Source organism: Mytilus edulis, chromosome 14, assembly GCF_963676685.1.
Source record: "Mytilus edulis chromosome 14, xbMytEdul2.2, whole genome shotgun sequence".
Lineage (NCBI taxonomy): Eukaryota > Metazoa > Mollusca > Bivalvia > Mytilida > Mytilidae > Mytilus > Mytilus edulis.
Genome location: NC_092357.1, coordinates 54,839,841 through 54,984,019, shown reverse-complemented (window position 1 = coordinate 54,984,019; position 144,179 = coordinate 54,839,841). Strand labels below are relative to the sequence as shown.

The 144,179-nt window shown below is 33.2% G+C and overlaps 5 protein-coding genes across 9 annotated transcripts; 3 read left to right on the top strand and 2 right to left on the bottom strand.

Annotated features, from left to right (window-relative positions):
* Positions 1-40,164: 40,164 nt before the first annotated feature.
* LOC139503864 (la-related protein 4-like) lies at positions 40,165-87,874 on the bottom strand. 5 transcript variants are annotated; one of them, XM_071293821.1, is made up of 17 exons: positions 87,679-87,874; positions 82,304-82,456; positions 68,438-68,513; positions 67,154-67,282; positions 65,277-65,364; positions 64,313-64,449; positions 62,308-62,411; positions 60,966-61,130; positions 60,262-60,549; positions 59,446-59,541; positions 58,418-58,503; positions 57,776-58,030; positions 54,642-54,681; positions 53,395-53,484; positions 50,529-50,806; positions 49,973-50,078; positions 40,165-48,406 (listed from the first exon to the last, which is right to left on the bottom strand). In XM_071293821.1, exons 2-17 carry the CDS (start codon positions 82,412-82,414, stop codon positions 48,017-48,019), a joined length of 2,439 nt encoding a protein of 812 aa, XP_071149922.1. In that variant the 5' UTR covers positions 82,415-82,456; positions 87,679-87,874; the 3' UTR covers positions 40,165-48,016. The 5 variants fall into 5 exon arrangements, with proteins under 5 accessions (XP_071149922.1, XP_071149925.1, XP_071149921.1 ...); XM_071293824.1 differs by having other exon boundaries at positions 59,476-59,541; positions 87,679-87,871; XM_071293820.1 differs by lacking the exon at positions 87,679-87,874 and adding an exon at positions 87,139-87,618 and having other exon boundaries at positions 59,476-59,541.
* Positions 87,875-97,045: 9,171 nt separating this feature from the next.
* Positions 97,046-100,552, top strand: LOC139504310 (uncharacterized). The gene is made up of 2 exons (XM_071294377.1): positions 97,046-97,088; positions 98,295-100,552. The coding sequence occupies exons 1-2, from the start codon at positions 97,046-97,048 to the stop codon at positions 99,752-99,754; spliced, it is 1,503 nt and encodes a 500-aa protein (XP_071150478.1). The 3' UTR covers positions 99,755-100,552.
* Positions 100,553-110,896: 10,344 nt separating this feature from the next.
* On the top strand, positions 110,897-130,774 carry LOC139504493 (galactose-3-O-sulfotransferase 2-like). Its single transcript, XM_071294600.1, has 4 exons — positions 110,897-110,953; positions 125,487-125,556; positions 128,226-128,395; positions 129,008-130,774. The coding sequence occupies exons 3-4, from the start codon at positions 128,370-128,372 to the stop codon at positions 130,410-130,412; spliced, it is 1,431 nt and encodes a 476-aa protein (XP_071150701.1). The 5' UTR covers positions 110,897-110,953; positions 125,487-125,556; positions 128,226-128,369; the 3' UTR covers positions 130,413-130,774.
* On the bottom strand, positions 115,945-116,475 carry LOC139504309 (integrase/recombinase xerD homolog). Its single transcript, XM_071294376.1, has one exon. It carries the CDS (start codon positions 116,473-116,475, stop codon positions 115,945-115,947), a length of 531 nt encoding a protein of 176 aa, XP_071150477.1.
* Positions 130,775-138,293: 7,519 nt separating the features above from the next.
* On the top strand, positions 138,294-141,683 carry LOC139504491 (galactose-3-O-sulfotransferase 2-like). Its single transcript, XM_071294599.1, has 2 exons — positions 138,294-138,458; positions 139,656-141,683. The coding sequence occupies exons 1-2, from the start codon at positions 138,433-138,435 to the stop codon at positions 141,058-141,060; spliced, it is 1,431 nt and encodes a 476-aa protein (XP_071150700.1). The 5' UTR covers positions 138,294-138,432; the 3' UTR covers positions 141,061-141,683.
* The last annotated feature ends 2,496 nt before the right edge of the window (positions 141,684-144,179 follow it).

Here is a 144,179-nt window from a genome sequence, read left to right as displayed (position 1 = left end):
TATTTGTGTATTTTTTATAACAACAATTTGTTTTTATAAAGATCTCAACAATTTTTTGAGTTAAATTTCTTTTCTTCGTAAATAACAAGTAGATTGATCACTTGGACACACACACGGAACTATTTTCTGTTTTTTAAGATACTGTTTCGGATTTTCGCTCCCCGACTTTGTTTGTTGCATTCAATATGTCCCCTTGACTGTAAAAAAAGCGGAATTTGTAATGACTCTGACTATGTCTATGTAAGTAATTCTAATATATAATTATTGGTTGAATTTATTGTTTATATAATATTCAGAGAAGACTTTTTCTTCTTCCTATAGAGTTGGACTCTTTTTGAGTGTATAAAGACTCTTGCTCGTAAAATCAAGAGTCTTACTTTACACTGAAATGTCAGAATTTGGGTTAATCACATTTACTGAATTACTATAGATATATTGGGAGAAACCTTACAGTTTTGGAGATATAAATATAGATTAACTGTCCTGTTTTTTAAGTCTTCCTTAGCTTGTAGTATTGTATTATTTTGACCATATATGACATGTATCGCCAAAATTATATGATAATTTGATGACATAACAGTATATCATTACATGTTCAGGACTTTGCCAAAGGTCCGGTATGTACATTTCAATCTTATGAGGATGGTCCTAAAACAGGGATAGATCACATAGTCACAAATAACGAAAATACACGAGATATTTACAATGTGTTTGTCCCAGACGAAAGCATATTTAACGTTTCTGATCACAAGCCTATCGCGTGTACTTTACTAATCGAACAATGTCGTGCTGATAGTGACAACTTATACGAAAGTGTTATGGCTGACAAAGTATCGTGGACCAAAGCGTTAGAAATGAATTCAGTTAATGACTATTCATTTGCAGTCTCACAATTTTTATGGTCTGTTCAAATGCCGTCACTACCAGCGACAAAAGAAGATATCGAGCTCTACTATAAGACTATTATAGTTGCTGTTCAAAAAGCTGACAAAGAAACACTCCCACATAAGCAATTTGTGAAACATATAAAGCCTTATTGGACGAAAGTCGTAGATCTATCACACAAAACAATGCTAAATAAGCGCAGTTTATGGATACTGAACGGAAAAGTTCACGATAGAAGCGATCAGTTCTTTGCTGATTACAAACATGCAAAACGGACTTTCAGAAATGAAATGGATAAAGCTTACAACGAACATATTACGAACATTGCCAACAGAATGGAAGAGTCTATCGACAATGATCAAAGATATGTATGGTCGGTCTTAAAAAGCAGACGTAAACAGAAAACTTTTTGTCGTGGACTAAATTTAAATGGAATAACTCATACAAACGAAAGTGAAATATGCGAAGCATGGGCGGACCATTTTGAATCCATTTTTCAGTTTGATAGCAAGCTAACAAATTCAGCAAACATAAATTTGGTAAAACATGAAGTGAATAAAATACGACAAACGCAGAAGGAAATCAAAGCTCCAATCAACCCATTTGAGTTTGAAGAAATTTCCAACATTTGTAAAAGTTTATGTAACAACAAATCTACAGGTTTAGACAACGTTTCATATGAGCATATAAAATATGGTGGTAAAACATTGCAAAAACACTTATGCAATCTATTCAACCTAATAATACAAACACGTTATACTCCTCTAGATTGGAAAACAAGTGTAATTATACCGTTATTCAAAGGTGGAAATAAAAACAAAACTGATCCCAATTCGTACCGCGGTATATCGTTAACAAGTTGTATCGCCAAAATATTCGAAAAGTCTCTTTATCCTCGATTCGACTCCTTGCACATAAAGTTTCCACATCAATCTCAGATGGCATACCAAAAGGAATTATCAAGTATTCATGCTTCATTTAACTTACAAGAACCGATTCGTCATTATATTGAACGTAACAGTGATGTTATTGTTGTGCTGTTAGATAGCACGAAAGCTTTCGACACCGTATGGCATGATGCATTGTTATATAAACTACATAAATATGGAGTTACCGGTGATTTATGGCTGCTCATAGATGAAATATACAGTGACATGCGTAGTTCTGTACTGTTCAATGGTAGGCTATCTCGTTGGTTTGAACTGAAACGAGGCGTTCGCCAAGGTGGCGTCTTATCCGCCCTGTTATATTTAGTATACATAAACGATCTTTTGTGCGACATTGAAGACTCTAAATTGGGATGCGTTCTTCTAGATATCAGTGTAAGCAGCTCTGTTCAAGCCGACGACATTGCGTTACTCTCAACAACAGAAAAAGGAATGCAACAACTTATTAACATTTGTCAGACATATAGCGAGAAGTGGGCATTCAAGTTTTCTCCGACTAAAAGCAACGTCTTACGTTATTCAAAGAAGAACAAGAATGTTACAAGCAATCTAACTTTGTATAATGACATCATACCACTCGTGACGTCTGCCAAACATGTCGGTATTCTTCTGAACTGTAAATTTAGATCAATGGACCAGACGTTGAATGCTTGTAGAGTGCTGCGATCAACTGCTCTTTCAGTTCTAAATTCTGGAATTCATCCATCAATTTTAAACCCTTTGACGTGTTCCAAGATAATACTTCAAATATGTTACAGCAAAGCTCTATATGGTTGTGAGTTATGGAACAATTTGACTCAAACAGAACTTACGATGTTAGAAAGATCTCACAGATTTGTGTGTAAAATTATTCAAGGGCTTCCAAAACGAACCCGTTCTGACAAGTGTACAAGTCTTCTAGGTTGGTTTTCAGTTGAAAGCATTATCAACAGATGTAAACTTTTATTTTTTGGTAGACTATGTAGGTTAAAGTCTTCTGCGTTACCAAAACGAATAATGATAAGCAGACTTATGGAATTCAAACATAAATGTGTTCCAGAACAACTTGGTTTTATACCTGACATCTATAAAGCAGCCGAAAAATATAACATTACAGATTATATTGTTAATTTTGCAAATACTGTTTCTTTCCCATCAAAAAAACTTTGGTCAATTATTGTAAATCAGAATATAAATGCAAGTGAAGAAACATGGTGGTCTTACCGAATTTCATGCGATAATGACTTTTATATGTTTAGACATATTCATTCTGCAATCAAACCGCATAAAGCATGGACAATTGCGAAACAGTTTCCCGAACTTCGTGTCTCCGCCAAGTATGTGATTGACTTATGTTCTATAGTACGCTACGAAGATGAACATTTACTTTGCGACAAATGTGGAAAGTTCTTCTTGAATATCGTTGAACACTTACTGGTATCCTGTGATTTTATTCAAGACAAAAGAGATGATCTATGGGAAGACATTATTAACATTAATCCCATTCAGTTCAGTGTTTATATGGACAGTCTTTCGGCACATGAATTCACAACAACAATTCTCTCTTGCAATACGTCATATGAATTAGAAAATGATGAATTAACTTTTTTCTCTAAGACTTGTGTTCGTCACGTTGAAACAATCTGCAGAGATTTCTACAATCGATAGAAGATGTGTCCGTTACCGATATTATAGACAGTGCTAATTTTTTTTCTCATATTAACTTTAAACGGTGACTTTAATTCTTTGTTTTTTGTAATTTTCTGATTTATATATTTCATGTACACCAAATCTCTATAATAGAGGAAATAAAGTTATATATGAGCACCCATGAGATCTTAAATTGAGCAAATATGATCAGTTATATGTTGAGTAAAATTTGAGCTAGATCTACTCAATTGAGTTAGATATATATCAATATTGAGACTAATCTAAATGGTTATTTGAGCACACATGAGCCTATTTATACTATTGAGAGCAATATTGGGATACTGCATGAGCAAACTAAGCAAATCTTTATTGAGACAAACCTATGAGCGCTATATTTTTAAATTTGTTCTTGACAATTTTTTGTTTATTTTTAAAAAAAATATAGGGACAACAGAGTTGGTGTATGTGGGTTCAATTCCCACCCTAGGCATTCATTTATATTGGCTGGTGCAAAGCGGGCAGTTTAGCTTAGTGGCCCCACACTGACTCTGTTGTTCATATGTTACTTCATAAAATTAGGCGGCATCGTTCAGGTCTTGCCATCTTTATTTTTCTATTCGAAAATCAGACACAACAAAACCATTGAATAATTGTGAAAATTATACCACAGATAACTATGGTAAAACTTTAATTGTTTTAGGCATAATTAAACTTGGCTGCCTTCCAAGATCTAAAACGTTTTTATATTGATGAATTATATATATCAGATTTGGATTCTGTTGGTTACAAAACATTTTGGATGGTACATTTTGTACATGTAGGTAGCGGCCAAATCTTTATTCCTAAAGGCTTAAAGCTTTCAGGTCTAAAATTGCCCAAAATCATCACATTTTGACAAATTTGGAACATAAAATGTACTTTTATGAAAAGAACTGATTTATTGAGTGTTAAGACTTTTGAAATAGACCCAAATTACGAACCAAATTGAGACTTTTTGGAGTTTTATATAGTTTAGGCTATTTTGGGCAATAAGTGAAACTTGTCCTTTGAATCAGTGGTTTCACAATAACCATTATATACTAAGTATCTGTTAAAAGATAGCTCTTTCACAGTACATTGTTAAACTTAAAGATAAATATATACCGACAATGACCAATATTAATGATGGAATGAGATTATACATGTATATATACTGTTTTATATTGTTACATGTACATACATAAATGAAAATTAAAACCAAACTGTTGTCATTATTCATAAAAAAAGAAAAGGGAGGTATGATTGGTATAAATCAGACACCAGCTCTAGACAAAATGATTAAAAAGAAATAAAGCTTATAACCATACAACATTTTTACAATCAGAAAAAAACTATACATAAATCAGTTAGAAATAGCCATGAAATGTCAAATGTTAAACAATATATACAAGAAAACTAATGGCCACATCAATGTACAATCGGGAAATCAAGATATACACCAAAAAATTACAAGGCCTGTTTTACAGGTTTCTTACAAAGGACCGACACATTCATATGGTAGTTGTGTTATATATGTATAGTGCAAAATGTTCTCATTGCTAAACCAGTGGTATCCAAAGTATTAAATCCAGAACAAAGTAAAAAAAACCTAACAGTTGAAAAACTATCCAATTATGTTGTGATATTCAATTAACAAAAATACCATCATTAGCAAATGGCTATCTACATATAATACATTGTAATATTTACAATGAACCATTTAATAATTAAAAACCAATTGTTCAAAGAACAATTGAAGGTCTTTCCACAAGTGAAGATCTATTTTATTATCAAAATATTAGAAATCAATCTAAAATGTCAGTTCCTATGGCTTTATTACTATACTATATATAAAAATATTAATTTTCGCGAACCATTTAGGTCACGGAAATTCCAAAATATGGCATCAGTAAGGAGAGTTGTGCAAATAATGTGAATACACAGAACCCCCATCCAAATTATCTTTAGCTAAAAGTATTCATCATTTTCTATTTTATATGTACTAACAACATTCCATTTTTCTATAATTTCGATTAAAATATTCCAAAATCTGAGTTAAAAAAAGTCAAATGCCCAAAATAAACATTGTCTGATTGGTTGAAGTACTGTGGCGTCAATGATAAGCATAGCAAGCCTCGATGTAAAGCACACGCTTCACATGAATAAGGAGAGTTTTACAAATAATGTGAATACACAGATCCTCCATCCTATTTATATTTTGCTGAAAATGTTGCAATGTTCATCATTTCTGTTTTGATTCTGCTAACAACATTCCATTTTTTCTTTAATTCCGATTTATATATGTGGAACCCGCAATAAAAATAGATGGCCTCAATGATTTAAACGCAACGCAAAAAATTCCGTTGACCCTGAATTCAACGGATCGATAATAGCATCATCACCATCAACAAAATGTTTACCGTTATCTTTGTGAAATTTCAGTTATATAGTTCTTTAATTAGAGAAATTTTGGTAAGTATTACTTATTAATGTTAAGGTTCTACTGATGTGCTCCTCTAGACCTTTTTGACGGTCCGTTTTATCCCATTTATCTCAATATTATCTCCGATGACAGTAATGTCAACCCGACCTATTCGTGTCAAAAGTGAAAATCGCATCGATTTATTGAACTAATTTCTTCTTAAACTGTGCATGCATTATTTCTGTATTATATGATAACCAATCACATTCACGTTGCATGTTTGCATGAAAATGGTCATGTATTAGTGAATTGTAAGGGCGATGCAACTTGAGGTCAGTGCGCGATCACGTGACATTATTATTTGTAAACAAATTTAAAACATGCTCCCAGCGTAACACGTGTCTGAATTATCCTTTCAAAGTGTTATGAATCTTTCAATCACTATTTTATGAAATATTTCTAGTTTTGCATATCAGTAGTCAAAGTGAATTAAACGTAGTTCTTAGTTGTGTTTTTTTTATATAGAATTAGAAGGTAAATCTACATAAGGGGGTCTCATTGGGGGGGGGGGGGGTGTTCTGATCCCAGATCCCACTTACTGTTTTGTCAGATTCCCATATCCCGCTTACACTATGTACATGAGCAATTTTCATTTTTTTGTCATTTCCGGGGTCCTGCAGAACCCCATTTCCCGTTTTCACGACAGACCTCATTTCCCGTTTTCATGACACAATAATTTGACTTTCACGTTTCACGCTTGGGAAAAATTGTCAATATTGGTCACGCTTAGACCCAATGAGAACCACACACTAGTCAGTATTTAACTTCACCTAAAAAGATGACTCAACTTCCCTCTATATTTAAAACCTGCATACTAATTTAAATAGCATTTGCTCCCCTTGAACACTATTTGGCCCCTTCCGTGTCATTTCCCTTTAAATTTGCTGAAAAGTCATACTTTAAGTCCATTTACAGTAACGGCTAATATTTGATTTTACCATCTTAATTTCAATTTTCATATTGAACACATTTGACCATTCAATATGAGTTCCCATGTATTTTTGTCATATATGAAGGAGGTTTTAGGTCATGTTTTCCTAAACACCTTATTGCTATTTGTCTGTCTGGATTGTTAAAACCACAAAATCAAATATTGATGAATATGCAAGTTTTCAACAATCCCGGAACATTAACAAAGATGTGTGTGAGAGGGTGAAAATTACCCTTCTGATGTACTGATATTTTTAGCACCCCAAGTGAGAATCTAACTCAGGACTTTCAGCACTGTAGCCATCGGTCTTAACCACAAGATCACGAACTCACATTTGATGAACTAATTTCTTCTATATTAACTGTACGTGCATAAATTCTGTATTATTTGATAACCAATCACATTCACGTTGCATGTTTGCATGATAATGGGTTCTGTATGAGTGAACTGTAGTGTATTGCAAAATTAATGCAAATTGTGACGTCAGTGCGCCTTCACGTGACATAATTATTTGTAACCAAACCGGCTTCTCATGTATTGTAACGGTTTATTTCGTCCTCTGTGATATTTTATCCTGAGGATTATTTGTCCCGGTAATTTTTTTCCAGGCATGGTATTTCATTTCACAGGTTGATTTTTCCCAGAGGAGTGAAAATCTATCAGATTTCTGTGTTATGCGGATAGTATGTACGGGTATATATTTGCCGTATTATATTTCACAGAACCGTGTGAAAAAGAGTCCCATTAACTACTATGTAAGTTACTCTCAATCAATATATACCTGACTATAATTATAAAATGTTTACAAAGGTAAGCAACTGTCTAGGGCCAGGTAAGGGAGGGGAAAAATTAGTATTAGTACTATTTCGCAGAACGATAAACAGATGCATAGACAGACCAAGGGGGTGGGGGAAATTTAGCTTATGACATATATGTAAGAAATCATTGAAGCTTGATGGGAGTGGGCAACCCTCTGGTCCATCAGAGCCCCCACACCTTTTTGAAAAGTTCTGGATCTGCCACTGAGATTTGCAGGTTTTCTTAGTAAAGATACCTTAAAATATCACAAACTGTGTGCTTTCCAGACCATAGTTTACATTTTTTTTCATATTTTGCCGTGTCAAAATGACCTAAATTTAAAGGACAGTATATAGACCCAAAAATGGTATATCACATTCTACACATCAAGATTTTAGTAGGAAAGACTGCCATTGGAGTTTTTAACCATTGTGACTTTTTAATTTGATCTACTCCACTAATTAAAGTCGTTGAAGTAGAATATTTAATGTAGGTTTGTCCACATTTTGGTATATATTAATACATGTTTAGAAATAATGTTGAGCCTGTTCCTAGATGCCTGTTATAGACTTCAATATTTATTGTTTATTGAAAATAAATGGAATCAATTCTTTCAGAAAAGTTTAATTCTATGGAAATGTATCCCCCCTTTTATAAGTTGAAAAGGCTACATAGAGGTCAATATACAGTCTCCAACAGAAAACCAAAAAAGGAAAAATAAAGTGAATTTTGGAGAATTATTAAATGTACATGCATTTGAAATATTTAAGATATATTGTTTCAATTTTTTTAGTTCTAGGTTCCACATAACTACCATTTTAGAAAACGATTTCAATGCTAAGTCTATTAGAGGGATATTTGATTTTCATTGGTTGTAAATATGGAATCTTATTCAGTGGCAAAGGTAATAGACACTGACAAGTCTTAGATAACATTTTATATAGTTTTGAAATTTTCTTCGTCAGTTGACTAAAATTAGATGGAGGTGTGTTCTAATTTCCAACAGAGGAGCAATCAACCTATATCAATATGTGCATGAAGCAAATTGATAGTTGCTAGATACTGAATGATTATATCCACAATAAAGGTTTAACCTGTGCATATATACTTAAAACAAGATAAAAAAAGTCATGTCTTTTTCAGGACTTCTGAATCCAATCATGTAGTATGGAATGTTATTGAGATATGGTTTGGGTGGATGGATGGTCATGAAGGACCTGTAGTACAAAGTATATCACTGGATTTAGCTCTTTGTCTAAGTGTATTATTAAAGTACTTTGCTTTGAGCTCAGTTCATTGTTATACAATTCATTCTTTGTGAAATTAAGATTTGACAGACAACTCTAATGGACAAGGATTTGTCAAAGTAGTATCATCTCTATGTACAATGTAAGTATTCAGGAGATAAAAGCATTCTATTTTGATTTGAACCATACATTTTATAAAAAAAAGTGGGAACAAATTTACCGGACAATGCTACTCCCACTACTAGCAATATGATGCTAGGTTGTTTTAATACATCTGTATTGCCTGCTGATGACTCGGCCCTGAGTGTAAACGGTCCTTCAATTAGGAGGGAAAAAAATTATAAGGCCTATCCAGTCTAAGGGAGCTACCATTTGATTTTTATGGGGGGAGCTAGGATGAAATTTGAAAAAAAAGGCAGGACAGGATTTTGAGTAAAAAAAAAAGGCAGGATGAGTAACTTGGCAAAAAAAAAAAAGGCAGGATGACAATTGTTGTAAAAAAGTCAGGATAAGCTAAGAAAAAAAGAGGCAGGACCGAATAGACTGAAAAATAAAAAGGCAGGACAGAGATTACAACTAAAAAAAAAGGCAGGACAAAATTTTTCATCCTAGCCCCCCCCCCCCCCCCCCCCATAAAAATCAAATGGTAGCTCCCTAATCGATTTCTAAAACTATACTTCATTGCACATGTTCAACATTTTTATACAACCACAAAAAATTTGGGGTCGTAAATTGGTATCCTGTCCGAAAGATGGTTTCTGGATAATAACTTTATTATAAGTCAACAGAAATCAACAAAATTATAACACAACGTTTATAACCACAAAAGGAAGCTTGGGATTGATTTTGGGGGTTATGGTCCCTAAGGTTTAGGAATAAGGGGTACAAAGGTGCCCAAAACAAGCTTTAATCTAGTGTCGGTTTAAAAAGTTGTGTATAAGTATTTCAATTGTTCTGAAATTGTACCACAATGTTTAATACCATAAGTAGAAGGTTCGGATATATTGTGTGGGTTATGGGACAAACAGTCTAATAATTACGGACCAAAAACAAACATTTTTGTAAATTCAAGACCCTTAATTGGAGTTTGTCCAGAATGGTTCTTGAATTACCTAATACCAATGCTTTATGAAATCTTCTTTGAAAATTGGAGTTATCTTTCTTTGTTCAGTCAACTTAAATCAATTATACAATATACAATGCAATATTCACTTTATTACCAACTGATAAATTAAAGCAGTCATTAATAACCATTCAGTGATTGCAAGCACTTTCTAGGGTATGCCCTTTTACAAATGGAAAAATTATACATTTTTTTAGTTTCTGATCTCTTAACTGAAGTTTGTCTCCTCTAAATGTTTCTCATTTCAGAAATTAAAAAGAAAATTTTTTTAGATATTTTTGTTTGAAAGGATTAATATTCAGCAGCATAGTGAATTGCTCCTAACACAAAAGCAAAACAAATATTTAAGTTCATTAGACCACATTCATTCTGTGTCAGAAACCTAAGCTGTGTCATCTATTTAATCACAATTCAAACTCAGAGCTGTTTCCAGCTTGAATGTTGTGTCAATACTAGCCCCAACTGTTCAGGCTTCGACCTCTGCAGTCGTATAAAGCTGGGCTCTGCGGAGCATCTGGTCCATTCATTTGTTTATTTTTCAATTTGTGTGAATTAACATAGTTACAGTAAATGCTAATTACTGCACTTTCATACCACAACATATATTGTATTGGTACATGTATCACTCAAATGTGTATCCATATAACAAAAAAAATAGAAAGGAATAATTTTGCATTACCTTTTGAATACTATGACTTTTTAGATATGTAGACATATTAAGACTCATTAGTAGATGTTGATAATATTGGCTTAAAATGCTTGAAATTCTATCAGATTACTTTTGGAGCAGTTATGAGTTTTGAAATTAGAAAGATCATATCATATGCAACAAGTGTAGTAAGTTTCAAGTTGATTGGAATTCAGCTTCATCAAAAACTACTTTGACCAAAAACTTTAACCTGAAACTCCCACTTCCATTTTCTATGTTCAATGGACCGTGAAATTGGGGTCAAAAGTCTAATTTGGCTTTAAAATTAGAAAGATCATATCATAATGAACATGTGTACTAAGTTTCGAGTTGATTGGACTTCAGCTTCATCAAAAACTACCTTGACCAAAAACTTTAACCTAAAGCGGGACAAACCAACGAACGGACCCACAGACCAGAAAACATAATGCCTATCTACTATTGTAGGTGGGGGCATAAAAAATTTAATAAATAACACTCATAATGCTCAGATTGGTTGTCATCGTGCAACATAGTTAATAACACCATATAGAAAAAACATAGAACTCATTTTGTCATAAGACACTGTCAAACATCCATACATACTATCCACACTCATCTGTGTCCACACTTGTAATATATAAATATGAATTTAAAGCAAAGGTCAAAATCTAGAACGTGCAAATTACCTATGACCTTGACCTCAATTTCAAGGTCATAAACCAAGGATCTCAAATCAAAAGACCCTAGGTCTTTATTATGTATGGTTAATGAGTTATATGACTTTACGCATAATTCTAAATATAAGATGGGCAAAAACTCCTATTTATTGTTTTCGCACCCTTTCAACAAAATTTTTTATAAGTAACGGCATGTTGCAACTAACAATTTAGTGAAAATAAGATGTAGATATGTTATAAGGTTTTGAAAATAAGTAAAAATAAGCCAAAATAAAAAATATAGAATATGACCTTGACCCTTGACCTTGACCTAATTTTCATTTTTTTTGGACCAAGGATCTCAAATTAAAAGACCCTAGGTCTCTATCACTTATGGTTTACCAGTTAGAAATGCAAATCACAAATCAAATACATAAGGGGGAATAACTCTCATATGGAGTATCAGGATAGCTTCGGTTAAAACTAAACTCCGAATCCTGAAGATGTAACGAGCAATTTGGTAAAATAAATTTGTCGTAATCTTTTACGGTTGCGAAGGAGTAGTGGCCACAAGAAAAACAGTGTTTGGGGAGATAACTCTTACTGCGCGGTTGTCAGTTTTAAAGCGTATAAACTATACGATATCATATTCCAAATATCTAAGCGACATCTTTTGAAACAACAAAATTACGCAAGAAAAAAAATTAGGCGGAAGAAAAAAATAATAATAATCAGAACAAAATCAATAGGTCTTTCCACGGAAAGGTGGAAAGACCTAATTAGAAAACAGAACCTACAATGTACATGTATAGCTGCTAATTTAAAAAAAAAATATAATGGATAAATGATTGCCTGTGTTACAATAAAACCAAGATACAAATGTAACTCAGTGAAGCTATTTATGAACATTTAAAGAGTTTGTGTTGACTGCAACAAAAATCTAGAATAAGGGATAGTAATCTTGCTGTGTTAACATCCATTTAATTAGCAATTGATCCAAAAGCTAAATGTTTCAGAAAAAAGACCTGGATACTACATGTACAAACATTGTTAATTAATGCCATTGTAGAGCAGGATCTGCTTACCCATCCGGAGCACTGAGATCACCTGTTTTGGTGGGGTTCGTGTTGCTCAGTCTTTAGTTTTCTATGTTGTTTCTAGTGTACTTTTATTTGTATGCATGTCTTTTTCAGTTTTAGTCATGGAATTGTAAGTTTATTTTCCATTTATGAGTTTGCTGTTCATCTGGTATCTTTAGCCCCAAAGTTTCCCCTGGGTCAATTATTTTTTTCGCCACCTCTTTCGCCAAAACAATATATTTTTCACCACTTTATTTTTTAATTAGCCACAATATTACAATTTATCTGTTTTGATATGATTGTCTTAAACCTCTTTTTCATAGTTCAGTGAGTGACTATATAGCTACTTGAAGAATTGTTTGCTATGTTGATTCTCTATTATAAGTTATACGCTAACGATTTTTGTATGTGTGCAACTATATGGTCATAATGCCAATCTAACAGTTCTCATTTGACCAAGTAATCATTGATAATTCACAAAGTTAAGTTTCCTAGTTCAAGTCAGTATCTCAGATATGATAGCATATTATGTTTAATATTTGTACTATATTGTATGGTGAACATATCTGTCTGGTAGGTATAATATAAACACCTGTCATTTATCAATAATTCAACACAACTTGAGGTCCTCTGATGTTCAGTACTTCAGTACTTTGATTTTACTTTATTTTCAAAGATATAAGCAAAAAACTGCATTTTACCCTTATAATCTTTGTATAGCTATGTCGGCCATGTTAGTTTTCAAAAAGGGGGGGGGGGGGGTCATCAGACACACCTTCTAAAATATATACTCTAATGATGATTGCGGCCAAGTGTTTGGTTGAGTTTGTTTAAGAAAAGATTTTTGTAAAAGATTACAAAAAATATCGAAACATTGTTAAAAATTGACTATACAGGGCAATAACTCCTTAATGGGTCAATTGATTTTTTTGTAGATCTTACTTTGCTGAACATTATTGCTGTTTAAAGTTTATCTTTATCTATATAATAATATTCAAGATAATAAGAAAAAAACTGTACAGTCAAATGCTTATCTTTTTTGAAAATATCTATTAAAAATTCAGGAGAAAGCAGAAAAGGCTTACTTTTTATTCCTACATAATTAATGTTATCATGTTTACAATATGCCAAACTTTTTAAAATTTAGAAATCTCTCTTTGATTGCAACTTGACCATAATAAGCAGATGTTATAAACACGTTGGATTTACGGGAAATAAACATGTTCAAGAAAACGAGGATCCAACTTAATAAAGTACTTTATCCTAATCAAATAACACTATTTTAGACTGATTTGTCTCGTATTTTTCATTAATTAACTACCTTGGACGAGTCGATGCAAACAAAAAAAATAAAAGAAAAAAATATGAAAATGGGGAAAATAAGTAAAGAATACCCCAAAAAAATGGTCAAAGTAGAAAGTAGAAAGTACCGATTGACCCCTTCAAGGTCCTCCCCAAACACATCACTCTACCAAGTTATCTGAATAATCAGGAATATTTTTTGGTAGAAAGTAGGCTTTTTTTAAAGCTCGGTTGGATTATAACTCATTGAACTCAGAGGGTTAAGTAGTGTTTTAGTTCCAAAATGTTAATTGGTGATTTTGGCTTAGAATTACGAATTCACTGAACTCTTAACTCGTATGTCGAAGGCGGGTACATCTTAAAACATCCAGCAAACGGTATGAGGTTTGGAGGTACATTTTTTCTGGGACCAGTACATATATAAACGTACTATACTTTATATCATATATAAAACTATCGTCAACGTTTCAAGTTAAAGTTACAAAGAACCAACGTAAACGATCAGCCTTAGGCTGCCTTAAACCTTACAGCAAAATGTCTTGCGTGTGTAGGTAACGGTAATACCTTTCGTTAGCTTGTTTGCTAGCTGAACCGTGAAATCATTATTACATGCAGGTTAGGTATATTACCCTCCTTTCGGAGAAGTCTAGTTCTACAGAAAGATAAGATTTGTTATATTTCCGACTAGTCTACTCTTAAAAGAAAGTGGTATACCTAACTTAATAATGACTTCACGGTTTAGCTAACAAGCAAGCTTACCGGACAAAGATATAACATTTACCTACACACACAAGGCATTTTGCTGTAATTCAAAGCGTCAATTTACCCTGATATCGTCGGTAAAATGCGCAATTATGATAGGCGTGGAAAATTACATTTTAAAAAAACATTCTAGCCTTCAGGAGCAAATCATATCACTCTGAGCTTCAAGGTGCATTTTTTTCGCTTTAATTTTTATCCAATCTTCAACACATGAAGTCTAATGTGTAAACTAATCTTTAGAGAAAGATGTATCTCGTCTACTGTACCAAAGAACAACTGAGATGCTTTTAGTCTTTGTTGAATTTTGTGGTGATATTACCTTTCGCTGGGTGCTGAGTATACTTTAACCGTACCGGAAATAATTGAAGACACAACAGCTTCTAACTTAAGTATACTTTAACCTTTAGGGGAAATAATTGAAAATCGCTGATGCAAACACAACAGTCTTTTAAATCTTACCAGGAAGAACCATATCAAAGCAAAATAAATTCGTGTGTCTTTCAATCATTCATTTCAATTACAGCTATTGTGAATAAATATTGCTCAGGTGAAACAGTATGGATGTACTCGATTTCTTGAGAAGTTTTCGGTCTTGATCATGGCTTATTTTTATTTTAGGTAATTCATAATAAGATATTAAATAATAAGTTTCATAAGAGTTATTTAACGCATATAAGCAGTAACAATTTCATTGTATCAGATTTTAAATAATTTATGCTTCGTCGTCAAGTGGAAACCCGAGTCCTACAAAATTGAAAATATTAAATCTAATGCAAACTTGACATAATCGAAATTCCAAAGTAAATTCATGATAGGGAAAAGAATCAGGGTTCTGTTTGAGCAAGGATTTTGTATAGTAAGCAAATCCTTGGTTTGAGGAGATTTGAATTGATTTTGTAAGATTTATAATAACAATCAAATTCCATTAAATTAATATCCGTATTTGCATATCAGTATACGGAAGTACTGACCCATTGATTCAGTTAGTGAAACCCCCAAGCAACTAAAAGTCCGCAAGCAGAGGTAAAGAGATTAATTGAAAGCTTAAATATAACAAATATAGAATAATGAATACAATTAATAAAGAAACAAATTTTAACGTGAACAAAGAAAATAAGAACCCATTCAGATTCTCATTCATTTAACCGGTGTGCATGAACATCAAATACATGTAGTGAGAGGTTCTTTTCGGCGCCATAGGCACAATCGCTTGTCTCAGATAAAAAATGATATATACCTTAATATGAAATTTGTTTCTGAGACAAGTGCCTGTGGTCATATGGTCAAAATTTGCACATAAAGGAGGAACGGTTCTAGACAGTTACCGCTTGCATAGGTCGAAAGGAGCTTGAGTGACACGTGAAGCACGGTTCTTGGGTGAGCGCATCAATGAGAGGCGCGATGCTAGTATGGCAATGGGAGAGACAGTTCTTGTGAAGCTGCTGACGTTGTATACAGTGATAGAGTGGCATGTTGGAGGCCTTGCTGTTCTCAAAATTAGAGGTTGTAGAATAGAACAGATAAGAACAACAGAGAGATTAATAAGAGCTGCAATTTATTCTATGATTTCTCAATTATTCCGGCCGAAAAAAAGTATTGGATCTTTTTTTTTTAATTTCATTTCTTGAACATGGCTGGTTCACATCAGACACACAAGATATATTTCATTTTTGTCTCTGCTCATGTAGAAAAAAACAAAATATGTCTGCATGGTACCAAAAAGTAAAATAACAAAAATTGAATACCGAACTCCAATAATCATGCATGTATTAGTCCTGGGACATTTATATATTAAATATGTTGGTACACTGAGTGTAGTCCCAGAACTTAAGTTGTCATTATCATAAAATGATGGCAAAGGGTTCGAAATTTATATGTTTTAAGCAAAGAATAAATTAATACATACTAATAAATGTTGAAAATGTTTCTTAAAACTTGTGAAATAGAAAATAATATAATTTTCTTTTACATTTTATAAATATTAGTTACAAAATTCTCGAAAAGTTTCCAAATTTTAACAAAGTAATAGATGTTTCAATAACAATAAGAAAAATTCTAACTACCCAAACGGCCTATAAACAAATCGAATAATCACGACTGTTACCAGGGAAACAATAAAGCGTGTACATTTCCGGTTTGACAACTATCAAGAAATTATATACTGATACCTGGTTCTCCGTCCAAATTCGTACTTTTTCCTGCTTTGCTCTGCGTTGTGTGAGTTCCAGTTTCCTGAAATTTGTCTTTTGCTCCCCCTTGAACAACGTTATTTCCATTCACCATATTCAAATCGCTAGCACATGTCCCCATTCTCTTCTGAGATTACTATTACTAATATAGTAACCTCAGTTCTACGGCACAATTTAACTAATAGTCGGTTATTACATGTATCCTCAAAGACATAATCATGACGATTATCACGTGTAATTAACTGTGTTAGAAATAATGTTCCAGCAATATAAGTATATATATTTAAATCGGAAATGGACAATAATTATCTATGTTGGTTTCCATGGAGTCATTTCAATCGCAAGAATGAGAGAAAACCCGATTGATAATAAAACGAATCATGCTTGGAAACATTTTATTAATTACAGACTAAAGTGTAAAAGTTTAAGGTTAATCGTCTGCCCGTGTTGACTCAAAGGGGAACAGAAAATATAATTGGCATTTCAATGATAGAGTCATTCTATAATGAGTTTTTGATAAACATTACATCCAGCTTTCTGATTTCGAGGTCTTGTGATCTATTGATCTGATATTTAGTAATTAACAAAGTAAGAACTATTATACCTGTTTATTTGCATATTACTTTTCACTGGCAAATGATTAACATATCATACTTGGCTAATGAGATTCTGGTTCGTTGACAGCATTTAATATCCACCTGGCTTCGTCAGCGAAAAGTCCGTTAATGGAGTAAAACCATAATATTTAGAGATTCTATCAATTAAAGAAAAAACAGCTTTCATTGTAACTTTTTCATATCAGGAATAACTTTCATAATGTTCGTGGATTGAGGAGAACTTTTATTTACGTGGATTTGATTCATGGTTTTAGCCAATCTCATACAGAACCTAAAACAAAATGTAATTCGTTGAATATTTGAATTCGTGGTTCACCTGTACCCACGAAACCCACGAAAGTTGGTATCCAACGAATAATAATGAATCCACATTATATATAGAAATGACCGGTTTAAGTTTCGGATATACTAGACATTAAATAATTTGAATACAGGTTGCATCGGATCTATGATTTTTGAAAGGGGTGTAATTGCAGGGAAAAGCGAGGCGACTTTTTTAAAACGGTTTTATGCTGAAAAGGATATACTTTCTAAACAAAAAGCTGAACGCGCAGAATCCGCCACTGGACCTCGTTATTCCTTACTATATTCCAATGTGTAATATCAATCCTATCAATGTTTTAAAAATATATACATATATATATATACTACATAAAAAATGCCTCATGAATCATAAGCCTTCTCAAAACCTTTTACATGTTACATGTACTGAAAGGTATTTGCGAGTGTGGCAACCGTGTAATGAAACTCATATACCATGATACAAATTAAAAAAAACTGAATGAAGAGAATACTGATTGCAAAATGTTGATTTAACTACTTATATCAAATATAAATGGGAATTACATATTGATTCCTAATTGGGAAAGGTTTGTGGAGAAGTAAAAATCAATGACCCCCTTGGTTTCAGCTTCTTATATATGGTATGATATAGTCTTTAGTCAGTTAATTTTTGTCGAATATTCAGTCCAATAAAAGAAGACATTAAAAAAGTTCAAAGTCATTCCAATCGATTTTATCCCTGTAAATACAAATTTATTTGAATAGTTGCCGTAAAATTTGTTATGATGTAATTTTGTGAAATGTAATTTGTATTCTAGATAATGACAACCCGGTATTTAGAAATCACTTCCGGCACGGCATCACGGCGAATTTGAATTATTAATAAGCAAATGCAATCGAATTATGCTGACTACAACAAAATATTGTAAAAGAGCAATTAGGGCGTGCAATTTTTTTAAAACAGATTTGTCGTTGTTTTGTCTTTGTTTTTTTCGTTTGTTTGTGTGTGTTAGTATTTGTTTGTTTGTATATGTGTGTGTGTGTGTGTGTGTGTGTGAGAGAGAGTGAGAGAGAGAGAGAGAGAGAGAGAGAGAGAGAGAGAGAGAGAGAGAGAGAGAGAGAGAGAGAGAGAGAGCGCAGATGAAAGGAATCAAACAATGTTTCGAAAAGGACCAGACAATACACAGGGTAAATTGGAAACTATTGAGGCTTTTGGATATTGCGGACCAATGTACGTATACGTAAGTTACATATTTGGATCTTTCTGTACTTTTGCTTTCGTCTTGCTCCGACTCTGACGATGTTGCTTAAGTACGGGGTATTCGACCGTTCTGACAGTACGGCAGCTTCTTTAACCTCTTTGGGTTGAAGGTTCAAGGGCGACATTTGCGGTGGTGTGGTTAGTATAAAGGTAAGGGTCATCGATGTCAAACCCTTCAGCAAAATCGATTTTACTATGCGTGCCTTTTTCTATTTTCGATTTGTGCAATGTTTTCCAAAATTAATTTATATTTCACAGAGGTATATTTCACTTTTCATTTTGTTATAATTTTTTTATAAAATTTCAGCGACCGATATTAGAGTGTAAGAAAATCTAATTTTCGTATCGGAAGATCAATGGATTCAACACTTTTTTTAAATTGAGTCGATAGTTGTCTCATTATAGCAATCATGCCACATCTCATCGTTTTGATATTAAACTTGATATTAATAATTGTGATTTTGTTTCCCCGATGTACAAACAAGAAGATATGGTACGATTGCTAATGAGAAAATTATCGATCAAATGTACATGTGTTATTACAGTACATATTGATAAATTGCAAATTTGAGAGCATCAGGTGCAAGATCACAACTTAACATTTTTTACCTTTATTTGTGTTTTAATATAGATTTAAGCTAAGAATTATTATGTAATTCAAAAATATTTATAACAAAGAAGACAAATAATATTCAACGAAAATTTAAAAAAAAATTGTATGTCCAATGCGCCGGTTTCCTGGATTACCTTAAATTTGTCTAGAACTCTCACACAAAAACTTTTGAAATTATACCTACCTTAACATGAGGAGACATATGATCAAAGGAAACCTAGAGGTCAAATTCATCGAAGGTCAACTTTGCATGAGAGTAGTTAGTTTTTAAATTAATCAACGGAAAGTTTAAGAAAAGTTTGAGACAAACCAAGTTAGTACGGCGACGCGATGTCTACTGAATTAATGCTATCTTCGTGAATCTATAAGTCAGCAGCAATGAGAGTGAAAGAAAATAAATCAAATGTGTCAAAAACGATTTTTTGAATTTATAATCTGTCAAAAAGCAAAGATTAAAAAGACGAACCCTACTTATCGGCGTTTTGCATTTGCGCCGATCTGCATTTCATTTGCGCCGATTTTTTCTTTCATTTGCGCCGATTTTTTTTCATTTGCGCCGATTTTTTTTACAGGTAAATTACAGGTGAATAAATGTTAGAAGAAGTGGTATGAGTGCCAATGAATGAACTCACAATCCAAGTCATGTTCTTTTTCATTTATCATTATAGACCTCCTCAGTTAGCCACTTGTACAAATTTAATGAATTATCAATCATAACTTGTATATAACTGTTGTCCCCTGCTCACCACGGGTAGTGGAAGAAGTCCTACAAGATACTTCTCCAGACTTTACATTGACTTTACGCTGTCTTTCGGACATCTACCACATGGTTATGCTCGTTCTGTGTTTTGACAATAGAATCCGTGGTGACTCTGGCTGTACACGATTTTATGGTACATTAGTAAAATGTGTTTCAGGACACTTATCATCCGATATGTATGGCCCTCGATGATTAAAGAATTGACTCCTCGACTCGTTTCAGTGTGCAATATGTCTATCATGTTACTATGAAGTTTTAGAACACTATGAATCAAAATTAACATAAATGAACAGCATTTATAACCAGACTTTACCAATAGTACAGTACAGTACATAGTACATGTACAAGTATTAACTTACCTGTAAATCTAATTAGGAGCAAATATAAAATCGGCGCAAATGAAAAAATGAAATCGGCGCAAATGAAAGAATGAATATTTTCAAAATCGGCGCAAATGTCATACGCCCCTACTTATACCCGAGGATGAAATGGAACAAATCATTGATCATTTATTTTCTGAAAAAGTTTACCCATATCGTTTGTTTTGACAGTAAATGAACAGTCGGTTCAGTATCTCTGCTCTAAGCAGCAACCAAGCTGCCAAGGGAAATCATGATATGAAATATAATTCATTGATATACACTTCATACAGGTACTGCCATAATTGAAAATTTATCTGATGAAATTAATTGCTAATATCATAAAAATAATGAGCTGCTACATTATATCGAAAGCGACATATCCACACGAGACTAAAAGAAGAGGAAGGTCAATGCTCGTCCTTCAACAATGAGCAATAAAATGAATTAAAAAATTTTTTTATAACGACGGACAGAAACCACTGAAAGCTACTGGAGTAGATGCTCTTGGCTTGGGACTCACACATTAATAGTGTGTGGTAGGGTAGGTGCTGAATGACTACTATGCTGGTGATACTCTCAAGAAGGACACCTCCACCATTAGTTGTTCATGGTAGGGTAAGTGCTGAGTGACTACTCTGCTGGCGATACTCTCAAGAAGGAAACCTCCACCATTAGTTGTTCATGGTAGGGTTAGTGCTGAGTGACTACTGTGCTGGTGATACTCTCAGGAAGGAAACCTCCATCATTAGTTGTTCATGGTAGGGTAAGTGCTGAGTGACTACTCTGCTGGTGATACTCTCAGGGAGGAAACCTCCACCAGAAGTTGTTCATGGTAGGGTAAGTGCTGAGTGACTACTCTGCTGGTGATACTGTCAGGAAGGAAACCTCCACCAGAAGTTGTTCATGGTAGGGTAAGTGCTGAGTGACTACTGTGCTGGTGATACACTCAGGAAGGAAACCTCCACCATTAGTTGTTCATGGTAGGGTAAGTGCTGAGTGACTATTGTGGTGGTGATACTCTCAGGAAGGAAACCTCCACCATAAGTTGTTCATGGTAGGGTAAATTCTGAGTGACTACTGTGCTGGTGATACTCTCAGGAAGGAAACCTCCACCATTAGTTGTTCATGGTAGGGTGAGTGCTGAGCGACTACTGGGCTGGTGATACTTTCAGGAAGGTATCCTCCACCAAAAGTTGTTCATGGTAGGGTAGGTGCTGAGTGACTACTGGGCTAGTGATACTCTCAGGAAGGTATCCTCCACCATTAGTTGTTCATGGTAGGGTAAGTGCTGAGTGACTATTGTGGTGGTGATACTCTCAGGAAGGAAACCTCCACCATAAGTTGTTCATGGTAGGGTAAATTCTGAGTGACTACTGTGCTGGTGATACTCTCAGGAAGGAAACCTCCACCATTAGTTGTTCATGGTAGGGTGAGTGCTGAGCGACTACTGGGCTGGTGATACTTTCAGGAAGGTATCCTCCACCAAAAGTTGTTCATGGTAGGGTAGGTGCTGAGTGACTACTGGGCTAGTGATACTCTCAGGAAGGAAACCTCCACCAGAAGTTGTTCATGGTAGAGTAAGTGCTGTGTGACTACTGTGCTGGTGATACTCTCAGGAAGGAAACCTCCACCATTAGTTGTTCATGGTAGGGTTAGTGCTGAGTGACTACTCTGCTGGTGATACTCTCAGGAAGGGAACCTCCACCAGAAGTTGTTCATGGTATGGTAAGTGCTGAGTGACTACTCTGGTCGTGATACTCTCAGGAAGGAAACCTCCACCAGAAGTTGTTCATGGTAGGGTAAGTGCTGAGTGACTACTGTGCTGGTGATACTTTCAGGAAGGTATCCTCCACCAAAAGTTGTTCATGGTAGGGTAGGTGCTGAGTGACTACTGGGCTAGTGATACTCTCAGGAAGGAAACCTCCACCATTAGTTGTTCATGGTAGGGTTAGTGCTGAGTGACTACTCTGCTGGTGATGCTCTCAGGAAGGAAACCTCCACCATTAGTTGTTCATGGTAGGGTAAGTGCTGAGTGACTACTCTGGTCGTGATACTCTCAGGAAGGAAACCTCCACCAGAAGTTGTTCATGGTAGGGTAAGTGCTGAGTGACTACTGTGCTGGTGATACTCTCAGGAAGGAAACCTCCACCATTAGTTGTTCATGGTAGGGTTAGTGCTGAGTGACTACTCTGCTGGTGATACTCTCAGGAAGGAAACCTCCACCATTAGTTGTTCATGGTAGGGTAAGTGCTGAGTGACTACTGGGCTAGTGATACTCTCAGGAAGGAAACCTCCACCAGAAGTTGTTCATGGTAGGGAAAGTGCTGAGTGACTACTGTGCTGGTGATACTCTCAGGAAGGAAACCTCCACCAGATTTGTTCATGGTAGGGTATGTGCTGAGTGACTACTCTGCTGGTGATACTCTCAGGAAGGAAACCTCCACCACAAGTTGTTCATGGAAGGGTAAGTGCTGATTGACTACTGTGCTGGTGATACTCTCAGGAAGGAAACCTCCACCAGAAGTTGTTCATGGTAGGGTAAGTGCTGAGTGACTACTCTGCTGGTGATACTCTCAGGAAGGAAACCTCCACCAGATTTGTTCATGGTAGGTAAGTGCTGAGTGACTAATGTGCTGGTGATACTCTCAGGAAGGAAACCTCCACCACAAGTTGTTCATGGAAGGGTAATTGCTGATTGACTACTGTGCTGGTGATAATCTCAGGAAGGAAACCTCCACCAGAAGTTGTTCATGGTAGGGTAAGTGCTGAGTGACTTCTCTGCTGGTGATACTCTCAGGAAGGAAACCTCCACCAGATTTGTTCATGGTAGGGTAAGAGCTGAGTGACTACTGGGCTAGTGATACTCTCAGGAAGAAAACCTCCACCAGAAGTTGCATCGACTTTTAGAATTGCACTTGGAGTAACTCAAACAAAGATTTGTTTATGGAACAAATGGAAACCAGTTCACATGAGTTCTGTTTTAATGATATATCGATCCAGGAAGTCTTTCTTTCTTTTTTTATATGTCTTTCTGTATTATTCTTCTAAACTGGTGAAAAGAAAATATTTTCCTTTCATATAAGTGTTTCATACTGTACAAGGACTGTATTGAGTGACTGTGTAAAAAGAAATGTACGAAAATAAATAACAATATTTAACAAAATACAGGTATCATTTTCTTGTAAATAAAACAAATGAATGGAATAACAGATTAAAGAAGTATGTTCAACGAGGTTTAAGTAGTGTGCGTCTTTGTTATAATGAGTGAAAGATGGATGGATGTGAACTTCACAACTGTATGTCTTGTTTTAGTTTTCGCTATGTTGAAGACCTATTGGTGGCCTTGTGCTGTTTTCTGCATGCTCTTGGTGTCTAGTTTTTGTCTCTTTTGACACATTACTAATTTCCATTCTCAATTTTAATTGTTGAATGTGAATATGTCATGGCTCCGTATTGAAGGCCGTACCTTGACCTAAATTGGTTTACTTTTATGAATTGTTACTTGCATGGAGAGTTGTCTCATTGGCACTCATACCACATCTTCCTATATCTGTATATATATATTCATGTTGAGATGGCTCACAAGTATCCGCTAGCTGTTGACAATCCTCTTTAACAATAAAGAGTAAAACTAAATTAAGTATCATCCCTTTTCAATGGGTTCTCACGTAAACATTTCAATGATCCGTATATGTACGAAGCTAGACCCCAAGAAATGTTCACTAAGAATAACACAGGCCAATAGATCTTGCATGGTTGAGGAACAACTCGTTTCATAGAGCGCATGCATTTGGATGCATATATATGTGTATACGACATGCAGCCTAACAAAACATCAATGATATATTATAGAAGTAAACGCTGATTTAAAAAAAACAACAACATGATAACGTATTGAGCAAGTACCCTTCATATTTTTAGTGAAAGCGTTTCTTGCTTAGAATGTATTCGTAACTTGCTTTCATTTTGCTTAATTTAGAAGAAAAAAAATCAAGGTTTTCTATTGTGACATTCAGTGGCGGATCAAGATATATTCACAAAAGGAAGTAGGCGCTTACTGCCTGAGTGGGGGCCTGCTCCAGTCATGCTTCATTGATCACCTATTAATCAACCATAACTTAGTTTTTCCACAAAAGGGGAGGGGGTGACGGCCCCCTTAATCCGACTCTGACATTAACATATCTTTTAAAAAAAGACAAATATATGTTAATAAAATTTAAAATCAGAAAATAAAACTGTGAACTTAAAACTTCTGTAGAAATGGTCTCAGAGATTAAAGTGTGTAAGCAGAATATTCACACGTTAAATCAATGGTTTGTATAATGAAGATGTTGACCTCAAAGTTGATAGCTCATAAAATATTTATTAAAATTTTCGATAATCATTAATCTAATATATTATAATAGGATAATAATATACTTTTGCAGAATTCTATCGATTTTTTATATTAACTGTATAAAATAATATATTCTATCCAAATTAATGAAATTAGAGATTTTTTATAAAGTAAACATAAAATTGAGAATTGAAATGGGTAATGTGTCAAAGAGACAACAACCCGGCCATAGAAAAGACAACAGCAGAAGGTCACCAACAGGTCTTCCATGTAGCGAGAAATTCCAGCACCCGGAGGCGTCCTTCAGCTGGCCTCTAAACAAATATATACCAGTTAAGTGATAATGAACGCCATACTAAACTCCAAATTGTACACAAGAAACTAAAATTAGAAATAATACAAGACTAACAAAGGGCAGGGGCTCCTGACTTGGGACAGGCGCAAAAATGCGGCGGGGTTAAACATGTTTATGAGATCTCAACCCTCTCCCTATACCTCTAGCCCCTGTAGAAAAGTAAACGCATAACAATACGCACATTAAAATTCAGTTCAAGAGAAGTCCTAGTCTGATGTCAGAAGATGTAACCAAAGAAAATAAACAAAATGACAATAAACATAAATAACAACAGACTACTAGCAGTTTAAATGACATGCCACCTCCAGACTTCAATTAAACTGATTGAAAGATTATGATTTCATCATATGAATATCAGGCACAATCCTTCCCGTTAGAGGATTAGTATCATTTAAGAATTGAATGCTCTTTTTTGTAAATTTATTGGGGTGTAAAAGCGTTTACCGAAGTACATTTTGTACGAAGCGCGGAAGCGCTTCATACTAAAAATGTGCGCACGGTCAACGCTTTTACAACCCTATAAAGTTACAAAAAAAAGCATTCAATACTATAATTACATTTTTACCTATAGGATCATGAAAACACGCCTTTTATCAAGTTTTTATTTCATTTAGCTTTGCACTTTATTGTGTGACCTCGTGTCATCAAGAATGAAAAGTTGCATTGTGTAATGCAATTGATTAAGGAATATCACGAGATTGCTAGTTAGCCAATCAGAATAACGTATTATAATGAAACATACATCTAATGTAATTATACAATCATAACATATAGGAGAAGAACATAAACCGTGTCATGCCAACAACCGGTTTTTGAAGTAATGTGTTTAGTTCTGACGCAAAGATCCTATAAGTGAATCAATATTAACGCCAAAATATGCAATCTTTAATGACCTGACAACTAAACTGATAACTGTTTGCAAGAAAGTGCAGTCTGTAAGTTCATGATGTTGTTTGATTAGATTCACACAGAAGCTTATAATTATTGGTTTGCTTTCATGACAGATTTTCCATCCCAATCGTTGAATTTGTTTTTGAAAGAAATCGACATAACTTTGTGACGTAAACAGTAATTCAACATAACCGATAGCTCGCAGTAGAAGCAGGATACCCGGAAACTATATACGTCTAGTTTACGTATATCGCTTCGTGTTATGATCTATACACCTGTATTAGGCGACGACCATTTGATATTCTGGGGGGGGGGGGGGGGGGAGTTTTTAAACAATTATAACTCAGCAGAAAAAATCGGGAATCACTTCCCAAATGCGTTGAGTAATAAAAATATAAATATTATTTTAAATACTTGAAATGTCTAAAAATGGGTTTCATTTAACTCGAGGTATATTGTCTCAGGAACACTTAACTCACTTATATTACATGGCAGTAACTACATTCAGGCAAATGCCTCATGTAAGAAATTTCAAAACCAAAAGCTTGTCTTCATATCAAATTGTTTTCACGGCGAGTGTCTTTCAAGAAACAAGTTCTGTTCTCCCTCAGACGTAGCTCCTTGTTTTTTTTATCAATGTTTCTTATTTGTCTTTTGTTCATTAAGTGCCCTTCTGTATTCTGTGGATGTTGCATTCCTTTTGTAATTTAGTAATTTTGTTATTAACTTGATCATGAGTTAAAAAAAAAAAAAACCAGCACCCACATACTTAACTATATGAATTAAATTTTTGCTTTATCTTTGTCTTTTGATGTTGTTCCTAAAAACTTAAGTCTTACACTGCAATTATGCATGTTGCTTTAAGACCAAAATATTGTCAAAAAATGATTAAAACACAACTTCCATTTTCAGATTAAGAAAGGGAATAGGAAACACCTAAAGAGCATGACTTTGCATCATTAGTTCTGTAGCAACTTGGGGCCTTAAGCGACTCCAAAACCCTTCATTTTTTATAGCCTCGCTCCGCTCTGCATAAATGATTTGCAATACTTTTAAAAGAGACTCATAACAGCAAAACCGTGTATGTATGCAATTCATGTATATGCAGTTGGGAATTGAGAAGATTCATTTCCACCGATGATGATGATTAATTCTGATTAAATGGTACAAAATTATTTGACTATTCATGTATTATTCATAACAAAAATTGAATTTAAAAATTTTATGTTTTCAAATATTATAAATATAGTTGTGAAAAAAAGATATTCAGTTCCTTGTTTTAATGAAAATGAAAAATCTTACTTCAACTGTGCAGAAAATAGATAATCTGTCCACTTAGTTTACAAAATTTAATAACCGATCAAATAACAAATCCTCCTGCCGCCGCCCCCCCCCCCCCCCCCACACACACACAAGAATATCAAATGGTCGTTCCCTAAGTATAGAAGGAAGGTCGATTAAAAACAAAATTTGTATTACACATATCGGAAGGAAGGTCGTATAAAAACAAGATTTGTATTACACATATCGATCGCAATCGTTAAGTGTAGAGAATTGAAACGGGTAAAGTTTCAAAGAGAAAAACTGACCGCCACAATAGAGCCGAATGTGGCGTTAAACACCAAGAAAGTAATTAATCAATATATTTTCCGTGCGTTTTATGTTTTTTATAACTTTGCCATAACAGTCAGTTAAAAATGATTTGATGCATTCATTTTTTCAGGATCTATTAACACTATAATATACCTTCATGTCCTGTGTTGTCGAAGTTCTAACGAGAATGCATACTGATCGCGTATGCTATTGGCGAATTGTAGAAAATAAACATAATACTGAAAAATTACATCTACAGTTTTGTAAGCGCATTTTAGGGGGGTGTACGGGGCGCCGAATGGGACTCTTGTGGTTTTGTACTCGAAATTCAATTTTGTACGGACAAAAGTGATTTTTGTTCAACAAAAATGAGTTCAGTTTAACAAAATTTTTAGCATACTACAAATTTAAATTTTGTCATATAAAATTATCTTTCAGTGGACAAAAGTTAGTTTTGCTATGAAAAAAATCATTTTTGTAACGCAGACTTTACTTTTGTTACCTAATTTGAAAATTGGGCGACAAAAGTCAGTTTTGTATGCAAATTAGTTTAGTTTGGATTCTGTGAACTAATTTGCATACAAAACTTAGATTTTGTCACAAAATTCATTTTTGTGGGTTTTTTTTTGTAGACAAAATTGAGTTTTGTTAAAAAGAAATGAAAATTTAACACAAAAGTAAATTTTGTGTCAAAAAAGTCATTTTTGTTGCATTATCCTCTACGCACTTGAACTGCAGATCAAGTTTAAAATGGTATTTTTTTTTTTGCACAAGCTTGCAACAAATGATAAAAAATTATCGGATAAACTGTATAAGTTACTTTGGTACATGCATGAGCATGCAGGTTATAATTTCAAATGTTAAAATTAAGGCGGGGTCATTGAGTATATATATGTAAATTAAGGGTATGTAATACAAAGTTTCCCATCGAAACAGGAAGATGGAGAAATGTACCACGAAATGAGAGAATTTGTCCACTTTGAAAAGCTGGGGATATATATCACTATATATGTAAATGTACCAATTGTGAAGTTAAGGATTTAATGGGGAAGTTCATACCTCCATATTATTTAAAATATCCAAGTGTTTAGAAAGTACTGGGCATGCTTAAATATTGTAATAGTAATGTGCTGTCTAAGCTGTCAATCTTTATTCAAAAGGCAGAAAAGATGCTTGTCTGATTTCAAATTGCAATAAAAAAAGGTTTATTTCTGAAGATGTATAATTAAAAAATGTATACTGTATGTATTATGAACTATGAATACTGTATGTATTATGAACTATGTTGTAATTTATATTGTGTATAATATGCTCCTGTTACGCAGTCTTCTGCGGCAGAGTTTTTTTTAATAAACTATGAAACTATGAAAACAAAATTCAGAAGCAGTACAAAAGTAAAATAAAAAAACAAATGAAGCAAAAAATAATTAATATAAAAATACAAAATGTTCCAGTAATACATACTAAAAATCAAAATAGAAGCATGCAATGAAATATAACAAATACAATAAATTTAATTTACTAGTATATCATATTTATAGTAGCAAGACACGTTTCTCCTAAATTTCTACTTGTGTACCTTTGAAATCTTTCTTGAATACTGCGTAAACTTTGAACGTCACATATACAGTATACATGTAGTGATTAAATTATGGATTTCCTTATAAGAATAATCACCCGTCTAAGTGACGTATATAACAATATAAATTCTCAATAATTCCATTGTAAAATTGTCATAAAATGATGTATTATTTAAAGCTCTTAATTTTGCCTATATCAATCTATAAGATAATAGTCAGAAATAAGTGAATGATTGGTTTGTTGTTTGCTTAACGTCCAGTGGCAATTATTTCATGCATATTTAGGGCGATAAGAGATTCTGATAATTTATACAATATAGAATGAAATTCATAACAGTGTAGCTACAGCCATTCATTGACTGGGGAAAATTAAGTGAACGTTCGTCTGTAATGCCCACTGCCCACGACGTACTTATTATAGAAATTTAAACTGTGAGGTCACCAAAGGTTCTAAACGCCTAAATAAAATAATTAAAAATACCTTTGTGATTTGAATATAAATAAAAATGGCATTCAACACGGAGCCTTGGTTCACACCGAAGATACCGAACAGCAAGCTATAAAGGTTGAAATCAATACTTAAACTTCTTTACTTGATTTTTTGTTATGGTTTGACCATCAATTTTCCTAAAATGATATCGCACGTTCTTTCAGATTATTTTTTTACTTAATTGGCTTTAAAAGTTACAATGCATGTTGTCGTTTGTTTATGTAGTTCATATGTGTTTTTCGTTTCTCGTTGGTTTTCCCGTTTGAATGGTTTTACACTAGTAGTTTTTGGGGCCCTCTATAGCTTGCTGTTCGGTGTGAGCCAAGGCTCCGTGTTGCAGGTCGTACCTTGACCTATAATGGTTTAATTTTATGAATTATTACTTGGAAGGAGAGTTGTCTCATTGGCACTCATACCACATCTTCCTATATCTATGTGTTGATTGATCATCTTTTTGCGGACGTCAAAGCGATTTAACAACTGCGGTTGTCGAATTAAGTCATCTTTAAACTTTTATCTGGTCTTAGTTTTATTTAAAAACGAGTGCATAATCCACCTTCAAAAGTTGTGCAAATAAAAAATATAAACAGAATATACTTCTGCCCTATCTGCGTACTTGCAAATTATTGGAAAGTCAAAAAGCTATTTGGATTAAACCGTGAAATTTGAATTAACGTGAATGTATTGGTAAAATGTTAGACAAATTGTATATAGGAAACTTAAATTATTTTGTTATTTTTGTGTCATGAATTTTCATTGATGCCATCTCGTATGTTTTTAAATATGAATAAAGAGGTACTCAGTTTGCCTTATACGCAACGAGACACACACAAAAAAAAAAAAACACGAAAAAAAAGGTGCAACATTTATTCTTCAACAAAAGAATACATCACAAGAATATGAGTTTTGTAAGAAACGTGAGAAATTGTACTGGACTTGAAGATAAGGCAAAGTGGCAAATATCTGAATGAATGAATCGTTTTATGGTATTAAACAAAGAAATTAAATGATTGTTTAATTATCCAGAACTCTTCACAAACACAACCCACGTGTATATGCATTGAATAAATAGTAGGCCATTCTTAAATGATCACACCGTAGAAGTAGTTGTGCTCTTAATCAATGAGATATTTTGTGAATTAACCCCATCAACTTAATAGGTTTTTTTTACAATGGATAAACCTATTTTTTTTTATTATTATTAAATGATATCATCTCTGAACATTATTATTACACGGTTGTATGTGATGATATAACAAATTTTTAAAACAAATTCCTTGAAAGCTTTGTAAAATGAAAGTTTAATTTTATGTATCAAAATGTGTAACAAGTGAATATTTCAATTCCCACTGGAAGGCCTCTGACAGACTGGGTGAGCATAAAGTCATAGCCGTTGACAAACGAGTTACAACCTACAAACGTTTTACCGTCGACCACACTGTTATGAAATTAATTCTATCGTATAGGTATCGCAGGAGGTGAATGTTGGGATGAAGGGTTATTTTAGCTTTTGGTTGCCAGGCTGGATCATCGAACATATCTATTGATCCCAAAGGATGGCTGTGGCCAATTGCAAGTCTGGTTCCATTTGCTCCAATAATTTCAGAAAAGATATTTAAAAAATGTTGATGGACGACGACTGGTGATAGACACCAAGTGTTGAGAAGACAATAAGCCAGATTGTGTGAAGTCAATAAACGAGAGAATCATAGGTCCCTGAATTGGGCATCTTGCAAAAATATGATATAAACTAGTTAGCAATCTGTTTAGTTTCATTTTGTTTATTTGTGCATTCAAATAATTTGTTCAAGTCATATCAATTTATTTGTAGATCTTTTCCAATACACATATATTCCCAATTTTGCTTTTGGTGACAAAGAGTATACTGTGCTGTATGTTGAAATCAACACAGTATATGCAAGAGCTGTATCCATAGGCGGATCCAGGAGGGGGTTCGTGAGAAAAATTTGGTTGATTATATAGGGAATAACTGAAGCGCCCCCTTTGGTCAATCATCAGCTCCCTCACCTTACAAAAAGTTCTGGATCCGCCACTGGTATCCTGCTTTAGCTTGTTTACCACAATTCTGTATTTCACTCATTTTAATAGCTCTTCGCCATTTCAGGAGCATTAATTATATTGATATACATGTACTGTTCTTGGATCAATTCCGAACGATTTTGTCTTGTTGGAGCATTCCTACTCGTTTGATCCAGAAATTTTTTCATGTACAATAAATAAATAGGTCAGTTCATTGAAGATGTAACAAAGAGCTATTCAAATAAATAATTACCCATTTAATCATTTATAAAATACTTCGCTGAGCGTAGCCTGATACAACCGCAAAGATTGAACCTTGAACAGTTGTGACAAAAATATTCAAGCTTGATTCTGTCTAAATTTGGATTGTGATAAAATGTTAGACATATTATAGGTTTTTGACACAAAATAAATGTCAAGATCTTACAAATCTATTGCACAATACTGTCCAATAAAATTTTCTTGAAATTTTAATTTTTTTTTTTTTTTTTTTTTTGAACCCCTTTAAAAATTGAAACCCAAACTTTTGGAATCCCTACTTGGGGCAATTACCCCCATACTCAACCCCAGCCTTTCCTTTGTAGTATGGAACCTTGTAGTACGATTTCAGAGAGATCCATATTCTTTAACACAAGTTATTGTCTGGAAACTAGAAAAAAATGTTGTTTTTGGCCCCTAATTCCAGCATGAATTGGGCAATTACCCCCAAACTCAATCCCCGCCTTCCGTTTGTGATATGGAACCTTGTGGTACAATATAAGAGAGATACATACACTTACATACAAGTTATTGTCAAGAAACTACAAAAATGCTAGTTTTTGGCCCTTAATACCTAAACTGTTGGCACAATAACCCCAAAAATAAATCCAAAACTTCTACTTGTGGTATAAAACATTGTGTTACAATTGTAGAGCAATCCGAATACTTTTACACAAGTTAATATCCTGAAAGTAGAAAAATACTTAATTGTTTTGGGCCCCTTTTTCAAAACTGTTGGGACCTTCCTTTTGTGGTATTGAAATTTATTAAAATTTCATAGAGACCCATTCACTTAAACTAAAGTTATTGTCCTGACACCAATTGTGTCTTCAGTGCACGACCACAACATCATACGATCCCAAAATATTTTTTTTGCGGTCGTATAAGAATCAGTGTAAGGGAGGTAATCCAAATTTAGCATTTTACTTAAAAGTAATAACCAGGACACCTTTGTTTTTCCCCCTACTTCCTCAGAGGTTTGAGCCAGAACCCCCGAAAGCCAATCCTAACCATCCCTTCTGGTATGGAACCTTGTGATATATAATCAGAGATCCATACACCATTTCACAAGATTTTTTCTGGAAACTAGAAAAACGCTTATTTAACCCCCGTTTTGCCCCTAATTCCTAAACTGTTCGGACCATAACTCGAAAATCAATCCCAACCTTCCTTTTGTGGTTATAAACTTTGTGTTTAAATTTCATAGATTTCTATTCATTTATACTAAAGTTATTGTTCAGAAACCAAGTGTCTTCGGACGACGACAATGTGATACCAATATAAGACAGGGAAGTTTTTTGCAGTCGTATAATTAGTCATCTTTCTTTGTCCATAATTTCAGGTTACGAATATACTCAAATGCACTGCTGTATAAGGACTTCTTTGAAATTTATGGTTATACACAAACACAAGATTCAGTAAATTTATTATCCGAGCATACATTATGAATTATATAACTTGTCATGGGCATGCATATTCACCTCGCTACACGATAACATGTGTACTCACAATCAACTATTAACACAGATATGATTTTTCTTCTTCAAAATATCAACTATAACATGTAAATTGTGCAAAATATTCAATTAATAAAACAATGACTGAAGGTACGGGGCAAACAATCTCCATGGAAATTAGAAGTGCCAATGTTTATACAACTGCATACCAAGTATTAGACCCTTAAACTGACTTAATTACAAACTATACAAAAGTTTCAATGTGGATAGACCATTACTTGAAGGGATTTAAGGAAAGTGGTTTCTGTGGAAATGAGAGGTCGAACCCTGAACAGTTAGGGCAAGTATGGACACAACATTCAAGCTTGATCTCTGGATTTTGATTGTGGTCAATTTTTTTACATTATATTGGTATCTTACACAAAACAAATATCAAGATCTTACAAATCTATTGAACAATATTGTGCAATTAAAGATTTCTTCTTTTCAAAAATTTGAAATTTGAGAAATTTGGATTTTTTTAAATTTGAAACTACTACCACCCCCCTTTTTTTGCAATTAGTCCAAAACCTGATATTCCTTTATACATAATGCAAAATTAGTGTGAGGGAGGTAAATCCGAACGTACCCAACATTGTATGTTAAATGTTTTTGAATTACCTCCCTTACACTGCTTTAAAATTGTCTTACTTGTCCATTGACCAGAAAAACCTAGATTTTTGCGTTTTTTTACCCTTATTCCAAAACATTTTGAGCCATAACCCCCCAAAGTCAATACTAACTATCCCTTCATGGTATGGAAACTCGAGGAATAATTTCATACATACACTTAAACATAAGTTATTGTTTGAAAACTACAAAAATGCTTATTTTGGGCCTCCCTTTTAGCCTCTAATTCTAAAACTATTTGGACGATACCCCCAAAAATCAATTCCAGCCTTGCTTTAGTGGTATTGAACCTTCTAGTAAAGTTTATAAAGATCCATTCCCTAACCAGGTGCTCCACAGGGCGCAGCTTTATACGACCCCAGTGGTTGAACCCTGAACAGTCGGGGCAAATTTGGTCAAAATATTCAAGCTTGATACTGTCTGAATGGTGATCAAATTTTTGACATAATATAGGTTTTTGTCACAAAATTAATGTGGTCAAAGATCTAACAAATCTATTGCACAATACTATGCAATTGAAGATTTCTTCTTGAAACTTTTCAAAATTTCGAAAAAAAGGAAGCCCTTCAAACCCCCCCCCCCCCAAAAAAAAAACTTTTTGAAACCCCCTTGGAGCAATAACCCTTGAACTCAATCCCATGCTTTCCTTTGTAGTATAGAACCTTGTAGTGCAATTTCAGTGAGATCCATACACTTAAACACAAGTTATTGTCATGATTGTTTGGAAACTAGAAACATGCTTCTTTTTGGCCCCTAATTCCTACATATTTTGGGCAATTTACCCAAAACTTAATCCCAGCCTCCTCTTTGTTATATGATACATTGTGGTACAATTTCAGAGAGATCCATACAATTACACACAAGTTATTGTCTTGAAACTAGAAAAATGCTTGTTTTGACCCCTTTTTGGCCCTATTTAAACCCCTAAAATGAATCCAAACCTTCTACTTGTGGTTTTAAACATTGCGGTTTAATTTCAGAGCAATTGACATACTTCTACACAAATTATAATCTTGAAACTAGAAAAATGCTTGTTTTCAGCCCCTTTTGGCCCCTAATTCCTATTCAGTTGGGAACATCACCCCCAAAATCAATCCCAACCTTCCTTTTGTGGTATTGAATTTTCTGAAAAAAATTTCATGAAGATCTATTCACTTAAACTAAAGTAATTATCCAGAAACCAATGTGTCTTCGGACAACGACATCATACCATTATACGATCCCAAATTTTTTTTGGGGTCGTATAAAAACTAAAGTTATTGTCCAGAAACTATATGTCTCTTCTGATGACGACAACAATGTGATAGCATTATATGATGCAAACTTTTTTTTGCAGTCACATAAAAATATCAATGACATGACATCATAGGTGGTTCAATTACCAGTAGGTCAGTTATTAAAATTAAAATTATCAAATTATTGAAGCCGCTGTGTGCTCAAAACAGCATACCCATGTCTCGTTTGTTGAATTGTCAAGGCGAGACAAAAACCAGGTAGAGTAAATGGCCAAGATCTAGCTATTCAGGTAGAGTAAATGACCAAGATCTAGCTATTCAGGTAGAGTAAATGGCCAAGATCTAGATATTCAGGTAGAGTAAATGGCCAAGATCTAGCTATTCAAGTAGAGTAAATGGCCAAGATATAGCTCTTCAGGTAGAGTAAATGGCCAAGATCTAGCTATTCAGGTAGAGTAAATGGCCAAGATCTAGCTATTCAGATAGAGTAAATGGCCAAGATCTAGCTATTTAGGAAGAGTAAATGGCCAAGATCTAGCTATTCAGGTAGAGTAAATGGCCAAGATCTAGCTATTCAGGTAGAGTAAATGGCCAAGATCTAGCTATTCAGGTAGAGTAAATGGCCAAGATCTAGCTATTCAGATAGAGTAAATGGCCAAGATCTAGCTATTCAGATAGAGTAAATGGCCAAGATCTAGCTATTCAAGTAGAGTAAATGGCCAAGATATAGCTCTTCAGGTAGAGTAAATGACCAAGATATCTATTCAGGTAGAGTAAATGACCAAGATCTAGCTATTCAGGTAGAGTGAGTGGCCAAGATCTAGCTATTCAGCCAGCGACTATAGGGATTAGTTGCCCTTTGTATGATATAGTTATCTTTATTCAAAAACAAGCAGATAAGATGGTTGAGATCTAGCTTACCGCAAGTGAATAGGGATTGATAGGTCTTTTGTGTAATCTAGTTACATAGATATAGGCAGATGTGGTGTGAGTGCCAATGAGACAACTCTCCATCCAAATAACAATTAATAACCAGATGCTCCGCAGGGCGCAGCTATATACGACCGCAGAGGTTGAACCCTGAACAGTTGGGGCAAGTATGGACACAACATTTAAGCTGGATTCAGCTCTAAATTTGGATTGTGATTAAATAGTTGACACAGCATAGGTTTCTGACACAGAATGAATGTGGTCTAATGAACTTAAAATATTTGCCTTTGAGCAATTCACTATGCTGTTGAATATTAATCCTCTCAAAAAAATGTTTGAAGAAATTTTCTTTTTATTTATGAAATCTGAAATGAGAAAAATTTAACCCCCCCTCCCATTTTTTTTCACATCCCCCTTTCTCTTTTTCCAAAACTGATCTCAATTCAAATTCCTAATGGAGTTTGCAACAATAGCTACTCATTTAAATACATCATAAAATATTAAAATGTAAAATAAAGTGCTTGTTATCACTGAATGGTAAGATTGTTTTAATTTATCAGTTGGTAGTAAAAGTGAATATACATTGTATATTGTATAAAACAATGATTTAAGTTGATTCAACTACTATTCTGGACAAAGAAAGATAACTCCAATCAATTGAAAATTTCTTGCTATTGCACAATATTGTGCAATTAGATATTTCTTGCTATTAGGCAATACTGTGTAATTGAAAATATTTGCTATTGCACAATACTGTGCAATTGAAGATTTCTTGCTATTGCGCAATACTGTGCAATTGAAAATTGCTTGTTATTGCACAATACTGTGCAATTGAAGATTTCTTGCTATTGCTGAATACTGTGCAATTGAAAATTTCTTGCTATTGCACAATACTTAATATAATAATTTTGGATCCTGATTTGAACCAACTTGAAAACTAGGCCCATAATCAAAAATCTAAGTATATGTTTAGATTCAGCATATCAGAAAAGCCCAAGAATTCAATTTTTGTTAAAATCAAACTTAGTTTAATTTTGGACCCTTTGGACTTTAATGTAGACCAATTTGAAAATGGGACCAAGAATTAAGATTCTACATACACAGTTAGATTTGGCATATCAAAGAACCCCAATTATTCAATTTTTGATGAAATCAAACAAAGTTTAATTTTGGACCCCGATTTGGACCAACTTGAAAACTGGGCCAATAATCAAAAATCTAAGTACATTTTTAGATTCAGCATATCAAAGAAGCCCAAGGATTCAATTTTTGTTAAAATCAAACTAAGTTTAATTTTGGACCCTTTGGACCTTAATGTAGACCAATTTGAGAACGGGACCAAAAATTAAGAATCTACATACACAGTTAGATTCGGCATATCAAAAAACCCCAATTATTCAATTTTTGATGAAATCAAACAAAGTTCAATTTTGGACCCTTTGGGCCCCTTATTCCTAAAATGTTGTGAATATTAAACAATGGACACAGATGGATTCATGACAAAATTGTGTTTTGGTGATGGTGATGTGTTTGTAGATCTTACTTTACTAAACATTCTTGCTGCTTACAATTATCTCTATCTATAACAGTACTTTCTGTGGAAAATGTTATTGAAAATCTTCAAATTTTAAGAAAATTGTTAAAAATTGACTATGAAGGGCAATAACTCCTTAGGAGGTCAATTAACTATTTTGGTCATACTGACTTATTTTTAGTTCTTACTTTGCTGTACATTATTGCTGTTTACAGTTTATCTCTATCTATAATAATATTCAAGATAATAACAAAAACACAGCAAAATTTCCTCAAAATAACCAATTCAGGGGCAGCAACCTAACAACCGATTATCCAATTCATCTAAAAAATTCCAGGGCAGATAAATCGTGGTCTGATCAACAATTTACTTCCTGTCAGATTTGCTCTTAATGCTTTGGTTTTTGAGTTATAAGCCAAAAACTGCATTTTACCCCCATGTTCTATTTTTAGCCTTGGCGGCCATCTTGGTTTGTTGGCCGAGTTACCGGACACATTTTTTTAACTAGATACCCCAATGATGATTATGGCTAAGTTTGGTTAAATTTGGCCCAGTAGTTTCAGGAGAAGATTTTTCTAAAAGATTACTAAGATTTACGAAAAATGGTTAAAAATTGACTATAAAGGGCAATAACTCCTAAAGTATTCAACTGACCATTTTGGTCATGTTGACTTATTTGTAGATCTTACTTTGCTGAACATTATTGCTGTTTACAGTTTATCTCTATAATAATATTCAAGATAATAACCAAAAACAGCAAAATTTCCTTAAAATTACCATTTCAGGGGCAGCAACCCAACAACGGAATGTCCGATTCATCTGAAAATTTCAGAGCAGATAGATCTTGACCTGATGAACAATTTCCATGTCAGATTTGCTCTAAATGCTTTGGTTTTTGAGTTATAAGCCAAAAACTGCATTTTACCCCTATGTTCTATTTTTAGCCATGGCGGCCATCTTGGTTGGTTGGCCGGGTTACCGGACACAATTTTTAAACTAGATACCCCAATGATGATTATGGCCAAGTTTGGTTAAATTTGGCCCAGTAGTTTTAGAGGAGAAGATTTTTCTAAAAGTTAACGCAGGACGACGACGACGGACGCCAAGTGATGACATCTTGGTTGGTTGGCCGGGTCAACGGACACATTTTTTAAACTAGATACCCCAATGATGATTATGGCCAAGTTTGGTTAAATTTGGCCCAGTAGTTTTAGAGGAGAAGATTTTTCTAAAAGTTAACGCAGGACGACGACGGAGACGGACGCCGGACACCAAGTGATGAGAAAAGCTCACTTGGCCTTTTGGCCAGGTGAGCTAAAAATGAAACCCAACCTTCCTTTTATGGTCATAAACCTTGTTTAAATTTCATAGATTTCTATTTACTTATACTTAAGTTATGGTGCGAAAACCAAGAATAATGCTTATTTGGGCCCCTTTTGGGCCCCAAATCCTAAACTGTTGGGACCAAAATTCCCAAAATCAATCCCAACCTTCCTTTTGTGTTCATTAAACTTGTTTAAATTTCATTGATTTCTATTTACTTATACTAAAGTTATTGTACGAAAACCAAGAATAATGCTTATTTGGGCCCTTTTTTGGCGCCTAATTCCTAAACTGTTGGAACCAAAACTCCCAAAATCAATCCCAACCTTCCTTTTGTGGTAATAAACCTTGTGTTAAAATTTCATAGATTTTTATTCACTTTTACAAAAGTTAGAGTGCGAAAACTAAAAGTATTCGGACGACGACGCCGCCGCCAACGTGATAGCAATATACGACGAAAAATTAAAATTTTTGCGGTCGTATAAAAAGTAAAATCACAAAAATACTGAACTTAGAGGAAAATCAATTAGGAAAGTCCATAATCACATAGCAAAATCAAATAACAAATCGTATCAAAAACGAATGGACAAGAACTGTCATATTCCTGACTTGGTACAGGCATTTTCAAATGTAGAAAATGGTGGATTAAACCTGGTTCTATAGCGCTAACCCTCTCACTTTAATGACAGTCTCATAGAAGTAAACCATAATAGGTCAATGTATGGCCTTCAACACGGGGCCTTAGCTCACACCGAAAAATAAGCTATAAAGGGCCCCAAAACTACTAGTGTAAAACCATTAAAATAGGAAAACCAACAGTCTAATATGTCTTGTCCCCAAAAAAACAAACAAACAACATATTTAATGATGATGTCTTTATTTTGTGTATTTCTGAAGATCAGGTAATGCCAAAAAATTGTTGTGAACAGAATGCAAAATGAATGTCAAATATTTGTGTACATAGATATGTTCTCCACAATATTCTAAATATAATAAATGTTAGTATGCATTAGGTATGAATATTCAGTATTACAAAGTATGAATATTCTGTATTTCAAAGTAAGAATATTCAGTATTACAAAGTATGAATATTCTGTATTTCAAAGTATGAATATTCAGCATTACAACAATATTTCTAAGTGAAGTCATTGTGTAAATATATATGATTTGACATATAATATTGTTTCAAGCAAACATAAAAGATATCGAAAAAAAACCCAATCTTATTTTAATGAATTAGCAACAAATCCTAAGGATAAAACATCTTCCAATTCATGTTCATCAGAAATGGTCTGCAGGTCAAATTACTGTCTACTTAATACCAGCAGTTAGTGAAAAATGTTCCCACTGGATCATAACTGACATTGAATAAGACAAGTTATATATCATTTTCAAACTTAACCAAGTTTTTTAAAGTACAAGTCAAATTCTAATTGAGTTCTTAAAAAATTCCAGAGACAAAACCCCTTGAGTGGTTTTAATTCAGGAACTATTATTTCAGTAAAAATTGAAAATTCTGGGAAAGACAATGAATTGGAAGATGGATCTTATTAACATGTTTTCTCGATTTGTATAACAAATCTGAATGCAACTCTTTTTCTGCTTTGCAAAAAAATAAATACTGATGTTACCATTTTCATTCTGGTAAAATATAAACATAACTAATTTAAAGTTGAAAATAATTCTGATGCAATAGCATGTTATAAACTAAAATTCATTTAAATATTACAATTCAATAAATCTACAAAATTGATAAAATTTCTGCAACAAACAAAAATCATTAAGTATCAAGAATAAAGATTACTATTCTTTTACAAAATGTACAGCATAAATATTAGAAGATCCCTGTGAATTAGTCATGTCTGGAGTTTGTGCTCAGGAAAAAAGGCTGTTTGAATGTTAAACTCCACGAAGAGAGCCCTTACAATTCAGTGAGAAAAGGACACTTTAAACAGGTTGTACAAATGAAGTTAACCTTTGTTTATAACAATATGTGATTACGATCGTTTAAATTTACATGTAATCTTGTTAAGAAAAATTGGTACAGTGAAAGTTATTAATAAAGTTGTAATAAAATAAAAATATCAACAAAAAATAGAATTCCTTTGATCTTTTTCGATATTTTTAACTGAAAATTTTAAAGTAATAAAGAATTACCTCCCCTTCTTCCTGAGCCAACATCACAATGTCTACATAAACAATTCTATAATTAGATATGTACATTTCTTAAACCAAGAAATATATACAGTAAACAATTGTCAAAGTGAAACTTACGAAGCAGGTGCATATTATACTACCGTGTATTATACATCGTCTGTTGCTAGTTATAGAGCAGAGAACTGGGATAAAAAAAACAAAAGGCACCTTTTCCTAGTAAATTATATCAGATGAACATGCTAATCTAAGAAAGACAATTCTTAATTTCCTGATTTTGTCCATCAATTTCACAGTGTCATAACTAGACTAGTTTCACTTGGTTGAAGGAAAGATAACTGATATACTACCTTTTCCTGTTTTTGAAAAGTGTCTTTAGCTTCCCCTTTCATATTTGTTTCTGAAACAATCATAAATGTCAAAAGCTGTTTGACATTGAATTCCATTGACTAAATTTACTTTTTTATAAATTGTACGGAAAAATTCATTCTCATCTTAAACTACCTTTCGATCTTGTCTGGTTAAAGGAGGCTATCCACCAATTTTTATCACAAAAAATAAAATTCATAAAAATCTACTTCTAAGATTCCATCATAGCATTTGGCAGATTCATGAAATTCATGAATTTATAAATCCACAAAAAAATTGATTCATGAAGAAAAGTACTTTCACAGAAACAGTAGATCTAAAAATCAGTAACTCAAGTTTTGTAAATAATTTTTCATTGTGATAAAATTGAACAACCAGAAAGCACCGTATACCAACAGATACTAGCAAAATCAATAATAAACTGCATATTATGCACTGTGTCCAGATATAAATATACAATAATCATAAACATTTTAAAATATTGGGGAGAACTAGTGCCATTTTTTTTTCAAGATGTGAAAAAGCTCACTGTGTTTTGAAGAACTATGTTTGGATGACAAATTTGTAAGCCATGTTATGATAAGACTTATGGTTACAAGCTCGACAAATCTGAAAGTCTGTTCATGATTGGCCATGAACCAAATTTCACTTGCTTAAATCTGTAAGCTATTCTATGATTGGCTGATAATTTTTTATAAACCTGTTTACCATTAGCTGAAGCATCATGTAACACATAATTTGATTGGATGATTATGAACACCAACAGCAGATAAGTTTTCTATCACACACTCTTTCTTTTAACATGGTTTTGATATAATAATGGCAAGATAGGTCAAACAAAATACTGACCCATCAACTATGCTTCTGTCAGCATTCAATTAAAATTTGTCCATACATTTTTTCTCTAAACTTCAGAAAAATAAGACTAAGTTTCTTTTTACAAATTCAAGCTGTTTTTTTTTTGTTGATTATAAATTTACCAGAATTTTTGTATAGTCACAATTCAAGTGAACTTCTGTCTCATGGTGTCAACTTGATCAAAATTGCAAGCAAAACTGGTACAAATTTTAATTAAATTATGACAAAAACATTTAATACATTATGGAATAAATTAGTAAATACCCTTAAGTGTATGCATGTATTATTTTCAATCATAAACTTCTTTAACAGAAATTTGTCTACAAATGTTTCTCTATATATCAATGACATCCCTCATACTAAAGAAGAATGCTACGAGTTTATATGGTACCGAAAGTTAAAATAAAGATGTTTTAAAAGGGACTCGCACATCACACTTTCAACTTTACGTTTAATTAAATATACCATACATTCCCTTAGTTTTAGAAATGTGGCTACACATTTACCAAAGAGACTAGGAGCTTGTATTTATTTATGTAAAACTTTTCTGACTGAAAAATTATAAATCGGATGATTTTTTTTTAACAGAGCTCAGATTTCCACGATTTGCCAAAAATCAGCCATCATCTTTTTCACTGTTGATTACCATATTTACATTTAGAAATAATAAACAATTTGCATCAAGAACGTCAAAAAAAAAAATCCTCTCGCAGAACAAATTTTCACACAAATAACAGCTTATCAATAAAATATTTTCTATTCCGTAAAGGAGTTTTAATATGTACACAACAATTTCTTATCCCGCTCATAAACACACACAAACATGAGAAATAATTAAGTGACAAATTTAATACATTATTTTCTCAACATCTTTCATGGATGAATGAACATGTCGTTCTGTCTGCTGTGTCCTTGACCGGACTTTTAAGCAAAAAAAAAAAAATATGGGTAAGGCTGTTTTATAAATAATAATCTAGATTCTCATGAAGCTTTTTTCAAACAATTAGGAGGGGATGCACATTTTTTTTTGTGATTTTCTCTTTTAGTAATTTTTGTGAAAACTGAAATAGTAGAAAACAGCCAGAATTATAAAAACAAAATTTCCAGAAAAAAAAAAATTGTATGCATAAAAACACAATGTTTAAACCTTGGAACAAATTTTGAACCTCAAATTATACTAGACTCTTTAGAAAAGTAAAGCAATGCATGATTTCAACAGGTGCAACAATCCAGGGGTCCGTTTGATTATCAGTGATTGCCAACTCTATTTAACGATTACAAAAACCAACAATAACACTAAAGTTAATTATTTCCCTCATTTTATCATACAATGATTAAAAAATAAGATGTTGATCAAATAAATGTAATAATTAATGTCCTCTTCAGCTAAATGCATATACAACATCTAAACCGTTACTATATAAATTAATTGTTGCTATGGACAAAAATGCAGTTTGTAAAATGATAGCATGATAAAACATGGAAGAAAGCAGATAGAAAATAATGAACAGGAAAAACATTGCCTTCCTCATTTCCTAACTTTTCCTCCTTCAATTATTCCAATATTTCTTGTCTCACAAATAACAAACTTTAATCCAAATATCTCGTTACATGATTTTTTACTTTCTAACTCTTTAATAGGTGTGAAATTCTCATGAATTGAATTCTAAATTCTGATTTAACTAATTATTTGAACAACAAAAGACTTGTAGCTCTTGCTCCATGCTCAAAAGAGTTTAAAATGTTTTAATTTCATACAAAGGTAAAAAAATAAAAAAATGTCCACTTTTAAAGTCCATATCATGTGGCCGTCTTCAGCCTTTAAATATGTCAATAGGTCAGAAGAACTGAACTAAGGGTGTCGTATAAAGGCTTTAGAACGGCAGTCTGTCAGTAATATACTTCAAAAAGACGTCAAGATCTCGACAGGATGCAGGCCAGAGACTAGATATGATTTTACTCATGGAAATAAAATGTGGAACATGACATTACATAAATGGCAGTCATTTTGTAAAACAAGATAATCCTTAATCAAAACAGCGTCAATCTTCTAAAAAAGCAGAAAAGAATCATGTTTGCGAGACAAAGCAATAACTCATACTAGGAATCTGGACAAGCTTGAAAGAGTCAAACAAGGAAGCTATGTCTTAATATCTTAACTACATCATGGAGTATCAAAGTTAAATGTCTAACCTTTTTTTTTTTACCAAAAAGAAACACATTTGAAACTATTATTTTTCACTACTGTGAACACAATTACTGTACGGCTCTTTTTGGTTTTCCTAGATTCAATTGATAACAAAAAGAAAAAAATCCTGCAAAAAATTAATTTTAAAAAGATTTTTTAATCATAAAAAAAATTAATAAAACTACACACAACTAATTATTAGTAAGCTATTTTTATTTCAATTAGAACATAATTTAGTATTTTCCTTAATCAACAGAGTTTAAAAGACTTCTACATGATATGGTGGATAGATGAGCTGAACAAGTTTTTTCAGTAGTATTCCTCTTGTCAATCTGACTAAAAAAATAGTTGAAAAAAAGACTTAAAATAAGCATCTACCATTTCTGCATACTATTCATGAACCTGTTTAACCTCTTTTATTTGCTCATTAAATCACAAATTATCAATGGAAGATTTTTTATTATCTAGAAACAAATCATATGAGGACAAATCTTTAATTAGTTTATGAAAATCAGCATTTTTTTTCTCGAATTAAAATCCTGTCAAAGAATCATGATTGAAAAAATGAAATATTATCAACAAAATTGAGCATTTATGGGATTATTATGATAACAAGATGAAGTTTAAAGTTCTCTGAGTAATATTTAATGATAAATTATTCAATAACTAATTATTAAATTACAATTTCAACAGTCAATCAGTCTACTGTCAGTTTCTTGATATTTTTTTATCATGATGAAATAAAATGACAAAAGTATGAAAAAATACAAGAAAACAAAAAACCAAAACCATAAATAGTAATACATAATTAATAAATCTTAAACATAAATTTAACATTAAGGTGTGAAAATTACAAAAAAATCTAAATATTAAAAAATATCATAAGCCGATTAGACTCCACCCATGCAAATGATTGACATGTGCCAAGATCAATATGTGCAATTTCTCCCAAAACAAAAACACGGTAAATTACGATGGTGATATTAGTTCAGATACTCACAGAATCAATTACCAATTCAAGCTTCCAAGATTTTAAATAGAGTTATCTCCCTTATAACACACAAATGACTGCCTTAAAAAGTTAGATATTTGGAAACTTCAGAACATCTAGTATTGCCTTAAAAGTCTTTATTTGTGCACAAGAGCTCATAGAAGCAGTTAAATTTTTTATTAGTACCTATAAAATGAGACTAGATAGAACAAGAAAAGGTGTGCCAGACATCAATTTCCAAATCACTACATTTTTTACTTTAAATAACAAAAAAAATTTCTTCTAATTTTTTTAACACGAAACCGTAAAGGAGCATAAATTTGCTACTGCATTAAGAATTTGTCCTTTCCTTACCGACAAACTTTGAAATGTTTCTACTGGGATATCTTACATTTGGCACTTGTGTAACTTGAAATATGTTATTTGGGTATATCTGAAAATTTATACTGTTTGAAAATTATAGTTTACTTTTTCACCGCTAAATGCAGTTTTCAATTATAGACATTATTCAAAATTGTTAATATAAAACAACTTTTAAAGGAAATTTGTCGATTACTGTTCATTTTCTGTGGCTAAGGTTCACTTTCCGCTTGTAAAACTGCTTCATCATATATGGAAATAAATATGCACCAATGAATACCATTTTAAAAGCAGTTATATTTAATAATTTAATCAGCACTATCATTCATTCTTATTTCTTTGATCTTAATATTAAATAAAGATACAAAATCTTTCCAAAAGCAATTATCACAGATTCTTCTGATTTTATTTTCATAAAAATATCTCAACTTTCAAAAAGTTCTTAGGGTATTAATAAAACACAACAACTTGACCTGAGAAACAAACTCGGCCATATGTTTTATTTGAAACCAGTTGCAAAAATATGTTTTTTTTACTTCCTTAATATCACCATCGTAACTATGACAACAATAATAAAACAACAAATGTTTATATTCATTCATTCTCACCATTTCTCATTATACACACAATAAATTTAAAGCAACAAGCAAAAAATACAGTTCCAATATACAAAATATCCCCACGTTAATTAATATATATTTGTGGGGGTCGATCAACATGTCATCACAACGTTTTAAAAGAGTCTGTGGCACAAATGTCCAACTCTGAACAAAAAGTTTCTCTTCTAGTTATAGAAACTCCATTTATAGACACTTCTATTCATAGAAACTGTAATACTTAATGCATTCACAGAGATCAGTTGACTATTTTACCAGGAAAAAAAAAACTTTTCCAAAATTTCACATTAAATTTCTGATCTCCAGTTCAGAAAAACATCCTAATTCCTGAACTCTAGGAAATGTCTGTTTTTTTGATTTCCTTCACTTTTATGTTTCCAATACCAGTCTAACCAATATTGCAGAGCTAGCACCAAACATATTTAATTAATGGCCATTCTTTCATCAATTGCCATCTCATCTTGATTGAGGTCAATAAAAATCTGACCATCGTCCACTGCAGTCAGACCCTGATTTTTTAAAATATCAATCTCTTGTTTTTAGGCAATATTGTATAAAACATAATGCAGATTAATTTAATGGGGAAACATCAGCAAAAATTGTTCAGGGAGCATAATTAGAAATGTTTTAAATTATCCAAATACAAGATTTTTATGGAGAAAATATATGTACAAAACTGGAGCTATCTATTTGAATGCACTTATATAATAAAACTTCTTAAATTTCTTCCAATCCATGCAGCTTTGCTCAGACAAAATATACATATTCAAGAATTATGTACAATTTTGCATATTAAAAATTTTAAATTTGATAAAAAGCGTTTTACTTTAGAAAGAAAGAAAAGAGAAGATAACAAAGAAGAAAGACAGAACAAAACAAGTATAAAGCATCTCCCCCTGATGCATCTCATTCAAAACCACCAATGTCATGATCTGGTCACATATCCTAAACACTTTACCCATAAGCAACCATCAATGACAGAAAACCAGTCCTTATCAATATCAAAAGTTTCTGACAATCGGCAGCAAATTCTCTTCTTCACACTACAAATTCATATTTTCTCCTACAAAATCTTCTTCAAAAAATGGTTTCATTTTTATCCCTTATCACAGAAATCATAAACAATTTTGCCAATGTTTTTTATGTGTCTGCTGCCTTCAAATTCATGCCACTTTTCACTTAGCAGACGACACTGATGATTTAGAGCCCTCACGGTCATTCCTGTCACTACGACGCCTATCTCCTCTCCTGTCAATACGATTTTCCTTGGCAGGTCTACGCCCCCCTCCGTGTCGCTGTTCTTTAGGTTCAAACTCCCTGCGACCATGCTCCTTTGATGGAGTACGTGGAGCAGGTTTTTGAGTCTGCGATTGCTCTTTAAGAGTTTTACGGGAACACTGAGGCGATTCATTTCCTGAATTGTCACTAAGATCGTCTGGTTTTCCTTCGGCACCGCTTCCTTCTTCCTTCTCACTTCCCTTTCTCTGCACCATTTGAGCATAAGATAACTTGGCTGGAGAAGGCCTTTCTCTGTCAGCCTGAAAAGTGGCCCGTTCACGTTCAGCCTTAAAAATAGATACAGTATCATCATTAGTTGAAATATATTATAGAATGCCACTTCTATAACTTAAATCAAATAAGATTAAAGAAAAGATTATTTTTCATTGGAACAAATTTCAACAAAACTAAGACTATCACTTAACACATTATAGGACTTATAAATTAATGGACCTGAATCAAAAGAATGAAGAAATAAATTTAAAAGATATAGGCATATAGTTAGTTTAAATAGTATAACAGAATACCACTGCCTTAACTTTAAGATCTTAAGATTTTAATGAAGATATTATTTTTCATTGGTTGAAATTTTTCAACAAAACAGAGACTATCATTTAACATATTTATAGGACTTATAAATCAATGGTCCTGAATCAAAAGAAAGAAGAACTAAATTTAACCATCCAGAAAACTATTCTACAGTTCTAGAAATTATTATACAATTATGCAGATGTACTCCACGAATTGATATCTTAGTCAGAGAAAACAAACATGTTTTATTTATTTCATTTTAATCTAATGTTTCAAACCATTTGCAGCTGATTTTTAGTTTATTCTTATATTGTGCTGTTACACCACTGTCTAGGTTAGGTATGATTGATTTTTAGCTTATTCCACTGCTATTCTGAACCAAAAACACAATCTAAACTTCGAAAATTGTACCAATTTATTAGAATTATAAATGACAAACTGGATTCTCTATGATGTTAACCTGTCGGCTATACTGATCATACCGTTGTAAAATAACTCATATTTAATGCTTCCTCAACAAATTTACAATGCAATGTTATGAAAATCAATACGTTTTTCTGTATACCTTTGTACAACTTAGGTGATACCAGAATAAAATGATATATAGGTTAGGTATGATTGGGGCCATAATAAATAATAGGTTTGTTTGCCCAAACGCTACCTACCCAGAAAAAGGCTGCCTACTCAAATTCTTTTATTGTCATGATTTGAAGAAGTTTTTTTTAATCAAATAGGCATGAAGACTAATAAACATCTGATACTTCAATTTCTTTCAAAAAGAAAAAAAAAAATGCCTACCTACCTACCCACTGTCTCAACCTTTGGGAAGGGTTTGGGCAAACCAAAATATTTTTAAGTGTGGCCTGATTTTGGAACATTATAATATGAAATTAACAGTTCTTTTAACAATTAAAATTTCAAACACTTACAGACTAGCTGTAGAGATTGTTTCAACTAAAAAATTTGTAAGGGCTCTGCGGAACCCAGTGTCGCCTACTTTTGCTGTTGTTTTAGTGTGATATCGTTTGGTTGATCATGGTCTACGGAATTGCTATTTCTAGCTTTTGAAACAAAAGTCGCAGGGCTCTGCAGAACCCAGTGTCGCCTACTTTTGCTGTTGTCTATGTTTTAGTGTGATAACGTTTGGTTAATCATGGTCTACGGAATGTAGAATTGCTATTTCTAGCTTTTGCAATAAAAGTCGCAGGCTCGACTTTTTATAGAGATTGTATCAACTAGAAATAGATCTGACAATAAATGTACTGATATTCATTAACATACAGTTGATTGCTATCTGACAAGCTCCTATATTATGTCCTTACCGTTTTGACTGGTGTTGAAGAGACTGGTGTCACTTTAACAGGTGTCTGAACAACCTCAATTACTTTCTGTTGCTGAGGAGGTTCAACAATAGCAGTCTTTTGAGACCTGAAAAATACAGAAAAGCAATTTGTAATGTACCTTGGTCAATGGAAAGTTGATGAGCAATGGATGTAAAATAGATAACACTGATCCCTGAATGGGCTACTATAGCTCCTCATCAAAATAAAGAGTAAAAGTTTATATTGACCTGATGGCATTGTATTTTTTTTTCAGTTTACTGATATGATTCTCTACAATAATAATTTCAGATACCAAGTGTTACTATGCATAGTTTGATATTGTAGTGGACTCATTTATTTTTCTGGATACCACCTTTCGTGGACTGCGAAATCTTTGCATTTTCGTGGATTAATGACTTAGTGGTTTTGCCACATTCTTCTGAAATATTTGAAGTTTCATTGTACATTGAAATTTGTGGTTCCAAAATAACCTCAAAATCCACAAAAAATTGGTATCAAACAAACAATAATGAATCCACACAGTTAGTGTACTTACTTTTGAGGGGAGACAGGTGGAGGCGACGGAACCCTCGTTGGAGTACTACTCTGTGAGGATATTGCAGAGGTTCCATTCATAGCACTACTGGAATTATTAGAGTGGTCTTTCTGAGGTTGTTGAGGAGGTGTGGCTGGCCTCGGTGGGGCGACTGGACTCACAGGCTGTGGTTGGGATGCATTGGTTTGAGGTTTAGCTTGTGGCTTGGCAGTTCCTTTCACAACGTCAGAAAGTTTGCTCTCAAACACCTCATTAGAAGTGGAGGATGTTGAAGCACTCTGAAAGATAAAAAGAAACAATAACAATTTGTTAGCAGAGAATAGTTTTTGTACATAATATTACCAACTTTGCAAGGTTTTAAAAAAGACAGGAAAATTTTTTAAGTTTTTGCTTTACTCTGGTTGATAACAGTCTTTCTGGCAATCATACCATATATTGTTTTATTGGTACTAACATTGATATGTTCTTTGAAAAATCAAAACACAACTTAATACATATTGCTATATACGTTGTTCAGTGTTCTCCCCAGAAATTTTGGATAGCATCACATTTTGCGTTAAAAAAAAACAACTGTATATATGTATATTTATTTTAATGTCATTTGTCGCGTCGCGTTGATGCTCTATTTCCTTTATATGTTTTAGTTTATATTGTTCAATTCATAACTGAGAATACAATTAAACTATAACCACAAAAACAGTTGTTTCAGTTTATGTTTTCTTTATTCATTTATAGTTACAGAATTATTTTTTTCCTTTTGAGCTAAACAAAAATAAATATGTGGTTTCAGTTACCCAACAATAAGTCAAATGAATGAATGGTTCATTATAGTGCAACCTGTATATATACAAAACTCAATATCTAGTACACAAAATTAACTATTTTTTATATTATATTAAGTAAAGATAAAGTACCCAAAAAAAAATCAATTTAAAACTTTTTTTATCATGTTTATGAAAATCATTGTTTCATGGCACTCAATGAATTAGTCTCAGTTGTTTCTTATCTTTACATCAAAATGATATGTATTTTTAACAAAATTATCTAACAAATAGTCTGTTAATGCATAGTTTTCTCTATTGATATATTTTTTCTGTCTACTGTCCATCTGTTGTCATTATCGTGAAAATGCGGATTTTTGTCATATCTGGTCCGGTTCCTATCCGTAGTTTACACAAAAATGTGCAATGGCGGCCGTTGAAAAATTTACGAAAATGAGTCCGAGAATAAACATTGTTTGACAAGAGATTGTGAATGAATAAGACGCTTTTAATGCATTAAATGGATTAAACATAAACTTAAGCTAATTATGATAACTTTTTAAAGAAGTATTAAACTTATTTTAGCTCTTAACCAAAATTCTCGCTCTCGTATTACCGGAAGAGAAAAAAAGTATAAATTTTTGGAGAGTTGCACAAATAAACGATCTTTAAAAAAAAAAAAAACATCGTTTCAATCTTTGAAATTTCGTAATACAAAACATAGATTTCAAATTGTTTTGTGATTGCATTTTTCCATGTCGAAATTGGTGATTGCAGACACGTGGTATTAATCACAAGTGTCAGCTTGGGATATTCCCATCTAAACAGTTATCACCCTGAGGGCAATTAACACCTAGCTATTTAATCTCTTAATTGCCTTTAGTGTCCGACTTAAAGGGATTACAATTAAAGGTGATATAATTTTTATGATTATAATCGATAATAGATGAAAGTTTAAAATTGAGGACAGGTAAAATAGCATCTTCAAAATAATTATAGCGTCGCGGGAATTATTATAGCATCACGGTGAAAAAATATATAGCGTCGCGGTACCGCGACGCTAAAACGGCCTGGGGAGAACACTGTTGTTGTGAGAACTCATTTATCCTACATTCAGCTAATATTGATAACTCAAATTTTGGCATTGCACAAGGTCATGCTATTTTTTTAAGACTGTTTATGATGTCTTTACACATGCATTGGAAGCAGTCTGCACGGTTAGCAACTAGTCCGATGCCCCAGACTAGTAAAATTTCATTCGGACTAGTGAGTTTGTGCAAAATTTTGTTTGGATCAATAAGAAAAATGTCAGAATATTGGTCTTTGGACTAGTAGTTGAAAAAGTTTTTGGTGCAGACTGTGGAAGCGATCTGATTGATAATTTAGTCTAGGAGAAAATGATTTATTTATTAGTAGTAATTGGTTTTGAGCTAGCTTTCAATAATTTTGAGAACTTATTTGAGTTTATGTTAATTTGTTTTTATATGGAGTTGTTTTTGTACCTCTTACCAAATTTTTTGAGTTAAGTCAATAGCAACTGTTTTTTAGTTTGTTCATATGTTGTGATTTTACACAAATGTCCCAGGTTAGGGGAGGGTTTAGAGATCAAACATTTCACCCTGCAACATTCTTTATATGCCTGTCTTAAGTCAGAAGCCTGTAGTTCAGTGTCATCAGTTCATGTCTGCCATGGTTTTTTTTTTGTATTTTTTTTTTTTTTTATAAATTAGCCTGTTAGTCTTCCTTGTATGAATTGTTTCATATTTTTCATGTTGGGGCCTATTATAGACCAACTAGATGGTAGGGGATTTTCTCACTGATGGAAGATGTACGGTTGCAAATAATTGCTTACAATTACTTAATTTAAACTCTAGTGGATAACTGTTTTTTTTTGGCAATCATACCATATTTTTATAATGATATAAAATAGTTGATCAATCTCTGTTATCAGGAATCCTTATAGAGAGTACAGAATATTTTGCCTTTGCCAATTGATAACAAAATGAGTTTGACCTCCATATTTTTTAATTTGTTATTGATTCTGAAAACAATAGCTTTGACTGTATTATTTGTCTGGTTCCTCATTCTATTTAAACAATACTCACTGTGGTACCAGGTCCGCCTCCTAACGGAGGAAAATTGCTGCTTTCAAAGTCAAACTGAGGTTCTGGTTTGTCTTTCATATTATTTAGTTTCTGTAAAGTAATACAATAACATTATATTGATGGATTGTTGGTGTTTTAAAGCCACTTTAAAGCCCCACTTTTGGGCTATTTCGTGGTGGAGGAAGCCGGAGTACGCAGAGAAAACTAGACCTTCAATAGGAAAACTGACAATCCTAGTCAATCAAGATTGGAAGTGCACCCACATGGGCGGGTTTTGAACTCACAACCTCAGTGTTGACTGGCTAGTGATTGCAGGAGTAGAACTACTTAGACCACTTGGCCAATGAGACCCCCAATCTCTTCCTAAAACAAATCTTTACCTACAAATTAACAATATCATAATAACAGGAAAATGTCTTGTAATATATCACTTACAGCTGATTTCAATGAGTATGTAGCTAAAGGTAATATCTTTGGTTAGCTTGCTTGTTAGCTGAACTGTGAAGTCATTGTTAGGTAAGGTAAACTACCTCCTTTCGTAGTAGCTTAGTCCTAGACAGATATATTGGTTATCTGTCGGACTAGTCTACTCTTAGAGGAGGGTAGTTAACCTTACCTAACTATAACTTAACGGTTCAGCTAGTATGCAAGCTAACCGAAGATATTACCTTTAGCTACATACTCATTGAAATCAGCTGTAACAATATAACAGGGGAATGTTTGATATAAAGATATGAACTCTATAATATCTGAGTCTGGACTATTCATAAGTGTTGTGTACAAGCTTCATAACATTTGGTTGATGCAAAGAAAAGTTAGTTTTAAAATGACAAATTCAACATTTTTTCCTGAAGAGACTGAGTTTGAGATCACCCAAAACTTGAAATTGATCTCTATTTGGTAGTAAGCAATGGGTATTAGTTGTCATAGATAAGCAATATTTATATATTTTTTTCTATGCAAAGCACTTTTTATCTTTCTAACATTTGAACATCAGGAACTCTTTTCATTTAGGCAGAGTAAATTACTAAGTCTTTAGTTTTCTATGTTGTGTCTTGTGTACTACTGTTTGTGTTTGTTCTCTTTTTGTTTATCCATGATGTTGTCTCAAGTTTATTTTCGATCTTCTTTTGATTTTTGAATATAGAATGTCCCTCCGGTATCATTTACCCCTCAATTACAACTGTTTGTACCTTAGAATTTGACTAATAAGCTATATCATAAATTAGATGTTTAATTGTACTTACAGGTCCACCATTAAGTGGGGGCTTTCTTCTACTTTTGTATCTGTAAAAGAAATTTAATTATTAATCATTAATGCAGGGCACATTCGTTTTTGGACATCTTATTTAATCACATTCTTATACCTGACAAATCCCATTTCTAATAATTAACAACCCAGTTTTCTATAATTTTGTGCCAACCTTAATTATTAAAATAAAGCCACTATGCTTTCTGCTGTGATCCAACAAATTTATGGCAAAATGATAAGTTTCCATACATAGTGGGTGAAATGGAAATTGCATTGGTGTTATAAACATGATTTCACAACTTTCTCCGAAAATTTCAAAGTCAATGATGAGGCAAAGTGTATTTTTTATTACAAATATCAATGTAAAATAGAAGTATCTCATTCTTTAGATTACACATCAATAAATAATCAGTCCACTACTTTGTAAGTTAATCATTGATACTCTAAATTACCAATATATACAAAAATAAAGAGATGTGATAGGATACACAAGAGAGCCAAGGAAGAGGATATAAGCTATTGAACAGTCTTCAACAATATGCATACTCTTTTATTTTAATGCAAATTTCAGATACCAAGTGTTCCTTGCATTGTTTGATATTGTAGTGGACTCGTTTATTTTCTGGATACCAACTTTCCTGGATTGAGGAAAGTTTGCATTTTCGTGGATAATCGACTTAATGGTTTTGCCACATTCTTCTGAAATATTTAAAGTTTCATTGTACATTGAAATTTGTGGTTCCAAAATAAACTCAAAATCCACAAATATTAGTATCAAACGAATAATAATGAATCCACACAGTTAGTGTACTTATTTTTGAGGGGAGACAGGTGGAGGCGACGGAACCCTCATAGTGTATTTTTTATTACAAATATCAACGTAAAATAGAAGTATCTCATTCTTTAGATTATACATCAATAGATAATCAGTCCACTACTTTGTAAGTTAATCATTGATACTTCAAATTACCAATATATACAAAAATAAAGAGATGTGATAGGATACACAAGAGAGCCAAGGATGAGGATCTTAGCAATTGAACAATCTTCAACAATATGCATACTCTTTTATTTTAATGCAAATTTCAGCATTTTTGGCTGTATCATGTCATCAAGTTTTTAATTTATGGAGGAAATTTGCGTTCACAGAGAGAACCACTGACTTCATCAGTAAAACTGGCAAACTTTGTCAATTTATCAATGTCTAAGGCACCTTTCCCTCAGTAGGGTTCAAACTGTAGATCACTAAGTAACTGAAGCCCCCTCGTGTCAATTAATTTTACTTCTGAAGAAAGCTGTCTTTTGATATATGTTTCTGGTTACCAAACAAATGTAAATAGAAGTATCTCATTTTCAAAAATTATTCATCAGTAAATTATCAGTCCACTACTTTGTGAATTAATCATTGATACTTCAAATTAGAGATGTGGTATAGTTGCCAGAGAAGTGAGCCAGCTCTCCACCAGAAAACAAAGGAAGAGGATGTTTATGATTATGGCAATGTATAGGTTTTAATAACGAGGATAGTACTTTATTTAAAAAAAAATATGCATTAAATGTCACTTTTTGCCTTTTAACAAACTAGACTATTTCATGGCCACTGCTTGTGGAAGCTATGGTATCTAAAGAGAACCACTTAACTTTGGCACAAAATTCTTGAATATTTAGATCATAATTGAACCCACCTTACCATGAGTACAGTCGACTCACAACCATAGTGTTGACAGACAAGTGATTATTGAGGATGAACTACTTATGGCCACTAAGCCACCAAGGCCCCTTAGAGATAATTGAAGATGAACTACTTATGTCCACAAAGCCACCAAGGCCCACTAGTGATAATTGAAGATGAACCACTTATGGCCACGAAGCCACCAAGGCCCACTAGTGATAATTGAAGATGAACTACTTATGGCCACGAAGCCACCAAGGCCCCTTAGAGATAATTGAAGATGAACTACTTATGGCCACGAAGCCACCAAGGCCCCTTAGAGATAATTGAAGATGAACTACTTATGGCCACGAAGCCACCAAGGCCCACTAGTGATAATTGAAGATGAACTACTTATGTCCACAAAGCCACCAAGGCCCCCTAGTGATAATTGAAGATGAACCACTTATGGCCACGAAGCCACCAAGGCCCACTAGTGATAATTGAAGATGAACTACTTATGGCCACGAAGCCACCAAGGCCCACTAGTGATAATTGAAGATGAACTACTTATGGCCACGAAGCCACCAAGGCCCCCTTACTTTTCAATTACATAAAATTTTGTTGTTGTCGTCAAAAACCAATGTAAATCATGTAAATAGAAGTATCTCATTTTTAAGATTATTCATCAGTAGATATTCAGTCCACTACTTTGTAAATTAATCATTGATACTTCAGGTTAACCATATAAAAGATAACCCTCAATGACAACATTTATTCAGTTTATCTAACAGACTATAACATTAAAATGTGAGGGGTGGAAGGAACTTCATTTTTCATCCACAACCCAGATTTTAAGCAATTTTTCATTGGCGGATCCAGGGTTGGAACCCCCCCATTTCTTTTGGCCGATCATTGCATTTGAATGGGGACATATAGTTGGAACCCCCCTTTGTACAGGGTTGGGAACCCCCCTTTTAAAATGGCTGGATCCGCCCCTGTTTTTTATACCTCTATGGACATACAACCATAAATGAAACCATGAAACAGGTCCAAAAACAAATTTCTCTTGTTATTTTTAATGGATTTGAAAGATATCTTTCTTGTTGTTTACATATACATTCAATTGATCTTTACACTTAACCTCAGGCCCTTGATCCACAAATTTTTATCTCGCTTTGAGGAATTTTATCTATGAGTAAATAGAATATCCACAAAAAAATAAAAAAATCAAATATAACATCAAGCCTGTGGCTGCAAATGTTTATCTGTAAGACTGTTGCTTACACAACTTTTGAAGCCACTTACAAGTACAATTGTCATTTGTAAAAGATCATGATAATATTGTCACATTAACTACTGAGAAGAGCCTACTTCAAAAGCTCTGAGCATGCTCATACTCAGAGCTTCCTCGCAAGAATAAATCTATGATCCCTTAATATTTATCCACCCCCCTGCTACATCAGCCCCAATCTTACCTGCTTGGAATTTCCGATTGTCTGCCTGCAGGTATATTATTATTATCTATAACTGGTGACATGTGACTGTGATTGGCATTATTGTCCAGGGTTCGTCGACTTTGACTTTGGTATGAGTGATGACCTGAGATCGGTTGGTTATCCGACATCCGTGGACTTGTGCGATGACTTTGTGGTTGTCGGTCATGACTAGGGCGGTTGTCTAATGGACCTCTGTCCTGGTTACCAAGGCGATTATTCTGTCTTGGATTCCGACTGCAAAATCAAAGTCATTGTAATCATATCTTGAAGCAGAAATCAAATTTTGAAAATGACAACAATACAGGTTTTGCAAAATTACAACCTTATATTTTACATTTTGATAGCATTTGTTCTATGCAGCATTTCTTAGAATCATAAAATGAGCTGCCTCTCATAGAAATCAACCTTAATCAAGTGCATGATTACATATACATGCATAAGACTTTGATCGATATTGGGACATTCAAATAGGAAATAAAAGATGAATTGTGTTTTGTTAAGTAATGTTCTAAAACCAATTCATTTTAAAAACAGTTTGTAACAGACTTTGCAGTTTAAGATTTTTCAACCCCATATAAGTTAATATATCAACTAATGTTCAATCTTAAGATAACAACATACTTATTTCTATTCAGATTTCCAAATGGAGTCCTTGGTTGTGTGTTTAACTTGACACTAGTTGCCTGGTATCCATTAATAGCTAGCACCTACAATCAAAATCAAAACTTGTCAGATGCCACATTCAACAGAAGTGTTAAATTACAAGCTAATTCTTACATTCTAATATCATAATCAGGCAAAGGTGCAAATATAAAGTATAATTGACAAACCTGGTTTCAATTTTATGCCTTTATGAATATTCAAACTTTTAAAAAAAGTTTAAAAACGATACTAATAAAATATTTCATTACCATCTATACAATAAATTCTAAATTTAATTTCAAGGTGTTTATTTCGAGAATCTTTTCCAAAAATATACATATTAAAATTAAGATGTTTTCTTTGTTGTGTATTTTTTTTATATACCAAGGTTTTTTTAATTCCTATTAACTGCACTATTATTTTTTTTAAATTCTGTAACTTTTATTCTATTTTTTTTTTCACGTCTGTGTTACTGTTTTTTTCTCTCTCTTTAAATAAAGTTATACAGTGAAATTAAACTGCTCTGAATATTTTCAATTCATACAAGCATTTAAACAAAAGCCAATTTTTCAAGCTAATTACTGAAATAATTGTATTGTCTGGTGTGCTAAAAACTTATCTGCAATATTAAAAACAATCTGATAAAATTACATATCCTGTATCCACACTCACCTAACAAGGATCTTTCAATACAATGTTTTACTTCCTGTTTTGGTAAAAATTACAACAGCCAATGAAATTTCAGCCTTCTAATTTTTGAAAGTGAGTATCAATTAGACAAATCAGAGGGTTCCAAAAGTTGTAGGTGATGATCATTAGGACAAAAGCAGAGGAACCCACAAGTTGAATGTGAGTATCATTAGGACAAAACCAGAAGATCTCGAAAGATCTGCTCAAACGGAAAGTAGAAGAGAGCACTGTCAGATCCTGTACATTTTTATAAGTTAAGCGTGGACACAGGTTCAGCATGTCAATCAGATTGTATTAAATAGATTAGCAAAAATTACCCCAAGTTGATAATTAGCATGTTCTCTTACCATGCTTGGATCCATTAATGGATTATTGGGCCACTGTATCATGGGATTAGGAAAAAATGGTATTGCCTGAAAGTAGAAAATCATTCATTATTGTTCAAATGTAAATTATTTAAAAATCATATGAAACGAGTGACTGGTGAAAAATAATGTTAATCCAATTCTTGAACCCATACATGTATATATCATAAACTTTAGTCTTAAGTGCATGATTTTATCATTTTTTACGCATCCATTTCGTATAATCAACAAAAAAATATTTCACTCGGTCAAAATTGTGAAAATATGGCAGCTAAACTAATTGACGTTTTTTTAGTTGGAAGTTTACAAATTATCACCTTTGTATAAAGTAATCAACAAAGTAGCATGGCTATTCAGGTAAGCACAGGTATAACATGTATAATAAGATATATATAGTTTATTTCAAGGATGGAGCAATGTTTAGATTTGTTTATGATCTCTCCTTTAGTCTTATTTGATTTCCTAATGCAATTGTGTATTGGGATCACCAAAGTACATGTATATTGCAGCTATGTTTATTTTGTGCTGACTTACCTGCTGACTATAGTTAGGTATATTTGATATATTTGACATGTTTGAAATTAAGGATATTTGGGGTTGCACTTGAAACTGTGGTGTTATAGTTATGTATATTTGATATATTTGACATGTTTGAGGATAACTTACCTGCTGACTATAGTTAGGTATATTTGACATATTTGACATTAGTGAGACTTGGGGTTGCACTTAAAACTGTGGTGTTATAGAAAGGTATACTTGATAACTTACCTGCTGACTATAGTTAGGTATATTTGATATATTTGACATGTTTGACATTAGTGAGACTTGGGGTTGCACTTGAAACTGTGGTGTTTGTTGTGGTCCTTGTCCCTCTGTCGGTTGTTGTTGTTGCTGTTGTTGAGCCTGCTGTTGTTGGGGTTGTTGAATCAGCTGCTGCTGCTGTTGAGCCTGCTGTTGTTGTTGTTGCTGCTGCTGATTCTGTTGTTGTTGATAACGGTTGTAACCATTCCTTGGATATGGTGTATTCTTAATCAGAGGTTTAGCTTTTATTCTTGCCTACAAAAAAATCAACACATAAACATGATCTGTGGGAGATTCTCTATTCAATATTCAATTAAAATCTTGTTAGGAATATTTTTGCCTAATCAAATCAAAATGGCCACCTTCAAAGGTTCAAATTAGTTTTGGTCAGAACATGTCTAGGATAGGATAGGGCTTTTCATTTTTGAATTACAAAATTCATGGACCTTCATTCTTTACACTGATGCTATCTGCAGAATTATTGATTTTTTTTTTATGTAGGATCTTTCACTTAAAATTTTAAATTGTCCTGGACCTTTCCTTATTTAAAACAAATTTGAACTCATGTACCTTTTGAAAGTGTTAAAAAAGTAAAAATTTCTGTATTTTCCTATTGTATACATAATTTTCAGGAAAATGAAAAATAAAAGATCTACATAAATTGTACATACCATAATAGGTTTGCCAAGGAAAGTTTTAACCTCTTCTCTCAAATACTGGTAGGCACTCTGGGCATCAGCATCAGACTCAAATGTCACAAACCAGTTACTGTTGTGAGCAAACTCACAGCTAGCAAACTTAGGACACTTCTCACTCGTAAATAGCCCCTTCACATCCTGCCAACAAGACAAAATAGTGCATGAATAATCAAATTAAATTAGCAATACACTAGAATAGAGAATGGAAATGGGGAATGTGTAAAAGCGACAACAACCTAACCAAAGAGCAGAAAATGTATGGTGTAGATAGTTAAACATCAGCTTCAAAATGGTTAAAACTATTCTTCAGTTCATTTTTTACTTTTAAAATTCTACTTTTGTGTGCTTGAATATATTTGGTTGTTTGGCACTCCCAATTTAAAACACTAAAAGTGTGTTTCATTTGTGCACAATTTCATCTTACATACATGTATATATAAACATTCAATAAACATGTTTTCCTAAATTTTTTTCTAAAAAATAGTAGAAGATAGAACTGACCATAAGCATGGAAACTGTTTGACAAATAAAACATATTTTATACTCATATTCGAATAAACAAAGTTATTTCAATTCTATAATGTTTCATTTCCCTTTCGGCCAAAATGATATATACATGTAAAATTGAGAATGGAAATGGGGAATGTGTCAAAGAGACAACCCCCCGCCCAAATAAAAAACAACAGCAGAGGGTCACCAACAGGTCTTCAATGTAGCGAGAAATTCCCGCACCCGGAGGCGTCCTTCAGCTGGCCCCTAAACAAATATATACTAGTCCAGTGATAATGAACGCCATACTAATTTCCAAATTGTACACAAGAAACTAAAATTAAAATAATACAAGACTAACAAAGGCCAGAGGCTCCTGACTTGGGACAGGCGCAAAAATGCGGCGGGGTTAAACATGTTTGTGAGATCTCAACCCTCCCCCTATACCTCTACCCACTGTAGTAAAGTAAACGCATAACAATACGCACATTAAAATTCAGTTCAAGAGAAATCCGAGTCTGATGTCAGAAGATGTAACCAAAGAAAATAAACAAAATGACAATAATACATAAATAACAACAGACTACTAGCAGTTAACTGACATGCCAGCTCCAGACTTCAACTAAACTGACTGAAAGATTATGATTTCATCATATGATCATCAGGCACAATCCTTCCCGTTAGGGGTTTAGTATCATACCATCATAACATATATGAGAAGAACATAACCCGTGTCATGCCAACAACTGTTTTTAGAATAAATGTGTTTAGTTCCGATGCAAAGACCTTATCAATGACTCAATATTAACGCCAACTTAGTACTTACATCTAAAGGTGTGTCATCTGGAATTTCTCTCAGTATAACTGTACACCTGTTATGATTGGGTCGGCATTTTTCTCCATCTTCATGGACTTGGACATTAGGCAATTCTAAATAGAAACAAATTGTAAATTAGGTTTAAATTACTAATACAAACTACCCACAAACTTTACAAATAACTTTTCCATAGAAGTATCTCATTGCTTTGAGATTATTCATCAATAAATAATCAGTCCACTACTTTGCAAATTAATCATTGATACTTCATCGGTAAATAGTTTATAACTGGATTGTTGCAGACCACTGAATTAAATTTATTGTTCGTTGGTGTAAAATTCCACCCTCAAACGCCCTTTGGCTATATTGTGGCAGCGAGTTGTTATTGGTCAGTTCCAGGAGAAAAATATCATATTCGTAAGAAAACTGACAACCACGTGCAGGGCTCAAACTCACAATCTTAGTGTTGACAGACTAGTGATACATTAGATGGGACTACTCAGAAAACTTGGTCATGTCCCCCTGCCCCCTTACTGAATAAGAGGAAAGTGTCTGCTATTTGGGAATCAGTGTTATCCTACTTCCTATACATTTTAGGAATGTGATTGGGTAAAAGTGTCCGTGTGAAGACCGTGTATATTTGATATTAGGTTAGTAGGGAGGCAGGGCTATTTCATACACGGTTAGAAGTGGAGTTACGTCCCTTTATATACCATATTAGGTAGTAGGGAGGCGGGGCTTATTTCATACACAGTTAGTAGGGGTGTTACGTCCCTTTATAAAAACAAAACAGAACTGAGAAAAAATCTTACAGGTTTCAACAGACGAAGAAATTGATGATTAAGATTGAAATAAATTCATTAAACATATTTAAACCTCAAACGTTGTTATCGTTGGCTATTCTTGTAGGATCAATGGAAGTAGTTTTTTAATGCTAAAAGTATTGAAGACTGGCTTGGTCATTTTGATAGATCACAAGTCTAAATTTTACACGTTAAGATAGTCGGTAAGATAAATTTCTTACATAGAGTGCTAGTGACGTAATACGGTATATATGGGGTCAGACAAATATCAATGAATAGTGATAAGCATGATAAGGTCTATAAAATTAAACTCCCAATAACCTTTTCTCTTAAGCATGGACCATTGAAATCCTAGAATTAAGCCTATTTAATCAGACTGAACCATTCAAACTTGTCATCATAAATAGCAATAAGGTCTATCACACATATTACCTATCATAAACATAATATATTTAACAACAACAAAAATCCTGCATTTACATATGTTATTCAATATGATCTTGTCCTACATTTCTGTATTGTCATTCAGAACATGACAAAAATTCAATATTCCAGAGATATTTTAGGATGGTAGTTTAAACAACAGCTGTGACAATATTCTAAATTTGTCATGGTAACAGATGTTACTATCGGAGGCGAGAATATATATTCTTGTTATTTGTATCTACATAAATGATTTGACTTTTATATAACATTTTTTTCCATGAACTCGGGAACTTCTTGTAAATGTTATCTTCATCTACTGTGGAATCATATTTTTTTTGTGGATTGAGGGAAAATTTTCCAGAGTTCTTATTTTTTCTCTCTCTAAGAGTTCTTAAAACAATCTGTTGGTTCTCATTCTTACTTCTATTACAAAAAAAAAAAAAAAAAAAAAAAAAAAAAAAAGTGTGTCAGTCTTGTGTAAAATTTGAGTGGTCAAAACCTTAGAACTAATCAATGTATAAATTACATACTTTGAAATGGCACTAGAGCTTTAAGTTGATGGGACTACAACTTCATGTTTAAATAACTTGATATATTTTTTTTTATCTTGATTACATAGTTTGAAATGGCACTAGTTTTAAGTTGATGGGACTACAACTTCATGTTTAAATACCTTGATATATTTTTTTATATCTTGATAAAGGAGACAGAGAACATGAGAACATTTGTTTTAGTCTACTATTGTAGACTGGCATAAAAAAAAGGGAAACACTATCAATATTAACCTTTGATTAACTCAATTATTAGTTCAAGGTCCTTTGTCAACTGTGATATCTGGTCTAATTGGGCCACTGTTGCTATGGGAACATACTGATCAGCGTCCATCTGTGACTGTAGATATCTATCACTGGCTAGATTTTCTCTGCAATGAATATAACACCAGATATAAAGGAGCTCTTTACTGTTGTCTGGTAACTGATTACACAATTTATAGAATGATTCTACTGTCATGACTGTATAGTGGGCAATTTTCATGGGGTGTAAATTTTCATTTATTTTCACAGATAGAACAAAATTTTTAAAAAATTCTGCCAATTATGCAAAGGTATTGATAAAAGTTTTAAATCCGCCAAAATAATAACCCCCAAAATATTTTGTTAACCTTATTCAATGAAAATCACAAAATTTTACACCAGTGAAAATAACCTGCTATACGGGATCATTTGCATAACTACTCAGATGAAAGTTCATAAACAAGAAGACATGATTTGTTTTCTATGAATAAAACTAATTAAGACAAAAAATTATCAGTCTGATAGGCAAGCAGGATGAAGTAATTTTAAAATAAATGAGGAATGATTAAAGGATGCCCAACCCCCTTTTGACACAATCAGTAACTATCAAATTTTCCGTAATTTTGAAAAGTTTTAGTAATCATTCTAAAAATTTGACTTTGACCATAATAGCGTAGTTTTGATCGCAATATCCGTATAAATACAGAAAAATCGTAAAGGTTGGCATCTATGGGAATGTGTCCCAGTTGGTGCCAGCACTAACATTTAACATTATAAGGGGTCATAACTCGAGAACTGTAAAAGTGAAGCTACCCAAATCTGTACTTGATCCGAGATTTGTGGTAATTTTACGGTTTTTGATGAATGTGTCGCCTATGGTCAGATTAACCTTGACCGTTTGGTATACTCTCTATACATAGAATTGGCGATAAAACACTTTCATTAGTAGACTTACCTTGAAAGACAAGCCTCTAGTTGTGTTTTTATCATGTGTCGTTTGCGCTCTTCAGCATCCATTCCTGCAAATGGGTCTTCACCATTATCTGTAATAGATAAGTATTCACTGTAAATCTCACTTTTAATGTGTGTTAGTGACATCAGATATTAAATTGCTCACATCCACTTCATTTGATATGTGGTGGATAGTTGTCTTATTGACAATCCCACCACATCTCCTTATTTCTATATAATATTCACAATTTGATTCATTGGAGGGGGGGGGGGGGGATAATCAAATGGGAGAATGAGTCAATGCCAGAGCCATAGATGCCCCCCTTTAAATAAGTCAATACATGTATCAATTTTTGACATAGCTAAATCAAAATATTTTTCAACATGCAGAGGACAAATTTCACCCAGAAAAACACCCATTATATAGGATTAAATCAATCAAGATGGCCATTTAGGTGAACAACAATGGGTAGGAATTAAACTTTCACAACTTTCCTCACTGACTGTCTGTTGATACTTGTTTTATTATGAAGAATTAAAATAAATCCTGTCACTTTTCCATTATATAGCGGCCATGCTCTTTCCATCCTCACATTAAAGTGTTGGAACAATAACCACAATATAATAATCAATCTGTATTGAACATTCTGTTAATGATTTATGGATCCCGAGGGATTCAAATTTATCATGAAAACTACAATTTTCCTATATCTGCCAGTATCATTTCATTAAAATGATGACATTAAATTACAAGTCCCGAAAGATTCAGCGCTAAAATCTGCTGACAAAATGAATGTAAATTTTCATAAAACATGTCGAGATTATAGAACTGAAACACTACATAAATCTTCCAAACCTTGACTTAGTTCATATGAGACATTCATCAAAGCACAATAGTGCAATTAATAATGACATTTTCTAAAGTACATCCAAACTTAGTGAAATCGTCTAATGTATTGTAAATTTTAATTTCATCGTTTTATTTTTAAAAGTGCATTTGTACAAAGTTTTATCAATTGGCTGACAGTCATTTGGAACTACAAAAAGACAGCAAAATAAAAGTTTAAATTATTCTCTTAAAATAATTTATTGCATTTCAAAAATGCATTGAAAATCGTTATGAAATAAATAAGGAGTGGTAGGATTTCCTTTGAGGCACTTTATCAAACTTGTATATATTTTTCAATGAACTTATTTCAAGACATTTTTAACATGTCTACATGAAAACTATGAGCTGTTTTTTTCTCTTCCCCAAAACATCAAGCATTGTCCAGGGTTGAGTTCATTATCGTACCAGCTACGTAGATTTTGACTATTTAACGTGTAGCTATTGACTATTTGTTACATTGATATTGAAAACAGCTACGTAGCTGCTACGATATTGAACTCAAACCAGAATAAGTATTTGCAGCTGAACAGTACAGTGAACAAACCACAAAATAAACCGGACCAGATAACCAATTAGTTTTAATAAGTCCATTTTAATTTCATCAATTACTTGTGACATCAGACAATAATTTAGTTGTCTTTAATCCAAATTGCTTAACCAAAACTAAGGTAAGTCTATGATCTTTGATTTTTGGTTGAAAAGCAGATTTAACATTACATAGTTTCTACCATTGTAAAAGGAAATCATGAAGAGGTGGGTGTCCAGGGGTAGAAATAAAATGTCGTGTATTTTGCCCTTTAACTGGTATGAATAAGTGAAAAACAATGGTATACCATAAAATGTCCCGTAAACGGGTGTATAATTAGTTGGCCTGTGGGCAAGTTGATCTCAGGCTTTGCTTGCTTTGTTATAAATGTGGTTGGCAAGGAGTGCCTGTATAGATTTAAACAGCTGGGTCTCTGCAGCCAACATTAGACCATCCTCTTACTTACCTATATTGTGGTTTGGCTCATAATTATATCCCATAGCATTGTCCAAAGGAGCCTCTGGGAGGGGTGTCTGTGTTGGAGTAACCGCCCCTCCCTCACCTGTCCCTACATCTCCATTGGTATACTTATATTCTACAAAAATCAAATTCAAAGAAATAAAGCTTAGATTTACTCAAGTATTAATCATTTTTCCTTTCACAGTTAAAACGTTAATAGAATAACAATGTGTGTCTTTTTTTAAAATTTATGTCAGAAATCTCAACAACAGTGTTGTTTCTTTATTGTCTACGTATGATTTTGATATTTTAATAGCAGATCTTTTCATCGGTAGTACATGTACTTCTTTAAAGATGTTTTATGAACTTCACTACTGATGAGGGTTTCGCTCAGTCAGTCACTGGTAGTTTCTATTGGATACACAGGCCCGTAGCCAGGAATTTCCAAGGGGGGGTTCGTTGGACTCATGAACTCGACTTTAACAGTCACAATTTGAAGAAAACGTTGACTTAAACAGTGCTTATTTGATTTCAAGGGGGGGTTCGTCCGAACCCCCCCTGGCTACAGGTATGTTACATTATCTGTCAGATATGTTATTGGATGACCAAGACTTAAAGCATAGTATATTTTGTTCTGTATATCATACAGTTCTATCATAGAACATATATTGACCTGTATGTATGTGATAAGAAATTGGTGTTGTAATTATTCAAACATTCATATTAACCCTGCTTTGTACTTGACAGCCTAGCTGAGTCAGAGTTTTAATGTGACAGTTCAAACAGTGCATAGAAAACATGTCAGTCTAAAGCTAACAAGACACATTATTCTGACTCTTAACCAACCAGTCTTTGGTCTTGTTTATTATTTCTTAGTGCTAAATGAAAAGGCAGCAAATATAAATTTTCAAGACCTTGGTTTGACCTGGCCCTGGATCAATCTATGCCTTCTACTCTTTATTGACCGGTGAAGGATTACCTTTTTTTTTAAAGCCTAGTTTCTAGGTCACAAAAAATCCTGAGCACAGCAGTTTTTCGATACAGTACAGCTGTGAACTATATACACTGAGCATGTTTTTGTTCCTATGACAACAAACAGAACATGGCTGTTGAGCCAGTTGTTAGCTGAGACATTTGTATGTACTATATAAGTTTTATGTTGAAAGTATTAAGTTTTCTAGGTTTCAGCAAATCACTTAAATCAATGAAAATTGCCCATCTTAATTAATAAGATATTTTACATTACTTTGCCCTTTTCATTGCAAGATTTGATCGTTAATTAATGACTTACCGTTAACATTAACATTGACATCCCACTGGACATCGGCAGGTTTGTACACTGTAGCATTAGGGTTTAATCCTGGCTTCTGTAATGAAAAATAAAGATTTTAGATAAACAAAGGTCCAGAAAAAGGGAACAGTGAACACTGGCCCTAATCATCAATGTCAAAATTCAGAACCAGATGCTCCACAGTGCACAGCTTTATATGACCGTAGAGGTCAAACCCTGAACATTTGGGGTAAGTACGGACACAACATTCAAGCTTGATACATCTCTGAATTTGGATTGTGATTAAATAGTTGACACAGCAAAGGTTTCTGACACAGAATGAATGTGGTCTATATAGCTAATGAACTTAATTTTCTTTTTTGCTTTTGAGTAATTCTCTATGCTGTGGAATATTAATTCCATAAAAAAAACGCCGCCTGAAGGACGTGATACCAATATACGACCAACATTTTTTTAATTTTGGGGGCGTATAAAAACAAGGCAGGGTTGACTAGTACTCCTGTCAGAGACTAACAAACCAAATAAATAAGGCTAAATAAATGCAATTTAAGAGCATAAAAAAAAACCTAAATTACTTCCTCTAGTGGACAAAATGTGAGAATATAGATTTCTTCTTGAATGATTATGTTTGTCCTGTACTTTTAGTAGTCTACAGGCCACTTGATTTGAAATTGATCAAAATAAATTTTAAGTCAACTCTAAAAAAAAACATTTGAGAAGGGGGAAGTGAATTACACAAATACCAGATACATTTATACCTAGAAGTATCTTTAAATAGTATTTTAAGCAGAAAAAAAATTGTTAATAAAAATTACAAAAGGTCCTTGAGAATAATTTAAATGTCATTGAAAACTGACAAGTTGTATACAAGAAATATGACGACACGTCAGGGATGGGGTCGATTACTTTAAAATGTAATCGATTAAATTACAATTACTTTGCTAATAAAATGTAATCGATTACATTACAATTACACCCTTTTTCATATGTAATCGATTACATTGGATTACTTTTCTTTAAAGTAATCATGATTACTTTAGATTACTTATGATTACATTGTATATTTCAATATCAAAGGTTTTTTTTATAATTTTTTATCCTCATTAAAAAGCTAATTTTGGTGATTTTTTTAAAAGCCTTAAATCATTCATCTTAATTAAAAGAATGTATAGACAAGTACAGTGTAACATGTGTAATTTGATAGAATAGCTTTTACAGACAAGTGCATGTCCTTTCTCTATGTAAAAGATATAATTTTATTATTTTCTACAAATTTTAACCAACTGCCCAATTAACAAAAAACCTGAACAAATAAGGAAAAATTAATTAAGTATAGTTTTATTGTCAGTTGGGACATAATTGACACATCCATTAATGTTTTTACAGGTGTTAATTACCACTTCCATTTTTTTAACAAACAATAGGTGAGCTTGGGTATTAAAATTTTATTGTCTTAATAACAATTCAGTAAAGTTAAAAGTGGTTGATTGTCATTATTTTGTTTGAATTTTTTTAATACTTGATCTAATTAATAATTACTGTCAGGTGAAAACACAAAACAGCTTTGTAACTTAGGAAAGTATATGCATTTTTCGTTTTAAAAATTAAGAAACAGTTTATTGTAATAAAATATATTCTTTACTAATGAAACTTCTGACGTCACCTGTTGTTTACTATGCATATTGTTTGTAATATTATGCCGTATGTATACACTGTACATGTACTTGTTTGTACTTATGAGCCGTAAGGCTCAAAGTTAAAAAAGAATAAAAATTAGAAAGCTCATGCATATACACGAATTTATGGAAAACAAAATTAATTCAATTTGTCAATAAATGAAATCTGGATTAACTTCCATTTTGAATAAAGTGAGCTCATATATTTATGTCGACCATCAAAGTAAAATTGGAACTAAATGTTTTCTGCATTTGAATTTCAATGTAGTTATGTAAAAATATTGGTTAAACTTGTATGAAATTAGAGTTGATATCAGAAGTTTTCAATCAAGGAAAAAAATGCTTTCAAGGCATATTCTTGTATCATAAGAGCTCAATCTCTCAACAAAATATTGGAGAGTCAATTTCCATTAGTAAACTGTTAACAAAATAAAACACTTGGTTATACAAATTTGTTATATAGATGATACAATTAGAATGAAATTCAAAACAGTGTAGCTGTGGCCATTGATTGACACATTAAAATCATCCATTGACTGGGACAATTTAGGTGAACGTTTGTATGTAACGACCAATGCTCACTATGTACTTTTTAAAGACACTTAAACTATGGGGTCACCAAAGGTTCTCAACACCTAAATAAGGTAATTCGAAAAATTAATCAGAAATAACACGATATTTTGATTTATATCAATTATATAAATCAAAACACAAAGGTTATTCCTGATTAATTTTTCGAATTATTTTATAATTAAAGGTGTTAAGAAACCTTTGGTGACCCCACAGTTTAAATGTCTATCGTAGGTACGTCGTGAACAGTGGTCGTTACAGACAAACGTTCACGTAAATTGTCCCAGTCAATGGATGATTTTAATGTGTCAATCAATGGCCACAGCTACACTGTTTTGAATTTCATTCTAACATTAAACAAGGTCCCATCATTGTGAATACCAGTTTCATGATTTTTCATTCAGGCTTAACATTTTCTTATTTTCATATTGTCTATCAGAAACTATTTTCATATATATACAAGATTTGTAATCAGCAAGTAATCATATGAATGTAATCTTAAAGTAATCTAAAAGTAATCATGATTACACCTGTTTTTTGCAATGTAATCGATTACATTATGATAACTTGTAATTAGAAATGGCATGATTACTGATTACATAGGATTACACTGCAAAATGTAATCACGTGTATAGTTGAGATTAGTACATGTATATTGACCTTTACCTGTCTTAAGGTTTTTGTGTCGTGCTTTTACATCTCCTTTTATTGACTACTAATACTTTATACTAATATTGCATAATAAAACATTAAATAATCGACATGAATACAACATATTACATTTTTTAATAATGTTGCCATGTTTTTTTGTCAACATGGACAGAGACAGCAGACAAACAGATTATGTTTGTTAAAATATTTCTTGTGAACTTCAATAAAATCAATACATGTACAATTCACCAAAACATGTTAATTTGTATGACTTGTAATATACACACAGTACACATCATACACATATAAAGTGGGGTTATTTATAAATCCCCCTCTTTTAATGGCAAATTCAAACCAAGAACACTATTTCCTTATTCAGAATTCTTTTTTTTTTTAAACTTAAAGGAGCAGGCTGATTTAAGAACCTATTGTTGATAATACTAAACTTAATAGAAAATTTTGGTACATATATTTTTCAGTGAGAAGGCTTTTTAAGAAAACACTGATACTCCTTTAGAAATTATTTGCGGTGTTAGGTATTTACATGTTTCAAATCTCTGATCAATTATTCTTTAACCCCCTTTTTTCCTCAATGTCATCAATGAAGTATCTCCTTTTAAAGATATAATTTCTTAAGACATACACCAATGTTTAAGATCTCTAATAAATAATTCTTCACCCCCCCTTTTTTTCTCTCCACTAAGTCATCATCTGAGTATCTCCTTTGAAAGACAGATTTCTCAACCCAATCAGCTGTTTTTTGTTGGCTTTTATTAAAGTAGAAACTATATCTTTCTAAGATAAGGAAATCAATAGTTTCATAAATAGACTTAAATCGATATGTCTCCTTTTTCCTCCCCCACAAACAGCAACTTTAAATTGATCAAATCGTAATCCTGTTACTTGTCTAAGCTAATGAAAGCAACATGTTGTATTTAATTAGTAAACAATCCAATCAGCCTCAACTATGAAGCAGTATTTGTCTTTATGCAACCATATTTAGAAATCTTTTATAGCCTTCAAAATATGTGAATAAACTCATTATAGATACCAGGATTGAAATTTTATATGAAATGCTCGTTTTTAAGTTCTATTCCTATGTAAGATACTCAATTCCAAATAAGGTATTAAACAGAAAAGAAACTCTTTGTATTTTATTATCCCCTCCCCCCTTTTCCCCCCAGTTTGAAAGGTAATTTCTACATTCCTTTGAATTTGCAATGACAAAGTACCTCCCCTGAGAAGACCTCCCCCCCTTTTCCTTCCCCAGTTTGAAAGGTTTAACATAAACACCTCCCCTGAGAAGAAATTGACCTGAACTGTGGTCTAGTCCTAGTTCTACTAGTCATATTTAAGATCAAATCGTGCATAAAAGTTCCAGATCATTTAGTATGTCTACTCTCTACCAATTATTCAGTAACACATGTTTGATGACCTAAATGTTAACCTCCATAAAACATTTAAACATTTTATTTCATTATTTTACTAAGACAACTGAATATATGATAGTAGATCTACATGAAGGCCAAATATATTACTATTGAAGAAACTCAAAACAAGGGTTTAAAATGAGAAGGGATCCAGTCGCTAATGGCCACTTAAGTATGGTGTGGGGTTTTAAAACTTCTGTTTTTCTTTTATAGAATATATATATATTGGCTATTAAAATTTAAGCTGTGGGCTACCAAGCCAAAATTTCAACTTCAATCCCTGCAATACAACATCAAGAAGACAAGAACCTTCAACAGACACATTTTTTAACCCCTGGTGGAGTCCAAGAAAAACATGACGTAGAAAAGTTACCTTGACCTCTTCTATAGGTTCAGATTGATCATGGTAATTTACCTTGACCTCTTCTGTAGGTTCAGGCTGATCGTGGTTATTTACCTTGACCTTGACCTCTTCTGTAGGTTTTGTAGGCTGATCGTGGCTATTTACCTTGACCTTGACCTCTTCTGTAGGTTCTGTAGGCTGATCGTGGCTATTTACCTTGACCTTGACCTCTTCTGTAGGTTCTGTAGGCTGATCGTGGTTATTTACCTTGACCTTGACCTCTTCTGTAGGCTGATCATGGTTATTTACCTTGACCTTTTCTATAGGTTCTGTAGGCTGATCATGGTTATTTACCTTGACCTTGACCTCTTCTGTAGGTTCTGTAGGCTGATCGTGGCTATTTTGTTTGACACACAGGACATAAGAGTTGGTAGAATAATAGTATACATCGCCTGGAAGCATTTATAATGGATCCATGCAACTCGTTTTGCAGTCTCACATAAAATAAATATTGAATCTGACTGTTGTCAAGCTATATGTTCCATATTCGACTTTAATGTAGCACAGATTCTATGTAGTGTTAAAAACTGTCAATCAAAAATTCTTTTCCAGATTTCTATGACAACTGATATAACTATTTAGCTTCCTTTAAAATAATTATCTACTCAGTTTTCTTTCAGGTTTTTATTAATGACAATTTTGTGAACAATTCCGAATTTTATGTTCTTTCTTTCACTTATGGCTATAAACACCTATCTCAAATGCAGTGACATACTTCCAAGGTCGACACGAATTCTGTCTATTTTTTCTCAATGGAGGTAAAAGTACAATGTATTTTACGGTTTGATTTTTCAATATTATCACAGAAGGTTGAGAATTACCACGTTTATTGAAATCATAATCCAACAGGTATCGTGTTAAGTTAATCCCAATATTTATCAATAAACTTCCTTTTGATACAAAAACACAAGATATATCTCAATTTTTTTTTCTTTTAAAAATTTACGTCTAGAATTTCATCTAAATGATTCAAACATAGCAATTAAGTTTGAAAATTCCCTTTTGCTATTATTAATTTGTCCAGCAAAGCTTTATTTGTTATGTGCAATTTTTCAATAGAGTCATCACTTATAGGTTTCCTTGTAAACGTACTAATTACTGCAGATTTCACGGCAATTGTTACACTACCCAGTAGCTTCCTTCTCAATTGAAATTTATAACCAATCATACAATGCTTTCATTTTTCAGGAAATTGCAATTGTCAAAATCAATCAATTCATGCATGTTTTAGAAACAAGCACAAAATATTCTAAATGACTTGGAAATGAAAACGAAAAAAATACCACCAGAAATTATCGAGGTTTTTTTGCAAGTGTGAATTTTTTTTTTAAATTATTCAAATCCTAAATTACGAGTTAACAAGTTCAAAGATATTAACAAAACATTTTCATGACACCTGTCCAGCTGTCTAAAGTCATGGATGTCTGCCGCTTGTCATAATATTATAGTCACGTGTTGTGGTATTTTTATCACCGGGGACCTTAATCAACCACCAGGAATATCTGTGTCACCAGTTGATTAAGAAATTTCGTGATATCTGTGTTTCCTACCACAAGTGGTCATGTTCCCCTTTTGTTTACAGATAACATGTAATGTTGTAATAAGTAGAGACAACAATCTATCTATAGATAATCCCTCACTAAAATTCAATCAGCTGTTTATAAAATACATGGACGTCTTCGCTACATGTAAATGCACATATCAAACTGGCAAAATATCCATTTCTTTTTTTTTAAGAATATTGTTAAGAAATACAGTTACTTTCCAGCAAAATTGTTAATTCAGCCAAATGTTAATCTTTTAAAAATTCAGTTATTTTTCCAATCCACCAAGATGTTTCTCTACGTCCAAAAAGATATCATAAACTCATGTGCATCATTTGCACAATTTTTCACCACTTGTCAAAGGCTACAGACACTCTGTTAATTATGACTGAACACCCCTTTGGCTTAAACAATTACGATTCTGCCCGGAGGCCCTGGTTAATGTGTACTAACAAATTCATTTACTGTACGAGCTTTCTATTATCTATATATTCATGTACGGAAGGTTACACGAATTATAAGTCTATTGTCTTAATAACTCCTTTTGATATACTGTGAGGTATTAGATTCAGGTGAAATCAGTCAATATTTTGTCGACATATGGTCACAAATTCTCCAATGAAATGTCACAAGGAAAATAATGTCTTATTCAGCAAAAATAGCAATCTAATAAAATTACGACGTAGAATGTCTAAAGAAAATATATCTTTTTTGTAAAAATAACTTGATAAATATAGAAATCTAAAATATATATAAATCTTATTTACAAATCAGATACATTTGGTTATAATTACCAATTGTTACAGAAATAAGACATTATTTTTTTTAATTTTGCAGCATCCTAGACAGAGAACGCAAATACAGCAATTATGCAGACACTATTTCAATACGAATTTCTACCATATGGATACAAATTTCAAACTTATCTAGTATCTTAAACATTTGTTTACTCCTGATCCTATTTTTCAAGCATGTATCCTAAACGTTCCAAATTGTAAAACATAATAATATTGGATGGTCACTTATGTATTATTCCTGTTTTGTAAGAATGTAGAAATTATACACAATCAGATTCATGTATCAAGATTGCAAGCTAATCATCCGCAGCGTGTTAAAATCAATAATGTCCCTTTCATAGCCTGGTTAATTGCTGTCCTTCCAAAACTTATCCACGTAAAAAAAAGATCACAAGACTGGTCAAATCCCTGCTTTGTCAACCACTTGTTTCATTAATCCAATACACAACAGTGTCAAATCAAAAGACACACGAGTTATAGATTGAAAATCTATAACGTAACGGACGATAACAGTAAAGTTATCAATGAGTGTGGGGTGCCACCAAAACACTACATATAAAAAAGTGTGTGAAAAATTCAAGCATCAAATAACATGAAAAACAGTTTTGATTTGATGCAAGGTTAATAGCTAACTTTAATTAAATACACAGAGATATAGGCCTCTGCTAAATCAATACTATTTTCTTCACAGAATTGCCTGATTGTCACATGTGTTAGGTCATTAGAATTTTAGTACCCCGACATCCATTCACTCTGAGTGGGAGTATTCTATATCATAACTTGAATGACGTAAAATCGGATACTTTGAGTTATTTTCAGTCTAGATCTTCCGCTATGGGTATTTTCTTGAAAAGCTCATTCATTAAAATTCATTCAGGTACAACTGGAACCGTACAGAGGAAATCCGATTGGTTCACTTCACGTGTGAAATTGATTTAATTGGCCGTGAAATAGGATAAAAAAATATTTTTTTCAATACAACAATAATGTATTTATAGTGTAAAATTTCAAGTCAGGGTCAATTAGAATTAGCTCAACTATCAGCTGTCTACTCAAGGTCATAAAACAAACAAAAATCTATAAATCCATATCTCAATTCTATTGGTTTGTCATTATCAGTTCTACATTGTATCGAACTTCACTCTTCAGTCCTTAAAAATGAATGTTGTTGTTATTGGTGGAATGTCTTGGAATGAAAATATACTGCTCATATATATATACTCTGGTAGTGGAATTTTGGAATGAAAAATGAATAGTTCTGACACTGCAAGAAAGGAATTGCCTAAATTTCAGATATAGAGAATTTCTAAAAATTTTGGTAAAAAAGTATAGTTCTGTCTCCTATATATTATCCTGTATTTGGCAATTAAATAAAACTACTTAATTGTAATCCCCCCCCAAAAAAAACCCCATTCCTCTTCATTAAGAGAATTATATGAAATTATGTAATTACACCTTCTGTTCAAATGAAAATCATTTATCAATATATAACTTCCTATTAGAGCTATATATACATGTAATGTATAATGCATGTCCGTGACAGTTTATTTTAGACCAATTCAGTGACACATTGGGCCTCTGAGTTATTCAGTAGATATATATCTATTTTTTTATCAGATAAGTCAATGACGAATACAGATATTTTCATATCTAAGAATTGAATTGATTAAGTTATTCTTATACACAGATCAATACAGAGAAATCTTTTTATACATCGCAGGAAATTGAAAACAGCTGATCCTGGCAAAACCATCCCTTACGACTGGGCAGCTTTTGTATTTTTAGAACCTTACTGACTGACAGCAGAGCTTTTGTATTTTTAGAAAGGCTTAAAAGGGGAAATAAATTGATAGTTAAGATTTACAGACAAGAAAAAAAGCAACAGTATTTTCATAGATTTGAGTCCAACATTTGCAAGTCCAGTCTATAAAAAATATAAACAATTAACGGTTAACCACAAGACCACCAGCCCAGGCTTGTAACATTGCTTTAGGGCTTGTAAAATTCTTCTCTAAAGGCCAACAGAATCCAACCAAAATTTAAAAAAAATTTAACTTCAGGTTGTATATTCAAATGTTTATAGTGAAGACTAATAATAAATGTTCCTAACCATCAGGGTTTCTGCTGGCGGTCGCCATTTTCGCAATTTGCGAAAAAATAATAATTGTGGCGATAAAAATTTGTCATTTGCGAAAGAAATATATAGAATGATTTATTTTCCTCCATCTTGTTTATTTACTTTTACGAGTTTCTCGGACTTTACCCGATCAGATAATACTCGGAATTCACCTTGACCCCATTAAGATTTGGACAGAAAATCAATAATCAGCTGATTGCATTTTATAGCTATTGACAACAAAGGACTAATTAATAAAGGTGTTGATTGAACTGTTTGACAAAATGATATGGTTAAATGGCTTCCGCTAAATGTCACATACATAATTTATTTACCACTTTGCGATGCACGTTTTTGAAGCAAACCTTTGACGTCTCCTCTTCTTTTAAAGATAGTTTAGAAAAGAAAGCTGTTGTTGTGACGAAAAATTTTCAAAAGCAAGAAAAATCTCTGATTAAAAACTTAATTATCCTTTGACTTTAATAATGTAGGTAATTGACTAGGGAAACTATAAAGTCGTTTGAGTGACTAGTGTGTTTCAAGCATAGTTTTACGTCCCAACTTTTTCATTTACGATGGTCAGGAAAAGAAAACTGTGGTGATGGAGAAATCTATCCAAAAGGTTGGGAACAACCCCTCGAATGAGAGTAGCCCTTCAATGTTATGGCTACACATGAAATAAGGGATCAAAATATCATGTGATAAAAGCTTTTATTTTGTTGTAAAAACCACTTCTTAGTACAAAAGGGCACATCAATATTTTTCTTTTAAAGAAACTTTCCCTACAAACTATACAGGTATTATATAATCAAAACATGTCCATTAATGTTGTTGTATTCCAGGACTTATATCTTCTTTATTATTAAAAGTATAGTGGCCCCCTAATGTAGACTCTTAAATAAGTTTGACAGAATAATCAGACACAATGGGGCAAAATCACCTTATTTAAGAGAAAAGGGGGGGTTAAGAAAAAAAGGTAAATTTTAAACGAAAAATATAGTTATGTTACTTGGCGTAAAAAATTTATAAAGTGGCGAAAAATATATTGTTTTGGCAAAAGAGGTGGCGAAAAAAATAATTGACCCAGGGGAAACCCTGCTTACCATACTAAAATGGGTAGTGCAGGTTATAGTATCATAAGTTTTAAAAATACCCAGTCTTCATGTAGCTACATTGTAATCATAAGTTTAATACCCAAGATATGTGTTGTATCATAAGCTTAATAAGAAAAGAAAACAAACTTATAGTTTATACAGTTACAATGAGTTAATTAACTGACTAACTTATAATACAACATTCTCCCCCATTTCACTCCATATTGAGTTAATGTTCTAGTACAAATTGACAATTTCTATCAATATTACAAGAAATCAATATATGCAATTATTCTGCACCTGTTGCCTCGGCTAATCTGACAAACTGAGGAGCGACTGACTTTTCCTATTAGATTCTACCCTCAGGCAAATTATAAATCAAAAGGATGGAATCTATGCTTCCAAAATTTTCCCTTGCATCAGCATAAAATTGAACGGAGATAGATTTTAAAATAAAAATTGCCATGAGAAATATCGCAATTAAACTGCAGAATTTTACATGTGATAATTTTCTCTGTCTATTGATTTTTTCCTCACTATACTTTGTTCCCAAAGGCATTTAAATATATCTGATATGCAGTTATACCATGTTTATTGGCACATTATAGAATATTCATGTAATAGCATATTTTTTAATTTAAATATCTGATATGCAGTTATACCATGTTTATTGGCACATTATAGAATATTCATGTAATAGTATATTTTTTAATTCTAAGATTGACTTTTATGAGTTAAAATCAGTGTTTGGAAGGAGATAACTTGTCATGCATATGGGTTTTTATATATTTGAAGGGTCCAAGGGAGATAACATTTTTTTTTGATAGAACTTGTCATGTTTTTTTTATAATATTTGAAGGGACATAACTTGTCTTGGATTTTTATATATTTGAAGGGATATAACTTGTCTTGGTTTTTTTTAATATTTGAAGGGATATAACTTGTCTTGGTTTTTTTTAATATTTGAAGGGAGATTGTCTTGGTTTTTTTTAATATTTGAAGGGAGATAACTTGTCATTGGTTTTAATATTTAAAGGGAGATAACAAATCTTTTGAGGCATTAAAAGGGAGATAACTGTTTTATTGATATAATCTCACAGTGACAAACTACATGTACCAAGCAGCCGAAATTGTAATCACATAAGCAACACGACGGGTGCCACATGTGGAGCAGGATCTGCTTACCCTTCCGGAGCACCTGAGATCACCCCTACTTTTTGGTGGGGTTCGTGTTGTTTATTCTTTAGTTTTCTATGTTGTGTCATGTGTTCTATTGTTTTTCTGTTTGTCTTTTTCATTTTTAGCCATGGCGTTGTCAGTTTGTTTTAGATTTATGTTTGACTGTCTCTTTGGTATTTTTCGTCCCTCTTCTATAGTAACTATATATATCTACTTTGGGATGAAAAGTCAAAAAGTCCAAAAAAAATTGGGACCACTGAATCAAAACTTCTAGAAGGGTCTAGAAAAAACAGTCATCCTTACTCAATTTCTAGGTGTATAAAACACAAGGTTTGACTCCCTTCAAATCTCACATTGGGTTTTAAATCCATGAATATTAGGGGCATGCATTTGGCTGTGCAGGATGTATAAAGTTTCAGCCACTAGTCCCATGGCCTAGACTTGAAAATCTTTATTTAAACTAGAATATTGGTTTAGTGAAAACATTTTGGAAAAGATTTTGGAGCAGGTTGTCACATGCTACTGAAAAAAAGACTGATGAAGTTCATGTATGAGAAATATACATGTAGGTGCCATCTTTCTGTTTAGTTTCTATGGAAATGGGTTTACTAATGGTTTAAATGTATACAAATTTATATGAATTATAAAAGTTTATACTGTAAAGTCTTAGAATGTGATTTCTAATTATTGCAAAAGTCATTCAGTTGCCTTTATAAATGTAAATACCCGACAATAATTTCTGAATGTGTATAATTCCAGTATCATGAATAGGACGTTGGCTAGTGCTTTATGGCAAGTTGTTATTACACCTTTCCATGCTAAATAAGGAACATTCTTATTAAGTACTTCTGAGAGATGAGCATAATATTTCCACGAGAAAAAAGTTAACAAGAAAATATAGCATTGTTGAAGAAGTACATACTTCCTGGAAGGAAGCATTTAAAAAAAGTAAACTTCTTCTAAATATGAATAAATTAAAGAATTTTCTTCAGAAAAAAGTATATGTACATAAGTTTTATAATGAAAACTATCCATTGAGTTATAAAAAAACATATGCATTATTTTTTTTGATTTAAGGTTTCTTATGACTTTAATGCCCCCTCCACTAAGGCAGGGGAATAAAAATGGCATATTTTTACTCCAAATAAGTTGCAAATTTTTCCCAAATGGTGACGGCATTGGTAGTAATGTATATAAATTTGCACATTAACATCGGAACTAAACACATTTAAAAAAAAAAAAAACCAACAGGTATTGGCATGACACGGGTTATGTTCTTCTCATATATCTTATGAAAGTATGATACTAAACCCCTAACGGGAGGGATTGTGCCTGATATTCATATGATGAAGACATAATCTTTCAATCAGTTTAATTGAGGTCTGGAGCTGGCATGCCAGTTAACTGCTAGTAGTCTGTTGTTATTTATGTATTATTGTCATTTTATTTATTTTCTTTTGTTACATCTTTTGACATCAGACTCGGACTTCTCTTGAACTGAATTTTAATGTGCGTATTGTTATGCGTTTACTTTTCTACATTGGCTAGAGGTATAGGGGGAGGGTTGAGATCTCATAAACATGTTTAACCCTGCTGCAATTTTGCGCCTGTCCCAAGTCAGGAGCCTCTAGCCTTTGTTTGTCTTGTATGATTTTTAATTTTAGTTTCTTGTGTATAATTCGAGGTTTAGTATGCCATCCATTATCACTGTACTAGTATACATATTTTAGGGGCCAGCTGAAGAACACCTACGGGTGCGGGAATTCTCGCTACATTGAAGACCCATTGGTGGCCTTTGGCTGTTGTCTGCTCTATGGTCGGGTTGTTGTCGCTTTGACACATTCCCCATTTCCTTTCTCAATTTTATTCATATTTATGTTATTATTTAGATAATGTGAAATCATTTTAAGATCTTGGATTAGAATCATCATAGTGTTTTTAACACATAGTCAATATATTAACTTCTTTTTTTCAGCACAAAATATATACCTGTGTCAGTCCAAAAAGGATCTTCGATAGAGGCAGGTGGATTAATGTTTGCACCCTATTTATAAAGATACGTCAACCATGGTAACCGGCAGTTCAGAGTTAACTGTCTTTTTTCATTTCTAACCCTCCCCAAAAAAGTTCTTTCTGGTTGAAAATGTCTCACAATTCAAAATATTAAGTGAAAACATTTTTTTTTTAATTTTAAGCCCCCTTTTTAACACAAATATTTTACTCGAACAGAGTCAAGTTTTTGACAAAGAGCCCAGGACTGGACTCATCTTAGTTTTTAACCTAGTAGCCTAACAAATTAGTAACAATACTGTTAGCTTAAAAGACACTAACTAAACTACAGGAATCGGTCTAGCTTACATGACTGTTTTATTAAAGGGTTGACCTTTGGTTAAGAACCAACCATACCTCAAACTGTAAGACAGTTTCTGAACCATCCCACTGCGCCAAATAATCTGCCGACTGGACCGGTGTTGTTGTTAACTCAGCGCCCCCAGTGGTTCCCCGGTCTGACGTCATCAGGGCGGCTGAGCTTTCTCCGTAATTATCCTTCAGTTCCACCTACAAATACAAATTCAAATGCAATTGATTGGTTATAGGAGGCTGAATGTCTAGTGGTAAATAAGTATTACATGCATATTCATATACTTCTAGCATGTTACGAATACTTTCTAGATCAACATACTATGTAGTGTATGTACATGTGCATCACAGTTTTCTTTCTACATGTTCTAGTATTTTGTGGATTACTACAAGGCCAGGTTTTTTTTATTTGTTGGTGTATGGATCCGCCAACCTGATTTTGCCGATTTGCAGAATAAAAATAATATTGACTTTTCATGCTTTTTTATTCCCGTCTACCCTAAGGCCTAACAAATACGTTGTCCCAGAAAAATAAATAAAATTCTCTTTTTATGAAATGAAATGCATTTAACATAAATAGAATTGATAACACTTTCTGTTTTGAAAAAATAAAACTTCCAACTTACGTATCTAAAAATAGACAAATCAATCATAACTGACCTTAAAATGTCGTTTACGTAAATTATTTTGCGGAACGAAACCCGTCTTTAAAACCCATTACACAAAAAGTTCACTTCCCGTATTTTTAATCATTCTGTAAGATGCATATATGCATCATCTCATAGAACTAGCCAAACGTGGAGACGTCAAGTTAAAGTACTAAATATAGACAAATCATTTGGAATTTTCTTGTGTCATTGATAATAAAAACATTGGGATATCAAAAACGGGAATGCATGACAACTGATGAACACGATATCCTCCTTTTTCCAGTGGACGAGCCTACGACGTTTTTGCAATTTTTTCTTTAATCAGTTTTTGTGCTTGAAGATCAATGTTCACCAAGTTTCATGAAGTTTATAGAGAGCTACCAGGATCTGTTTTTTTTTCTTGTTTGTGAAATGATGATTAAATTCCTTGGACACAACCCCTCTTTTTCACAGGAAATTATTAAACGATGCCATGCGATGTTTATGACAGCTGAGGAATAATAATTGATCGAACTAAAATTTAAGAGATGGTGACAAAATAGCATACAAAACATATTGTTAGAATGCATATGGTGAAATACATTTTTTGGCATATACTTTTCTGTCTTGAAAGATATTTTTTTCTTTTTTTTCCGACCAACTTTTTCATGGGGAAAATCTGTAAACCAACAAATTAAATCAAAGAGCTGAATAGCTCTGAGGTGAAAGACGGCCCTTGTTTCTATTTAATTATTTTTCTGGAAAGAGGGGGGGGGGGGGGTATCTTTTGGTAGTCTTCATATAAAGAATGAAAACGAGAACAGCTAGAACTTGTAGAAAGGTTGACAATATTGAAATCAATTGTTGTTTATGTAATTTCATTTCCTTAGTTTAGGATTCAATTTGGAACAATGGAAGAGATCTGAATCTTCTAAATCTAAACATTTGATTAAAGTTGATAGTTAATTATCTAAAATTCAACTGAATTCTGTCATTTCACAACTACAATATTTTTTAAATCTTAATTGTGTACCACTGAACTGCAGGCTAGGGCCATTTTCCATTTTTTGTGACAGTACTCTTGGAATTTTAAGTTTTTTCTTAAGAAAGTGTGGACTGAAAAATCTATTCAGTTTTAAATTTCCATTGATAAAGTTCCCAGTTACAACTCTCATCACAGGGAAACAGGTACTAATAAAAAACAATATGATTGACTGTGTGAAGCTTGTTTCCAAATCCTTAATTTGAAATATTTGTAAATTTCATGAATAAATAGGGTTAAACTACAAAATGCAACATTTTCAATTTTTTTTTTTTTTTTACCATTACAATGATTATGTTGGTACACAAAAATTTAGTTTTAATGGAAGACTACTAATCCAATGAAATGTCGCATTTTAAGTGTTTTAAATACATTAACTTTTATTTAAGTGGATAATTACTCATCAATTGAGGTGCTCCTGAATTGGAGGAAGATTCTCAAAACAGAATTTTTACAGAAAAAATTAATAAAATCGTTTCTCTCCCCTATCTCATGTAACCCCACGATCTTTGTTTACTTTGAAAGTTGTTCACCTTCAAATTAAAGGATTGCATGTTGATGTTTGAATCATCAACAGCAGACATTATTATGTTTAAATTTAACAAATACCAATTTGTAGTTAGTGCACGATCTCTGAGAATGATTTAAATAACCAGTGAAGGATATCCCTGCTTCTGCGTAGAGTGGCATTCCAAGAATGACGTCACTATAAAATACAATGTAGGTTGGATATATTTAGAATAATTCGTCATACTGATTTTTCCGGATTGTAAAAAGAAACGTAAATAGTGTAAAGGAGAGCTCAAGATACGATAATTTCGTGAGAAACAGAAGGGAAATGTGTAAAAAAGTGTTTAAAGTCAAACTATTCATTTCTGGGTCTCCTTCTCTTCAATCTAAGAAAGATTTGTTGGGGGGTTTCCCATACTATAAAAACAAAATGAATGATGTGAGGGAATGTCACTCTGGTCAACCCCATAGGGGATTGACGGCTTGAAGCCGTCTTTCCCCAAAAACCCTGGCCCATTGTGAGTGGGTTTTTTTTGGCCGTGTATATTTCTAAGAAAATTTGACCCTTAATTTTTCTTGTGATTCAACTGATCTTTGCAATTGTGCTTCTTATTTTATAAAGACTGTTACAAAGTCATGAGGGGTATCTTTTTAGCCAAGTTGTTGAATTAACTGTTCACAATATAGATTACATGTGCTTTTTACTTAAACATACTCAAACAAATGCTTTCTTTAACCCTTCAGTCTGTATCAAAATCTTTTCCAACCACTAGTCTAAAGACAAATATTTAGATATTTTCCTTGTGTGTCTACAGTCTAAACAAAGTCTTGAAAATAAAATGTTACTAGTCATGGGCATTGGACTAGAGGCTAACGGGTCAGGCTGACCCTTCTTATGTTGAAGAAAGCTGTAAGACCTATCAGTGCTACATGAACATCATTTGGTCTCTGGTGGAGAGTTGTCTCATTGATAATCATACCACATCTTCTTATATATATATTTGAAAATACTTCTGCACATTGCCTGAAAGTTCGCTCTCTCCACTATTCCATTTCTTGAAAATAAAAGCAATTCTAATTTATGAAGGTTAAGGTTTAGAGCTTTGTATCAAGGGTCAAAATGCCAAAAAGGATCAACAACAAAAATTTTCATCAAAAAGTTAAAGGCCAAAGTATCAATAAGCTGCTGATATCAAAGGACAAGTGTACACTTGTGTTATAAATACACTATAAAAAACTTCTCAAGTGTGCATTTCAAAATAAAATATTTATAACTTTCAATGTCAATGAATGTAGTGCTTGCAATCAAATAATTTGGATTTTTTTTCTCCATAAGGTGAAAGTACAAAAAAAGTATAAACATCTGAGACACCAAATACATCCATTAGCTATAGCTTTAATAAATTGGGAATGTGTCTGTGGGACACAGATAATGCCCCCTGTTGCATATAATGTTATAAAGGAACATAACTCAAAATCTGTTAAAGTGGCGCTAACCAAATTTGCACTTACATGTAATCTGAGTTTAGTGGAAATAAGCAATTTGTGTATGTTTCATAACACTAATTTGAGGCAAACTAAAGTTTTCCATTTGTAAAGTGGCATTACTCCAGAGTGGTAAAAGTGACACTACCAAAATTCCAATTTGATCTGTGTTTTGTGGTAATTAGCATTGTGTACAAGTTTCATATTATTTGGTTATGGCAAAAATTAAGTTGGAGAATTGAAATCAATTTTGGGACGTACGGACAGACGTACAGACAGACTTAATGTCTCCTCTGCTATGGTGCGGGCATAAAACACCAAAACACCAAAGAATCACAAAATGTTAACCAAATGCATTGATAGTCACTTCAGACATATCTATAAAAACATCAACATTTTTTTTTAAATAAGTTATTTGCCAACATTAACGATTTTTGATTCATCACTTCCCTTTTTGTTTGACCCAAAACTTATCTAGTCATCATGTGGTTGCTAATGAAACTTAGATACCCTTCAAAAGATGCAAAAACAGCTAATTATCAGGTGCTGCATATGAATATTGTAAAATATCAGCTGTTCGACACAATACGAAGGGCTTTTTGATCTTGTTCACTGAACTCACTAGACAAAAAGCTTCATAATCTGACTCACATCTGATATTTTTTCAATATCAACATGCAGACAACCTGATAATCGGTACATACATGTTGATCCAGGATTGTCTACAAAAATGTATGTATGATCCATTTCATATTAGCAGCTCAATAACAAAAGGGGCATAGGCACCCTATCCACCCTAATTCCATCTCTGCTTTTGAATAATTGTTTAATGATGTAAAATTCACCAATTTACATAGGTTTTACCAGTGTAATTAATTCACAAAAAGGAAATAGAAATTAATATATAATAGTACAGTGCTTCTAGGAATTTGAAGGCCCCTTATATCATTTACTGCAACATCTTTCCAACCCCTATTTTATTACTTCCAGATGTTTTCAGAGTTAATTTAATCACAAAATATAACTGTATAATGATTATCAATGTCCAATTAATGATATGATTTACAAAATTGACAGAAAACTTTGTCTGTTTACGGTTTGTTTTGATATCCTCAAAGCTTGGTGATCTAAATGCATAATTAATTAGATGATATTGTTTTGGTCATAAATGTGTATTTGCATTGGAAGCTTTAACATCAATATGTGAAATTTACCTGAACAACAACCATTTTGCGAAATATATTGTCCAAAAATACGTTAAAATGTATCAAAATTCTAAATTTCCATGGAGGCCGCCATTTTGTCTGACGACATACGAATTTCCGCTTTCCATATGAAAAGCATGCTTGCGGATGTTTCGTGTATTTTCATCAATAAAACAACTCAGTGTCAAAATCCCAGGTCAAAGTTCAAAGCAGTTACCACTAGGAATTGTCTTTGAGAAGTGACAACTGCTCACTTACACACCAACACGAAAACAAAATCGAATGAAATTGCGAAAGATGACCTCGATACAGGCGGGTCAAAACCCGTTCATTTCCTCGTTAATCATTTAACCAAAATTATCGACATGTGCAGGTTATGTGCTTCGAATGTAGTGAATACTCTACATCGTATTAATAACAATTATTTGTGCAAAGTTTAGTAAAATATCAGTGAAGTAAATACACACGTGACACGAGGTGTATTACCTCAAAAGACATGGCGTCTTATACACATACTGGCCTATCACGCTTAAAAATATTGAAACTTACTGTTGTCCCTTAACCCTCCAGTTTAAATTTGAAATTACACAAATGTATTCCCTTTAATCTACAAGCCGTATTGGGTGACTACACGAAAACCTAAGGGTTTAGGGAGTCTTGGGGCGAAATACGGCAAGATCTTCACAAGGTTGCAGAACGATCTATCGCCACAGTAGTCACATGGGCCGCATATATCCAACATGGCAACCGCGATGTGGGACGTGTTGATTTTTTTTATTTATTAATTGAAAATAGACATTTTGAGATAAAATTATTCTACATTTAATTTTAAAATTGGTACAGTGGATCAACAAGGATAAACAAGATGCTCAATAAGAACTTGGTGATCGTCCAAGTTATTTTTGATTTGGCGGGAGAGGGGCGGTTCTATCATGACGCAGTGCAGTAAGGAGGCCATGGACGGGTTTACTTTGTAATTAAACTACACTTAATATTAAATGATAAATATATGCAATGATGAAATATATTTTAGAATTTAATTGGTAAATTTTTTATAAATTTTATTTGTGAAAATACATTAGTCGTATCCGAGACAAATTTTCTATAATTTATTTTAAACATTTTTCTGGTCCGAAAAACATGAAATTTTCGAAGAAATATTGTTACAATATGAATTTTGATTACAAAGATAGCAAATTATCAATTCTGTTTGTCTCTTCGGATTTATAAATTCTTTGCAAGGTGATAAATGTGTATTCTTTTAATTTCGGTAATCTAATCCTAATCGGTTACCTTTGGTTGCCTCTAAATCATTTCATTCCCTGTTCCTTTTATGGATTGCCATTAAGAAGGAAACATAATCGAGTTATCTCTCTTTAGACCTTAATATTGCGAATGTAAACGACAAAGTCTTGTACAAATTTTTAAAATGACTTGATCCGTCCCAGAAATGAATATATAATGTTTCTTGTATTTATAACTTTTTATTCACTCCGCTAGTTAAAAACGGTATTTTTGGGTGCATTCGCCCTGTCCACTGACAATGATAACAGGTGCGCGCTCGATCCTTATATAAAAAATGTAAATTTATTGATAAAACTTTGGTCGAAATATGGACATCTAATTATGACTCGGATGCACGAGGAGCGCGGTACCCTTACATCAAATATGGGTACCATTCTTGGTATTTTAAAGAACATCTTTGGGGATTTGGAATTACAAATCTTCTTATTTGTGTATGATATAGATAATTTATGAAATTGGGAGAAGGCTGAAAGTTCAGATCCTATAAGTTAGATATTAGTTTTAAGAACGTCGGACTCATGTGTAAGCATTCTCAGAAAGGAGATCGTTCACTTTAGGTCAATTACGGTCTTAAAATTCAACTTTTATCATAAAATATCAAATGGTCATGATTTGGTTCTTTTGGTCGGGATATAATTCAAAAGCATTAATACAGGGTTCATTTTTTTATATAAATTAGGCCGTTAGTTTCAGTCTCGTTTGAATTGTTTTACATTGTCTTATCGGGGCCTTTTATGGCTGACTATGCGGTATGGGCTTTGCTCATTGTTCAAGGCCGTACGGTGACCTATAGTTGTTAATGTCTGTGTCATTTTGGTCTCTTGTGGACAGTTGTCTCATTGGCAATCATACCACATCTTCTTTTTTTATATTGAACAACGCTCTCTATAAGAATGTATTGTAGGCTTCAAAATCACCACATTGATTTTGAATATTTTGTCAAATTACGATGATTGTGCGAGTATTCGGAGCTTGAATCCGGAAGAAACCATCGACCACAGCATATATGTAGGAACCAAAATGTTCTGTAGCCAAACGGTTGTCCGAATAGTGATATTGATTCCCTAGACACCTAAAATTTCTGGATCTTATGTGGTGGTCAAAGTTGATTATGCTAAAAACTTAAGAATTATTTAAATTTGACAAAAACTGACGTTACAATACAAATAATTGGAATTTTAAGGAGTGATTACATCGTCATTAACTTGTGAAGTGCTAAAAAGAAGTTCTTGTTTAAATAGTAATAATATCTGTCACAACTATGTCTATGTGAGATGCATGTGTAGTAGTTTAGCCTTACTAAAAAACAATGTTAAACCTTTGTGAACTTACTTCTCTTAGGCCATTGGAGAAAAAGCATAATGAGAACTTTAAATTATATTTTGATGGAATGAAATTGAGTGTGGAAATGAAATCACACTTCGCTGTGTGACGACTGACAGGGGCGTAGCTAGAAAGAAACGATGTGGAAGCAACTACCAAGAAAAAATTTTGGGACCCTATGCAGAAATTATTTTTTTTTTCGGTTAAAAATTTATGAATGTAAAACTATTAATAAATCTTCTGAATATAGTAATACATAAACAACACATATTTGTGATACAGAATTTACTCAAAATTGTCCAAAATCTGCTCTTCGGGTCTGGGCAGAAACAAACTTCTCTATTACTTTGTCAACATTCACACTGAAATCCCGTGAATATGCAGTAATGCTATGTAACTTTCGTTGTTCATTGTTGATCGTACATTTGTTTTCAATTACATACGTAGCACCGTGACTGATAGTTCTCAGGGCCATCATGGCATGGTAGCACTCGCGAGATGTTATAAACCAGCGTACGTGTTCGGCATCGAGCGACCTCCCAATTGAATTCGTCAAAATTACATGCTAGGTCAGTTTCGTATGTTTCAGACAATATTGAGATTTGTTCGTTTGTGATATTTCCTACAACACGATGAAGCAGATACAGCACAAAGAAGCGATTTTCTGATAACTTAACGCGACTCCACTCTCCAGTTGCCTTATCATATGTTCTATGAACGCAAAAAATAATGAGACTTTCCAATACTGTTTTGGCGTGGTTGCAGGGTGATTGGCTCCGGTAGTCTGTCAACCACATCGCCTCGGCATATTTTCAACGATATCGAAGGGATCTGATAATTCTAATGCCGATTGGTACATCTCATTCCAAACTGATGAACTGTACACTGTAAAATGTGCTCCAAAACTACAAATCTAAGACTGAGTATTACAAATTCAAAAGTAAAAATCTTGTAAAAGATACAAGTAACCTTCCGATTTTGTCATAATCTCCAAAAAAATTTATTTTGAAACCAAATGTCGTTATTTAATGATATTTCATCAATTAAAAAAAGTGACAACATAGGTGTTTCCTTTAACATTCAATTTATAAATTTTTATTTTGCCATTTCTTTTTTTTGCATGCCGAATCAATGTGCACGCAACTTCGGAGCTACGATCTTTTTCTGAATGAACAGCTTCATCAACACTTGTAACTAGGTTGTCAAACTAATATCCGGGATAGACGGAAAAGACACCAACAGTCTCCGATTCCGATTGACCAACTAATCTCTCTTCTGCTTTTTTTTTCTTTCTTTTTGTGAAAATGACGTGGATGCACGTGCTGTCGTGCCTCCGGGTAGCTACGCCCCTGACTGATTATCACCTAAAATTTATACTCATTTTTTGTTACACTCAATAAAGCGTCAAGACAAATAAATGTAAAAAAACTTATGTTGGAACATTTTATCAAAATTAGAAAGATTATCCTACTAGTATTTGATTTGATATAGTTACTCACTTATATCTGATGGGAATACTGTACTAGTAGGACTATTTTTATTTCAATTGCCAGTGGCGAATTCAAAAGGGGGGGTTCCAGGGACGATCAATGCATTTGAATGGGGATATATATATGGTTGGAACCTCCCCTTTATCATGGATTCGCCCCTGCTTACTCACTGTGTAATGTTTTTTTTTTTTTTTTTTTAACAATTATGCCCCAATTAACTTAATTCCAAAAGCTATACCAAGACGTCAATTTGAAAACCACAAGTAAAGTTAGAGACTATATACTGGCGAAAGACGAAAGGACAAACGAAATGGGAAAAAATACAATTTACACAGAAAACTAATGATCACTAAAGATTTGCGAAAATGAATCTCCCTTCAGCAAGATTTGAACCCACGCTTCTGTGACACTATATGTCCCGCGCCCAAGACTACTCGACCAACTAACTAAATATGGTGACATATAGATGCCTATTTCTACATAGTTAGGTGTGTGATGGGCAGTTGTTTTCTTGGCAACCATAACCCATCTCCAAATTGTTTCTATATTCGTTATACTTTCTGTTTGGCTAGGTTTATTTTTCTTAAAATGTCCCGTACCAATTAAGTCAGGAATATGGCAGTTGTTATTAAATAGTTCGTTTTTATATATGTTGGCGTTTGTTTTTGTTGCACTGCAGGGTAATTGTTGTTCCTTTGTTTCCTCTTATATAGTTGATGTGTTACCATCGGTTTAAGTTTGCAACCCAAATTTGTTTTCACTCAACCGATTTATGACTTTTGAACAGCGGCATATTACTGTAGCCTTCTTTTCTTGTTTGACTTCATTTAAAGGGCTTTCACACTGATATGACATCCTCGGAAATCAAATGAGCGTCCCCTAAACAATCAGCCTCAACAATATATATTTTTTTTATTTTACCACAACTCTACTACAATCTTTTTAAATATAGAACTATGTCCAAGCTTTAAGTTTTAATACCATTTTTTTTAAAATTTTGTTGTTTTTGTTGTTGATTTTTTTCATATATATATCAAACAAATTACGAATACAAAATAATTTTTCGATTATACCTTAAAATCAATGGTTTTAATAAAAAAAAACCTTGAGACAAATATTTTTCAGCTGTGCACCGAGTCGTTTATATAAACATCTTATTCTGATGTTAGTGCGTAAGTCAGTCGAATAGCCTTGAAACCAAAAGTGTTGACAAACAAAACTGGCGTTCTGAATCTGTAATACTTCAGAAAAGTTATTGTGTGAATAACAATAAGTAATTCCAGACTTAAGAGAATATCACAAAACAACACCAGAAAAAAAATCGTATAATGCAGTGTCCTTTTATGTCAGTGTCCTTAAAAGAGCGGCGAAAAATACCAAAGGGACATTCAAACTCACAAGTCAAAAACATACTGACAGCGCTGTGGATATATAAAAAAAAGAATAAGACAAGTAGACAACAACACACAAAATAGAAGAAGACAAGTAGACAACAACACACAAAAAAGAAGAAGACAAGTAGACAACAACACACAAAACAGAAGAAGACAAGTAGACAACAACACACAAAAAAGAAGAAGACAAGTAGACAACAACACACAAAATAGAAGAAGACAAGTAGACAACAACACACAAAAAAGAAGAAGACAAGTAGACAACAACACACAAAATAGAAGAAGACAAGTAGACAACAACACACAAAAAAGAAGAAGACAAGTAGACAACAACACACAAAATAGAAGAAGACAAGTAGACAACAACACACAAAAAAGAAGAAGACAAGTAGACAACAACACACAAAATAGAAGAAGACAAGTAGACAACAACACACAAAAAAGAAGAGGACAAGTAGACAACAACACACAAAAAAGAAAAGGACAAGTAGACAACAACACACAAAAAAGAAGAGGACAAGTAGACAACAACACACAAAAAAGAAAAGGACAAGTAGACAACAACACACAAAAAAGAAGAAGACAAGTAGACAACAACACACAAAAAAGAAGAAGACAAGTAGACAACAACACAAAAAATAGAAAATCAAAGACTGAGAAACATGAACCCCACCAAAAACTGGGGTTGGTGATATCAGGTGCCAAGGAAGGATAAACAGATTCTAATCCACATGTAGTGATCGTAGTGGGTGGGATATTGGGACTTAGAAGAAAGATAACAAGAATGTGTCCTCAGTACACGAATGCCCCACTCGCACTATCATTTTCCATGTTCAGTTGACCGTGAAATTGGGGTAAAAACTCTAATTTGGCATTAAAATTAGAAAGATCATATCATAGGGATCATGTGTACAAAGACGGACGAACGGACGGACGAACGGACGCACAGACGAACGGACGAACGGACGCACAGACCAGAAAACATAATGCCCCTCTACTATCGTAGGTGGGGCATAAAAACTGCTAAGTAGCCGGATAGTTTAAGATATATAGAGGCATAGATAATCAATATATACAAATGATGGCTTCGAAACGCTCAGTGGCAAATTAAATGCATATTCATAAAGATAGTATGATAATGTACGGAGTATAACTATAAACCCTCTTTTGACATAAAGCACGGATGTTTGGCTGGCCACAAAACTAGGTTCAACCCACCAGTTTTTCTTGTGTCCTGTACCCAGTCAGGAATATGACAGTTGTTATCTAATAGTTCGTTCATAGTTATCAAAGATACCAGGATTATAATTTAATACGCCAGACGCTCGTTTCGTCTACATAATACTCAGTAGTGACGCTCAGATCAAAACAGTTAAAAAGCTAAACAAGTATAAAGTTGAAGAGCTTTGAGGACCCAAAATTCCAAAAAGTTGTACCAACTCGTTTATATGTAGTTATCAAAGGTACCAGCATTAAGATTTAATACGCCAGACGTGCTGCATAAGACTCAGCAGTGACGCTCAGATCAAAATAGTTATAAAGCCAAACAAGCGCAAAGTTGAAAAGACAAAAATTTTAATAAAAAAGTTGTAACAAATACGGCTAAGGTAACCTATTCATGGGATAAGAAAATCGTTAGTTTTTCGAAAAAATCAAAGTTTTGTAACATGAAATTTATAAAAATGACCATATAATTGATAATCATGTCAACACCGAAGTGCTGACATGTATGTTGCTTTGTTGTTTGTATTTGTTTCACTTCAGTGTTTTGTTGACTCAGTGGCGGATCCAGAAATTTTCATAAGTGGGGGCCCACTGAATGACCTAAGAGGGGGCCCGCTCCAGTCACGCTTCAGTGATTCCCTATATAAGCAACCAAATTTTTTCCCCCAAAAAAGGGGGGGCCGGGCCCCCTGGGCCCCCCTAAATCCGCCTCTGGTTGTGTTTTTCTCTGTGTAAAAATCTGCTCTCTCTGTCGATTTCAAGGTGTGTTATATGCTGTTTTTATATACTTTATATGGTGTTATTTTATTTCAGAGGTCAACAACCCGGACGATACCAAGTGTCAATAAAATGTGATTCAAGCCAAAACACTAAAATAATGACCTGGTCCAATTCAAGGTTAGTATCTATCCCCTATTTTAATGCCAACTCCACATGCTCCAGTAACAGTTTGTTAGCGTATATAATTTATATATGGTTTTACATAAATTAATCACGTGTTATCTCAAAATGGGATTTTTCTGTTCTTATTTTCTCCTTTAATGTTATTTAAAATTCATTTCCAATTTTCAACTGGACTACTTAGAAAATTGTTAACGCACAGTCTTATTTTGATGTTATCTTATAGTTTGTCTTATTTTGATGTTATCTTAAAGTGTGTCTTATTTTGATGTTATCTTATAGTTTGTTTTTATGTTTGTTGCATTGACGTTTGATTTTGTTGCACTTCAGTGTTCCTGTTATTCCTTTGTTTCCTCTTATAGTTGATGTGCTTCTCTCGGTTTTAGTTTGTTACCCGGAATTGATTTCTCTTAATCGATTTATGACTTTTAAACAGCGATATACTACTGATGCCTTTATTTGTCAAATAATGCCTCCCTACGTCTTTCATTTGACCAATGATGTCTTTTGCCGGAGTGTTAAACGACAAACATACCTTAAAATGTACTTAAAGCTATAACAGAACTAGGTTCCCTTAATGTGATGTTGTGGGCGCCTAGAGTGTTTGATCCCCGGTCGAATCAAATGCTTGAAATACCGTATTCGCTTCTTCTCCGCCACTTACTTTACGGAATTGGAGCAAAGAATAGTCCGGTCGGATCGAGTCAGATTATGTGTCCGGTTTATAAAGAATTAGGCGATATGTCTTCTTGTTGTGAACTGTTACCTTGGTTGCGTTCAATATCGTAGCGGTTACGAAGGGCTACGTAGATTTTGACTATTGAACTGTAGCTATAGGCTAGCTGCTACATAGATATTGATAGCAGCTACATAGCCGCTACGTAGCTGCTACGATATTGAACTCAACCCTTGTGAACTAGCATGTTTCAAATTCGGCTCACCTCGTAGTCCTAATACATGTACCGGCAAAGCGGGGTTCATACATATCCGCAATACATTAACGTGTTGCTGATGATGTAATGATCCATTCCACTGTACGTATTAGAGAGAGGCGAACGATATTATAGGAACATTCAAACTTATAAGTCAAAAATAAATTGACAACGCCAGGTCTTAAAAAATAGACACAGATAAACAACAATACACAAAACTTAAAATAAAAAACTAAAGACCGAGCATCACGAACCCCACTAGAAACTGGGGTGATTTCAGGTGCTCTGGAAGGGTAAATAAAAACTGCTCCAAAAGTATCTGTTGTTTTACTTATTTCCGGTTTAATGTTATAGAGGTGACAAACAATTCACAAATCTGTGAATCATTCAATAACATGACATCATTGTCACTTATGATATATATATGTTTTTATAGCAATTTTTGTTTTTGTTTTTATTAATTAGATATAACATATAAGGACATTTTCTTTTTTATTGACGTCAGAAGATTAATGCGATCAATTTCAATTTCGGAAGAAATATACTCGCCAGTTGTTTAATAAATTACACATAGCTGAAAGGGGGGTGAATATTTTGTTACATCGAGAAAAGGCATAGCTTGGAGGGTGAGCAGATTGGTTCACCAATATAAAAATGTCAAATTTGACGACACCGATGTTCTACTTAATTTTGAACACGAGAGAGTAACGGCAACGAAAACAAAGTTTTACCCCCAGAACCATGTGATAGAGTAGAATGCTACCCGCTGAGCCATGTGTTACGTTTATTGAAAACTCACGCAATATAATATAATTGTGGCGAATTTTCTGCTTATTTCAAAACATTTCTGCGAATTTTCATCTTTTTTCAAAATAATTTCTTCGAATTTATATCTCCCCCTTATAGATAGAACCGATTAATTTTATTGTAGAGTATCTCTTGCAACCGGTTATATCTCATTTTTGTATCCCCTTTAATCAAATTTGGCATATCAGATGACATTTAACATAAAATAACATGTTGAAATAAAATTAACACCACTGCCTCGTCATCTCGAAGGTGCGAATAATATTTTAATAAAATCACCATAGCCTCTAAAATATTTACCAAGGAAAAGGAACGGTACATCGGAACTGTTATGAAGATGGCTGATGAAAATGATTCAATGATCATTCATACCCCGGTTATTTCATTTTTTATATGTCTTGGTCTCGGCACCAATTTTATGTTCCTAATGTCACTAAAAGCCGATAAGCCAAAAATGAATTACAACGACCGGATTCAATGTTTAAAAACCATATTTGTTCTTCTTGCCATCATTTTCTATATTCCTGCTGAATTGTGGGTAATGCAGACTGGACATGTTACAAAAATTGCTTGTATAGCCAAAGGTAAGATATTAAGATATTTTTTTCTATTCATTTATTTTCGAGATATGTTAATTCTCGCGGTCTTGGATCTAAAGAAACCAAACAGGTTGTTTCTTCTACAAAATATACAGATAAAGCCCTAAATTTTATCTGTTTTTTTTTTGTTACCGAGGCTAGACGAGTAAAACGGGGGATACTTGCATAGCTGAAGACGCTTACCCTGTAGACATATCCGGTCTTGCTCCTTTTATAGTCTATGCAATCTCCTAAGATAGTTATCCCCATTCGTATTATCAAAATAGATTTATGGATTTGAACATTAATCTACTGTTGCCTCTAATGTATTCATGATACACGAGAAAACAACACTAATTTGATTATATGGATAATATACTGAAATAATCATACGTAACTATGCTTATCGTCACGAAAAAAATGTACAATCATTACTGAAATGTCTTAAAACATTGGCTAACAAAACAAAACGTAATTTGAAATAACTTGTGATTGTATTGAGGTTTTTGGAAAAAAATTGAATGAGAAAAAAAAAATCAGTTATTCTTGAAATATAAACGCGCATTCCCCATTTCCATTCTCAATTTTATGTTTAGAAAATAAGGAAAACATGATTGGAAATTACAAAATGGGACAGAACTGTTCTTTTAATTTCAGATATTTTTTAGTTTGCCCGATGAGAACCATCGCGTTACTATACTAATAATCAAAACAAATAAATAGGATTTAAATATTTTTTTAAATATTTTTACAGGTAGTGTAAAAAGTGAAATCACAAATATACCGAACTCCGAGAAAAATTAAAAATTGAAAGTCCCTAATCGGATGGAAAAATCAAAAGCTCAAACACATCAAACGAATGGATAACAACGTGTCATATTCCTGACTTAGTACAGGCATTTTCTTATGTAGAAATGTTTTTATAGTAAGCTCAACCTCCCACTTGTATGACAATCACATAAAATTCCATTATATAAAGGCAACAGTAGTATACAGCTATTCAAAACTCATAAATCCATGGACAAAAAACAAAATTGGGGTAACAAACTAAAACTGAGGAAAATGCATTAAAATGTAACACACACACACACACACACACACACACACACACACAGAAACGGACTAAGCATTAGACAAAATCCTATGAGAATAACAAATATAACATCAAAACCAAATAATATTTTAACGACAATGTTTTTTCTCTTCTTTCAGAAACTCTTCAGTCTACTTTTTTGGATACCTATCCAATAGGAATAACAGTAGTGGCAGTTATACGCTTTCGATTGGCTATCTGCAGAGAGAATGCAGACATTGTGGTCAGCAATGCGTTTTTTCTAATGGTGACTGTCTGCAGTTTCGTTCTCGCCTTGATTACAGCCGCAACTAAACTCATTGTTAGAATCACCACTATGGAATCAAACTCAAGCAATAAAACCGGAAGCGGAAACTACTTCTGTTTTAATGTCCGCCATGATGGAATTAATTACCTCAATATTGGTAGTACCATGTTAATGTATATCATCCCTTCCATTATGGTCACTGCTTTATATACAGGGCTCGTATATATATCCTCTTCCTCTATAACTAGAATTCAACAGTATAGTGATAATAACGATAGAATTACAATTATCGAAAGACATAATAGCATTCCAAACATGACAGCCACGAATCGAATACTCCCAAATGTAACAGAGGCTAGGAAGACAGGCGCAAAAATCTGCCAGTCGGTTACAACTCTAATTATTTTCTTTTTGGTTTCAACCGTACCGATAAGCTGTATTGAGATTTGTCTAAGCATAACTTACAGTACTCAACCTCTCAAAATCTTTCTTCTGTATTTGAAGACTGTTATGTGTATTCTGCATGCAATTGGTGAAGGTGCTCTTCATAGAGAAAAACGACGAAGAGTTATGATGTTCCTTTATAAATACCTCAGTTCAACAACCTCGACATCTATTGTTAGAAGGATTTCACGTGATGTGCTTGGGCAGGCGGTTATATTCCATACCAATGTTCAACTGTCAACGTTAAAAGAGGAATCGATTGAGAGCATCCATGTTTCCGACAACGTTGAACAGTCAAACACAGTAACTCAAGACGAGGTTTTCACAGCGGACATAACTCTTCGAAAGTCATCAGCGCTCCAACAAAATGAATATGGGAAACAGTTATATATAGAAACAAATACGAAAAGAGAAAAACATGAACGTGTTACCAATAGGATACAAGTTAAAAGTACAGAAACTTTCAAAAACTGTGGCAGTATTACGTCTGAAACAGTAGAAAATCTGGAAAACAGCGATGTCAAAAGCCCGCGGGAAATGTTTGAAAATACACAGACACCTTCAAAATGTAAAACACCAGATATAGGTTTAAAGCAAAGAGATCGCCATACACATACGTCACCAAAAGTAGTGCACAGGTGCAAAGAATCGGCATTCGTGACAAAAAGTATCGCAGGAATAACAAGAAAGATTAGTTCATCCAAAAGATATAAATCTTTCAGTCCTATGAATAACTATGCTATTAACAGTCCGTGCAGATTCTTTGACCAACCTTCCATACAGTTACACATATTTGATGATATTCCTTTGGAGTCAAACATCCCATTCTTTGAACAGTCATCAAGCACACCTTCCCGTGATTATCAGCCACAGAATTCAAGACATTGAGAAAAGAACTCTACCTGGAAATCATTTTTCTGCTCATCTATTTTCCACAAAACTTTCGAAGGATATCAACACATAAGATTTGATTTGTTGGTAAAACAACTTTAGTATTGGCTCTACGTTATTGTAAAACTAACGATTGTCTTTTTCATATTAAGAGTGAAAAAGTTTAATTATCTTGTGGTTGTGGCCGGTTATTCATTTCCCACTCGAAAAGAATGATTTCGTATCACACTGAACGAAGTTTAATATGAATATGTATAGTACTACAAATGGCTTCAATTGATTGGCATATCCTGCAATGTGTTACGAAAATGCTACATTTTCATTGGCGATTCGTTATTTAAGTTATAACTTTCAAGGGTCACAACAGATCGTTCAGCTTCACAATCGGATTTGTAATTTCATGAAACACTCAATTTTTTACTGATTCGAACATGTTTTTGTCAAGTATGATTCGAACATGAAGCGTACATAAAGGTTGTTAAAGTTTCTGATAGACTTTTCTCAATCTCTTAGGCGGGCATACCATAATTAATTAGAGAAACAGACAAAACAGCAAGCCAGAATAAGTCATATATCGCTTGATATCACCTATCGTTTTTGTTTTTGTTTAAAAAGGCACATGATCACACCGACCACGTCTGAGTACATGATAACACCGACCACGTCTGAGTACATGATCACACCGACCACATCTGAGTACATGATAACACCGAACAGATGCTATCACAAAGTCATGATTCACCGAACACATGTGATCACATAATTAGAAACGGAATTTTGTTTTATTTGTCTAAAATTTTTTTAATTTTGTTTTTCTAAATCTGATCGACACAGAAAAATGTTAATCCATCAAAACTATACCCGCCAAGTTTTGAGCAGGGGACGTTAAGTAATTTTGCCTTGTATATAAATTATATTTATTCAAATCTGCTTTTTTGTTTGTTTATAAAGTAGACTTGTTATGCTTGTATATAATTTTAATGAATGATTATATGACAATAAAAGAGTAATAATATATATTGTATCTTTATGACAGGTTGTAAAGAAGGGTTTATATTTATATCACGTATATTATCATATTATTTTTATGAATATGCATTTAATTTGGCAGTGGGCGTTACACAGCCATCCATAATCATTATCTATGTTTTTGTTCCTCGAACTATCTACTTCGTAGTTTTTATCTTTCTTCTAAGTCATAATAACCCACTCACTACGATCACTTAATGTGGATCAGGATCTGCCTACTCTTCTGGAGCACTTGAGATCACCAACCTCAGATTTTGGTGGAGTTCATGTTACTCAATCTTTGGATTTCTATTTGAGTTTGAATGTCCCTCCGGTATTTTTCGCCGCTCTTTTAAGGACACTGACCATAAAAGGACACTGTATTATTTGATTTTTTTTCTTGTGTTGTTTTGTGACATTCTCTAAAGTCTGGAATTACTTATTGTTTTTATTGTTATTCGCACAACGGCTGGCTGTTCTGAAGTATTACTGATTCAAAATGTTTTGTTTGTCAACACTTTTGGTTTCAAGGCTACTCGAATGACGTACGCACTAACATCGGAATTAGAAGTTTATAAAAGCGACTAGGTACATTTGTCTCATAGTTTCTTATCAAAACCATTGATTTTAAGGCATAATCGAGAAACTATTTTGTTTTCGCAATTTGTTTGATTTAAAAAAAAAACCAAAAAAAACCAACAAAACTTTGAAAAAAAACGGTATTGAAACTTAAACATGAACATCAATTATATGGTCATTTTTATAAATTTCCTGTTTATAAAACTTTGAATATTTCGAAAAAACAACTTCTTTTTATCCCAGGCACAGATTACCTTAGCCATATTTGGCGCAATTTTTGGAATTTTTGGTCCTCAATGCTCTACAACTTTTTACTTTTTTGGCTTTATAACTATTTTGATCTGAGCCTCACTGATATGTCTTATGTAGACGAAACACGCGTCTGGCGTATTAAATTGTAACCCTGGTACCTTTGATTACTATTAAAGCTTAAACATACCCTAAAAACAGTTTTTCCACTGCTCAGCTGGTTCCATCATTAGGTCGACCCCCTCTCCATGACTGTTTTGGCGATGTCCACGACAATCTCCGGAGGTGCGCAGACTGAGTTGATCTGGTTCAGCCAGGAACCAGCTAGCTCCTCCACTGATTCCACAGACTCTTCCTCTGCTTGTATCCCAACCTTTCTCACAAAGATATTTTACTGGTCCAGTTAGTCCTATGGACCCTAAGGCTGTCCAAATTGTTTGAGAAACAAAGCCTATACAGCCTACCTCCACTGGAAATACCATGTTCTCAAATTCTTCTCTTGAATGTCTGTGAACAATTCCTGGTACTTGGCAAGATTTCTCTCGTAGGTTTCTTCCAGTCTTGTTTCCCATGGAACTGTTTGCTCTACAAGAATGACCTGTCTGTTGATTCTGGACCATAGCACAATGTCTGGTCGGAGGGTTGTTGTTAAAATTTCTCTTAGGAAGGTGGTCTTTCCCCCAACATCGGCTTGCATCTCCCAGTCATTTGCTGTTGCTAGAATACTATTAGCTAATACTTCTTGCTGACTCTCCACCTCATTTTATGAAGTTGACGAACTTTGATCCTTACTCTATCTTCGTCTTCTACCTCCTCTGTGTGTCCAAGACTGCCTATTTCTCGAAGGACTTGGTCATGACGCCATTTATATCTACCATCCTTCGGAGCTGTCCTGCAAGACGATGTTTTAGGTTTGCTGGCTTACCGCACAACTTACAACTAGTGTCTTCTATCAGTTTCTACATTGTAAGGTTTGTTGGTGATGGTACAGTAGTACGTCGTATACTTAATGAAAACTGATCTTCTGGCCGTCCATTCTCAACATCTCATGCCAACTGATCTCTCTTGGACTTGCCATTTTAGTATGATAAAAAAAAAAAGTTGAATAGTAATTTGTCATAATCGAAATTTACTAATTAGTACCGATTTTTTTTCATTATTTTCTGCAAAATTCACAATATTTTTCCACTTTCTGACTTGGTCAGATTTTCTTAATCATATGCATTTTCTTTGCCAATGAATGTGTTAATTGAATCTATTTAGAGTGTCTGTTTTATTATAATTTACGTTAATCAAATTGGAAATCAAATGTGTGCATTATTACTTCAAATGACTAGGTAAGGCGGCATTCAACACTAAGCAATTAATTATCTTTTTTTAAAAACCACACACCACTGCCAATTTTAAGACGGTCCCTAGCACCGGTTCGAGCTAAATTCTGTTCAGGATGATTCAAAAGACTTTATAAAATGTATCACCACCTAATCTGACCCGGTCAAAAAAGAGCATACTAGAAAGCAGTACATATTTAAAACAAAATAGTTCCTACGCATAGGTGTAAATTTAAATGCCGGCTTCTCAGATATGAAGAACTGGTTTAGTCTGATGGATATATAACGGTATATTTATAATTGATTCCACCCGTACATTGATGGTATATATGTAGGACTCTGAACCGCGATGCTACTCCGAGCCACGATGGTCACGCTGAGGTGGGATAGCTTGACGATGCAGTGTGATTCTGATCATACTGGAGTTCAACGGTGACATTATAACGCTATCTTGTTGATAGCTTCACCGAATTGCGTGTGTGGTAACGCTGAAGTGCGATGGTCTACACAAACAACATTTGCAATGCTTTCCTTTTTGATTGATGAAGAAGTCATTTTGTATGTAAGAAGCCATCTTCGCTAGCCGAGGGTTACAGTCCAGTCTCCTCCTCGGTCGTAATCCTTGGGTAGCGAAGATGGTGAGAAGTAAAATTGAGAACGGAAATGGGGAATGTGTCAAAGAGACAACAACCCGACCATATAACAGACAACAACAGAAGGTCAACAATAGGTCTTCAATGTAGCGAGAAATTCCGGCACCCGGAGGCGTCCTTCAGTTGGCCCCTAAATAAATACATATACTAGTTCAGTGAAAATGAACGCCATACTAAACTATACACAAAATCTAAAGTTAAAAATAATACAGGACTAACAAATTAAAGGCCAGAGGCTCCTGACTTGGGACAGTCGCAAAATGCGGCGGGGTTGAGCGTGTTTATGAGATCTCAACCCTCCCCCTATACCTCTAGCCAGTTTACCTGGTTTTTAAGTTGATTATAGGCTTACAAACTAAAGAAACTACGAGAAACAAGAGGGTATGTAGATAGATGATACTAGTAGTTAACCACCTGTAGTGACAACAAACGGTTCTTTCTTTTTACCCACGACGAAGCATGAAATTCTCTAAATACAATACCGTTTTATGATATTACGGTAAACAGGGAAAATCACGAGAGGAACAAAATCAAGATAAAATGTTAATGCTGATTCATGTCCACTTGTAGAAAATAAAAGAGGACTCTCATTCCGCATGCAACTCGTATTATGGGCAGACATATACAGTATATAATGAATGCACATTTATATGCTACCAGTATTATAAATATCTACATAGTCCAGCCGATTTGTGAAACAATTGTTCAGATTGTGGTAAAAGCATCAAACTTTGCAGAGTGTTAGTTGAGGTAATAACTAATATTTATAGCTAAGGACCCAATTTAGAAAATCAAAATGGCGGCTTTGGGCGGCCATTTTGAAATCATGTCTAAACCAGGTGCTCCGCAGGGCGCAGCTTTATACGACCGCAGAGGTCGAACCCTGAACAGTTGGGGCAAGTATGGACAAAACATTCAAGCGTGATACAGCTCTGAATTTGGATTGTGATCAAATTTTTGACATTACATGGTTTTTTTTTACACAAAACAAATGTCAAGATTTTACAAATCAATTAAAGATTTCTTCTTCAAACTTTTTAAATCTAAAATTAAATAGTTGACACAGCATAGGTTTCTGACACAGAATGAATGTGGTCTAATGAACTTAAAAGGGTTTTTTTTGCCTTTGAGCAATTCACTATGCTGTTGAATATTAATCCTCTCAAAAAAATGTTTGAAGAAATTTTCTTTTTATTTATGAAATCTGAAATGAGAAAAATTTAAACCCCCCCCCCTTTTTTCACATCCCCGTTTCCCTTTCTCCAAAACTGATATCAATTCAAATTTCTAATGGAGTTTGCAACAATAACTACTCTTTTAAATACATCATAAAATATTAAAATGTAAAATAAAGTGCTTGTTATCACTGAATGGTAAAGATTGGTTGGTAGTAAAAGTGAATATACATTGTTTATTGTATAAAACAATAAAAAAAACTTCATCAGCAACATTTTATATTGGCAAATTTCCAAAGAAGTTATTTACATAAAGTTATTGGCAAATAAAAATAGAGAATGACATCATAGTCATGTCTGGCAAATGTCCAACATACATTATCTAAAAACATTTTAGATAAGATAAGGAAAAAAAAGCTTCATCAGCAACATTTTATATTGGCATATTTCCAATGAAGTTATTTACATAAAGTTATTGGCAAATAAAAATAGAAAATGACATCATAGTCATGTCTGGCAAATTTCCAACATATATTATCAACTACTATTCTATACAAAGCAAGATAACTCCAATTGAAAATTAAGTGCTATTGCACAATATTGTGCAATTAGATATTTCTTGCTATTGTGCAATACTGTGCAATTGAAAATTTCTTGCTATTGCACAATACTTGATATGGAATCCTGATTTGGACCAACTTGAAAACTGGGCCCATAATAAAAAATCAAAGTACATATTTAGATAAAGCATATCAAATAAGCCCAAGAATTTAATTTTTGTTAAAATCAAACTTAGTTTAATTTTGGACCCTTTGGACCTTAATGTAGACCAATTTGAAAACTGGACCAAAAATTAAGAATCTACATACACAGTTAGATTTGGCATATCAAAGAACCCATTTATTCAATTTTTGATGAAATCAAACAAAGTTTAATTTTGGACCCCCATTTGGACCAACTTGAAAACTAGGCCAATAATTAAAAATCTAAGTACATTTTTAAATTCAGCATATCAAAGAACCCCAAGGATTCAATTTTTGTTAAAATCAAACTAAGTTTAATTTTGGACCCTTTGGACCTTAATGTAGACCAATTTGAAAACGGGACCAAAAATTAAGAATCTACATACATAGTTAGATTCGGCATATCAAAGAACCCCAATTATTCAATTTTTGATGAAATCACACAAAGTTCAATTTTGGACCCTTTGGGCCCCTTATTCCTAAACTGTTGTGACCTCAACTCCAAAAATCAATCCCAACCTTCCTTTTGTGGTCATAAACCTTGTGTTAAAATTTCATTGATTTCTATTTACTTATACTAAAGTTATTGTGCGAAAACCAAGAATAATGCTTATTTGGGCCCTTTTTTGGCCCTTAATTCCTAAACTGTTGGAACCAAAACTCCCAAAATCAATCCAAACCTTCCTTTTGTGGTCATAAACCTTGTGTCAAAATTTCATAGATTTCTATTCACTTAAACTAAAGTTATAGTGCGAAAACCAAGAAAATGCATATTTGGGCCCTTTTTGGCCCCTAATTCCTAAAATGTTGGGACCAAAACTCCCAAAATCAATCCCAACCTTCCTTTTGTGGTCATAAACCTTGTGTTAAAATTTCATTGATTTCTATTCACTTTTACTAAAGTTAGAGTGCGAAAACTAAAAGTATTCGGACGACGACGACGACGACGACGACGACGACGACGCCAACGTGATAGCAATATCCGACGAAAATTTTTTCAAATTTTGCGATCGTATAAAAATTAGTAAAAATTATTAGAAAAAATATGAAAATTATATTACTTTACCAGTTTTGATAAACTTAAGTATTTCTTATGACAAAAAAATATCAACTGAGGACTATTGAAGTATTTAGTGGCCATCTTGAATGGTGGCCATTTTGGAAACGTAAATTTCCAATATATCATTATTCGCTATCCTAAATATTTTGAATTAATACTAAGTTTTATATGCATTTACAACTTGTTTTGCTAATCATTTATTTATGACTGTTGCTATTCATATAGGATATGTTCATCAAGTGCTCAAATAAGGCTTGCATGTGTTAACAAATAAATGTATTTAAAGAAATATTTAATTAATTAATCAATTCTTTCAATTGCAGTTTAGCATGTAGGGCTTAGTTACTTTTTTACCACAAAGAAATGCGTATATACAATATGAGTTATGTCCACTGTATTTTGAAAAGGAAAAATACGTAGGTATTAAAATTACTGGAGCTGAAAAAACTAATAAATAAAAAGACTGGAAAGAATTCCGTAACGCCAAGAGAGGACACGTGAGGATTTACAATGCCAAGCATAGACATTTGAGTCATTTTTTTTAAGCATACAACTGTTCAAAGTTGATGAAGGTCATGTAATGGAAGAATCACAAGGCCAAAGGTACTAATCCTGTAAAAGCAAATCTTAAGATCAAAATATATTTTGTAAGGAAAAACGAAAAAAGTCTAAGATGAGTCACGGATTGAAAATACCAGTAAAATAACCAGCCACAGTTGTGATGAATTAACAAGAACAATGATTGGAGGGATTTTTTTCTTTCTTTGTGATTCAAGATGACTACCAAAAATCAATATATATGAAGTCCTCAGATGACAGTCTTTGTCATCTGTGATGAATATACCATATGACTATATGTTAACTTCAGGCAGCAAGCGCTTAACTTATAAGTCAAAGTGAACACGGTTACTAAGGAAATGCAAATGTGTAAAGACAGTATTAAGTTGTACAATTCTATGTAAATGTGGAGGACAAAGTGACAGAATAAAATAGACAGAGTGTGGTTTTACAAAACATGTACATTTCATTTATTGTTAGATATTTTTAACGTCAATTGAGAACATTTGAGCAGTTGATGTTCTTATAACATTACTTGTATGATCTGAAATTCATTATGTCTGCATCAAGGTTTTTGAAAGTTGTTTCAAATGAACAATATCAACAAAACGAATTATCCTGTAATCAGCCAACTATTATAAATGACAAGTGTACAAATATTTTCTTGCTTTATTTGTACTTGTAAAATCTCCTGTTATTCTATGTTGAACAAGCGGTGGCACGAATATTGTTTTTAGAGTTATAGTTCATTTTATGATCCTCTTCGTTGTCCACATTTTAACTATGTCGATTACTTTTGAACATTAGAGACAATGATTCAGATTTCAACAACTAAAGTTTCATATAAATAAATAAAATAAATGTACCTTGTCGGAAAATATAAATTAATTTGTACTCGCTACGAAACAGAAGAATAACTCGGGGAGGGGGATAGGCTCGCTTTTTGTCCTGTTTTTATAGCTGAAACAAATACATTTGTATATATCTTCGACAATGCATTTTATAATTTTTTTTATCGAATAATGACTACCTATTTTGGCTTAAAAAAAACTTTCAGAGTGGCTCCATAGCTTAAAAGGTTGTCCATGACATATACTACTACTATGCCAAATTTCATGCTTTTACCACAATCTGAGCAATTTTGTCAAAAATCTGCTCAAATCGACACTGTTCTCATTATAATCTAGATTTTAAACTATTTTGTATAGACCATCGCACATCATCTGCTTTAACGTTGACCATCGCACCACAGCGTGACAATCGCATTTCAGCGTCCCCATCGAACTTCAGCGTCCTCATCGCACTTTCGAGTCATACATATATATATAAAAACTGGAATCCGCTTGACTGTATTACTTTACACTCAAACATGAACAAAGTGTAGTAGTCAGTCGAGAACCAGCTTATCATTTATATGACCAAATATCCATTAATAGAGTCTAGTAATGGACTTCTAACATTTCACATGATTGCCATTCCGGAGAACATTATGCCACGGTGTTGATGGAACTTAGTATTGCTTTAGATTATTATCAAGTTTTCCAAATAGTTTGGTGCGGATTTGAATATAAACTCTAAGTATACCCAGGTCAGAAAGAGCCTGACATATTATAAAGAATTCAGTTTATTATAGAAGACCGCATCGTGTCTCCTGTTTTGTGTTTTTGTTTTTCGTTTTTGTTGCTTTCTAATTGACTTAGATTCCAAATCTACATTTATTTACCTCTATGCAAACAAGTGTTACATAACTAAACAAGGCCCTGACCCAGGATTTCAAGTAAGGAGAGGGAGCGGTCCTTATACAATCGACTTATTATGACCCATTGATGGGCATTTTGTTTTTCGGTCTGTGCGGCCGTTCGTTCACCCGTTCTTCCGTCTGTTCTCTTCAGGTTAATTTTTTTGGTCAAGGTAGTTTTTGATGAAGTTGAAGTCCAATGAAACTTAGTACACATGTTCCCTATGATATGATCTCTCTAATTTTAATGCCAAATTGGAGTTTTGACAATTGAACATAGACAATAATTGTGCGATTGGGGCATCCGTGTTCTATTGACACTTTGTTGTTTATTAAGTTTTTCTTGCGAATTATATTTCTTATAAAAGGAAAGGGAACCTTATCTGCCCTCATGTATCCGCCATAGTCAACATACAAGTTATATAATTATCCTCAATCGTGTATCCGCCCTAGTCAGCAGCATACGGGTTCTTTTAAAATAATTGACTGACAATTCATCTGAAATAAATTTCTATTGTCGAATAATCTTCATTTTCATAAACCATATACAAAGTATTCGAGACCAGAAAATATAACAACGATTACACATATAGAATATAGCACGTGTGATATGAAAATGACTGTTGTTTAATATTATAACACATGAATATCGTTTTGACGAGGAGGATAGAAATTAACAGAAATAGATTAAATAAAACTAATGAGTTTCTCATTTTTTTCATCTTCGCTAGCCAAGGGTTACGATCCACTCCTTTTCTCAGGCTAGCGAAGATGCATTTTTTTCTGCCGTATATCTGTTAATTTATCGATTTGAATTATTCTATTTTAGAACTAAGACGCCTTTACGTTTTGTCACATCTAGAAGGAAGTGTTAATATTGTTTCTTAGAACATTAACATGTGCATGAACTTTTTAAAGAAATGTATTAACTGTCATTAATAGATGGTTTCTGGACGTGTGTGTGGTGTGATATCAGATTTATTATGACCTACCAAATGGCAATGCACTATTTTCTAGGGATTGGCGGAAAGTCTTGAGCATATACCAATGACATTCAAGCGCAGATTAAAAAAAAATAATAATTGGGGTTTCCTTAAATGTTGTCTGATATGACAATGACAAGCCGTTTTCGTCTTAATTAAGTTGAAGTTATTTTTTCTGACGAATTACCCACCGAGATGAAAATAGAAAATTGAAACATACACTCAGAACCATAAAAAAAAAATACACGCCAGTGAGATTAAAAAACAAAACTGACGCTTAAAAGAATTTAAAAAAAAAAAAAAACGCACACGCACACACTTACACACACACCATGAAATAAAAATTACACCGTCAAGATTAGAAAAAAAAGATACACACTGAGAACTAAAAAAAAAAATAAAAAATACTAAAATTAGTAAAAAATAAAATTATACACACAAAGGTTATGAAAAATGAAAAATAAACCCTCATATTAAAAAAACCAAAATACACTGAGAAATGAAAGTACACGCGGAGTTTTTGATTTATATATTTGTAGTAATTTGTGTTATCTCCCTTAGACAAAGTGAAATACGATTATTTTTCAGTCTTGTTTCCTCGTATTCAACTGTTTCGTATGTTATGCATCCTTGTATATCAAATATCCGACTTTGAGCGTTCCAGATGAAGGTAAATCGGACGCATGAAATTTTTAAGTGTTGTTTTTATATTCGGTATTCTCAGCAGACGAAGATCGTACTATCCATACCAAGGTCAAGCCTGTACCAAGTTTGAAGTCGATTGGACTTCAACTTCATCAAAAACTACCTCGACCAAAAACTTTAACCTGAAGCGGGACAGACGGACGAACGAACGAACGGACGCACAGACCAGAAAACATAATGCCCCTCTACTATCGTAGGTGGGGCATAAAAAAGGAAGATCGTATTAAAAAACAAAATGGAGTCTTTTTTTCATTGACAATGAGTCTCTTAATATTGATGTGATGTGAAAAGGTCAACATTTAGATAAATCCCTGATAAACAATACGATAATAATTCGATAATTTTGTTTACTTTGATGTTTACCTGTTCTGTTAAAAGTTGCTGGAATGATTAAATGATTAAAGCACAATCACAGTAAGTTATTAAAACTTTAACACATGTTTATATGTGTATATGTAACTAAATGTAAAATTCTATCATACGTTCAACTTTCACATTTTTATTGTTCAAAAAGTTTCATTCAGATTTATTCTTCGGACAATGGCATAGACATCTTTGAATCGTAAACTCTGAAGGGATTAAAAAAAATCTTAAATCTTGATTTCTGGGAACTTGTCTCACTCGAAGGGTAACACTCTTATTACTACTACAAATGTACTATGGTATTAAGTTTTTCTCGTTCGTGATAACAAAAATCCGATATATCACTGAATTTGTAATTGTGATGATCAACCTGATCTGAAATACACGTGTTTACCCTCAAGGGTTTGTGTTCACTTACTCAGTTATTAGTTTCTGTGTAGTGTTTTACTCACTCTATAGTTTTCTGTGTAGTGTTTTGCTCACTCTATAGTTTTCTGTGTAGTGTTTTACTCACTCTATAGTTTTCTCTGTGTAGTGTTTTAAATTTGCTCAATCTATAGTTTCTGTGTAGTGTTTTACTCACTCTATAGTTTTCTGTGTAGTGTTTTGCTCACTCTATAGTTTCTGTGTAGTGTTTTGCTCACTCTGTATATAGTTTTCTGTGTAGTGTTTTACTCACTCTACAGTTTTCTGTGTAGTGTTTTGCTCCCTCTATAGTTTTCTGTGTAGTGTTTTACTCACTCTATAGTTTTCTGTTTAGTGTTTTGCTCTCTTTAGTTTTTGGTGTAATGTTTTGCTTACTCTTTAGTTTTCATTGTAGTGTTTTGCTTACTCTTTAATTTTCTGTGTAGTGTTTTGCTCATTTTGGTTTTCTGTACAGCGTCTTGCTCACTCTCTATTTTCTGTATAGCGTTTATCTTACTCTCAGTTTATTGTTTAGTCATTTGCTCACTTTTTAGTTTTCTGTGTAGTGTTTTTACTCTCTTTTTAGTTTTCTGTTTAGTATTTTGCTCTCTTTAGTTTTTGGTGTAATGTTTTGCTTACTCTTCAGTTTTCATTGTAGTGTTTTGCTTACTCTTTAATTTTCTGTGTAGTGTTTTGCTCATTTTGGTTTTCTGTACAGCGTCTTGCTCACTCTCTATTTTCTGTATAGCGTTTATCTTACTCTTCAGTTTATTGTTTAGTCATTTGCTCACTTTTTAGTTTTCTGTGTAGTGTTTTGCTCATTTTTAAGTTTTCCGACTTGTATTTTGCTCTCTTTGGTTTTACGTGTAGTGTTTTCCTCTTTTTTTAGTTTTCTTGGTAATGTTTTGTTCACTCTTAAGTTTCCTGTGAAGTGTTTTGCTCTTGCTCTCTTTAGTTTCCTGTGTAGTGTTTTGCTCTTGCTCTCTTTAGTTTCATGTGTAGTGTTTTGCTCTTGCTCTCTTTAGTTTCCTGTGTAGTGTTTTGCTCTTGCTCTCTTTAGTTTCCTGTGTAGTGTTTTGCTCTTGCTCTCTTTAGTTTCCTGTGTAGTGTTTTGCTTTCTTTTAAATTGCTGTGTATTGTTATGCTCACTCTTTAGTTTTCTGTGTAGTGATTTGCTCACTCTTTAGTTTTTGCGTCTTGTGTTTTGCTCACTTTAATTTTCCTTGTAGTGTTTTCCTGTGTTTTCCTGTTTTTTTTTGTTTTCTGTGTAGAGTTTTTCTCTTGCTTTCTTTAGTTTTCCATGTAGTGTTTTGCTCACTTTGAAGTATTCTGTTTAGTGTTTTGTTCTATTTTTAGTTATCTGTGTAGTGTTTTCCCCAATCGTTAGTATTCAGTGTTTTATAATTATGCTCAATCTTTAGTTTTCAGTTTAGTGTTATGCTTAGCTTCCTGAGTAATATTCTGTAGTGTTTTTATGGACTGTTGTTTGTCTGCTGAGGCGGATTTAGGGGAGGGGGACCAGAGGGCCCGGACCCCCCCCCCCCTTTTGGGAAAAACATGGTTGCTTATATAGGGAATCATTGAAGCGTGACTGGAGCGGGCCCCTCTTAGGTCAGTCAGTGGGCCCCCACTTATGAAAATTTCTGTTTTGCTGTTGTCTACCATTCTATGATTTTTTCTATTTTCGTTCAATAATACATGTTATGACAGTCAAATGTTGCACAAAGCAGTTTTGTTTTTATATATGATAAGGCAATTAAACGTTCGTAATTTTCTATGGAAAAAATACCACACACCGTCTCAGTGCTTGCAAGGCGGGGATGGTAGTTTGAGTCTTTTTTTCCTTTTCATAACTTCTTCTATATACCAATAACTTTACGAAATTGAATGCTAGGGCAAAAAGGGGTAGGCATTTAAGAACTCTTTTCACATTTGCCTAGTTTTTATTTTAATACTACTTTAGTCCTGTAAACGATTGTTTCTTTTTTGATGGATTTATCAATATACCAGTCGGTGAAAAAAACAACAAAGGACCCATGTCTGCTGCGTTCTAACCTACAAATGTATTTACAGTACAATACCAAAGCTATTGGACATCGTTCATCATGTTCATGATGATCAAATGGTATCATATGAAATTAAGGAGATATGTTATGATTGCTAATGAGACAACCCTCCCCATCGATCAATGACATACGTTAATAACAATAGGTCACCGTATGACAATCAACAATGAACAAAACCCAAACTGCATGGTAAGTAATAAAAGGCCTCGAAATGATAATTGTAAAACAATTTAAACTAGAAAACAAATGGCCTTTATGTACAATACAGTAAACGATAAACAAATACTAGTAAAGTATACAGCAAAGACGATAAATGAATTACAGGCTCCATACTTGGACCAGGCACATACAGAAAATGGCGAGGTTAAACATGTTTTCGGGTGCCAAAACCCTCCATCTATCCTGGGACATTTTTTTAACAGTACAACATAAAAATTAATAAAAAAAAAACATCAGTTAAAAAGGGCTTTAGTCAACAAATCGACCAAAACGTATAAAAAGCTATCGAAAACGCAATAGAAACAAAGGACAGATCCGAGAGTACTAAGATAGTTCAAAGCCAATAACAATTAATATGAGCACTTGTCTAAGTGATAAATATTTTCATCAAACAGATATTTCAATGTATCTAATGTCACTATACTGTAAATTTTAAAACAAACTGAGAACACAGACGTGTGAAATTAAAAAAAAAAACAACAACGAAAAAACACAAACACATAAGCGCTTGGTTCAATGCAAAAGTGTTAGTTCGTGTACAACGACACTAATTAAGTCCGGATTTTACAAACAAACCGTTGCTAATTTAGCACATACGTCATTTGGTTTCCATTTGATAATTGTCCTATCGGATATCATGCCACGATTCAGTTATATAAACAGTTGTTTTACTGACAGCCGTTATCATTTAAGATAGATAGCAGTGTACCAAATGCCACTGTACTGTAAATAATAAAACGAAGTGTGAACTTAGAAATGTTAAATTGGATAAAAAAAAAACCGATTTGGTTTAAAGTTTTAATTCGTGTAACGACACTGTTCTTATTGCGTAGGTGTTTTTAACCAAACCCGAATTTCAACATGCAGCAACTATATATAGTAACTTTTAGAATTCGTTAATATTGAATAGTTAAACTTAGTATTCATTCGGTGTTTATTTTTAATAGCTAGGTATCATGGCCAAACCTTCACTTGTCGAAAGTAAATATATGCGGTAAGGGCTTTACTCATTGTTGAAGACCGTACTGTGACCTATAGCTGTTCAATTATGTGTCATTTGGTCTCTTGTGGAATGTTGTCTCATTGGCAAACATAGTACCACATCTTCTTTTTTTTATATACAGTCTATTTATTTTTTTAGCATTCTCGGTCGGTTTACAACATTTCTACATTTTGTTTCTGGTCTTACCAGAATGTGTAATTAGAACAATGTCTCCCTGAACCTCTTTCTGTGAGTTCAGAATCTATCTTAGTAATAAACACCCTCTTACAGAAAAGGTGGTAACATATATATTACATGGACTTATCGTCTTTCGATAACCCGCCTACTTAAACTGGTCCGCCATTTCATCTAAATCTCCGCACCGAAGTGATTCCGAAGTGTAGGGATATGTGAACACAACAGGGGTCCAGTTTATCGCCTCCTAATATAACCTCATTGGTTTAATGATAATCAGAAAATACCGACGGTATTTACTATACTAAACTAGATATACCAAACATACTCAATGTTGACTGACCAGTATACCAAATACGAATTGAACTATACTTCAAACTATATAAATCTAAATAATAACTCAACAAATATATATATTGCATTTGCCGTACGGACGAACTAGCCGGCGTTTAATATGATATAATCTGACATTATGTAACGATACATATTAATTTCAATACATCAATCCAAAATTATAAATTAGACCAACATATTTGTCTATTTCATAAACAATATAAAAGATTCTATTCTTTGAATCTTCATCTCCGTCATTAGTGATGAATGCCACCCAGGAAAAACCATAAAAAATAACTTAATTCATGGAAACCTGTGACTCGAGGTAATGCCGACACCACTTCCAGAGAAAGCGTCAAGTCCAGCGCTTAAAAAACCAAATACAAAAATAAACAGCCACTGCTTATAACATACTTATATATAAATATATACACTTGTAATTTGTGGTTTACTATCGAACGTCCACGGCTAGAATGAGGACCTTAACACGGACAATACTTTTGGCGCCAAACCATAAAAAACCTTGACCATTGGTCATTCTGAACACGTGACTACACTTAGTCTTGATGAACCGTGCAATACATTATTTTTCTACTATACTACGAAACGCAGAAAAATATACGTATTTACTATACCAAACTAGATATACCAAACATACTCAATGTTGACTGACCAGTATACCAAATACGAATTGAACTATACTTCAAACTATATAAATCTAAATAATAACTCAACAAATATATATATTGCATTTGCCGTACGGACGAACTATAGAAATCCACAGAGAACGGGCGCAGAATAGTTAGTACAAAACGCAAGAAAAAACATTTTTTCCTAAAAAATCAAATACCTAAATGCTTGGTCACTTCTAATCTATGTTCTAATGAATCAGCGACATACCCGTCTTTTGCCGAGTCGCTTTTCCAACGACCATGACGTTTCCAACACCTGTCGCTTACATTGGAATTCGCTGCTTTTGTAGCACCACTAGCTCTCAGTGAATGCAAACCAATATTCAATTTTTTACAAACTTCTTTCAAACGATTGACAATACATTCTCTGGCCCTAGTGTAACTAAGTGGTTTGTTTTTATATATCAAACTATAATATCTGCCTGATCTAAAAATAGGTCTGAATAGGAATTCATCTGACGAACTAATCTTAGCTAAATTTAAATACTTTTTTAGTAAAATAAAAGGACATGCTGCGGATTGACCTTTGGCAATAACTATCGAGTCACCTAATCTGTATTGATCGGTTTTACTCTTTTCTATAGTAATATCGATATGTGATTCACAAAATTTAACGTCTTTGTATTTTATATTACTGATTTCACTAAATCGTAAAAACCCAGAGTAACCAAGCACTATCATAACTAAGTCTCTAATTACATGTCCTCATTATAAATATACTTTTCACAAAGCTTAACTATATCAGCTGAGTCAATAATATCTTTCTTAACTTTTGGACTATGCTCTTGTCTTTTTGAGGATTCTAACAAATTTTTGGCGAAATTATTATCTGTCGGATCATCGAAATTGTTTATATTATGCGCCCACTTAATAGCATAAAAATCAGTTTGTAAAACACTGTGCGAAGAACCACTGTCTAAAAGTTTGGTTAAATACAATGACACGTGAATAGGTTCTGCTGGAATTGCCACTCCGCCTTCAGAAATGATGAATTTCTCGAATCTCCGAAAAGCACCATGATATAATTTAGTTGTATTGTCACTTCTAGAATGTAATAAAAAATGTACCATTCGATCGGCTAAAGTTGAAAAGTTATCTGACGTCACACCAGCTGCCAATATTTCGTCTTCTATTGTTTGTCCTAGTTGAATCCCTGTCAAAATAAATTAAACAATAAATATCTATTTCGTTGCATAAAATAATTGTTCCAATTCGTAACAGCTGTTATGTTCTATACACATGTGTTTTTAAACGAATTAAAAACAAATTTTTAATGCCATCATGTCAAATACAGATTTGTACATACCAAAAATACCGTTTTTTCCCCTTCCTCGTAAAATATGATTTGAGGAGAAACCTTCTGACTCTACAATAAAAGTTTTCAGTTTCCCCCCCTCAGTCACCAACATTGGCCAAAAGGCTGCTGAGGTCCATTTGGGAATTACTAATGTACATGTAACGTGTTCTTGTAGTATCTTTAAAATACATTTTGCAATCAAACTAGGAGGTGGAACAATCCAATTGTTTTCTCCTGCCCATGTATAATTAAACGCATCAATACCTTCGGTACCTGTGCACCAATGTTTTGAAATAAAGCGTATGCATTTTTTATTGTAATCTGACGCGAATCTGTCTATTGAATATCTACCCCACTTTTTATCAAAATGGTTGAAAATATATTCCAGAAAACGACTTCATCAAATGCCATTTCTTTAATTAAAACTGGCGAATCCCAACTAGCTTTTTGCATTATGCATTCATAAAGACTCCTAGTTCTCAATCTAACCATACTACCCATAGCTGCTTGCATAGAAATTATCTGACCTACTAATGAAGCCACTAGCCTCGCTTTAAAGAAGCAGTTTCCTGAAGAAACTTTCTCGAGAAAGTGTTTTAAAAAATTTCTCAGTTTATCTAATCGTTCAGGTGACGCATAAACCTTACCAACACACATGTCCCATATTAAACCTAACCATTTAACTGTCTGAGAAGGTTGCCAATTGCATTTTTGTTCTGCTATAAGAAACCCAAACATTTGCAATTCTGTGTGCACTTGATTACTTATTTCTAATGCTTTCTCATAATTTTCCCCTCCACCTATGCCATCATCTAAATACATGATGATTTTTATACCTTTTTGTCTAAAATACTGTACTACCGGTCTAGTAACTTTAGTGAAAATGTAACCAGCTGTTGAAATACCAAATGTTAATACATTAAAAACATAATATGAAATCTTTCCTGAAATTTCCCACGCAAATCCAAGATATGTTTTATGTTCAGAAAATATCTCAATATGATGGTATGCGGATTTTAAATCATATGAAAACAGATAATCTTGCTTGTTAAACAAATTTGCTGCATCACTTGCATCTTCATACTTAAATCTAAATTTATGCAAGTGCGGATTTACATGCCTGGCGTCTAAAACTAATCTCAACTTATCCTTATTTTTAGCTACTGTCAAAGGATTTACTACTTTTGGTATGAGATCTACTTTTGACACACAACCTAAACTAATTAATTTTTCTATCTCACTATGTACAAATTCAGGATTATCTAATGCCGATCTGTTGTTTTTTAAAAAAACAAATGCTTGGTACAGTGTAAAAAGGTAGTTTATACCCGTTCTTGATCACGTCTAATACGTGATCATTAGCACCTGATTTTGTCCAATGATTAAAAGCCTTTTTAAGCATGCCTATCGGCGATCTATTATCTACTTGTTTACTTATCGACATGTTGTTTTCGTTTAGAAAACTAGACTTGTTTAAACAATCATACTTTATATTTTCAGAATCGGAAATACCGAATTCTTCGAAATCTTGACAATCTGATAAATATTCAAAGTCAATACTTATCTTATCAAAGCTCTGCTTCATTGCAGCGTGATCTTTACGCCAATGACCTGATTTTCCACATTCGTAACATTTCCCTGGTCTGTGTGTAACAATTAATTTGATCACCCCTGTAAAATGATCCGGGAGATAAAATGTCTTTGAATATTTTATCCTCTAGGATAGAAAATTGCCACAAATTATATCCCCAACACTAAAAAAATATCCACAATGTCTTTGAATATTTTATCCTCTAGGATAGAAAATTGCAACATTTTATATCCCACAACACTAAAATAATATCCATCAGGATATTATTTTAGTGTTGTGGGATATAAAATGTTGCAATTTTCTATCCTAGAGGATAAAATATTCAAAGACATTTTATCTCCCGGATCATTTTACGAAAAAATTAGAAACAGTCCTTAGTAGGAAATTTTGGGAATATCTGTATACTACATGTATTATAACCTGTGGATATTAATAATGGGATAGTTCTATTTTATCTACATCTTCTGATCCATGATCGATATTTGATTATTTTTGGGTTTAAAATCTCTTTTATTTAATTCAAAACATATTTCAAAACTAATTAACACTGTTAATTATTGATGATTATACAAATATAAATATAAAACTTACCTTCATTAATTCTGTAGTACAGCTTATTTTTTTTAATAAAGAAGCTTTGGGCACGTTTTCGTAATGCTTGTTTCTCATTTAAAGAGCTGTTTTTGGTGCATTCTTTATTCAGCAGATATTTGTACAAAACGTTATACTCCTCTCCATCCATCTTGACACACATTATTATCTATTATCATTTTACTTGTTTCTTTAAAGCAATGTGCCATTTGTTAAAACACTTTATTGATCAAGATGCAGTAGGATAGTATTTACATGACATTGTATCCCATCAGATATAATTTTACTGAAATATTATCCCAAATGGATATAATTTTGTAGAAATATTATCCCTAGAAATGATAAATTTCTTGGTAATATTATCCCATGGGAAATTATTTTACTACTCACTTTTATCCTTAGGATATTTTATCTACATTGATTTTATCCTTCAAAGTGGATAATCTTTTTTAGAATGGGACAACTTTAAAAGGTAAAAAATATCCATTATTTACTAATATTTCATCTGTAGGGATAGTTTTTACTTAATATATTGTCCCTTGGGAACTTATATTCTAAGGATAATATTTAAGTTTACATGTGTACTGGTAATGAAGTCTGAACAGGTATGGGTGCACTCGATCTGGTTGATGTGGGGTGCGAAATGGGGGTAAATCTACTCTTCTTAGTCTTTCTCTCTGCCTTCATTTTCTGTGCAGCTCTAACATCAGCTCTGCGTATTCTTTTCTCGTCTTCGGAATTATCTGCTAGACTGTTCGTCTGGTATTCCTCTACCGTCTTCCACCCGCTTTCTGATTGATCAGCCATCTTCACAAGTTTTTGCCTATGTGTTAGCAAATCTATACCTTCACCAATTCTTTGGGTTGCTGAATCTATCTGATCGTTTCGCATTGGACTGTCTTGAAGGTTAGATTGGGCTTCTTTCATCTTCTTGATAATTTTGGTGTTGATCTTGTGCTGTTCTTTATTACCCTTCCGTTTGAACTCGTAATTGTCTGTTGTCAATTCTTCTGGGATTCTTTCATGGAACTTTCAAAAGAACCTAGCTTGTTACTCATCAGATTGTCGATTCTGGAAAGCATGGAATTCTGAGAACTCTGGACAGCGTTATGCACCTCGTTTGCTATTAACTGTTTAATCGCCGGCTCGTCCATTGTGTTGTTTACTATCGAACGTCCACGGCTAGAATGAAGACCTTAACACGGACAATACTTTTGGCGCCAAACCATAAAAAACCTTGACCATTGGTCATTCTGAACACGTGACTACACTTAGTCTTGATGAACCGTGCAATACATTATTTTTCTACTATACTACGAAACGCAGAAAAATATACTAATCCAATACTACTATTAATAGACATTTACGGAAAGTCTCGGTACCGACTGTTGACACCGACTCTGACAGGTAAAATGGAGGGGGTCGTCTCAAAATAATAAAAGGTACTAATTAATTAGCATTTCGATGTAAAATTTAGTTAAACGAGATTTTACATTACGATTTTTTTTGTCCTCTGTAAACGAATCATGTAACAGTCTCCACAATTTGTCTGAGTTTTTCTCTTGGGTGCCCTCCACAAAGAGTTACTAAATATTCGACAAAAATTCAATATTCGGCAATGATTCTATTTAATTTTGAGCCTTGCATTTCTGGTGATCATTTTTTCTGTTGATTTGCTGTCGCGTAAATGGTGTAATTACAAGATAAAATTGTGAATGGATGCTGATTGGATAAATGTTATCCATTAAAGAATGATCTGAATCATTTTTTTTTAGAAATTCCGTTAAATCAGGAGGGTGAAGATTTAAAACAGGAAAAATCTGAAGAAACTGTTGTTTTCTAACAGGATCCATTAATTGTTATCTTCAACTTAGTTTTAGAAATTAACTTTCGAATAGCTAAGTGAGCATGTACATTACATGTACATGTCGTTTGAAGCGAAATTCCCCCCTTTTTCCCCGATGCGGATCCACACATTTGAAAAAGAGGGCCAGCTACATTTCTTTCTTGTAAAAGGGACCGGACCATATTCTTTTTAAATTTTCGTTACCGTTAACAGGGACCGGGATCAATGGTCTACTTTTTAATCTGCTTCTGCCACTTTTTCCGTAAATTTGTATTTGTAAATCAAATTGAGCTTCTTTTCTTTTTGCTTTGAACTTTTGGAGTTATGATTTACAAAAAATGTCTGGGTACCTAACCTTTAAAATATTGAACATGCGAGCTGATTTTTTTTTGGAGAGGGGGACGACCATCGAGCGCACCCTTTTCCGTTTTTCCTTTAATTCCATATAAATTGTCAACATGGAAGACAGATAAAAAAAATTGGGGTGAATTAAACAAAGCAAACATTTTAAAATATCTTTACTATAATTATTTTATCTCAGCATTTAAAAAACAAATTGATATTCTAATTAAGTAAATCTTTTTGATGGAAAAATTGAGATATGAAAGACTTTTTTTTGTATATCAAAGATTAGTTTAAATACATTTTTATATACATATACCTATGGCATAGATAAAGGGAAAAATCAATCAAAATAACGTGCCAGGCTTAATGTGTATGAGCTAGAAGACTTACCCGATTGAAATATGCTGTTACGAAACTCTTGATTTAAATTTTGATTCTTATTTTCGTTGGAGCAATAGTATGCTCCGCTTATGGACAACTTATGAATCTAGTATACCTCTAAATTAATTTTTGAGACAACCCCTGTATTTTGTTCTGTCAGAGTCGGAGTCAACAGTCGGAACCGAGACTTTCCGTAAATCTCTAATAAGAACGATTAGAGTGATAAATAAAAGTCATCCTATATCACATTGTAATGTAGAACAGTTCTAATCAATACACATGGCTAAATACAAACAAGTGACATTCTTTTTATTAATTCCAGATGGTTAGCGACCAGCTTAGTGGACACTTATAGACATGTTTTTTTTTATACTAAGTCTATTTTCCTTTAAACACAAACAAGTTGTTGCGTAAACAACATACATGTATGCCTAGGTAACCTGGTCAATTGGGGTTATTTGTTATGCCCAGCAAAGATCTTTCCACACCATTTTTTACCCCAAAATATCAGGGTAACTAAGGTGGCTTGAGTGTTTAACAATTTTGATTGTTTGAACCTGCCTGAAACAGTAACGCAAAATTGAACAAGTGAATTTCCGTCTCAAAGGTGGCACTTTCACATACGCTTCTGAAGAAACAAGATCTTACAAGACCATTTCACTGGGTTCATTTAACCCAGACACCCAATTCTGATAACTGGTAATACAAGTAGTTATCGAGTTATAGCGCAAACGATGCATTATCATCCAGTTCTCTTACAACCAGTTTTATTATACGACTAAACATTTTCTATTTTCTCATAGGCTAAATTTAGAGGCAGTTCTCTTTGATAAAACCATGTTATATCCTTCCATGATAATATGTTTTCCATTACATACATGTCTCTCGGAATATGGAACAAAGCAATTACTGTCTTTTGTTTGGGTAATTATGTGGTGTTATTGACTTTTGAAAAAAATTATATTTACTTCGGCCGTTGGCCTCAGTGAATATCAGTTTTTCAAAGTCAATAAAACCACACATTTACCTCATCAAAAGACAGTAATTGTATATTATTCCATATTGGTATTATTTTAGTAGGTTTCTCTATATGAATTGGATTTTGAATAAAAAAGCATATTCACCTGAGAAAGTGTTATTCACCGCGCTAATAGTTATCAAAGGTACCAGGATTATAATTTAGTACGCCAGACGCGCGTTTCGTCTACACAAGACTCATCAGTGACGCTCATATCAAAATATTTATAAATCCAAATAAGTACAAAGTTCAAGAGCATTATAGGATCCAAAATTCTAAAAGGTTGTGCCAAATAATGCTAAGGTAATCTATGCCTGGGATAAGAAAATCCTTAGTTTTTCCAAAAATTCAAAGTTTTGTAAACAGGAAATTTATAAAAATGACCACATTATTGATATTCATGTCAACTCCGAAGTGTTGACTACTGGGCTGGTGATACCCTCGGGGACGAAACGTCCACCAGCAGTGGCATCGACCCAGTGGTGTAAATAGTTATCAAAGGTACCAGGATTATAATTTAGTACGCCAGACGCGCGTTGCTAAACGTCACGCGCTTTTACATGCAACGTAATGGTTAAATGTTTCATGTAAAAAAAAAAAATGGTATATGTTTGTCATTAGATACATTTTCTTCTCTCGGACTATGGAATAAAACAATTACTGTCTTTTGTTTTGATAGTTATGTGGTTTTATTGACTTTTGAAAAAAATGATATTCACTTTGGCCTTTGGCCTCAGCGAATATCAGTTTTTCAAAAGTCAATAAAACCACACATTTACCTCATCAAAAGACAGTAATTGTATAATATTCAACATAGCAAAAAAAAACAAAAAAAACCGAGAGGTAAATATAAGATTTTGAACAGCGTCCGTATAACTAAATAGTTTTATAACTATTAAGTTCTAGTTTATTTCCTTTCTTGTTTTCGGTGTATTTTTTCTCTTCTCTTTTATTTTTTGTGTATTTTTTTTAGTATTAATCTTTATTGATTATTTCAACTTATGTGCATTAGTAACTGCATAAAACCAATTATTCCATTTGATTTCATTTGGCCTCGGTGAATATCATATCTTGAGGGTTGACAAATCATTTTATTCCACTGTTTATACATATTGATAGTTTAAACAATATTTGATTGGTTGAGACTATCCCACATGTCATTGAACAAATCTTCATATTCGCCTCTCAGTATCATATTCCCCTCTGAAATGTTGGGAATACATCGTTCGACCTTACGCGCGGTTAATGTACACAACGTCTTAAAAACTTCTTATTTTCTAAATAGACATAGCAAATATCATTATCTTGTACACATTTATTTCAGACGTTAAAACAAAAAGACTAATAATCAACTTTTTATCCGTACTGTTTATTACTGTATGTCGTGTTCAATAATAAAAACAAGCGGATAAGAAAAAGATGCTGGTATGCAAACTAATATTTGATGTTCAGATAGTAAACAAAGCATAGGCAGTGAAATAAAACATTCATTTCCCTTGGCCTCGGGAGATATGAACGCGCGCGGTTAATGTACACAACGTCTTAAAAACTTCTTATTTTCTAAATAGACATAGCAAATATCATTATCTTGTACACATTTATTTCAGACGTTAAAACAAAAAGACTAATAATTAACTTTTTATCCGTACTGTTTATTAATGTGTATCGTGTTCAATAATATAAACAAGCGGATAAGAAAAAGATGCTGGTATGCAAACTAATATTTGATGTTCAGATAGTAAACAAAGCATAGGCAGTGAAATAAAACATTCATTTCCCTTGGCCTCGGGAGATATGAAGATTTGTTCACCCTCGAAAAATCATATTTCCCTCGGGCAGAGCCTTCGTGAAATATGAATATTCCTTGGTGAACAAATCTTCATATCTCCCTCTTGCATGGGAAGTAAATGTATATTATCAACCTCATCAAAAGCAGTTAATAAGTATATAGTGTTATGATAACCAATGGTACAACCATTCACTTGAGACCAACTTATAGCGTATATGTTTACTCAATTGTTTGTTTGTAAAATCCGGACTCAACTAGCGCCATTGTACGCAAACTAAGGTTAAATCCAACCAAACCCTTGTTGTGTTTTTCAATTTGAATTTCTGTGTTCTCAGTTTTTTTTGTACGGGATTTTTTTGCTCATCGTTGAAGGCCGTATAGTTGACTATAATTGCTTACATCCACTTCGTATCTTTTTATCACTTAACATTTTGTGACTCAACATTACATGTATTCGTTATAGAAATAAATCGAACAGAAATCGATATGAACACTAAACAACAATATGCAAAACCTACATGGAACATCTGTCACAAATACCTTAACCTCGCATATGCACATCCTTAAGGTCAACCATGTCTGAGGATGTTTACACATTAGTTTTTTTTTATAATAATTTCTTAATTTATAAACAGGGAATTTAAAGAAAGGATGTGCTCCTGAAATCTCAATACTGATAATACTCTTGTGTAAGATAGTCCGCCAGCAGCGGTATAAAAGTTCTCTAGATCGACACAAAGCCTTTTCATCAATGTTTACGTTTAGCTGTCATCGAAACTGCGACCATTTTTAAAATTTTTAATACGGTGCATGTATCTTGTGTTTTTGTTACAGGTTTACCATATCGTTATTAAGAAGGTAGTTACACTTGTTTCTTGCTAAATGGCAGAAAATTATAAATAAGGTACGTATTTATGTAAAATAATTTACTTAAGAAAGACATGTGCATAGACTGTATATAGGGACATGGTTTTATTTTTAACAATGTTGTGTATAACCAAAAATGTCTTGAATTACCCTAAAAGATTCATAAATTGTGTAAGATTAAAGAGAAAATTGAGTGTACATTTAGGATAAGTGCGGGAAACTATCTTTATTTGTTTGACCTTCGTGCATGTTCGTGTACATTTGTTACTATGATGATCGAAATTAAAAATATGGAGAGGGGCTACTGGGCGGATCTAGTCATTTACAAAGGGAGGGTGGTGTATCTAACCCAGGATAAACGGTTGGGTGGGTGTTCCAACAATTATGTTCACGTTTATATCCATTGATCGTAAAATAGTGGGTTCCAACCCCCAGAATACACCCCGAATCCCCAACTCGAGTGGGATATTTAGACTAGTTTATATACCCCAAGGCCTTATTGAATGATGTCTTTTTTGAAGTATTTTGTTAAATCTACGTGTTTAAATGATGCATGTTGCCTCCCAACGTTTAACCTCTATACTCTATCATACGTAATGAGGGTTATGCCTGTACCATGTTAAGAATAAGGCACTTGTTATCAAATAGTTCGTTTCTATGTATGTTGGCGTTAATTTTGTAGCAGTTCAGTGTTCTGTTGTTCCGTTTTTTCTCTTATAGTTGATCTGTTTCAGTGGGTTTGGGTTTATGACCCTAATTTGTTTTCGCTTAATCGATTTATGACTATTGGACAGCGGTATAATACTGTTGCCTTTATTCCTGATACACGTAATCATAAAACCAAACTATTAAAGTCGTCAACTTTACGACGTATTCCTATGAAACGAGTTTGAACGCGAACACTATCCGCAATTAACTGTCGCGCACCCAAGTTAGACTTAGTCCTTTTACTTGTAACATTGAAGCACAGTGTGCCATAAAATTGAGAATGGCAATAGAGAAATTTCAAAGAAACAACAACCCGATGAAAGAGCAGACAACAGTCGACTGCCACTAATGGGTCTTTAACGCAGCGAGAAAATCATGCACCCGGAGGTGGGATTCAGCTGACCCTAAATAAAAATGTGTACTAGTTCAGTGAAAATGGACGTCATATTCGACTATCAAAGGCCAAAGGCTCCTGACTTTGGACAGGCGCAAAAATGCGGCGAGGTTAAACATGTTTTGTGAGATAAATTTGATAGTGGAAATGGGGAATATTTCAAAGAAACAACAACCCGAACAATCATCGAGTAGACAATCATTTCCCTATACCTCTATAGCCAATGTAGAATATAGAAACACACAGCAACATGCACAGAAAATTAAGTTTAAAAGAAGTCCGAGTCCGATGTCATATCTAAAAAAAAAAAGACACATGCATGGAACTCTCGTACACTATTTTAAATAACTATTTGTGCTTTTCAGTTTTAGACCTATACTGTATTTTCTGGTTCAAATACTGTTGAACATTTATTTTTCTTTCAGTTGCATCTCAGATTTGCTTTTATGCATAACTGATTCAAATACAACAAATTACTGTCTTTTTTCATTGATATTATTAAAACTTAGTATGTAAAGATGCTTTCCATATTAACTTGTACAAATATAAAGCCCAGCATGTTATATTTAATATTTAGTTTTGCTTCATTAACCAATAAAAATTGTTTTCAATGTGGAGATATTTTAGTTAATCCTTCTAAAGAAATGTAACTTGATTTAAAACTGAGACGTATACATGAAATCTTCAATTGGTCCCAGTTTATTATATCTAGCACAAAATATAATATATGATTTATAAAGCTCCGTTATTTATGCTTTATTTATAGTTGGCTTCATTTGCCAATACAAAAAAAAACCCATTCAGAATAATGTTTAGGAGGGTCTAGATGGGGTTAGCAGAATATAGAATAATAGACAAAAGGTACAAAATGAAGGGCGAATAAAATTTAAAAAAAAAGAGAAAAAGAAAGAGAAAGAAAACACACCGCAAAACAAAGATAATAATATAGTGTTACAATATAAAGAATAGAGAATTGAAATAAAAGACCAAATAAATAATGGATCCCACATCCAGATTAACTCCTTGTGAAGAAATCATACTTGATTTATAATGGAAATACACCATATGACCTACTATACTATAGTGAGCAAAAGAAACGATACACACGTTTGATCTTAAATTTATTATAAAATGTGATAAATTGGAAAATTTGTTAAATTATCAAACGAAAAACATTCATTTGTTAAGCAAAAACATATAATTAAATGAACATGACCAAATTGGAAAGTTAAAATATATCGTGTTTTTGGACACAGGGGTCAAATTACTTTTGCGGTAAATGATGACAAAAGTCGGCACTTAATTTCTAGGATGAAAATTAAGTATTCAAAGTTGTGCGAAGGCATTCCAAATTTTAAGCAGACTATGTTAAAAATTAACAGTTTTAAGTTCTAATATCGATTTTTGAAATAACAAAATTTCTCCATTTTTTTTCCGCGTTATAGGTTTTTGATAAGAAAATCTCACTCAATCGAGCAATTAATTAGCTTGTTACAGTGTCTCCAATTTCATTATATATGAACAACAGAGTGACTTGTATCGTTTCTTTTGTTGACAAGTATATATGAGCTGTTCAGTGATCTATTATATAATTCGCCATTCAGGTATTGGTGTCTTCAGTACAGAAAAAAGGAAGGATCCGAAGGACAAGGATAACCAACGAATTATCAACAATTATCAGAGATCTATCACCCACCTGCTTATAAAACTTTGATAAGGGAAAACTTTCCTGTGTTGTTGTATGAAGGATGAAAACGTCAACAAAGCAAGTCCGGTAAGATTGTTTATTATAATAATTAAAAAATATATGTTTCATGGCGGATAAAATTTTCATGAAAAATCTCGAAAATTGAAATTTATTCATTTTTCATATTTGTATTCTTAAAATTAATTTCTGTATTTCAAATTGATAATTTGGATCATTTATAGGTTAGGACCATTTTCTTTGTTATCTTCTCATTCAGAGGATCGGAATAATAGAATATCTGCGCACATTATGGCGTCATTAAAAGTTTGCGGAATTTCTACGTAGCTCGCTCCTAATTTAAAACATATTGATGGTTTTTACTCCAAATGTTTCATTTGAAAAAAGTTGTAGTAGTTGCAGTATGTAAAATAAGAAAATAAGAAGAACAAAACCCCGTGACAATAGGTCTACAGCATTTCATTGAGAGAATACAAAACTGCTAAAAGAGATTACGAAATACAAGAATACATATGTACACTAGATTTACCGCCTGTAAAAACATATTGATATATCTAATTGTTAAACTGAAGAGAAAATATTTTTAAGCATCGAAATATGTTTATAACATAGTGCTTTGCCTTTTTTTGCAATTTCACGAAGCTGTAAACCAATGTTTTTTTATTATTTTATTTTTTTCAGACTGATAATTTGTTGTTTTTTCCTGGGTTCCTTAATTGTTGTCATCCAATACACATCCAGCATTAATAATTATAATTATAGACGAGATGTATTGGAGAGCCGAATATCTTTTGACATGGACCAAAAAATGGTCGAATACTCTGAAGTCGTTGAAAAGCAACTCCGGAGTCATAAAGAGGGCATTCATTTGACTAAACTGAATTTAGATGCAAAATCGAAAAAAATCGCAAAGTTGAATGAATCAATAAATAAAACTGAAATGAAGAAATGCATTTTCAATATAGACCGGCATGACGTAACACTTGATATGCATTCCAGGCAGACAGCAACAAAAAAGGTTTGTTCGAGTCCCATGACTCATGTAGCTTTTTTAAAAACGCACAAAACAGCAAGTTCCACTATAATGAGCATCATGCAGCGTTTTGGTTATTTCCGTAACTTGACGTTCGTTATGCCTTTGAAGAAGATAGACCAATATAGATTTAACTACATCGGAGCACCAGGAGAAACAATATCTTATGAAAATATCATTCCGAAGAGAGAAGAGGATGATTACGACTTACTATGTAATCACGTGGTCTACGACGAGGGCGCATTTCAAAATACCTTTCCAAGTGATACTTTTTTATTTACAATTATCAGGGAACCTCTTAAACAACTTATTTCAACAGTAAATTATTATGGATTTACGCAACAAGGATACTTTGCTAAAATTCTTAATCAAAGTTTAACGCATCCAATGTCGGATTACTTGAAATCTCCATGGAAATTTGAACCGAGCAATCCACATTATTCCGTAACAAACAATAAAATGTCTATAGACTTGGGCTTGCCAGTAAGCCAGATACGAAACGGAAGTTTCATTAAATCCTATTTTGAAAGATTAAATACAAAATTTGAACTTGTACTTCTACAGGAATATTTTGACGAGTCACTCATACTCTTTAAACGCTATACTTGTTGGTCTTTTAAAGACATTATTTACATTTCGAAAAACATATGGCCGCTTCATCAAAATTTGAATTTGTCAGCAGACGACATAGACAATCACAGGAAGTGGAATGTTGCTGATTATGCGCTATACGAAACTTTCTATAAAATATTTTGGACAAAGGTTTTAAAAGAACAAGAATTTTTTGACGAGGTGTATCATTTTAGACGCATTCTTCAAAAAGTAAACATTCATTGCTCAAATGATAAACAATCAAAAAGTTTAACTATATTTGATTCAAAATGGAGTCCCGGTTTTATTTTGACACCAGATGATTGCATTTTCCTCAAAATTAACGAAAAACAATTCATTACAGTGATTCATAAAAGAATGATGTCACGTGCGTACCCTAACGGTAACAATCCTTTTGAACAAACCACTACTGAAGATGATTTGGCTCATTTATTTCAATAAATGTACGTCATTGTTAATATTCATTCCGAATTAGTTTGTTGAAATAAATAATACTCAAACTATGAAAAATAGCATAATAAATGATTTTTCATTGTGTAAAAATTTATCATAGACACGTTAACTGGTCGCAGAGTTGTATACAATTTTGTCTGATAGATATTTAGTTTTACATATGTAAGTCCTTCCACACTTCAAAATCTAAATACGTTTCCGCCCTTTTTCGCTGCTTTGACTCCATATATGGTTAGATCGACATTTCTCAAAAATATATCAAACTTTTTTTGTGTTGGTATACATGTATTTGTGTTAATTGGTGACTACTAACTGTGAATCTACATAATAAATAGACTGTATGAATCATACTATTGTTTAACTTGTTAAAGAAAGAAAGACACCAAAATATTTGGTTTATAATTTTGTACATCATACACGTATTTCATCTTCACAAGACTCATCAGTGACGCTTGAATCAAAATAGTTATAAATAGGTAAAATCAAAGTTCAATTTAACAAAACATCCATCTAATGATCATTACTTATCGTTACCATAGAATACATCTGTCTTTGATACTAGTATTCCTAATTCTGAACTTAAAGAAAGATTGAAAAGAAAAATAGTTAAAAAATGGCCGAAGTATATTATTTAAGAAATAGTTCATGGGTTCAACAAATCTATGGATTCCATGAATTATTTCGATTCCAATAGGTCAAATATGGTCATTACAAAGCTGAAGCGAAGGTGGGTATGCCGTGTGTGTAGCTTTTCTTTTATACTACCTGTTAGATAAAGCTCATACATTCTATTAAATCTTTAGCTAACATTGATTATTTCGTGAATAACCGCTAGAACAAAATATGTTTAATTCTTTAAATTCTCAAACCCAACCTTGCTATCTTTAGTTTACATGTATTTCTCGTAAGCTACCGTCAAATCCATTTCTTAACTCAATATAACATATAATACCCCAGTCCCACTAGGCCACGATCGCACTACGATCTGTGAAAAAAATGCAAATTTTGATGATCGTAGTGCGATTGTGTAGATCGCAGTAACGTCGTATCACGGTCGTGATGAGGTCTTCAAGATCGTGAAGAGCGTGGCCAACTTTGAACATGTTCAAAACAATCGTGGTGCGGTCGTGGCGAAATCAGATCGTGGTAGAAGCGTAGTGAGAGCGCACTAAGATCGTAGTAAGATCGCAAAGGTCGCTGTACAATCGTAGCGAGAGCGTAGCGAAAGCGTGGTTCTATTCGGAGAGACTGCGCTACGATCGCAGAGCGACGTTATCACGACCTCACTACGACCATCACGTTCTCACTGCGACCCAACTACGCTTCCACTACGACTATACCACGCTGTTCACGACCATAGTACGATTCTAGCACGCCCTTGCCGTCCTCACCACGCTCTTCTGACGACCTGACTACGTTCACACTACGACCATCATTCTCATTTTCACATAAAATATATAAAAAAGCTCCCTAGATTTTGTTTGTTTGAATGTAATTATCCATGTGCTCTAACGGCTCAACCATGCTTCTCGTTTTTATATAGATTAGACCATTGGTTGTCCCGTTTAAATGGTTTAACACTAGTAATATTTTGGGTCCATTATAGCGTGCTGATTGATGTGTTGAAGGCCGTACCTTGGCCTATAATGGTTTACTTTTATAAATTGTTACTTGGATGGAGAGTTGTCTCATTGGCACTCATACCACATCTTCTTATATATATTGATACATCTATGTCATCTCTGCTATCTTTCACTAAAATATCGTCATTGAGCTTTATGGACCAGCAATAGGTTGTAATTTAGGTTGGATTGGTCGGTCCGACATCTCTGCTTGATCAGGATTCGTTACTTTGCTCCCTCTGCCTCTACATCAACTCCTACCACCATGCCCACGTGTTCTGGTAGATTTTGGTGGCATGCCTGTATTGTTTCCGAGAAATCTACGATTTATTCAGAAATAGAAGGAATTGAACTGTATTGATATGGAACACGATGTTGACGTTATTGCTCGATGTTGACGTTATTGCTGAGAACGTAGTAAGATCGCGCTATGAACGTAGTATAATCTTTTAAGAACGTGTTATAATCGCAGTAAGATCGTGTTGCAATCGGATAACTCGTGGTATGGTCGTAGTGAGAACGTGAAGAGCGTAGAACGAAATTGATAAGCGTAGTGAGGTCGCAGAATAAGCGCGGTGAGAACGTGGTATAATCGTAGCGGGATCTTTGTAGAAGCGTAGAGAGGACGTAGTAGCATCGCGAAAGCAACGAAAATTTACATTTTCATGCCGCTCATACCGCGACCTCACCGTGATCTAAATTTATTTTAGATCGCGGTGAGCGTGGTGCGATCGTGGTCTAGTGGGACTGGGGCTTACGTAATAACAACTTACTTTAGGAACAAATTGTGAAAAACACCTTTGTTATTATTTTTATTGATCTTTCAACGGTCAAAGGCATTATAAACATGTTATGACTTGGCCTTGAATTGAAGAACAAAAATATAAAGAGTAAAACAATACATTTTCAACAATAATTTAGTACATGAGAGTATATGTGTCCGACTAAAACGTGAGAAAAAAGAGATCATTTCAAGATTTGAACGTTTCTTTTTTTTTTAGAATACAAATAATAAATTTTGTATATTTCACAGCGAAAAAAAACCCATCGATAGTTACATATTGAAAAGATAAGAAAATAGAATATTTATCAATCAAAGGTAATAAAAATAATTGAGCATTGAAAAATACCCAAATCTTATCTGAAGGAGATTGACCGAATTCCAAATCATATCAATACGTAGGATTTGATCTTGACTTTGTTCTGATTGATTGTTCTAGTTAAATGCAATATATGTGACATTTGAAGTTCGTTTGTTTATGTTATGTGAAACGTATCGAAATGAATCCACGAATGTACATTCCTATCTATAACACAAAAAAGAACATACTTGTGATTCATATATATGTTTCGTTCATTATTTGAACATGAATTAGGCGGTTAGTTTTATTGTTTATTTTTTTACATTTGTCATTTTGGGGCTGACTAATTAATAAAGGCAACAGTAGTATACCGGTGTTCGAAAGTCTTAAATCAATTGAGAAAAAAAAAAAATCCGGGTTGCAAACCAAACCAATGGAACGACAGAAACACCGAAGTGCAATAAATCAAACGAACTATTTGATATCAACTACTACATTCATGACTTCGTACAGGACATTCTAAGAACAAATTGTGGGTTTAACCTGGTTTAATGGCGTGTCAATACAGACATAATGCAATCGGCAGTCCTCGGGTGACTCCGCTACTCTCCTTCTATCCAATGGATTCCTATGTAATACAGACGAGTTAAGATGAGGTACGGAATCGGCCGAGTTGTGACGAATGAAACATAATGAAGAGTAGGTATGTATAATGACGATAACCATGACTGCATCTACGTCGAGGAGTAAATTTGAACATGTTCATCAAATTCACAGGGCTACAGGAAAGACAAGAAAGAATATCTAACCATCAATTCTTACGTGTCGCAGTTCCCAATTGTCGAATTCAGTAGTCTTCTTTTTGCCTACAGAGAGGTTTTGCAAGATGAAGATCGTTAGTTTGTGGTATTGCATGCTTACTTTCTTATGACAGGACAAAATATATCCAAAGTTTTATCATAAGAAAAAAACATCCTACGGAAAATAAGTTTTACAAGTCAAAATTCATCCTAAGGGTAAAAAAGTCAATGGAAAAATATGACACGAAGAGACATTTGTTTCTGAGAAAAAGTCTTTCATCATAATTCTACGGGATAAAGATATTCCTATAGGATTTACCATTATTTTTTAAAATCCTACAGGATTTTAAATCATGTAGGATACTAATTTTATTCTGTTCTGTTTTCAATAGTTTTGCAGAACCAGGCAAGCCATAAAGTAAAAATGTATTTATTTTACCTATCCTAGGAAGTTTATTATTACCAAGTTCGATAATTCTACCGTTAAAAATATGATTCCAATTTGCAGTAATAAGAAGTGCTTTCTTGTCAGATAAACTGTTGCTTGTATTGCTGTATTCAGAGTCATAGCGAGATCCTCAACATGTGACATAAGTTGAACTTGAATTTGAAATATTACACTGTGTACAGTAATGTAAAATCATAAATTCCTTGAACTAATTATTGAACTCAAAGGAATATTCAAAACGGAACGTCCATAATCAAATGGCTAAGTCGAAGCTTAAACGAATGGATAACAACTAACATATTCCTGACTTGTTACAAGCATTTTCTTCTATAGATAATGGTGAACAAAAACTGGTGTTATGGCTAGCTTAACCTCTCATTTGTATAACAGTATCATAAAAATTCCATTATATTGACAACGATGTGTGAACAAATCAAACAGACATAATAAGCAAACATATAAAAAAAAAACAGGGGTACAGCAGTTCCAACATTGTGTAATTATCTTGATCCCTATAAAACAAACAAATGTATAAACCAAATTTACCGTGGCACAATAACACAATATGGAAGATTCATAGAAAGTATACTAGATTGTATCATTTATATCATAATGTAAATTAAACATTTGTTTAATCCTTTTAGGATCGAGAAACGTTTCTGATCAATATTGTTTTTGTAAAAAAAGATGATTTATTTTCATTTTATATATCAATTAGCACCATTACATTAAAGGTCAGTAGAACTGAGAACAGGGCCCGTATGCATAAAGCTACTTAAGTTAAGATTTTCCTTAGTAAACACTTAAGTTAAGGAAACTCCGCCCTTTTTATCTAAGTGGTATGCATACAAAATATTAAACTAAGTATTTCCTAAGTAAAATCTTAGTTGTTTAAGTCACGCCCACAAAACTTAAGTGGTATGCATAAAACTCCTTATACTAAGGAAACGCCTAAGATACGCCTGGACATGGACCTCCATTTTGTTGAAACAATAAGTTGATTGTTTATGGAATCACTGTTACGAAAGTCCCCACTGCTACACCTCATGGAATTCGAAGTTTATATAAGATCATATATGATATAAGATATTTATGATACCTTACTCGTATCAATTTTTTTATATTTCATTATATATTCAGTGAGATATATTGCGGTTTCGAAAATATTGCTAAGTACGTTAAGATGTTGAGAATATACTTACTGTCACAATTTGTGTCAGTAAAGAGTGTAGGACTTTTGAAAAATGTCCTTGTTTGTATATGGATTCCTAGAAAAAATTTCTACCCCCCTTTTTTTGTTGTAAAAGGGAAGTGATAAAAATGTGAATTTCTCATAGATTTTTTTCAAACCATAAGTAAATATAAACAAGGGGTCTGGAAAGGGAGATGTCAGCGCATAATAAGCTGAACTATAATTAGTGAATATTTTATTGAAAAAAAATGTTTTGTAAAATGATTTGCTTACAATGTTACCCTTAGTCTTGTGCTCGACACTGAAACCTTGATCATGTTTTATTAGAGTTTAAAACATATTGTTGTATCCAAAAAATATTACACCCATTAAAAGATGATTAAAGATTATTCATTTGGGTTACTGAAATATTTTTCTTCCAATGCTCATCCGTAAAAACATCAACCTTAAAAAGCGTTGTCTTATATGCGTCTATTGTTCATCATTTATACTATGTTTATACGTTCTTTTGAATTGTTTTACATACCAATATCAATTTAACCCCAGCTTTTTAAAATAAAATCATGCATTAATCAATAAATTTAAATAATCATAACAAACTTTTACACGGATGAGTACATGTGATGAGCTAGTATCATACGATAATTAGAGAAAGGTTCCGATTTAAGTATTCCTTAGTTAAGTGAAGACTTAAGTAAGTTTATGCATACCGCTTAAGAATTTTACTTAACTAAGGAAATTCTTAGTGAAATCTAAGTTTAAGGAATACTTAAGTTAAGATGTTTTATGCATACGGCCCCTGCAGGAGACTATTTAATGACATAATCGAACGGCCATTTATATTGCATAATGATATAATTTGTAATTTGTACTTGTTTTTAAAATACTGCATGAGATTAATATATGACAATCACCATTTGAATATTGATGTTGCTTGATTTTAAAGAAAAATATTGAAGTAAAGTTAAAATATTGAATATATAATTGTAATAAGAATCCATTCTATATTTTAAACATGTTTGTTTTAAATTCTGTATTGACCTTTTGCTTCAGGATATATTATTACTTATCAATCTTAAGGAATCAGATTCAACATATATTTATTTCATCCGTTTTATCGATTTTACGGTCTTGTTATACCACACGCAACGAAGTTGCGGAGGGTATACTGTTTTTGACCCGTCCATCTGTCCGTCAGTCCGTCAGTCCGGTTTCTTAACATCACAACTCTTCTCAAATCACTCAACAGAATTTCATGAAAACTTTTTAGATAATAAGGATATACTATGCAGATGTGCATATCGACAGGAAATTACGATTCAATTTTTTTTTCTAAGAGTACGCCCCTTTGAACTTATTTGTTTTAATGTACTAATGCAACAGTTTGTCTCGCAACTCCTCTGAAACCACACAAAATAATTTCATTAAACTTTTTCAGATAATATAAAGGACATGCTATGTAGATATGCATACCAACAAGAAATTACGATTCAATTTTTTTCTACAAGTTACGCCCTTTCAGGGCCGTAACTACATTGAGGCAAATGAGGCAAATGCCTCATGTTAGAAATTTCAAAAAAAAAAAAAAATGAAATAAAAGATTGTCTTCATATAAAATTGTTTTTATGGAAAGTATCTTGCAAAAAGCAAGTTCTCTTCACTCTCTGGTGTCGCCCCTGCATGTTTTTCGTGATCCATGTTTCTATTTTACTTTTAGTTTTCAGAGTTGATGGTCTATTGTTTGTAATTCTGTGTCCCGGGTTTGTCTTTTGTTCATTTATTGTCCTACTTTAAGACTTTAGTCTGAGTGTTGATTTTCATTTCTAACGTGTGGTTTTGCAAAGTTGCATGTCCAACGATGTACAGACATTTTGCGAGAAAATATTTTAAGAATATATATGTGCTACTGGACACAGAAGCAAAAGGTTGTTTCTGCATGGAGAATTGAACTTGATATCAAAGAATACAAAACTCGCCTTTTTTGTAGAAAAAACTAGATAGCTGACATGGTTTGGATTAAAGTGAGGTCACCAATTTCCCGGTATCAAATAATTTGAAAAAAAATGTATTGCCATTTGACCTTTTACATTGAAGGGTTAAACTTGCATTAAGTCGTGTTCACACCCTTTAACAGGACATAAAGGAATATGGAGTAAACGTGCACGGGATCTAATCGCATACAAATTCAATGCATAGAAAAAATACAAATGATTACTGGTCAAAGTTTTATTCCTGTTTTCATCTTGATAGTTGCTGGAGGGTCTCCAACAATAAAAGTATCATTACTACCGTAAAACAAGATCAAGATGGCCCATAGTGTCGACTTAAGCAGTACTAGTACTTAAAGTGTAATACTGCACTGTCACTATATTTAAATCTAGTCATAAACAAATCACCAAAGTCTAAGCACAACACAAGACAAGAACAGGCAGACAGATCCGGTATTATATGATTATGAGAATTACAATTTTTGCTTTATCCTACATATCGATCTTTTAATGTTGTCCCTAAAACCTTAAAGTCTTAAATTACATAGAATCTATGTTTTTGCTTTGAGACCACAATATTGTCGAAAAAAATAGCTAAAAATTAATTGCCTATCAATGTAAAAAGAGTCCGGGAAACGCCCAGAATGCACGATTTTGCGTTATTTTTCTTAGAGCTTCTGGGGGCCTTGAGCGGCCCCCAGACCCCTCGCCAAAATTTTGTCGCCTCATGTATTGGTGTCTTTAGTACAGAAAAAAGGAAGATCCGAAGGACAAGGATAAACAAAGAATTATCAACAATTATCAGAGATCTATCACCCACCCACCTGCTTATACAACTCTGATAAGGGAGAACTTTCCTGTTTTGTTATATGAAGGATGAAAACGTCAACAATGCAAGTCCGGTAAGATTATTTATTACAATAAGTAATAAATATATATTTTAAGTTCAATGACGGATAAAATTTTCATAAAATATTTCGAAAATTGATAGTTATTAATTTTTCAAATTTTCATTAAAAAATTTATTTCTGTATTTTAAATTGATAATTTGGATGATTTATATGTTAGAACAATTTTCTCTGTTATATCTTCTTATACACAGGATAGGGATTATAGAATATCTGCACACATTACGGTGTCATTAAAAATACGGCTTCGCGGAAAGAAAAATAACCACAGAAAATGACTACAGCATTCAAGCTAGACTTGCTACAATTCCCTTTCTAATATTTCTCTCTTACTAATTTATATGTTTACTGATAAGTGCCAGTCTACTGATTGCCCTTGGACAAACTTTACAAGTCCCTTCCTCCTGCAGATGTCAGTATAATTGTAATCTCCTAGTTATAGCAGTAAAATTATTAAAGGGGCAAAATTGATAAAAAATAATAATATTTAGGAAGGGACATGTAGCAAGTCTATATTCCAGTGAGAGAATACAAAACTGCTGAAAGAGATTACGAAATACAAGAATGTATATACACTAGATGTAAAAAAAAAGATGTGAAATTTGCCGCCTGTAAATACATTTTGCTATTCGCTTGATATATCTAACTGTTAAGCTGGAGAGAAAATATTTTTAACCAAAGGACATATATATATGTGTATAACAATACAGTCTTGAAGAGGTTCGCTACTCTGTTTCAAATTAACAAGCTTTTCATTATAGTATATATTGATAGGGGATTGATAAAGGAATCAAAAGAGCAAAACAAATAATATAGGTCAATGTTCTTGTTTTTGAGATATAAGTGATTGGTATTTGTCGGGGAAATGTTCTCTCTTGATTTTCGTAGCTTTATCATTGACAAGTATAAGTTCTCAAAATCTATTAGGAAATAACAAAAGCTTGATAAGACTTTTACAGATGGCTTATAATTAATTAAAGATTTGTAAAAAAAAAAAATGAGGGTCAATGGGCAATTTTTTTGAGGCATTCAAATGGAGAAAACTAGAGGATTCCGAAAATCTGACAAAAATTCTAAAACATGACAAGCGAACATCCTTGATAAAATTCGATGCCTTTTTCTTTTGTTTGAAATTTCATGAAGCTGTTAACCAATGTTATTTTTTATTTTATTTTATTTTATTTTTTTCAGACTGATTATTTGTTGTTTTTTCCTGGGTTCCTTAATTGTGATCATACAATACACATCCCGCACTAACAATTTTGATTATAGACGAGATGTATTGGAGCGCCGAATATCTTATGACATGGGACAACAAATGGTCGAATACTCTGAAGCCGTTGAAAAGCAACTACGAAGTCAGAAAGAGGGCATTCATTTGACTAATCTAAATTTAGATGCAAAATCGAAAAGAATCGCAAAGTTGAATGAATCAATAAATAAAACTCAAATTAAGGAACGCATTTTCAATCTAGAAAGGCATGACGTAACACATGATATGCATACCAAGCAGACAGCAACAAAAAAAGTTTGTTCGAGTCCAATGAATCATGTCGCTTTTTTAAAAACGCACAAAACAGCAAGTTCGACTATCATGAGTATCATGCAGCGTTTCGGTTATTTCCGTAACTTGACGTTCGTTATGCCTTTGAAGAAGATAGACCAATATAGATTTAACTACATCGGAGAACCAGGAGAAACAATATCCTATGAAAATATCATTCCAAAAAGAGAAGAGGATGAATACGACTTACTATGCAACCATGTGGTCTACAACGAAGGCGCATTTCAAAATACCTTTCCAAATGATACTTTTTTATTTACAATTATCAGGGAACCTCTTAAACAACTTATTTCAACAGTAAATTATTATGGATATACGCAACAAGGTTACTTTGCTAAAATTCTTAATCAAAGTTTAATGAATCCAATGTCAGATTACTTGAAATCTCCATGGAAATTTGAACCAAGCAATCCACATTATTCCGTTACAAACAATAAGATGTCAATAGACTTGGGCTTGCCAGTCAGCCAGATACAAAACGGCAGTTTTATTAAATCTTATATGGAAAGATTAAATACAAAATTTGAACTTGTTCTTCTACAGGAATATTTCGACGAGTCACTCATACTCCTTAAACGTTTTACTTGTTGGTCTTTTAAAGACATGATTTACATGTCGAAAAATATATGGCCGCTTCATCAAAATTTGAATTTATCAGCAGACGACATAGATAATCACCGGAAGTGGAATGTTGCTGATTATGCTCTATACGAAACTTTCTATAAACTATTTTGGACAAAGGTTTTAAAGGAAAAAGAATTTTTTGACGAGGTGTATTATTTTAGACGCATTCTTCAAAAAGTAAACATTCATTGCTCAAATGATAAACAATCAAAAAGTTTAACTATATTTGATTCAAAATGGAGTCCTGGTTTTATCTTGACACCAGATGATTGCATTTTCCTCAAAATGAACGAAAAACAATTCATTACAGTAATTCATAAAAGAATGATGTCACGTGCATACCCTAACGGTAATAATCCTTTCGAACAAACAACTATTGAAGATGATTTGGCTCATTTATTTCAATAAATTTACATCGTTGTTGATATTCGTTCACAATTAGTTTGTTGAAATGAATAATCATATATACTCAAATTATGAAAAATAGCATAATAAATGATAATTTATTGTGTTAAAATTTATTGTAGACACTTTTACTGGTCGCAGTGTTGTACACAATTTGTGTCTGGGAGATATTTAGTTTGTTTTACACATGTCAGTCCTTCCATCCTTCTGAATTCAAATACGTGTCCGACTCTTTTTCACAGCTTGGACTGCCTTAAATTTATGGTTTGATTGAAATTTCTCAAAAAATATATCAAACTTATTTTTGGTATACGATGCAGTCCGGTGTAATACTATCCGCGCACCTAAGACTTATGACTTCACTTCTTTCAACTTATATAACCAATAATTGGATAATATTGTGTGAATACATTCATAACATACTTTTATTTCATAAAATCTTCTGTTTGTATGGTTTCATCCTCTAGAGTTTGTGTAATGTGTGTCAAAAATTAGGGAAACCCCCTGTTCTGAGAGTTCCTCCAATGTCCGGTTATTTCGCGCATGCCTTCCAAAAATAGCTTATTTTGAATAAAGGAAAGGTTTTATTCTACGAAATATAGCTGAGTTTGAACCTAACACACTGCCAAGGATACACAGCAAAAATTATTTCAATCTGATATATATTTGTCTTAAATAAAATAAATTTTATCTGATGATGTAATTTTTTTTAATGGACATTGGCCAAATATAGCAAATCACGGGATTGCAGCTATTAATTAACTCTTGAACTTATCAATTTTAATGTTGTTTTTTTTATCCCTACGGAAGGCTAAAACAATAATAAGAACGATTTTGTTCGTGTTACTGTGTTGATATGACCAAATCAGCTAATGCGCGATATCACAGGCCGCGCGAACATCGGGGACTCCACTGTATATGTATTTGTGTTAATTGATGACTACTAAATGTGAATCTACATTATAAATAGACTGTATGAGGCATACGTTTTATAATCTGTTAAAAAAGTAAATAAAAGATACGCATTTCATCGCCAAAAGACTCATCAGTGACGCTTGAATCAAAACAGTTATAAAGGTAAAATAAAAGTTTGATTAAATTACAGCCGATTCCATTAGTGTGTACAGATAAGGGAAATATCTTTGATTAGCTTGCTTGCTAACTGAACCGTGAAATCATTATTAGGTAAGGTATACTACCCTCCTTTCGAAGTAGCCAAGTCCTACAAACAAATAGAATGGTTATCTGTCGAACTAGTCCACTCTTCAAGGAGGGTAGTTTACATAACCTAATAATGACTTCACTGTTCAGTTAGCAAACAATTAGCTAACCAAAGACATAACCTCTATCTACACACTCAATGGAATCGAATGTAACAGCCATCTAATGATCATTACTTATCGTTACCATAGAAAACATCTTTCTTTGACACTAATATTCATAATTCTGAACTTAAAGAAAGATTGAAAAAAAAGTTTAAAAAGGGCTGAAGTAGATAGGATATGCAATACGATGTTTAAAAGCTACTTTTACTCAAACACACATTTTTCCAAATTGTGCTTGTTGATATTTCTGTTACTTTTGGATGACTTGTTTTATCAAAAGGCTACTGAGCACCCTATAGTAATCAACGGCAATCTTCTTCTTGTCGGCTTGATCATTTATTCATATAGCTTGGTTTTTGTGCAGGATATTCTCAAGAAGAATGAATGATGATATCTATTCACTTAATAATTCGAGATTTTGCCACTCACATGACTTAAAATAAAGTTTATACCAGGTTTGATTAATTTTGGTTAATATCTTGACGTAAATTTAAACACTGTCAAAAAGGTTCAAACGTTAAAGACAAAACAGAGGGTTTAAGTCTATTTTTGAACTGTTCTTTCTATATGCAGAATATGTAGTATATAACTGCCAATAACATCGGAGTTTCCTATTATAGTTTGTTGTGTGCTACTCAGTGTTTTTTCCTTTGTATAGTGCTTTGTAGAATCAAATATTAACATTGTCAACACCTTGATCACAATTTAATGTTCCGAATTCCTCATTTATAGATTTTTCAATGGTCAACAGCTTGGTTCTAATTCTATCTAAAGGTAAGGTACATTTGTCATCTATGTTACTGAGTTTAGAATGACGTCCATCTTCACTGAATTAGTACACATTTGATTTTGGGGCCAGCTGAGACCTACCACCGGATAAGGGTTTGTTTCGCTTAATTGACGACGCATTGTTTGCTTTCGGCTGTTATCGGGATGTTGTCTCCCATTTATTTTCTCAATTATATTTAGACTCACCGGTAGAAACATGTTCTACATGACTAAAAAAATAAAGTGTGTAAAGAACAGTCTTAAATCTTACCAGTTGCACTAGATTGAACAATTTTTAAAGGGCTAAAATAAAGAAAGTTGAAAACGTTTGGGATCTTTAATTCCAAAAGGTGGCAACAGCAAAGGTGATCTATTCCTAGGGTAAAATCAATTCGTAAGTTTGAAAACAGTTAATTTGATATCATGACCACATCAATGATATACCATCTGGGAGGGAACATCAACAAAAAGTGTCAAATAAACTCATCATGTGACTTATTAAAAAGTAAAATAACAAAAATACTGAATTTCTAGGAAAAAAAACGAAAGTCCCTAATCAAATGGCAAAATCAATAGCTCAAACACATCAAAGGAATGGATAACAACTGTCATATTCCTAACATTTTGTGTTTTAAAAATGAAAATTTTAAATAATTTGAACAAACTACCAATTTAAAAAACAAATTATTGTCTTATTGATGACTAATTAACGTCCAGTGCAATATATTTCATGCTAGTTCTTGAAAAAAACCCAGATGAGTATAGTAATTAAAAGTGAAATCAGTTTTTATGCTGATTTTTATAATAGTTTAAAGGTTGACTTCCTCATTTAATATCACCAAAACGGCATTCCTTGCCTCGTTATATCCAGGCTAAATTTATTTATTTATTATCTTATTGCGTACTTTATTAATAATTGTTGCATGCAAATTCGACCACGATAAAACAAATTAATCAAAATATAACACAAGATTGTCCTGAAATATTTGCCATTGGACGTTAAGAAACCAACAACAAATCAATCAATAT

Bases quoted from the DNA above. Each gene is read 5' to 3' on its own strand.
- LOC139504309 (XM_071294376.1), bottom strand. From the start codon at position 116,475: ATGATAGTGCTTGGTTACTCTGGGTTTTTACGATTTAGTGAAATCAGT.
- LOC139504491 (XM_071294599.1), top strand. From the start codon at position 138,433: ATGAAAACGTCAACAATGCAAGTCCG. The intron at 138,459-139,655 runs GTAAGATTATTT...TATTTTTTTCAG, and splicing joins ACGTCAACAATGCAAGTCCG to ACTGATTATTTGTTGTTTTT.
- LOC139503864 (XM_071293825.1), bottom strand. The intron at 60,550-60,965 runs GTATGTACAATT...ATTTTTTTGTAG, and splicing joins TCCTTGGCAAACCTATTATG to GCAAGAATAAAAGCTAAACC. The intron at 50,079-50,528 runs GTAAGTACACTA...TGTATTTTTCAG, and splicing joins CCACCTGTCTCCCCTCAAAA to GTCTCAAAAGACTGCTATTG.
- LOC139504310 (XM_071294377.1), top strand. From the start codon at position 97,046: ATGCAGACTGGACATGTTACAAAAATTGCTTGTATAGCCAAAG. The intron at 97,089-98,294 runs GTAAGATATTAA...CTCTTCTTTCAG, and splicing joins AATTGCTTGTATAGCCAAAG to AAACTCTTCAGTCTACTTTT.
- LOC139504493 (XM_071294600.1), top strand. From the start codon at position 128,370: ATGAAAACGTCAACAAAGCAAGTCCG. The intron at 128,396-129,007 runs GTAAGATTGTTT...TATTTTTTTCAG, and splicing joins ACGTCAACAAAGCAAGTCCG to ACTGATAATTTGTTGTTTTT.